The sequence below is a fragment of the Dermochelys coriacea genome, chromosome 1 (genome assembly GCF_009764565.3).
Source record: "Dermochelys coriacea isolate rDerCor1 chromosome 1, rDerCor1.pri.v4, whole genome shotgun sequence".
Taxonomy (NCBI): Eukaryota; Metazoa; Chordata; order Testudines; family Dermochelyidae; genus Dermochelys; species Dermochelys coriacea.
The window spans coordinates 77,778,216-77,900,111 of record NC_050068.2 but is presented as its reverse complement, the minus strand read 5'-3'; the positions used below and the strand labels follow the sequence as shown (position 1 = coordinate 77,900,111).

The window sequence follows — 121,896 nt, the reverse complement described above, 5'->3', positions numbered from 1 at the left end:
AGGTAAATTGAAAAAGACTATTCTTTTGTTTTTCACTTTGTAAATATCTGTAATAAAAATAAATATAAAGAGCACTGTACACTTTGTAGTCTGTTGTAATTGAAATCATATTTGAAAATGTAGAAAACAAAAATTTAAATGGTATTCTATTATTGTTTAACAGCACAATTAATCTTTTTAATCATGCGATTAATTGCAATTATTTTTTAAATTGTGCAATTAATCAGGATTAATTTTTTTAATTGCTTCACAGCCCTAATCAAAATCAAAACCTTCAACACCAGACTTACCTCACAATAAAATCAGCTTTAGTCCGAGTTGTTTCCTGCCCCACTTGAAAGAAGAGAAGTATCTTAATGTCCTTAGTCTGGCACGATACTAAAAACAAAACTATCCAAAACAATCTAGGGTGTGAGGGAGAAACAATCAGTCTTTATTACATTAAATCGCTTAAAATTATACAATAATTTTCAATATAAAAAACCCTTGTTAAAACAATATAAATTGTTTTCTTTAAATGTAAACAGTGACCATTTTGTGCAATATGTGCCAACTGAATTAAGTAAAACTAGATAAATGTGATGGTCAAAAGGGCACTGTAATTCATTAGTACAGTAGGTTTTCTAAACATAATTAAAAATATTTGTTTTTCTTATGTCAAAATAAATAGTTGGTTGCTTCTTGGCACACTCTATTTGAAGAGAGAAAAGAAGATAGACAATACATACAAAAACTTTTATACAATTCACTATTTTCACATTCATCCAGTTGTGCTATTCATTTTTTGCCTTATCTATGAAAAAGCTTATTTTACACAGGGAGCAATTAAACAATTCTAGTGATTACTTTACTTGTGACTAATTTGAAAACTCTGATCATTGAACATGCAGCTCTGAAGAATCCAACTAAATTTAATTTTAAAATGATAAACTACATTTAATCTCACATTTCAACCAAATGAGTCCAGAAGCTCCACTGATACTACAGGGATTATTTTCATTACTGGTACAGGGCAAATTCTTTGAAAAAAATGTATTGTCTCAGAAATACTTGTACTGGTCTACCAATGTGCTTCTAGCATAATCAGGTCACAAGATCCAACCTTACATTCACATAAAATTCTGATTACCATATTGCTTTCCCTCTTCTTCCCCCCACCTTACATTGGCATAATATTAGCATCCATTATATGTTGGTTATCATAAAAAAATAAAACCCCAAACATTCCTTATTACCCTCTGGAAGTCTGAAATCCTTGCCTCCAAATGGCATAAAGCATTAAATTATCTCTTTTGCTAGAAAGTGGCTACTTAAATCATGCCAATACAAGCAGGAAGCAGAAAAGGGGAAGCAGGATGACAATGTTTTTTTTAATTTCTGATCTCATGACATGCCAGAAAACAGAATACTTTGCACACCATTAGAAAGCAGCATGTTCAGCTTCTAATGGTATAAAGTTATTTTTATAGCCCTGATGGCTTGTGAGATCACACCCAAGTATACAGTTCAGGACATAAATGCACTGTAAATTTTTAATCCCTGTATTATTAAAGTGGACCTAAAACAATACAGAAACATAGTGTCAAATCTAGTTGATAGTTATATCTCCTATTTCAAGGGTTTATCATCACAATTAAATAATGAAGTGTGACATCCTCCTTAGCATAGAGACTATGGCAGGGACCAACCTTTATTTATGCCAAGAAGCTTAAACTGACAGGTGAAGAAGGACAAAGTTTAACACAAAAAAAACAGCACCTCAGAAAAGTATGTTAATTTGTTGATTACACAATTTAAATGAATCACAAATTTCGATTTTTTTTTTACAATACTTAAGTTTGAAGAAACTGAAAATTAATAATATTTTATTAGTGATATAGAAGTCTCCCTGTTAGTTTCAATGTACATTTTCTCCAGAGTGGTCATTGCTGAGGTAAGGATAACAAACATACAGAGGTTTGTGATTTGACAAAATTTCACAAGCTATTTTGCCTTTCAAGTAACAATTCAGATGACTTGTTTTTTAAGTGCCATACAAATCGTTCTCACATTTTATCTTCAAAAGTGTTCAAAATGTAGTTCAAAATGCAATTGAGACAGTTCCCTCCAAACTATAACACAACTGATTCCGTTTGCAAAAGTCATATGTGCCAAAGGCTATTTGTCAGCCTTGGTCTAATCACTTTGATAGAGGCATTTCTTCAGGTTATTGCATAGAATGACAGGCAGACTTTCCATCCAATATCTTGGGACTGTTTGTCCTTACTATAATAGAAAAGGAAAGAAAAAGCTTAACTGAAAGAATTTGATAATGGGACAAACATGCATTATACAGCTTCTAAGATTAGGTTATCCACAAAGGTAGAGTGCCAAGTTCCAATATCTGTGTCTCCAACAGCTAGGCTGGTTCAGACACAGCTGAACTATATATTCAATGTATAGTTTTTTCAAGTTTTTAAGTCCAATGGTTTCTGTAAACTTGGCTAGTCAAAACTGACATGTTATTTTTGCCAGTTTGCACCACTAACTTAAACAAATCCAACAATAGCAAAATTAAGGATATATAATAGTGTTTTTCTGTTGAATATCTATTTTCAGTGTTGACAAATCATTCCGGAAGCTTTCCTAGAAAAAAAAAATATTTTGAGAAATATTCTCTTATTGAGTTTCTCCACATTCTCTCATTTAGGGTTTGTCCTATACAGCGATGGCCACCGTTTATTTTCCTGAATCAGACTTTTCTTAGGTCAGTCTTGATTTTTTTCCCTGATACAGTATGACTACAGCAACTTTTTGTATAGCATCTTTCATGCAAACTGTATCTCCAACTGCTTTTCAGAGTTAAATTACAAAGCACAAAGTAGAGGCAAAATAGAAGAGAATTAGGCAGATATGGGAAGACTGTTCCAAATATCAGAAACTGTAAAGGAGGTACCAGCAATGTAGATATTATATGGAGGGCCACAGGTCAGTGGTTGTAAGCAAATGGTGTAAGAAAATATTTGAGTGGTTAGGGCAAGTCCATGGAAAGTTTTTAAAAACAACCTGCTCTTTGTATTGAAATTGATAAAGAGCTAGTTGAGTTGATTGAGATGGAGATGATTTATTCCTTAGAACAGACAGGAAGTTATTGTGCAAATACGATAGTCCACAGAGGTGGGATTTGGGAATTACCACTAAAAGGGAAGCTGAAAAAGTGAAATCCTAGCTAAGAATGTCAGTGTATATGGAAGTAAGAATATGAACAATATTGCAGAGAGGTTGACAAGCCAATCTATGAACTTAGGAAAATGTGAGAAGAGGAGCAAGAAAATTAAGATCACAAGTTATATTCTGAGGACAGTGAAGGAAAATGAAATAGATGAAGAGGAATTTGGTAAAAAAGAATGAATATGGGAAAAGATCCTTGTGGAACTCCATAAAGGAGAAGCCTTTGTGTAGAGGAAGTATCAACAGGGAAAGAAAACTATCAGATACAAGCGAGAATGCAACTAGACACCTGCATAGCTATTGAAGTTGGGCAGGAGAATGGGGTAGTTAAGTTTCAAATACTCAGCAGATTTCAAGGAGAAAGAGGAGGGAGAGAGCACCAGCAAAGACAGTTAACTAGGAAGAAAGGAGTGGCTTCTGTAGAATGGCCAAAAATAAAACTAATATTTTCATATTGAAACTCCAAGATACTATTCTCCTGAAAAGTGTTTAAGCAATGAGGTTAGAAACTGAAGACAAAAATTGGTCACTGTGTACTCTCAAGAACTGGTAAAAGTAAAAGGAATGGTTGACAATTGTCCACTAGAGTGGGCAGATGACAAGCAAGGGCAGGGGATAAGGAGGTAAAGTTTTTGGTAAATAACTAGGTATCAAAGAAGTCCCAGAGGAGTCCTTCACTGCTACTTCTGTGCCTAAATCCATTGGACCACACTCAAAAGAGAAGTTTTCTTTTGCACATTCAGGAAAAGATTATAAGGGAAGTGTGAGCTAGTTATGGAGTGCACAATAAATAAATAAGGATTACCAATACTGTAGTTATGGAAGTAGAACTATATTGTGTGCTCCACACCACCATCTGGCAATTTCACAGCAGATATTTTGATGTAACATGCACTTTTTCCCCCCTTGAGATGTTAACTAAGCATTTGAGAGCCCATACCTGGAAGAAATATTGGTGGATGAAAACTAGAGGTGCTGATCAGGGCAAACTTGTTCATGGGCAACGTCTAGGTTATATGTATACTAAATGGCTGTGTTGCAAAATCTAATCTACTTTTTGCTTTCTTTAGAGAACAGTGAATTTACAGAGATTGTTGAATATAATATCATCCCCAGAATATCTTCCAATAGCTCAAACTGGTTTCTTGTGAATTAGGGCTGTCAAGCTATTAAAAAAATTAATCACGATTAATCACACTGTTAAATAATAGAATACCATTTATTCAAACATTTTTGGATGTTTTCTACATTTTCAAATATATTGATTTCAATTACAACACAGAATGCAAAGTGTACAGCGCTCACTTTATATTTATTTTTGATTACAAGTATTTGCTCTGTAAAAAAAGAAACAGTATTTTTAAATTCATCTTATACAAGTACTGTAGTGCAATCTCTTTATCATGAAAGTTGAACTTACAAATGTAGAATTACATACAGAAAATATCTGCATTCAAAAATAAAACAAAGTCCACTCAGTCTTACTTCTTGTTTAGCCAATCACTCAGACAAACAAGTTTGTTTATACTTGCAGGAGATAATGCTGCCCGCTTCTTGTTTACAATGTCACCTGAAAATGAGAACAGGCGTTCTCATGGCACTGTTGTAGCCGGTGTGGCAAGATATTTATGTGCCAGATGTGCTAAAGATTCATATGTCTCTTCATGCTTCAACCACCATTCCAGTGGATATACGTCCATGCTGATGGCAGGCTGTGATCAATAATGATCTGACGCATGTTCATTTTCATTATCTGAGTCAGTTTCCTCATCGGAATGTTGCTCTTTTAACACTTTTGAAAGCATGCTCCACACCTCATCCCTCTCAGATTTTGGAAGGCACTTCAGATTCTTAAACCTTGGGTCGAGTGCTGAAGCTATCTTTCGAAATCTCACATTAGTACCTTCTTTGTGTTTTGTCAAATTTGCAGTGAAAGTGTTCTTAAAATGAACAACATGTGCTGGGTCATCGTCCGAGACTGCTATAACATGAAATATATGGCAGAATGTGGGTAAAACAAAGCAGGGGACATAAAATTCTCCACCAAGGAGTTCAGTCACAAATTTAATTAACGCATTATTCTTTTAACAAGCATCATCAGCATGACCTCTGGAATGGTGGCCAAAGCATTAAGGTGCATACGAATGTTTAGCATATCTGGCATGTAAATACCTTGCAATGCTGGCTACAGAAGTGCCATGCAAATGCCTGTTTTTACTTTCTGTTGACATTGTAAATATGAAGTGGGCAGCACTATCTCCTGTAAATGTAAACAAACTTGTTTGTCATAGTGATTGGCTGAACAAGAAGTAGGACTGAGTGGACTTGTAGGCTTTGAAGTTTTACATTGTTTTGTTTTTGAGTGCAGTTATGTAACAAAAAAATTCTACATTTGTAAATTGCACTTTCACGACTGATAGATTGCACTACAGTACTTACATGAAGTGAACTGAAAAATAGTATTTATTTTGTTTATCTTTCACAGTGCAAATATTTGTAATCAAAATAATAAACACTAATTTCAATTACACACAGAATACATATATATATAAAAATGTAGAAAAACATTCAAAATATTTAATAAATTTATATTGGTATTTTATTGTTTAAACAGTGCGATTAATCATGATTAATTTTTTTTCAGTTAATTGCATGAGTTAACTGCGATTAATTGAGAGTCCTAATGTGAATGTTGTCTGGTGTCCAAACATAGAAACATTAGTTTAAGAAACTGCTAAATATTCACCCATTCTAAGGTTGCTAAAATGTAGAGTGTATTTCTATTGAAGCTAGTACAGCTAAGATTTTGGAACAATTTGACACCTCTAGAAACCTGCCACTAGTGTTCACAGAAACAGCTCAAAAGAAAAAATGCTATCAATTTTTGTTTCAATTCCAGCTCACAGCCTCCCTAATTTTCCATGTCCAGTGGATGTGGGTTAGGAGAACCTGTATACATTGCTGCTTCCCAGCTCCCTATAATACATATGAAACAAGCAGCAAGGTAACAGTTTGGTCTGCTACCTGAACTCAGTTGTAGTATTACTGTGCTCATCATTCTTCAAGTCCTACAAGATAAATTATTAACAGGTACCAGCCAATAGCATTTTAAGTTCTCCATAAAAATCCACATACCATTTTTGTGTAATCCCTGAATCTGATGTTCGTTGGTATGTTTCCAAGTAGAAAAGTTGCAAGTTGCATTTTGACTGAATAATGTATTGTATGTTTTTACTTTATGGAAACATGGTTGAATCTCTGGAGACTTTGCTCTCAACAGCTGATTGTCTTTATGGTTTAAAACAGGAAACTCCTAGGTTTGTAAACAAATTTATTTTATTATCATTCTTTCAAAAATCCTCATTTCAATAAGTTAACAATTCAGACCTCACTTCATTTGAATCAGTCCATGCTATAAAGGGTGCTGATCTCAGGATATTATAGAAACAAGATGGTTGAGGCAACTTTTATTGGACCAACTTCTGATTATGAAAGAGCCTACACAGATGCTGTAGAAGAACTCTGTGCAAGCTAGGAAGCTGGTCTCTTTCACCACCAGAAGTTGGTCCAATAAAATATATTATCTCAACCATCTTGTCTCCTTGTTATAAAGGATCATTTTGGGGGTTAAGTCACTGGAAGTTTCAGATCACCAGTATAAAACAGTTATCTTCATCCCTTCCTGAAAATTAACACAACAGAAATAAAAAACAGCTACTTCCCCTATAGTAACTATGGTTCTTAGAGGTGTTGTCCACTTCTGGTGCACATGCACCCTGTGTGAGTGAGATCGGATACTTTTGGCCTGCAGTGTCCATTGGGGGAGAAGCATGCCCTGATTGCTCTTGTGTGTCGTCATTTCCCTCTCGCCGCAAGGGCATAAAGGGCGGAGCAGAGCCAGCTGCTCCTCAGTTCCTGCACAAATACAGATTTGGGGTATAAGGGGACTCTGTAGTAGTGGGAATGGAAGACAGATCAGGGAATACACATAGACAATATCTCAAAGTTACAATTCGCTTTCATGTGATTCTCCATACATATTTCACTGCTGACGATTCTCAAGCTTTGACCTGATGTATAGAATGTACTTGTTCAGTATCTACTCAAATATCAACTGCAGGACCACTCTGCCAAAACGGGTATTAGATCTTGATGCCTCAACTGGGGAATAATGTCATGTAAATATATGACCAGATCCCCAGGTCACTGAAGACCTTCAGATTTCAGAGATGGTTACAGGGACAAATTATTTTGCACATCCTGCAACGTTGTTCTCAACCATGACTGATGGTCTGTAATTGTGGATCATTTTGCATTTAAAAAACAAAAACAAAACCCCCACATTATTTTGACAAATAACATATGCAGACTTTTAAAATGTTGTGTGCAGAATTTTTAATTCTTTGGCACAGAATTCCCCCAGGAGTAGCCTTTGCTGTCATCAGAACACGTGAATTTTAAAATTAGGATTTTCAGTATATTTTTCTTTATTTTAGAGATCCATGTTTTTAATCTAATACTTGACACTAAGACCAAATAAATTTGCTGTCTACAAGTTCCCACAAGTTCTTAGAAACAATCTGTCAAACCCCTGACTAGCAGGGAGTGGTGTGAAGGAAGGCTGGGAGGAAACAAGGAATGGATATTGAAAATGGAAAAACATATTTTATGCATTTCCTACCTTAGTTTTGGAAAGCTGAGATTTGTTCTGAGCCTCATAAGAATGTACATTATTGTCTCTGCAATTGTTCTCAGCCCCAACTGTATCCATAATGCTGCTTCCACATGTCTGTGTATTATAGCCACTGTCCACCTAGGAACAAAAGCCAGGAATTAATATCCTATGTACTCTGTTCCAGATAAGCTCCCCTATTTCTTGTGCATTACTTAATTTAATTTACATTTGCATTGCCCCTACTTCATAATCCTTTCATATTGTATTTATAAACTTAATCTATCATACAAGCTATACATATCACTGATTAAAATATGAACCACTGAAATACAGCCACCTCTAAAGGGGATATCTGGCAATTGTTTAACAATGCATGCATAGAGTCACTTCTATCCTAAACTATCCATTATCTGATTGAAACTTCAGGGAAAGTCAAATAGGCAAATTGGAAATACTTGTGAGTTCGAGTACATACCCGTTGGACATTTAATGGTTACAACTCAGAACTTTTTCAAATATTAAGGTGTCAGCATCTTTAGCAGGACAGTTCCTACTACTATCATAGTTTCTTCACTACCTTCAAAAACCAGGACTTCTTTGGAGACCTCCTATACAAGGCGATATGGCTAGATGTGTGTGGCTTGCATATTTTACAAGATAATACAATTTCAGGCTTAAATAAAATTGACAATCTATTTGTGACTTAAAAAGCAAAAGGTGGCTGCATTATGTAACAACTTAGTTAACTGCAGCAGATTCATTAGAAATAAGAGGAGATGGTAAATTGGTCAACCAGAATCGAAGTAGTTTGGGATTAATCCAAATTTACTTACTGTGTTAGCATAAGAAATATTTCCTTGAATTTCTGTGTTGCCAGTCAGATAGAAAAAACTTTAAGACACAGTGCTTACACCCCATCAGATAAGAGGCGACAGAAAGTATATCCAGAATGGTAGAGGGACAAATGTGAAAACAGAGATTAAACTTGGAGTATGATTTACTAAATTATTTAAATAAAACAAAAACCCTTACCTGAATACTACTGCTGTCACAAGGAATTACACTGCTTTCTGCAAGAGGTGATATGCACATGTGAGAGCTTTCAATACTGAAAGTAATTCCTGTCATGAAGCTGGTCATTGGCATACTGCTATTACCAACACATTCCTTAACCCAAGTGTTCTCATCTGACACCTCAACTGGATCAACCATATCAACAGTATTTTCTTTTAAACCTTCTATATCCTGCAACGATGCTAGTCCTTGTTCACAAGCTTCAGAGTGATCTGGTGAAATAGATACAGTCGCCACAACTAGATGTGTACCACGTGCAAAAGTATCACCATCCTGCTGCTGTAAATTTACTCCAGTGTCCATCTGTGGTAACAGAACTTCTGCAGGTAGGGCATTCTCTTTGTCTTCTGCCTCTTCGTTGTGATTTTCAAGGGTAAATGGTATCCTAATAAGGGAAGTTTGATACTGTGCAGTCCCTCTGCATGCTCCAAGTCTCATAGGAGAGCAATTTTTAATTGGAGAACAGCCATCTATAAAAGGACTTCTAGTACTTGTGGGTGTCATTCTGTTTGAGACTGGTGCAGAAGGAACTTCCGGAGAACGAAAAGTCAACTTTCTTTGTTCTGTCCATAGTAAAAACAGAATAATTCAATTCATTAGATATCAGATGGAGGAAAAGCTAACAGTCTGAATCCCAGGACCAGAAGTCACTAGAACAATTACAGCCACACTAGGTGGTGATTCCCTTGAGTATTATCTCCTGGCACTAAAGGCATTTGATACAACTATTTTTAAAAGTTCTACTTGTTACACACATGTTTAGCCATCATACTTTCAAATTTTAATCCTGCTTACCTAAAGCTTTCCTTTCTCTGAAAGGTCTGCTACAGCAGAGACCAGGTCAGGGATCGGCAACCTTTGGCACATAGCCCGCCAAGATAAGCCCAGTGGTGGGCCGCTTTGTTTACTTGCTGCATCTGCAGGTTCGGCCGAGCGCAACTCCCATTGGCTGCGGTTCGCCGCTCCAGGCCAATGGGGGCTGCGGCAGCCAGCACATCCCTCAGCCCGCACTGCTTCCCGCAGCCCTCATTGGCCTGGAGCGGCGAACCACGGCTAGTGGGAGCTGCGATCGGCTGAACCTGTGGACATGGCAGGTAAACAAACCAGCCCAGCCTGCCAAGGGGTTTACCCTGGCGGGCCGCGTGCCAAAGGTTGCCGATGCCTGGACCAGATTTTCAAATGGCAGTACCAAATTGTGTCAAAATGAACAGTCCCTTACCCCAAAATGCTTCCAGTCCAGTAACCTAAAATCCATACTAGGCAAGTACTGTAGATTTCTTAGAACACATTAGTTCTACAAAAGCTTTTTGAGGGCAGAACTTTATACAATCAGGCACAGAGTGGAAAGTAGCTATTCAATCTTTATACATAACTTTGCAGAAGTATCTCATAGCAGGTTCTGACTGAATCAGCTATGTAAACAGACTAAGCTTTTACAGAACACAGACTACCAATACTGCCAAATTGCAACAAATTATGGAGTCTGATATGGATAAGCATCCACTAGGTTTCTAAACTTGTGAATTCATTTAATCTCAACTTAATCTAGTTATGGGGATCAGGGCTCAAATGTAAGACACTAACCCTATCAAAATAGTTTTTCCTATAACAATTCTGACTGCTCATATTATTTTTGATGCATAACTTCGAACAAAACCCTCCTCCTCAGATCATATTGCTCCCCTTTACTTTATGTCATACTATGAGTTTTCATGATTCCTTTTTCCACTTTTTCCCCCACTAAAATTTTTTTTTATGCACTTTAAGTAATTCTGTTCAGGTAAACATTTTATACATTTACATTGACGACACTTTACTGTTCAACACGCCATGTGCCATACTAGATGAGACCACTGGACTATCAAGCCAAGTACCTGCCTCTAAATGGATCCTTTTTTCATCACAAGACATACAAGCTGTATGAAAGGAGACTGTATATAAAAAAGTCATACCATACCTGATAATGGTGTCTTTCTTATCTGAAAAGCAATTGGAGAAAAAGTAGGGGAAGCAATATTTGCAGGAGACCTCTCTGGAAACGTGGGACTGGTAATGCTTCCCAGACTGTATGCCCTTGTACCTCCCTGAATGGGACTGGAGGAAAACTGACCCTTTAACAACAAAGAGTAAGAGTTAGCTTTTACATAATACAAATGTATAGACCGATGTACAAATTTGTAGACTTGAAAGTACAGTGCTACTGGGAAAATAATTCTATTCCTGATTCACTGACATTCTCAATCAAGCATTTCACTGCTTGAATATTCCATTTGAAATTCTCCAGTTGGATTTTATGATGCCTCATAGGAAATCCAATGCTTACAAAGAAGAGTATTAATTAAGACTATGTTATCAATCATATTAAAACTAACAGGAGCCAGCCTACTGAATAAGGATTTTCCTAATCAACAGCCAAATTACTGTTTAGCATTTGTATTATTGTTACGCCTACAACGTTTCATCTCCCAAATGGCAGACACCCCAAAGCAGAATGGAACGTTGCCACCAATGCAGTGACAGATTAAGTAGACTGCACACTGACACCGTTGGATATTTTAACAGAATCCACGCTATCTGAAGGACATAACTTTGAAATCAACCAAAACAGACCTTTCATTTGAAAGAGTCAAAAGAAGCTGTGCTCCTACCTCAGGCCAAGTCTACAGTAGGAACAGTTTGCTGTCATAGGTATAACCCATATATTGTATTGGTAAAGTAGTAATTGTGTGGACACAGAGTTTACTGGCAAAACTGAGGTTTTGCCAAAATAGTTTATTCAAGCCCCCTAACAAAATAAGTTCTACTGGAAAAAGCACAGTACATAACTCAATGTTTTTGCCAACACAGTTATAATGGTCAGAGACCACATACATTACACCTCTGACTAACATAACTATGCCAGCAAAAGTCTTGTTTAGACCTATCCTCAACAGGAAGTAGCAATTTGAACGTCATCAGAAAATGTGAGGTGGAGCTAAGAAAAACCAATGTTCAGACATTTGTGCCTTAGTTGTGATCTTGTTTTCATCTAATACAATATGCTCCTGGCTGATTGAATGTCTCATTTAAAGTGAGTTTGTGTTGGAAACTGATGGCTCAAGAAATTGATGATAGTTCACTTTAAGGGACTTCCAATTCACCTGTATATTATAGCATGCCAGAGGTGCATCTGTATTTTACATTCCTAGATCTGAGAGTTCTGAACAAAGATCACAAATGACTAAATAGCACTGTAAACATGGCAGTTCTGTAATACAATATCTTTTCAAGGAAAATACATATTTTACTTTGAAGTGTAAAAAAAAATGCCTTTTTTGCTTTATTATGTATAGGGCTTCTGATTTTTGGTTTTATCCATAAACACCCTTGATACAAATGAGCAGGGGAGGGAAGAGAAATTGGAGTTCATCCACTGAACACCAGAAAACCACCACAAATGGTTACTTGTATCTAAGGCTTGTTTACACAGAGAAGTAATGCAGACTACAGGGGAGAGATTTCTAAAGTGCACTAAACATGCTGCATGTTAATTGGTCCATGAAGATCCCGCTGGTGTGCACTTAAGGTTCCCTATGGTGCTCTGAAGTCATGTTGTTTGAAACATTATGTGTTAAAGCACTCTAGGGAACATTACAGTGAGATTACTCATTACAGTATACATAAACAGAAAGCCCCTATATTTTAATATACATTATATACCTGCCTATATTTTATATATCTACATAAATCTTGAAAATTGCTACAAATAACCCCAAAAAACAAAAGCCCTAACTACATATAAATAGCTGTAAAGTTTTCCTCAGACATTACGCTTTTCTTTTCTTTTTAATTAAAAATCATGTTTTGCCTACTTTCCCCAGAAATACTATGGATTACTAGAGAATTAGTAAGTTTAGGATATACACCAAGCAAACAAGCAAACCCTGGTTGAGAAGGGATGTGATTTTTATTCAGATTTGTTAACAAAAAATTAACTATTGTTTAGAGAATGAATCTTTAACATTCAACACTTCCCTTTCAATTAAGGGTTAAAGAAAGTCCACAACTTCACTCAGACCATGGAGTTCTCCGCAAACTCAGGGAAGACCAGATTTTACGTTCCCAATATTTCCAAAGAGTTTTTTTTTTTTTTTTTTTTAAATCAAGCACAGAATAACCCCCTTTTAGGTACATTGGGTCATTTATACCATTCCTAGAAATAAGTAAGTAAGTAAGTAAGCAAGCAAGCAAGCAAGCAAGCAAGCAAATAAAGGGAGCATAAATCTTTCTTCTTTGCAGATCAACTTTAAGGGAAAGCAACTAGAGCAATCATATACACCAAATGGTGTTTTAGGTACTAATCAAGCTGAAGACTAACATGATATTTTTGATATGCAAACTTAATAAGTTTACGAAGGCACGGCTGCAATATGATCTCAGCCAATAAAGTCTTTCTGAAAGTGCATCCTATATTGAAAGATCAAAGAGACTTCACAAGCTATTCATATTCGAATCATTCCCTCTCATTCTCTTATGTCAATATCATTCAGACACAAATAACATTGGGCAGAGAAAATGGCAGCTCTTCAACAGTGATTATCAGGACTACACAACAATTTGATAGGGAAAGAAAAGCACAACATTTAAATTAAAAAACATGAAGTTTTAGTTAGATACAATTTAGTTCCAAAATTGGAATTAGACCTTGGTACTAACACCACTCTTTAATTACTTCAGTTGTGTAGACTATTCAAAAACGCCACTTCAGCTGGTGAAATCTAATCAGACAAAATCAGAAGTGGTTCTGCTGCTTTAGAATCAGAGTAGCCGCCTTGCTAGTCTGCATCCACAAAAACAACGAGGAGTCCGGTGGCACCTTCAAGGCTAACAGATTTATTTGGGCATAAGCTTTTGTGGGTAAAAAACATTGCATCTGAAGAAGTGGGTTTTTTACCCACAAAAGCTTATGCCCAAATAAATCTGTTAACCTTGAAGGTGCCACTGGACTCCTTGTTATTTTTGCTGCTTCAGAGAATTTCACGTGTACCAGCTAAATCAGTACATACACAAAGAAAATGAAAAGGCTTCTTACTGAACTAGATGTTTCCACAGGGCTTCTGCACCGGGCTGGAGAAATATCTATTGAACACAGCACTCCAAGTGATGCTGGTGGATTATTACAAGGGCTTTGTGGAGAAAGAGACAAACACTCAGATACACTTCCATTCTCATCTAAAAACAGCTTTCTTCTCAGTGATGAGGAGCTTAGGCTTTCCTGAGACTGGTCTGCAAATTCTTCTGTTTTAAAATATTCACCTAAAGAAAAAAGAAAGTTTGTTGGCAAGTTTAATTAGCCAGTCTTGTCTTATTTCTCCTGTCTACAGAAAAAGTATGGGGGAAACAAAGGGGACAAGGACTCAGTCTGCACAGTCATAAACAGCCATTGAATTCTGTAACTGTTGAAATTGTTAATAATATTTTAGCCATGCTGTGAGCATTAGACGAAGCAGCATTATAACAAGGTTAATATAAAATCAGTGCTTTCCCCCCCCATAAATGCTGGGTTTATTAAAATTTGCCGTAATGTGATTTTTCCCACACATGGATCAACCCCAGTTCAGTCATGACAATGTTGAATAGTTTGTTAAATTATTCTGCTTGTGTAGACAAGGCTTTTCGGACAGCTGCCATTCCAAGTGATCATGCTTACAGAACTCCCATAGAATCATAGGACCGGAAGGGACCTCGAGAGGTCCTCTAGTCCAGTCTCCTGCACTTATGGCAGGACTTAGTATTATCTAGATCATTCCTGATTGTTCAATCTGTATGCAGTGGAATGCACATTCTGGCCACCTTACCCAAGAAAAGATGTACAGGCAGGAAGTATCCAGCCAGAAGGCTGGAAACTCTTCTGAACGGAAGACTGAATCAAGTCTGTCTAATAGAAGTATCATTAAGGATGCAATCCGTATTTTTCTCCCTACTATCATGTTCTAGTGCAGGGCTTCTCAAACTGGGGGTCGGGACTTCTCAGGGGCCTGCAAGGTTATTCCAGCGGGGGTTGTGAGCTGTCGGCCTCCACCCGAAACCCTGCTTTGCCTCCAGCATTTATAATGGTGTTAAATATATAAAAAGTGTTTTTGATTTGTAAAGGAGGGAGGGGTCGCATTCAGAGGCTTGCTATGTGAAAGGGGTCACCAGTAAAAAAGTTTGAGAACCACTGAAGTGCAAAGCAGAGGTGGTGACAGATAAAATTTAAGAGTCACTTTGTGGAGTTCTATCAGGGATAGAAAATGGTTTATCAGGCTCATGTTCTCAAAAGAGAAGGGTAAGTCCCACCCCATCCACCAATGTAGTTCAGCGATGGGATGGAGTCACAAAACCACAGTAGGGATAGAGACTGGTAATTTTATTTGTAGTAAGTTGAAAATTCTAAATATTCCATCCAGCGTGTTGCTATGGGTTGAAAGCCCCACCACCATATGACAGACTGAAAGAAACATTCTGCACCTATAAGCTGGCTCCTCCCCCTGCTCCTTGGGTCCTGCAACATCTCTCCTTGCAGTGGCTGGGTCATGCTTTGTAGCAACGCCAAAGGAAAAACGGTTACTCACCTTCTCGTAACTGTTGTTCTTCAAGATGTGTTGTTCACGTCCATTCCAAATCAGGTGTGCGCACGCCACGTGCATGGTCACTGAAAAGTTTTCCCCTAGCAGCTCCCGTCGAGTCAGCTGGGGATCCCCTTCATGGCACTCAATATATGACCCTGCCGACCCGACCCCCTTCAGTTCCTTCTTACCGTCCGTCACGGCTGTTGGAACTGTGGCTCGCTTGCTTTGCAAGTGCTCCCTTAGTGCAGTTATCTAGCCTAGTTGTTCTTGTTTTGTAGTTGTTTGTTGATAGTATAGTTATAGTTAGTATAAGTGTTTGTGAGAGGGATCTTTCCCTATCCCCTCACCCCTTCTTGGATTCTGGGGCATGCCGCAAGGCTTTAAGTCTTGCAGCGCATGCCACAAGCCCATGCCAAATAATGGCCTCCCGGACTCTCACCTGAGGTGTCTGTGCGTGCACACCTGATTGGAATCGACGTGAACAAGCACTCGAAGCACTTCATCTGTAAAAGTCAGGATGCTGGGATGAGGTTGAGTTGCATTTTTTTGTTGTGCTGTTTCTCACTTACTTTTTCCCTATGAGCTGTTTGTGTCAGTCACACAGTGGATGTGACTAGAAAGTAGTAACTCGTGAATTATGTGGCCCCAACTAGAGGTAAAGGGAATAAGATGGACTGGTCTAGAATAGCTTATTGAGCTCTTCCTACCCAAGTTATGTAACAGAACTCCTGCTTTTTAAGTATTTCACAAAAAGCAAACATTTCCTTTAGATAGATCAGGGTGCAGTGCAGATAGTATGCAGAGTCTTCCTAGTCTGTGTAGCCTAGAAAATCATGGATATTTTCTTTATATTCAAGACCTGTGGTCTTCCATTATAACAATGATAAACATGAGGTTACTGTATGCAGTTTTTAAATTCCTGCAAAATGGTCATGCAAACCCAATCTAGCAATTGAGACTATTAGGCTTCCATAGCTAACTTCCAAGCCAGCCTACATTATGAACGCTGGCCCATACTTTAACATACTATCTTTTAAAATATAACAATACAATGTTTATGTACACTTATCATTGTCCTACCATTCACCATCCCTCCACCTTTTGTTTCTTGTCCTCCCTTGCTGAGCCATGTCTAAACTAGAGCAGGAACTCCACAGGACAAGGAGCCGTTATCTGTCCAAAACAACATTTGTACTTCGGGCAATTCTATGAATACTCAATTTTGATTCACACTAGGTTTCTAGTGCATTGTACCTCCATTCCTAATCAGCATGCAAAATAGATTTTCAATTTAGACATTCATACATAAAGTACAATACATGACATACCTAATATTTTTTCTAAGTTAAAATCCACAGGCAAAGACAATACTGTCTGACAAGCAGCTGCAATGAATAAAAACAACGAAATTAGCCCACAGTAACTTAGTCAACTAGTGCAAGTAAAAGGTTTAACTTTAAAATGTATTTAACACATAGCTAGTTAAATTAGTGAAACACAACGTGTTGTCATGAGGAAAAGGGAAAAACTTATAGGCCTGGGGTCCTGAATTGGCTACAGTGTATGGAGCAAATCAGGCTCAGGGATAAGTGAAAAGGGTTGTTACACATAAGCTCTCCAGATGGCACCATATCCAGCCATACCTTAGCTGGGGGAAAGGCCTTTAAAAAAAAAAAAAAAAAAAAAATACAAGCAAGAAAAATCAATGGAATTCCCTGAAAATTGTGCATTTATGTATAGATTTCAGAAAATAGTTTCTGTGACCTCATACAAAATAGAGGGTAGAGTATGTCAAAGAATCTTTATATTATAATGTATTAAGTTAGTATGCAATTTGGGCTTCAAAGCATAAACAGAACTTTACGTGTAATACTACATGTAGTCCAAGAACACAGTTATTCCTAGACAAATAGTAACAAATACCTTGCTGAATTGGGGCCTAAATACATTAATAACTTTAAGCACTAAGTTGTCCCATTGAATGAGACTACTCATGTGCTAAAAGTTAGGTAAGTGCTCAAGCACCCTGGCAGTATTGAAGCCAAACAAACTTGTTTTTAAAAAGGAGTTCAGTTAGCTTAAATAAAAACTTCTTATATTCCTTTGAGTGCATATTCATTTTGTCAATTGATACTGTTTTATACCAACCATTGCTTTTTCCAGGTTGCACAGTTAGCTGTCTTCCAATCGGTGAAATGTTATTTAAATCTATACCTGTAAAGCATCATTGAGATAAATTCAGTTAAAACTTAAATTAAAGCTTTTTACCATTCTGAAACATAACAGCAGTAAAGTGAAAATAGTTAATCCGATTGTATTGAGGAACTTCTCAAAAATAGTTAGCTACAATAAAATATTGTAATACTTTATCTTACATCAAAACAAAATATTTTCAGAGAATAAAACTAGAACATGATTTTTGCAACTAAGTTTGGGACATATTAAAAAAAAAAAAAAACCTAGAGAGAGACAAGTGTCAGAGAAGCCAGAGAGAGGTTATATCAGTTTTTCTGACCAGCTCACGTAAGTTTTCCATCACAAAATGCAATTCAATTGGAATCTAAAAGTTTTTAAAATTATGTTGATATTGCCAACATATTGTTATTGGGGGGGGGGGCGGGGGGGGGAAGGGGACACAAGTGAAAAAGTTATTATAGTGTTAAAAGGCCATTCATGACATTTTGGGAATGAAAAGCTTCAATTTTTCTTTTCAAATTGATGGTTTTGAAATTTAGTTTGGATTATGTTATATTAAAAAAAATATCAAAACTAAACACGTTGATCATTTTTTTAAAATTACTCAATTCTAAAAAATTTGGTGTTCAATAAAATATAAGAGTCTGTTCAATTTTCCTAGTCAATATAATTATGCTTGTTTTGTGAAAGGGAGAAAGAAGCAAAAAGGTAATTCCAATTATTACAGTGGAATTTAGGTAATGAGAATATAATTGAGACAAAGTATTACCATGAGATCAGAGCTAGGATTAAGTTCACAGGAACTGAAAAATACGTGAAGCCTAACTTATTAGGCAAAATCCTGGCCCCACTTAAGTGAGTGTTCCCATCTAGTCACGCTGTCTATAACTTTAAAAAAGTTAAACATATACATATTAAACATACAAAACAGCTGATTTCTAAATTTAAGATACTAAAAGACACCTTTAGAGACATACACAACTTACATTTAGTGGAATGAAACTGGGAAACTTGCTTCCCTTCATGATCAGTCCAAGGAGAGGGAACAATAAGACTTTTGGTGAAAAACTAGAGGAAAAAATATAACAATTAGATACTCCCAAACATTAATACTACCTACTTAATTTTATAGATATGTATTTGCAACCAACTAGTTGTAAAATCTTGAGTTTTGATTCTTATGGGCATGTTTAACATAGCCAAGATTAAATCAAAATTCACTTTGGAACAGCTTTCTATCAGATTTCTTCAGCCACTTATTTTCGAATTCCCTCTCTGAGATACAGCCCAAAACACCACAGTTTCAGTTCAAATTAGTATGGCAGGAAGATATTTTAAAAAAAAACCATCCACTGTTACAGAAAGGTTAACATTTTGAAGAGCCCCATCATCTTTTTCGAATTCCACAAGTATACTGGTACGTGAAACTGATACTGGTAAGCTTTCTTCGCACATCTGTATTAACATACAGAATGCTGGTGTCTCAAACATGTCTCATTACTCCAGCAGAGGTTGAGGAAGAGTGACTAGATTTTAAGAGGTCCCATGTACTTTGCAGCAAGCTGGAACTAAGTTCTGAGGCAATATAGTGCAGCAGAATAGAAATCACATTTTCAGTACACCACAGTTTTGTACTGACAATTCAGATGCTTTGTAGAAGCAATCAAGAGGAAGTTGGAGTTGTTATTGAAGATGAATATGTGGTGACTGTTGGGACTTTTGGCACCTTGGAAGACATTTAGGATCATAGAAATAAGCATATTTATGATAAGTTCCTGCTAAAAGTTAACAGTAATTGACACTCAAATCATCACCGTTAGGTTTGGATTTTGGAAATGCTCAGATATAAAAAGTGATGAAGGTCATTATAAAAACCTGGATAAACAAGGGAGAAATCCTTCCACCCTAACTAATCCTAGCAAGACCCAAAACACAGTCAAAAGGAAAACTGGAGTAACTGGACTTCTTTGAGATGTGCTGACCGTATATTCCATTGACAGTGAACATGCACTCAAGATTGGAATCTTTTGGCCAGCAGTGTCCATTGTGGCATATACCCTAAGTGTCCTCATTTCCCAACCCATAAAGAGCAAAGAGGGACAACTGCCACTTTGTTCCGTTAACACTATGGAACTTGATGGATATAGGACTCCAAACCAGAAGGGAAGAAAAATAAGTTGTGAAACATGGATGACATCTCAAATAATTCCAGTTACAGCACAGGTAAGTACCTTTTATTTTCCCTTTGAATGACTGTCATATATTCATTCAACTTATATTGACTCACAAACAATGAATCAAAGCAATGGGGGTGGGGGCTCGGAGTTTAGGAACATAAAGATTGGAATAGAGTTTTCCCACCTGTAGTTATCAGATCTCGAGGCTTCAGCGACAGAATAGTGCTTCACAAATGTGTGAACAGATATCCAGCTTTACATATGTCTAAAACAAAACATTTTTCAAAGATGCTGCGGAGGTTGAAAGAAAGAAGTAGGAGGATCTACTTTCGCCACCTCATAAAAGTCAGGTATCTATCTAGATCAGTGGTTCCCAAACTTGTTCCGCCGCTTGTGCAGGGAAAGCCCCTGGCAGGCCGGGCTGGTTTGTTTACCTGCCGCGTCTGCACGTTTGGCTGATCGTGGCTCCCAGTGGCCGCAGTTCATTGCTCCAGACCAATGGGAGCTGCTGGAAGCAGCACGGGCTGAGGGACGTATTGGTGCCGCTTTGAGTAGATCTCTGAAAGGTTTAATCTTTTGCTAGTATTCAGAGTAGCAGCCGTGTTAGTCTGTATTCGCAAAAAGAAAAGGAGTACTTGTGGCACCTTAGAGACTAACAAATTTATTAGAGCATAAGCTTTCGTGAGCTACAGCTCACTTCATCGGATGCATTTGGTGGAAAAAACAGAGGAGAGATTTATATACACACACACAGAGAACATGAAACAATGGGTTTATCATACACACTGTAAGGAGAGTGATCACTTAAGATAAGCCATCACCAACAGCAGGGGGGGGAAAGGAGGAAAACCTTTCATGGTGACAAGCAGGTAGGCTAATTCCAGCAGTTAACAAGAATATCAGAGGAACAGTGGGGGGTGGGGTGGGAGGGAGAAATACCATGGGGAAATAGTTTTACTTTGTGTAATGACTCATCCATTCCCAGTCTCTATTCAAGCCTAAGTTAATTGTATCCAGTTTGCAAATTAATTCCAATTCAGCAGTCTCTCGTTGGAGTCTGTGAAGCTTTTTTGTTGAAGTATAGCCACTCTTAGGTCTGTGATCGAGTGACCAGAGAGACTGAAGTGTTCTCCAACTGGTTTTTGAATGTTATAATTCTTGACGTCTGCTAGTAGAATGCCAATGCCCTGAGACATCCAAATATGAAACACAGCCTCTCTCTTAGAAGAGCGTAGCTTAGGGGGGAAAATATGGGCAAATGAATCTCTTGGTTCAGATGAAAATTCATAGTAATTTCAGGAAGAAACTTGGGATGCATCCTGAGGGATATTTCATCTGGATAGAAAACTGTATAAGGTGAGTCCACCATCAAGGTGTGGATTTTACCAACTCTTCTCAAAGATGTAATCACATTCAAAGATGCCATTTCCGTGGACAGATGCAACAACAAACTGCCTTGGACTTAAAAGGTGGGTGCATTAGGACAGATAAGACCTAATTAAGGTCCCCTATAGAGGGATTCTTTTTGGAAAATACCCTGATAAGATCAATCACAAACCTTATAATACTCATGTGAGAAAAAATTGTCTCCCCCTCTACAGGAGAGGGATGCACAGAGGTGAACACTGATGAAACTTATTGAAAGATGTTTTAGGTCAAGTATGTATTATAAAACATCATGAATCAGGATCCTGTGGAATTAGAGATCTCGGCTGCTACCAAGGGGGAAAAATCTCTTCCATTTCGATGAGCAGGATGAACTTGTAGAATCTTTTCCACTGTTTAATATGTTGTTGGGATTTTTTGGTGTGTGTATGTGTGTTAAAGCAGATGTACAACAAGACTTTTCTAAGTCTAACCTCCATCCAGCAGACAGGTGATGAAATGGAGATACTCTAAGTCCAGTTCCTTCGTGTTGCATCAGCAGGTATGGAATTAGAGATAACATCTTTGGTTGGTAGACTGAAAGATTCAGCATGCTGGGGTACCAAAATCATCTCAGCCATGCTGATGCAATTAAGATAATTTTCGCTGAGTCCTGTTGGATCTTGCGTCAGACTGTTGGGATCAACAGAACTGGTGGGTATGCATAAATTATAGTCCACAACCACAAAAATCAGAAAAGGAGTACTTGTGGCACCTTAGAGACTAAGTCTCTAAGGTGCCACAAATACTCCTTTTCTTTTTGAAAAATCAGAAAGATATCTGAAAGTGAGCCTGAGGTAATGTCAGGACTTCAGTTCAAGAGGGGATACTTGTTGCTTCTATCTGTTGCAAACAGGTCTACCAAACGATAACCCCATCCCAAGATGATGTTGCAAAGGACCGAGTCCTTGATCTCCTACATGTGATGGGAGAGTTGCCTGCCAAGAGGAAGATTCAATGTCTGATACACCAATTCTATAACCTGATTGCCTCTTGGCATAATGGGGGAGATTTCCCCCTGGCCCCCTTTCTCTGGTTATGTAAACATGGTTGTAATGCCAATCATAATTTGGACTGATTGGTCTTCTTGAATGTTACAAAAGCACACAAGCCTTTGTCAAATATGTCCAAGCAGCACAGGACATGCTCTTACTGTGGTGTTTAGATTCAATTTTATCCAGAGATATTAAAGCAGACATGTTCTCGAACCTATCTTGAGATAGACACTATGGCCTTTATGGAGTCTAGGATTGGTCATATGAGCTCCACTCTTGGAATTGGTATTAACTTGCATTTCTCCATGCTGAATTTTGGACCAAGAGTGGTTAATGGCTCAAGAACACAATGAATCGCATCTCTCACCTTAAAAGTTTTTTTTCAAACTAACCACTTGTCTAGGTATGGATTGACTATTATATTTCTTAAGTGCACTGGAACCACAGCCAACACTTGGTAAAAACTCTCAGCACTGCAGAGCATCCAAAGGGTGAAAACACGATAATGAACGTGTTCCTGACCACTAGGAATCTTAAGTACTTCATATGAGTAGAATTATTGAAATATGGACGTTCGTGTCCTGTGAGTCAAGGGATAAAAATCAAGTCCCCAGGGTTTAGAGGGGAAATTATGGAAGCTAGCGTGGTCATCCTGAACTTTATTTTGTTAATTAAGATGTTTAATTTTCATAAATTTAAGATAGGATGCCATCTTCTTTTCTTTTCTGGAATGAAGTAGTATTTGAAATAGAGTCCCTTTTCTTGATATTGAGATGGAACTCCTTTTACTGGTGCGAGAGATAGAAGTGAGGGGGCTTCCTGCTGTAACAGTCTCTTGTGAGATATGTTCCTCAAGAAGACTAGAGGTAGGCACAGGGTGGAACTTGATATCCTGTGTAACTGTCTAGTACCCATTGGTCTGAAATTACAGAAGACCACATGTGCCTGAAGGAACTCAAATTGTTTATGAAAGTAGGAGTAGAAAGTTCTGGGTCTTTGGAAGCAATTTCATGTTCCTCAACTAACTTGTCAAAACAAGTGATTCAGGCCAGATGTAGACAGTTACAAATGTGCAGTGACAAACATGGAGAATAGTCTCTTTATGTAAATGCTGCCTCTTGTTACATAGTTCTTCTGTTTTTTTTTTCATCAGAAACATTCAGTAATGGTACACATATCCATAAAGAGCAACTATTGTCTCACATGCTTCTTCTTAAGGGCCTGAGTATAGATCTTAAGGGAGTATGAAGGGCTTTGATTAAGTCCTGCTCCTCAAAGCACAGATTCCCTATAGCAGGCTGAACCTCCAGTGGGAAGCCAGACTTTTGAAGCCACGAGGCTCTTCTCATTACCACAGCTATGGCCATGAATCTTAAGGCACATCTACTGCGTCAAGTTCAGCTTTCAGATGAGTCCTGGCCATTAACTGACCTTCAGTCACCAGGGAAGAAAATTCTTCCCCAACATCCGGAGGGAGTTTACTTACAAACATCAAGATCTTTTCTTAATTCAAGAAATCATAACTGGCCAACAGGACCTGGTAATTTCAATTACAAATTGCAAGATAGCTGATAAATACAATTTAAGACTGACTAAATCTAGAGGGTTTTTTTCAGTTTACTTTCTTTTGTTGTTGTATATTTTGTGTTCTCGATTTCCCAGTTGTGGGTGTAACCACTAGTGACCCTGGTACAGGATGTGAACAGAAAAATAGAGCCCCCAGGGAAGGGACATGGCATTTCTCACCTGCTTTTTTGGGATGCAAGGACTTCTGTAGCAGGAATGTTATTCTCACTAGGTCCATTACAACCTCATTAATTGGGAGGGTTACTTTCTCTCAGGTAGAGGACTGAAGAATGTTAATTAGTGGTGGATTACTGCACCTCCTCAACAGATTTCTGTAAAGAGCCAGCTACCCTTGCAAGAAGGTCCTGAAACCCTTTAAAATTGTCCATATATCATGTGATAGGTGGGTCTACAGTCTCATTCAGAGATAAGGAAAAAATGGTAGGTCCCGGTATGTCAGCTGAATTTGGTGGATGCTACTCACTTCGTTCCTCAGTTTGAGCAGATTGAGATGATTGCTGCATCAGAGCAGCCGAGATATAGGAAGATCTCTCATAAGTAGGTGATCTTCCTGGATGATGTTCCAGCCTATATGGCCCCCAAGGATTCCAGTATGACCACATATGTATTTAAGACAAAGTCCTGGCAGCCCTGGGACAGAGAGTCATGGTCCATGTCCAGAATGGTATTTGCCATAGGATCTAATCATAGGATGAGTTTCTAGATTCCCTGCATGACCCATACAAAGTACGATAAGGTATTCTTGGTGAATACAGGCTGCAAAGTCTCCGCATCTCGAATGGTGCAAGGAAGAGTCTCTCTTCCAGGGAGGATATTTATTAGAGATCTATCTAACTGTCTCCAAACTGAATTTTCTTCAAAAAAAGTTTATCAGATTTTCTTCAGATTGGAGCTGGTCTTGTCTGATGGGACTCAGGTGATGTAGGCTCCATGCTGTCAGCAGCACTTCTGGAAACAGGCATGTCACGTACAGTGGTTCAGATACACCAAGGTCTAAAGCCAGTCTCATTGATTTAATCCATTAAAAAAAAATTTAGAAACAAACTTTTTTGGATTTTAACATCCTTTTTTTAAAAGAACTGATATATTGCATATTTGCTAGGGATGTGCAATTCCCCCCAAGTAAAAACAAAAATAAAAATGACATCTAGTGTGCCAGCCATTAATGGGCCTAACACTCTCACATGAAGAAAAGGAGTACTTGTGGCACCTTAGAGACTAACAAATTTATTTGAGCATAAGCTTTCGTGAGCTACAACTCACTTCAGAAGCAGTGGGGGCAAAAGTCCTATCTGGCTTTAAGATTAGACTCGATAAGTTTATGGAGGAGATGTTATGATGGATAACATGATTTTGGCTATTAATTGATCTTTAAACTACTCACGTAAATAGGCCCAATGGCCTGTGATGGGATGCTAGATGGGGTGGGATCTGAGTTACTATAGAGAATTCTTTCCTGGGTATCTGGCTGGTGAATCTTGCCCACATGCTCAGGGTTCAGCTGATCGTCATATTTGGGGTCGGGAAGAAATTTTCCTCCAGGGCAAATTGGAAAAGGTCCTGGAGGTTTTTCGCCTTCCTCTGTAACATGGGGTACGGGTCACTTGCTGGAGAATTCTCTGCTCCTTGAAGTCTTTAAACCACAATTTGAGGACTTCAATAACTCAGACATAAGTGAGAGGTTTTTCGCAGGAGTGGGTGGGTGAGTTTCTGTGGCCTGCCTTGTGCAGGAGGTCAGACTAGATGATCATAATGGTCCCTTCTAACCTTAATATCTCTGAATCATTACTCTCACATGAGGGGCAGTATTTGAATCCAGGGATTAGAATTAGCCATCCTTAAATTCCAGTATCAGGGGAAAATATATATGTTATATGCATATTAATTATATAAATTTCCTGGTTAAAAGAGAAGGCTATAAAAAACCCTTTGCCAGTGAGCAAACAACCAAACTATAAACTAGCTGGGATAGGAATATATACACAGGGAAAAAGAGCCAGCAGTTTGTGAAGAATGGACAGCAAGCAGTTCAATCTCAAAACCAGAGGTGTTGAGAAGGAACTGAGTGGCAATTGGTTTGATCCATCCTTTATACCCTCAGTGTGAGATACAAGAACATTCAGGGTGCATTCACAGCCACAATAGATTCCTATCTCAAACAAATGAGGTGTATGTGTACCATAAGTGGAACGTGTGAACAATAATTCAAAGAAGAATCAACCATTATTAACAAAAACTAACCACTAATGTCAAACACCCAACCAACAAAGCTATTATTTGAGGCTCTTCAACTCAGCAAGACCACAGTCCACAAGCTTACACAATTTATGTTTCAAAGGTAATTCCATCGGAAGGGCTAGATTTCATTTTTTTTAAATAAAAGCTTAGACTGGAACACAATTCCATAGCAATAGATGCATTCCATGGCAAATTTTCTGAGTGACAAAGCCCCTGTTTTTACTTAAAGGAAAAAAAAACAAAAATTCATTCAATACAATATTGTAGGGAAGGGCAATAACAGTAACAAGCACCCCCTTTTTTAGAATCTTAATTTTTTAAATCTTTAGTGTTAGACAGAAGAACCATACCCCTCTGTGACCTTAAAGAACCCCTCAATGCCAATTGGCAGAGCACTCACCACACTGTAACTTATCAGGCTTGATATACTCTAACTTTAAACACACCATTGTCAAAATATGTATCTAAGAGTTGCCAAGTAAAGTATCATATGTAAATGCTGGTCCAGAAAATCATTGTGTAATATATGCAAAGACATACAAGGGTTGCGTACAAAGAATTCTGATGTTTTGGAAACACGTTATTAAAATGTGTTTGGGAGGCAGTACATAAGCCTGACTGGTTTGACTGCAGGCAAAGAACAATGCAAGTACATTTACACAAGGTAAACATAGCAATCAAGTTAACAGCTTAATGAGCACACCAGTGTCTAAGCCTGCACCCCCAAGAAGTCTTTGTTTCTTCAGGCAAAGACAGTGGACTTCGGGGAACTACAAGAGGAGCAAAAAGACATTCTAGTTATCCATCATTTAGGAAATGGCACCTTGCGATTCTGTGAAAGTTGGATCCCCTCACCTCGAGGGCTAGAGATGCTGGCAAGTTGATTTAAGTGAGGAAACTGCTACGCAACGATTGTAACTTGCTAGAATTATACTGTAGTCACCAGAAAGCGTGTTTTATTTGTAACCATACCCATCTATTTTCTTGTACTTAATAGGACTTAAATCTGTGTTTTTTTTATTAATAAAAATATTCTTAGTTGTACTATAAACCATCACAGCTGTTATTTTGATGTACAGAGTGAGTCCTCAGATAATTTAATAGGCTGGTGTATATACTGTCTCTTTGGAGGCAGCAAACAATTTCTGTGAGTTTCCAGTGAGAGGGACTGGACACTGCAGAGAGATGTTTCTGGTGGAACTCAGGACTCAGTTTAGACTGGCAGAGCCTGAAGGAGTTTGCTGATGAAGAGGACAGACTGATGGGCAGACAGCTGACACAGTCTAATCTCCAGCAAAGCTCTCACTTGCGGAAGCAGAGGGGTAACCCAGAGCCTTTGAACAGAATGTCACGCCCTTTTCCTCAGGCTACCAAAGCACAGCTAAGTGGGTTTTGTTTGATTGCTTTACTTTACCTAATAATCCCCAAGACACTCCTCGGTCCTACCTACAATTCCCATTGTGCTCAGAAGCCATCAGTATGTTGGCTTCCATTGCCTCTAGTGTGATTTCATTTGGAAATGCCAAAGTAAGTAAGGAACCATACTATCAAAACAGGTAACCCACCCCGCCTCAACTTCCTCTATAGACTAGCATGAAGTAAGGTCAAACGAGATAAGAACAGAAAGGTTGGCTTTTTGGAGAAGCAAAAAGCAAAGAACTGCATTATTACAAATGAATGGAAACCTCACCAAAGGAGATATATACTAGGAGCCTGCTTCTTCTTTCAGACCAGCTCTGCACTGTTGCAAATCCACTGCTTCACTGGCTTTTGAACATTTGTACAAAGACCCAGACAGAAGCATTACAACAGCATCTTTAATCAGGAAATGCATTTGATTGTACCTCTCAAAACAAGGCAGCCAAACTACCTTAACTGCCCCACAGGACCCTACTGCTCATAGTTTTGATACATGTTCACCACAGAAATCAGCTTTACACATACATGACTTATTACATACGCTTCTTTGTCACTACTCTAAGCTTTTCCCTTTTCATGAAAATGTTCTAATAAGATATAGGCATATGAAGTTTGTATGTGGATATATACTAGCTGTGCTTACTGACACTTGGACAACTGGCCGCCACATGGAACTAGAGTCTGATCCTGCCTTAATAAGGAACAGGAATTTATCTTTGGCATACTATTTATCTAATCAGTTTATAAAAGTCATTTATGCATACTATGTATGGTCATAAAGAAAGCAGTAAAGCAGTCATTATCAATGGATTCTTGGGGGTTTTTTTGGTCACTGAAAAATTAAACTCGTAGAAGTTAACGTAATGTGGCTTTCTTATTTGCTCATCTGTAGCTGTGCTGTGGAGTGTTAAGGCAGTTTGAGTTGTCTGAAATACAAACTCAGTTCTGCATTTCCTGGTTCTCCAATGTTTAATTAATTTATTTTTTTAAACTTGGATGTTACTTAAATTGGATGTTACTTAAATGTACCTACAACCTTAATTTCCTCTTAACAAAGGTGCTTTGAGGAAAGGTGCTTTGAGGAGGAATACAAGGGTTTAAGCACTTAAAGTTAAGTGCCTAACATGGAAAAATTATTAGAAAAATGAATTACTTGCTCTTTTCCCTCCCATAACCGAGTTCAAGAGACTATGAAAACAGAGTTTCCAGAAGTACTGATACTTAAAAGCTGTACATTACAGCCAGCATTGAGGTGCAGAGGTAAGTTGCACCAATGCACTGAAGCAAGCTCTGGGGGGGAGGCAGAAGGACTGCAGGACCCAAAAGGGCAAGGAAACTGGAGTTTAGTAATAATTCTGGCCAAGGAAGACCTTGACAGAAAGAAATAAAAAAATCACCACACACACAAGCAGATTTGACTGGAAGCTAGAAAACATTAAAGAAAGAATACCCAAAGCAGGATGAAGGTGGACAGGTTGGAGAAATCTGCTCCCATGGGGAGCTCTTTCACTGACTAGAGCAGGGATCAGCAAGGCTCCAGGTCCAGGCTAATAGGGGCTGCGGGAAGTGGCATGGGCTGAGGGAAAGAGAACTGAATTTCTTCAGTCAGAATTTTATTATCTTGTAGAGATGTATTTTTAGATCCTAACCGTGACGGCACATGATCTTATGAAGTGTCTTATTGCATACCAGTCAATCGTCCAAGGTAAGTACCTATGAGGTGTTAGTACACTTCATGAAGAAAAAAAAAAAAAGAATTATGAGAAGGACAAGTTATGCTTAGAGGGTACATTTAAATCGGCAGACTTGCAGTACTTTTTCACGCTGTTGGTGCAGTAGAGCAGGGCTAGACAACACGGTGGGGAAAAAAAAGCATAATCTACACTAACTCTTCCACCATTCCTACAACCAGCACTAGTTCAATAATGGGAAGAGTACTAGTGTAGGCAACCCCACAAAAAGCAGTTCTCTCCTCCATACCTCTAAGGTGAGATTCTGGTAGAAACTCCTTTAGCTACGTTTTTGGCCCCATGACATTTGTGGCACAGAGTTGCCCATCTACCGGTGACAATTACTGAACAGATGACTGTTTAAATTCTCTTTTAAAAAAAGCAATTCAGGTCAGAAGTAACAGGCCAGCCAACTTTCCAATAAGATTTTTCCCCTCAGTGAAAAAGCAAAGATTGCTAGGCACCATTATAACTGCAAGCAGGACTTAGAAACATGGAGATTCAACCCCTGGGTATTTTGAAAACCGTCATCTGTTCAGGACATCTTTGGAGAGTTTATATCACAGGTGATATTTTTGTGAAGTGCTCTAAAAGACTTATGCCACATTTCAGGTCTAGATAACATGAAAGTTACAAAGTCTGCTTCTTTGGCCTAAAATTGTAGGGTGGAGGAAATCAAATAAAAGCCACAAATAAGGATTCCCATTCTAAAACTACAAGAGATAAGCACTAAACTGCATGATCTTCTACTAACCATTAAAATACCACATGCTCTTGGTGAAGAGCTCCCTCATACTTTGTAAAGTTAAGTTGCTTTGCAAAGATGCTAGATAACACTGAAAATTTACTTTTTACTATGGTTCCTTTTACCCATATACACAATATTAATATCTGATTTAATATCAATAACAATTTTAATTACCTCTTCAATGGCTTTCTGTCTTTTGTCTTCCATCTCTTTATCTATTCTAAACAATGCAAATGAAAAAAAAAAACAAATTACCAATGCCGTTACTGAATTTGATGGTTCAAGTAAATGAAAAGTACAATTTTTATAGAAGATTAAGATTAGCTGCCTTTTAAAATAAATCACAATTTACTCTATGTATAATATTCGTAATGTGCTGTGTGCAATTCCTTTGTATTCAAAATTGATAAGTGTGTACTGTACTCAGACAATTAGCAACTTTAAAGAAGGAGTTCCCACCCTGGGCAATTTTGTAATAACATTTTACACAGCAAGTGATTTACTTTGTAATCTTTTGTATATCCCTTTTACTATTATGAAAGATTTCTATTTGAATGAAATCTGTCTTGCTCAGAATACAGCTTCTCTTTCCACCTAAATCTCTGATTTTGAATGCTTCTATAAGCAACTTTTAAAATTACTATAAAATAGACTTAAAGAGAAACTCACTCTAGGATCAAGCAGGACAAGGAATTTGACCATAAGGAAGAAAGCTCTTTAAACAGAAAAAAAGTAAAACCAAAATGGAAAACAAATGAAGGAAGTTGTATAGATTTATTTGACATTATCTACTTCTTCCCCAATGAAAGGTTCCCTCTTCAAGTGGCTTATAAACCCATATTATCCCAGCCCAACGCAATAATCACATCAAATATCCGAGTTAAGATTTTTTTTATTTACAATCTCTAACACAAAATAGGCAATTCCAAAAGTAAGCTTGTATTAAATGGTATTTCCCCTAGTTCAAATATTTCTCACCCATATTCAAGTGATTTGTTCAGCTGTGCACAAATGGTACAGTTTCCTTTTTGCGTCACCATAACTGATAAAGCTTCACTATACCAGTCATTAGGAGGCTTACAAATGACAACCAACGAAATTCATACTAATAACTTTTGAAGAACAGCAGAGGCATAAAAATATTTATATGGAAGTTATATGTGAATAATCTCTTCAGACTACATAAATTACATATTTGGAAAGGACTGGGTACAGCATTTGGATAACTGATAGAATTATTAATTAGTATAAAATTCATAGAGGTCCTGATGATACCTCTTTCCCCCCCCCCCAAGAGGGGTCAGTCATGGCTCGGACTAGACTTGCAATATGTCAATATACAAAAGGTACCATCTACAACTAAGAGCTTATGATACTGCTAAGTTGTTATAGTGCACAAGTCCAGAATTAAGATAACATAGCAAAAGAACAGACCAGGCACCTTCACATGTCATTTATTTGTAAGTACAAATGATCACAAAAACAAATATCCCTGCAGGTCAGACTGCAAAGCCGAAACATGGGGACTGAAAAGGCAGCATCTAGTTAAGAAAAGAGTGAAATTCATAACATTCAGTGCAAGAGTAAGTGCTTTTTCTTTGGGCAGTGAGTTTGGCAAGTGCAAAGGCAAAAACAACATATGTAGTTGGCACCTAAAATATGAATCCTGTATGCATCTTTAAGCCATGGTCAAAATGCTACCCTGGCATAGTATTCATGTTGCTATGTGGCTTTTTGAACAACAGATACTTCATTCCATATCATCTAATCTGAAAACATCCTGCTTCTACTAGCGAAAAAAGAAGAGGAAAAAAAAGCCAGGAGACTTGCCTAGGACACCCCAAGCAAAAGAACATTTTGTACCAAATATACAGTAAAAATTACAAGAGACAAACAAGTGTGTTCTGGGTCTTTCAGCTTGAACTCATCAGCTGATCGAATACTACAGTGGAATTTGGGAATAGTTGAAGTTGCTAATACTGATTTCACAAACCTGTAATAAGTTGCCATTTATGCACGGAATAGGCAAATGTGTCCATGCTTACTTGAAAGTTTCCTTTCTTTGAGTAATAACGTCTACATATTTGTTACAATGGTACTTTAGCCTTCTCGCAGCTTGGAGACAAAACCACACCAGTCAGTCACTGGCAGCAGAGGATTATGTTAACTATGCTGTGAGGAAAAAGGACAGTTTCTCTTGATACAGCATATTCAACCTAACAAGAAACAAATTCTTGAATGTCAAATTCCATCTTTCTTCTGGATGATCCATTTGTCTCCAGATTGAGTAATTAGTAAGTCCACAGATCTGGACCAAAGAAAGGAAATTTCAAGAAAAAGGTTAAGGTTCCCTATTCTTCGTCAGGCTAAGATTCAAAGATGTGGTACAGTAGGATTGTCATAGCAGTGAGCCTCCAGGGTAAGAGGCAGGATCAGTCTTTAAATATGGGGATCCAAAACAAGGTAAATTTATATGATATTCTCCACCTTCCCCTGGGCTCAAAGGCATGGAGAAGGTTTTTGCCAAAAGAAAGGAAGTTGCATCAGCTAATATTGGACAACCACTATTATTCCTGGGGGAAAATACGTTCTGCAGGAAAGACAATGCAGTTACATCTTTCACCCACCAGGGGCTGCTGTAGCACCAGAAGAGAGGGCAGCTGGCTCATGGTCCTGAGCAGCCAGCTGTGGACAAGGAGGGCCTGAGGCCGCATTTCTCACAGCAACATGCCTGCAGGGCCAGATGAGAAGGCACGGGCTATTTGGGGGGAAGGGGGAGGATGGAGGGAGGAGAGGAGAGAGTGGACAGAGCAGAGTACAAAGGGTCAGGGGTTCAGAAGGGCAAGTGGGGGGGGGAAACAGACGGGGGAAGGGGCATAGGAGCTAGTGTGGTGAAAGCACTGAGCCAGGGGCTGAATGGGAAAGGGGTGAAGGGCCACATGGGACAGAGAGGGGGTGACTGAGTGGAGGTGCAGGGCCACATGGGGACAAGGGCAGATGTGCCTGACAATGGGAGAGGCTAGGGGTCAGCCAGGGTTTGCATGGGGAAGGGTCCCCAATTCCTTAACACTCCCCTCAACCCAAAAAACCCAAACTGTGCCATACTTCTCCCACCCACACCCAACAACCCTCCAGGTTCATTCCCAGGCTCCTTCCCAGCAATTACTTCCCTGTACCTCAGCTCCTCCCTTACTCTTGATTCCTCCAAGCCTTTGCACTGCTTCTGAGGGGTGCAGGAAATACATTTCTATATTGTAGTTTAAATGAATTATTACTCAAAGTTCTGTAGTAATATGCCTAGTAAGGAATCTAGTTGTCAAAAAAACATTTCCTGAACTTTTTGTTGTATGTATTGTAACAGACATGCCTGCTGACAGGTATTTTGAAATAAATTACCAAAATAATTGAAACTGGTGTGATTATATTTTTATTTTGACAAATAAAATATGCAGAATTTTAAAATACAGTGCACAGAATTTTTAATTTTTTGGCACAGAATTCCCCCAGGAGCACAATATGCTATTCTGAAAAGAGACTGTCAGTGCTCCTAAGAACTGGACTTTGACACTTAAGATGGAATATTTATTGAATTTACTCAAGAGAACAAAAACTGACCGACAATTGCAAGGACTCATTTTCATCATCATCACTCCTATAACCACATTGGTCGTTGGGGCACCATCACTGATGAGCAATCAACCAACTGTCTCCACCCCTGACAAATGCATGTCACAGCTTGAGTCTCCGCGCAGTCCATTCCTGTCCACTCTTATGTTGTCAATCCATCTTTTCTTCTGTCTACCTCTTTTTCTCTTCCCCTGTAGTGTCCCTTGGAAGTGTCCCTTGGATAGGCCAGATGATCTCATTACATGGCCACATCACTTTAGCTTGTGCTTCTTCATGGTCATCAGGCAGTCTTCATATGACCCAGCACATTGGGTGATGATATTGTGGACCTCTTTATTAGTGACATGATCGAAGTAGGAGATGCCCAGGATTTTACGGAAGCATCTCATCTCTACCACTCGTATTTTCTGTTCAAGTTATGCAGTAAGGATTCATGTTTCTCACGCACACAGAAAAAGGAAGATGACCAGTGCGTGCAGCAGTTTCAGTTTGGATTCCAGGGAGATGTTCTTATTCCTCCAAATTGGCTTTTGCTTTGCCACTGCTGCTGCTGTTTGCGCAGTTCTTGCCCAAATTTCTACCTTGGATCCTTCATCAGTGATGATTGACCCCAAATACTTGAACTGTTTCACCGTCTCCAGCTCTTGTCCACCGACAGCAATATGCGAACTGATCCCATCACGTTTGTCTGTCATCAGCTTAGTTTTCTCTGCACTGATTTCCATGACATTTTTTGCAGAGGTTTCATCCAATCATTTCAGAAGGTTGGCAAGTTCATCTTTGCTGCCTGCCAGGCCATCAATGTCATCAGCGAACCGAAGATATGAGATTGCTCACCCCCCATCCAATGCTGACTGTGCATATGTGATCTTCCAGGGCATCAGTCATTATGCACTCAAGTAGATGTTGAACAGTGTGGGCGAAAGAAGGGAGCCTTGCCAGACTCCAACAGCGGTGCAAAACCATTCTCCTATTGTGCCATTGATGAAAACTGCACTGCTAGCGTTGGCATACAGTTGTTTAATGGTAAGAATAAGCTTACGACCAACATTGTACTTTTTCATGGTTGCCCAGAAAGCTTCATGCCATATTCCGTCAAATGCCTTCTTGAAGTCAACAAAGATGTGGTAGCTATCCTGCTGGTATTGTAAGTACTTCTCACATTGTGCACGAAGGTTGAAAATCTGTTCTGTGGTACTTCTTCCAGCACAAAAAAGTCAGCCTGTTCTTCAGCGATGATATTGTCTGCTTGTGGCTTCAAATTGTTCAATATGACTTTCAACATCACTTTGCTGGGATGGCTAATTAAGCTTATGGTCCAGTAATTTTGACACAATTGCAGGCTGCCTCTCTTTGGCAGAGTGATGATTAGTGACTGTGCCCATGTGGGGGGGGGGCCCCACTCACCGGTCTGGTGAGTACATCTATTACTATTTCTCCTCTTAATTTCATCAGTTCGGCTGGGATATTGTCAATATCTGTAGCCTTTCTGTTCTTGAGCGATTTCATAGCTATCTCCACTTCTTTACATATAGTATTGGAAAGTTATCCTCCTCTGTTGAATTTGGGCTGTCTAAGACACTAGGATCTCCCTTTGTATGGTGGTTGTATAGATCAGAGCAGTAGTTTATCCACCCATTGATGATGTTGCTTTCTTCTGTAAGACTGTTCCCCTCTTTGTCTTGAATTGCGTTAGCTTTGGCCCATGTTTCCTTCGTCAGATCTTTTACAACTTGAAAGCCTTGTTTGCTATTTTTATCATTGATACACTTCAATTTTAGAGCATTGTTTTTCAATCCACATCTCCTTGGCCACCTTCATTCCTTTCTTGATCTTTCTGCCAATCCCTCTATATTTATCAGCTCCCTCAGTGCTGTTCTTGTCTTAAGTTTTCTTCTAATGTCACACATTTGTAGTATTTCATTTGTGACCCATGGTTTTGTCTTCTTTTGATGTTTCCCAAGGATGTCCATTGCTGACTCATTCATTACAGTGTTGAAATCGTTGATCATTGTTTCTATGTCTTCCTCTAGAGCAAGCAGAGGGGCAAATTTTCCACCGATCATTGCTTGGAATGACTCTGTAATGTTTTGGTCTCCAAGTCTAAGTCAAACTTGGTTCTTGTGAATTTTGGCCTGATGATTTTTCTTAGCCACAGCCAAAATTTAGCATGATAAGGTTGTGATCACTTCCAATATCAGCATCAGGGAAGCTCCTTGTTTTAGCTCTGTTAATCCCAGAACGAAATCGGTTTTGCACCATGATGTAGTCGTTCTGGCTGTGATGTAGACCATTAAGTGCATGCCATGTTGATTGTCTGGATGCTTTATGTGCTCCTAATGCGTTTGCAAGAACCAGATTGTTATAGTTGGCAAACTCCAAAAGTCTCAATCCTCTCTCATTGGTTACCGCATTACAGAAAGGGCCACAATAATCTCTCCAATCTGCTTGTTCATCAGTACCCACTTTAGCATTCCGATCTCCTTGTACCATCAGGATATCTTTCTTGTGTACCTTATTGGTGTCTTGGAGCTGATTGTAAAAATCTTCAAATTTGCTCATCATCATAGTCAGCCGTAGGGGCGTAGACTTGTACCACTGTGATATTAAACAGTACTGCCTTTAGATGGATGGAAATAAGCCTGCTGGACATTGGGTGGCATCCTAATACTGAATTCTTGATATCTTTATGCACAAGAAATCCTACGCCATTGACATGTTTGTCCTCCCCCACTGTAATAGAGTGCATGACCTTCTATTAGTACCTCTCCAAAGTTCTTCCATCTGACCTCAGAGATTCCTAGGAGGTGACAGGTGTATTATTCCATTTCATACGCAAGTTCTTTCAACCTCCCTGTTTGTCTCAATATCCTTACATTCCATGTGGCTATGATGATGATCTCTCTTCCACGAATCCTCTTTGTTGGGGTTACACCAATAGTTTACTTGTTGCGTCTGCCCTGATGGGAGACAGATGGCGTGGTCATTATTAACCCAGACTACAATCAATCCGATATGGACATCGACTTCATCATATGGTGCGTCTTGGGCAAATTTCTAACCTGGCAGAGCTCATCCCAGTCCAGGCAGTCCCCTTTTAGTTGCCGCTTACGAAATGTAGGAGCAGTGAGCCTATTCTGTCCCTGGACCTACAAGGCATTTGTGAGGACTACTTGTCTGAATTAAAAGTATAGTACTGGGTTTCAGTGAAAAAGGTTTCCGTTTTCAAATTTAAAAAAACCACCTCACCTTCATCTGACTGGAGCTAAATAACCTTTCAGAAGCCTACCTAATGGACAAGGAGTATAACACCACCTGCTGCAAGGGATTCAATCTGGGAAGTGCTGTAAGAAGCAGAATGAGGTTCCCAGGTTGTGTTCTATGACTTTACAGAGCTGGAATTAGGTTAATTCTCTAAGGAACTATTTAATGTTGGGATTTGTTCAAAGAAAGGAAGTTTTGTACATATTAAGAACATTTCACTATGGAGACGTGACCTTTTTGCATTGACAATCATACATCCAAATTAAGGACCTTCTGAAGGAATCCAAGGTTATGTTTCACATGTTAAACCATGGCTTTACACCAAAGAACAGAATAGCTGTATTTCCCCCCCCCCCTTTTTCTTCTCTTTTGGGGTCCAGGAAAGCAATAATCACTTTATCCATGTATTCATTTTAAACCTATCTGGTCCCAGATGGAGAACTGGTTTTGCAGTAGCTCCAGTGAGATACTGGATCTTCTAATGTCTCTGCTAGGTTAATGAAGTTTGAGAGCCATAGACTCTTTACCCAGAAAGGCATAAGCAATAACACTTCTGCTCCTTCACTCTGAGGCAGCTCTGGAAAGATGTATAGGAGGAACCTTACTCAGCTTTGAGATATCTTTCACTACTTTACATCCCAGTTCCTTATACTCAAAGGGCACTTTTGCATCTGAAAACAGTAAAAGGGCTGACCTGGACCAGCCCACCAAATTGACTTATAATAGTAAGATATTTCTATGTATAGTAGCTATTCTGATAATCCGACTATGGAGTTGACCTAAACGTGTTTTCCCAAAGAGAAAACCCCTATCAAACACATATACTATTGCAAACAGAAGAGGCCCATTATCCATGGTAGGAGCAGACCTTAATCAATCGTTGTGCTCCTGGATGATGTCCTCCTTTTCTGATGCCCATTCCCTGAACTAAATCAGGAAGTTCTCTTAAAAAAAAAAAAAATCTCTGCATTTACCAGTGTGGGGAGTGGAAAATATATGACACAAGCTAGCTCTGTCAATAGATGAGACAAGGCAAGATGTGGAGGGGATACCTGGAATTACTGGATAGGTATATGAACTCTGAATCATTGAGACATGCCAGTGTATGAAACCAGAATTCTCAACAAGCTCCAATAAGTACTGGATATTTGTTTTTTGACACTACTTTCTTTCCATTATGACCATCATCTTCTGTTAAAATTGTTCCAAAGCGAGAACTTGTACCTGTGATAGTACTCGTCCTCAGTCCAGGCTTACGACTGATTTCCCGGCACCATGGTCTTTGTCCTAAACCCAAGATACTCCAGAAACCATATCACTCTGTATTTGTTTTATCTTTGTCTCTACAGAGTGATATGGTTTCTGGAGTATCTTGGGTTTAGGACAAAGACCACGGTGCCCGGGAAGTCAGTTGTAGGCTTGGGCTGAGAGTGAGTACTATCACAGGTACAAATTCTCGCTTTGGAATAATTTTAACAGAAGATGATGGTCTGATCAGAAAACTGTCTAGAAAAAGATTAGTGAATTTCTGCCATCCCTAAAGCCAATATTATTCTTAACATTATCCTGTTAAGATAACGGTAATGGCTGAAATCGAAATGGTAGTGACTGAAGCTGGGAACAGAAAAGGGCTGCCATTCATTTGCAAACCGTAAGAATTGTCTGGGAATTGTAAAATGGGAACGCTTTGAAGACAAACCTTTTTTAGGAACTTATTTAGATGTTTCAGACATAGTGCTGCTTTGCTTGTCCCTGATTCTTTGAAGTTAGAAATAGGATGGGGAGCAGGTTGCAATTCTCCAATCCAAAGTAGATGATTAATAATTTCATTCATGTTTGGGGCTTTCCATGAGTTACTGAGATTGAGAAAAGACAAAATTGTTCTTGTAAGTCTTGCACAGCTCCACAACGTCCAGTGCCCTCCTTTGATTAAAGCTACAAGTAGCCTTTTTGCTCCCAAATGGCTAGAGTCTGGCACCAAATCAAAGGTCTAACTCCTGACAGGGCTGGCTGTGAGATCTGAAAGCAGCTCTGACGCAACGAAGGGCAGCTACCGACCCTCCACGAGCTACTCCTTGCTAAGGGCATTTTCTTCTGTTGTACTTTCTTCACTGATTCAGCTTGTCATATGACCTGTGTTCCTTTCTGTAGAGTCTAGCAGGAGCCAGATTCTGAACAGACTTTTCTGATGATTCTGAAATAGTCTCACCTTTTAATAGCTCTCCACTGTATCACTAAGATAGTTGGGAACTGATTTGTCTGGATATCTGATTCCAAGTATGAAACAGATTTGAATCCTGCCTCTTTTTCAGGGAGAAGCCTCCATCTAGGCTGCATGATATTTATGTTGAGAGGGACCATACTTGCAACACTCTCCATACATTATTAGCATCACTTCTGAAAGGATCCCAGGGGCACTCCAGGTGCCAGACAGCAGTTAATATTACTTTTATTTATTTTTGTAAACCTGATTCCACCTGAGTTTTCATGTCCATAGGAAGGTGCTGAGACAATGCCTGCCTGGATTTGGCTGCTTGTAGAGTGTTTGTATAGCGAGACCATGCTGAGGTAAAAATCTCCACCAGTTATTAGAAAGGCAGAGTTCCTGATCACCTGGAAAAACCATCCCCTTTACCTTAGGAGTAACACCAGGTTAGACTTAGATTGGTCCATGCTGAGGAATCTACTAGCCTTATAAAATGGAGGCCAGGATAAGCCTCTGACTGCAATAAGGGTATATCTACATCGCATGCTTCTTACATACATACGTACGTACATACCTGCATAGCTGGCCTAGAACAGGTACAAATAGCAGTGTAGCTGGTGAGGCAGGGCTTAGGCAAGTAGAATAAAGACACATCTGAAGGGTGTGGGTCTGTATTTGAGTGCATACCCTACACACACTATTTGCTCATGCCATGCCTCTCCTTTTGCATTGCTATTTTCAACAGTACAGTGCCTTGGTGCCTCCCCACTACTAGAGTTTCTCTCCTCCATAGGAAAAAAAACTCTCCCAAAGAGAAAAGGCTCTGGCAGGGGATGGCAGTAGGGAAAGGATCCACCAATTCCCCGCTGCTGGAGTATTTCTCCTCTTCAGAGAAAGGCTTTGGAAGAGTCTCTCTCTTTGCCATAGTGAAAGGCTCCCACAGCAGCAACTTGCTGAAGCCTTTCTCTGCTGCCTCCCCTCAGCCAGAGCCTTTCACTGACACATATAACACATAGCAGTAGGGATGCAATCTGCTTTCCACTGTGGGGTATAGCTACGTGCCAACACTAGTGGTATGTGGTGTAGATGTAAGATGAAACAGGAAATGCAAACACATCCTTTGCCCCTGGCTTTTCTTGGCTCCCTAAAGCTTTTAGAGGCACCAGACATTGCAAAAGCCTCAGAAAGGGAAGGGAAGTGAGGGGACAATCTGCCCAAAAAGGCAAACACAGCTCTGGGCCAGAATTGAAATTATTAAGCTAAACTGTTAGTATGAAAGCTGAAATAAAAGTCTGACTTTTTGCCTCACAAAAGCTCTGCCAGAGGGGGTGTAGCCTCTGGCCGCTCCGGAGGCAGAAAAAAAAAAAAAAAAAGGAAGGAACTTTGAGAAAGAGGCAGGGGGTGGATGGGAGGGGAAGCAGAGAGAAAGCCCTTTCCCTCCAGTTAGTGACTGACAGGCCTGGTTTAGCCCCTAAGGGGCCAGCTGGCTAAAGTACCATTGTAACAGATCTGTGAACCTTTTCACAAGGAAGAATGAAGTAACAGCCTCACTTAAGTATTATGCCACAGCACATAGACATGAAAGCCAACTTAAAAACAAAATTCTAGATAAAAGCAACCTTATACGGACAATAGCTTAATACAAGATAATGTTTATTAGATTGGGGTGGCCAACCTGAACCTGAGAAGGAGCCAGAATTTACCAATGTACACTGCCAAAGAGCCACAGTAATATGTCAGTAGCCCTCCCATTAGCTCCCCCACCCCCAGGGCCTCCCACCCACTGGCAGCCCTGCCTATCAGCACCTCCCCCCCCCCCAATCAGCAGTTTTGTGGCATGCAGAAGGCTGGGGGGATGGGTGAGGGGAGCAAGGGCACTGCAGGCTCAGGGGAGGGTGCGGGAAGGGGTACAGTGGGGGCAGGGCCTGTGGCAGAGCCAGGGGTTGAGCAGTGAGCATCCCCTGGCACATTGGAAAGTTGGCACCTGTAGCCCCAGCCCTGAAGTCGGTGCCTGTACAAGGAGCTGCATATTAAACTTCTGAGGAGCCGCATGTGGCACCGGAGCCACAGGTTGGCCACCCCTGTATTAGATAAAGAATATTGAATATTTATATGAACATGAATAAAACAGCCATGCACATAAGGACAGCTTTCAAGTATTCAAATATCAGTTCAGTTCATTGCATAAAATAAAAAGCAACTTACCTGGCATGACTTAAATACATTGCCTGACGCCGAATATCTTCAGAGTCAATTTCAACAGGATTTATTAAAGCAAGTTGATCAATAGACCACCTAAATTTTCCTGGAGTCTGAGAAAGGAATGAACATCACAGTGAAGTATGTGGGGCTTACTATTCTAAACAGACAGAATCAAAAACACAGAACACACATCTTTAAAAAGAAGCCACATTGGAGCCAAAACCTCCTTATATAAATGAGCTAAAACAACAGTCATTGTTTCAGTCAGCTAAGTGAGCTACTTAAACTTTAAACTACAGAATCAGACCAATTGACCTTGTAATCTATTTTTGTTTAATGGTCATTAATAGATTGCAATTATATGTAACATGAAACAAAGCATAGCATATTTAGCATTTATAGAGTGCTTTGCATCTTAAAAGCACTTTATAAACATTAAAACCTCAAAAAACCTCCATAAGAAAAGTACTATCGCACTTTTACTGATGGGAAAATTGAGGAAGAGAATGTATGTGATATCACTCGTCGAAGATCACACAGAGTTAGTGTCAGAGCAAGGATTAAAACGGAGTGCCTATTTTCTAGACCCATGCTCAGTCCACTAGATCAAATTGCCTCCCAGTGCTCAAGCCTTCTACCACCTCTTCCTATAAGGAGATTTAAAAAGTAGAATAAAGCTTGGCCAATATTTGGATGGAAAACCTCAAATTGTTATAGAAATGAATGTAGGGATTCAGAAGGCATGGTCCTTCCAGAAATTCAGCATGATGTTTAAAGGTTCTATACTGCTAGCAATGCATTCTTTAAGATACATGTAAAACGGAGATCCAGATCCCCTGTGGTAAGAAATTCATCATACAGCCACATCCATACAATTGTGGGTAATATCCCCAAGGACCTGGTCACATTCCAGTTTGGGAAATTACATTCAATCTACCTAAATTTTTTTTGTGTTTCAATGGACTAAAGTTTTCTTCACTGCATGTCAAACTAATACTGCTTCTGCAAAGTGATGATTTTACTCCAGTGTCCTGGAATTTATGGACAAATGATCCAGATAAACCAGAGAATGGGAAAGTGCAATGCTACTGCACCATATAGCAGCCACAAGAGAGCTAGCCCCCTTTCTGGATATGTGCACGCTGGTTGTCAAGAAGAGCCAAATAACGGAGTGTTGGATCAACAGGGTTCTACTGTATATAGATATAAACAATTTACACAGGACTCCAAGGCCTTCACATGATAAAAGTGCTATATAATAAAAAGAGGAATGTAAAATATCATCTAAAGATTTTGTATCCAACCTGCTGGTGTCACAAGCCTAGAACAAGAATTGCTCCAGACAGAGCACCTATTTAGACCACAACGAACTCTAACAAGTGGTCTTCATTCCTCCCTTTCTCAAGAATTTGATTAGCATCAAATAGCTACAAATAGTTTTTACTAGAATTTAAGCAAGACTAAGTAGCATAGTTTCTTACAACCTTCTTAATACTTAAGGAAACCTACTGCTACAACTCAGATGTTACTTAGCAGTATGACTTTGTTTTTAAAATATTAATGATAACATTGCGTTAACATATATACTAAATGCAAAAAACTATCTACACATTTAAGAAATGACAAATTAGTATTTGGAAGTATTAATATTGCCTCTGTCACACTGTACTAGACATTAAATCTTACTGATGAGGATTTTGTTGATTTAAAGACGGAAGGACTGGAAACAATCTGCTCCTGCAGACTATAGTAATCACTTGGACTTTCAAAGGGGTTTAGGACAATGGCCCGTCCTGGAGTCTTTGGTGTTATTTGCATTTTAGTTTCTTTTGCATCTCCCATAGCACAGAGCTTCACCTAGAAGAAAACAATTTTTTAGTTACAATTTAAGAAGTTACATTTTTCATTTTGAGTCACCCTTAGTTTTGGGAAGACATTTTTCGGTTTGTCAAGCGATTATAAAAATTAATCATGTTTAATCTCTCGATTAAAAATAAATCGTGATTAATTATGCAATTAATCATGCTGTTAAACAATAATAGAATACCATTTATTTAAATATTTTTGGATGTTTTCTACATTAAATATATTGATTTCAATTACAACACAAAATACAGTGTACAGTGCTTACTTTATATTTATTTTTTATTACAAATATTTACCATGTAAAAAAACAAAAGAAACAGTATTTTTCAATTCACTTAAGTACTGTATTGCAATCTCTTTATCATGAAAGTTGAACTTACAAATGTAGAATTATGTACAAAAAGTAAGTGCATTCAAAAATAAAACAATGTAAAACTTTAGAGTCTACAAGTCCACTCAGTCCTACTTCTTGTGCAGCCAATCGCTAAGACAAACAAGTTTGTTTACATTTGCAGGAGATAATGCTGCCTGCTTCTTGTTTACAATATCACCTGAAAATGAGACCAGGCATTCACATAGCACTGTTGTAGCCAGCGTCACAAGATCTTTACATGCCAGATGAGCTAAAGATTCATATGTCCCTTCATGCTTCAACCATCATTCCAAAGGACATGCTTCCATGCTGAAGACGGGTTCTGCTCAATAATGATCCAAAGCAGTGCAGCCTGACCATTTTCATCATCTGAGTTAGATGCCACCAGCAGAAGGCTGATTTTCTGTTTTGGTGGTTGGGGTTCTGTAGTTTTCTCTTTTAAGACTTCCGAAAGCCATGCTCCACACCTCATCCGTCTCAGATTTTGGAAGGCAATTCAGGTTCTTAAACCTTGGGTCAAGTGCTTTAGGTATCTTTCGGAATCTCACATTGGTACATTCTTTGAGTTCTGTCAAATCTGAAGTGAAAGTTTTCTTAAAACTAACAACATGAGCTGGGTACTTATCCAAGCTATAACATGAAATAAATGGCAGAATGCCGGTAAAAGAGAGGAAGAGACATACAATTCTCCCCCAAAGAGTTCAGCCACAAATTTAACTAACGCATTACTTTTTTAAAAGAGCATCATCGGCCTGGAAGCATGTCCTCTGGAATGGTGACCAAAGCATGAAGGAGCATACTAATGTTTAACATATCTGGCACGTAAACATCTTGCAATGTCAGCTACAAAAGTGCCATGAGAACACCTGTTCTCACTTTCTGGTGACACTGTAAAGAAGAAGCAGGCAGCATTATCTCCTGTAGATATAAACAAATTTGTTTGTCTTAGCGATTGGCTGAACAAGAAGTAGGACAGAGTAGATTTGTAGGCTCTAAAGTTTTACATTGTTTTGTTTTTGAGTGCAAATAGGTAACAAAAAAATAATTTACATTTGTAAGTTGCACTTTCACGACAAAGGGATTGGACTACAGTACTTGTATAAGATGAATTGAAAAATACTATTTCTTTTGTTCATCATTTTTACAATGCATAGATTTGTAATAAAAATAATATAAAGTGAGCACTGTACACTTTGTATTCTGTGTTGTAACTGAAATCAATATTTGAAAATGTAGAAAAACAATCAAAAATATTTATACATTTCAATGGGTATTCTATTGTTTAACTGTGGTGATATTAATTAAATTAATTAATTAATTCTTTTAATCACAATTATTTTTTTTTAGTTAATTGCATGACTTAACTGTGATTGATCAACAGTCCTTATAATTATTGAAGAAGCGCTAACGTCCCACAGTCTAGTCAGGTTGAAAAAAGTCTGAGAAGTAGTTTCAGATTTGAGGTATCAAGCTCAGCTATGAGAGGCAGACACACAGAGGTACAGGGAAGTGCGAGGAAGATAAGATGAAGAGCAAAAACTTAGTACCTATCAAAATGAAAGTTAATGAGTACAAAGTCAAGAGAAAAGACAGCGATAGAAAGGAGAGATCAAGTTTCAAAAGACAGCTCTTATTTTACTGAAGGTTTCAGAGTAGCAGTCCTGTTAGTCTGTATTTGGAAAAAAAAAAAAAGTACTTGTGGCACCTTAGAGACTAACAAAGGTATCTGAGCATAAGCTTTCGTGAGCTACAGCTCACTGCATCCTATGAAGTGAGCTGTAGCTCACAAAAGCTTATGCTCAAATAAATTTGTTAGTCTCTAAGGTGCCACAAGTACTCCTTTTCTATTTTACTGAAGTGTTTCCGAAGGCATTAAGAATTTGGAGCCATTACCCAAAAAGTTGCTTCACACAAAGAAAATCATCTTAAAAAGGTACTGCTCAATGTAACTGAATATTTTTTAGGATTAAGTGAAGGAGACACGTAAGCCACCTGAAAGAGACAGATGTCTGTTTGGTGCGTGAAGTTTCAGAAAAAGGAAAATAATCAGAACAGTGGAAACAGGAGGGAGTAGCAGGAAAGTAGAGCAAGACAGACAGCAGGAGTTGGTAGCAGAGGTTTTAGACAGCCAACTGGATACTCATCTGTTACAGAAGATTAATTAAAAAAAGAAAAAGGAGTACTTGTGGCACCTTAGAGACTAACAAATTTATTTGAGCATAAGCTTTCGTGAACTACAGCTCTCTTCATCGGATGCATTTGGTGGAAAAAAGAGGAGAGATTTATATACACACACAGAGAACATGAAACAATGGGTTTTATCATACACACTGTAAGGACATAAAACCCATTGTTTCATGCTCTCTGTGTGAGTATATATATCTCCCCACTGAATTTTCCACCGAATGCATCCCACGAAGTGAGCTGTAGCTCACGAAAGCTTATGCTCACATAAATTTGTTAGTCTCTAAGGTGCCACAAGTACTCCTTTTCTTTTTGCGAATACAGACTAACGCGGCTGCTACTCTGAAACCTGTCATTATAGAAGATTAAATAAGCACTTGAATGATTTACCAAATATCTACAGGGAGCGGGGGGCCTTACTCACTAAGCACCCCTACAAGAAACTGGCGATGCTGACTTTCCTACCAGGGATTTACTTTTGTTCAGCAGCCATGTGATCTCCTGGAAGGATCTTGCCGGGCCAGGGGATGCGAAGCCCCCACTGGTATCCACACTGCCTGGTTCCTCAAGGTTATTTATTGTCATTTTGGGGGTAGAACTGAGGCAAAAGAAGTTTCCTAGAGTCTAAGGCCATTCGATCATCTAGTCCAACCCCCCCGCCTACCACCAGCCATTAGTCTGAGGAAAGTCTCTTTACTCTTTCTCCCAACAACTCCCTGCTCCCGCGCCCCCCTCCCCCCGCGAAGAGGCCGGGCTATTGTAAGAGCCGCAGCGGGAAACTCACAGCCTTGGCCGCTCAGCTCCGTCGCCGGTTCCTTGTGAAAGCAGCCGCCTGGCGGAGCCCGCCCGGCGAGCCGCGAACGCCAGCAGAGGCACCGCGCTCCCCGCGGCCTCGGGGCCCAGCTTCTCCTCAGCCGCAGTTTCGGCGCTTGCGGGACTGGGTCTGTCAGAGCCTCGCGGGAGCGGGTAGCTGCCTCCGCCGTTGGGTACCTGTTCAGCCACCGTTGAGCTGGGGCGGGCAGCACCGGGCGCCCCCTCGCCGCTTTCACTCCGGCGGCTGCATCGCTTGCTTGGCTACTGCTTCCTCACGCGTCCGCGCCAGCCCGGGAGGCTCTTTAACTGCCACGCCCCCTTTCCCCGTGGCTGCCCAATCGCCGCGCGTCGATTCTCATGCCGGGCCAATCGCGGCTCGCCGTCGCTCTCGAACGGACCAATCAACACTGGGCCGCTTCACAAATTCGAACGGGTTCCTCCTCCCCCCTCTCCTGTTGTTAAGCGGGCAGGCTCTATTCAAACTAATACGGCGGGTGGGGCGGGGCGTGAGGGCGACAGAGGGAGGTCAGGCGAGGACGGGCAACCGCGCGTGCGTGGGTGAGACTTTTCGGGGCGGGAATGTTTGAACACCAGGGGGCGGGTGTCTGTTTCCGGGTTAGAGGTCTCGCGCTGCGTAGTCCTCTGTCGCCATGGCGAGCGGCGCCGCCAATTTAAACGCGGTGAGAGAGACCATGGATGGTGAGTCCTAGGAGGCCGCTTAAGGGGTCTCGTTGCGGTCGTCTCGGGTGTCCGGTCCGCGCAGCTACTGTGGGGGTGACCTCGGTGGGTGGCGGCGGCGGCGGCGCTCCCGGGCCTCAGGAGATCCCCGCGGCGCCGCCGTGAAGGACCGCTACGAGCGGGCGGGAGGCTGTACTGAGCCGGCCGCGGAGCCAAGCGCGGCAGTGACAGGGAGCTCGCGCCCGTGCTCTCCGCTCTCTGCGGGTCGCTGCTGAGAGAAGAAGAAACCCACGTTCACGTGGGGAGGGGGGAGAAATCAGCGTTAATCTCCGGAGAGCCAGGGGCTTCTCCGAGGGAGGCTTCCCGCCGGCGCCCCTGCTGTGTGTGTGACAGGGCGAGGCTGTCGCTGCCTGGATTTTATTTGCTCTCTTAATGGCATGATGCACAAGTCGACTCTGCCATGCAAGCCGTCAGGAGTTGTCAGATGTTGGCGGCTGCGGCTTGCTCACCTTCAGAGCAGTTTGGTTGTGAGAATTTGACAAGGAAAAATGGCATTTTCTAGCTCCGTTATTTGCATGTTGTGTGTTCAGTTATGTCTGCTCGCTAGTGACAATAATGCATTTTTTTTCTACCCTAGCCCTGCAGAGCCCACAAAAGAGAATCTGATTTGGGTTCTGTTCCTTTTTACCCAGCAGGATTATTTTCAAACTCAGTTTTGAAGGATTTTACGTGCAATATGATTATTGTCGATCAGGCCCAAATTTTATACACATTTAACTCTATAAAACTGCAGTTACTAGCTTTGTGTAATTTGGTGATAATTACACCAAAGTGGGACAGAACATGATTGAACTTTAGTTCTGTTCCCTGGCTGTACTTTTAGGGATGAAAGAAAATGTATCCTTCTAGATCTAGCTAAGTAATCAAATAATTGAGGCACAATAAATGTAGGACCTGAAGATGGTTGGTTTGTTTTGTTTTTTTTGCACAAAATCACTTTTCAAAGTAGAACTAGAATTGAAGGTTGCACTTATGCTCACACTTCTAATAAAACTACTTCCCCCCACCCCCCCATCAGGAGTAAGTACAGAAACTCAGCGATGCCCATCTTGGGGAATCCAGAGCCCTCGGCTCTCCTGTGTGAGTCCTAAAAGGAGACTGATTCATTTCCAGTAGCCAACCTTCAGTCATGATCAGTTGCTCCTCGTCCATCCTTTGTCTCTTTCCCAGGTCTCCACCTCTCGTTTTGTTCTCAAGCTGGCTCTTGCAGAGGATGGGGCCCTGGCTATCAGTTGCCAGGGTACAGTGTCAGTTGTTGTCTGGGCCCAGCAGCCAGATGGCAGTTACACCTGTGCTCTAGGGATCTGCAACAATCACACACACACCCTTGTACCATCACCTAGATGCATAGGGGAAATTGAGGAACACACACAGTATTCAGACAAAACATTAAGAACATTCCCAGTTCATCACAGAGGGCATATATCTTTTTGCATTCCCATTTATGAATGGACTACAGATTGTCAAATATAAATGGTCACAATTGGCATTATTTTCTCCTCTGTATTCTTCATATAAACAATTAAGTGTGGTCAGGTTTAACTAGTTTTGTGTTGAATGTGCATGACTAAGAATATTTTACTAATTTTAAATCTTAATTTATTAAAAGAATAATTGAAAGTGAGGAAATGCATAATTAACACTCTTCAAACATCCTTTACTCTGCTACTATATGTAGAGCTCTGCGTGGATACAAATTTATACCTGTGAATGCAGATATAAATCGGTATCCGCGGAACTGCAGGGCTCTCCCAGGAACCACAGTGGCGAAAGGAGCAGAACATGGGGGCGCCGCTCCCAGGAGCCAGCTCCCTGCACCAGCAGCTCCTCCGGCATGGCTTTACTGCCCCCAGCCCCACCCATTGGGGCAGGCACCAGGCTCGCCGGCCGCCGTCCCTTGTTGTGCTCTTGTTCAACCGGCATGCACATCCTCAGACAGGAGATGCTGACAGCTGGGGGGAAGGGACGGGAGCAGGCCTGGGGGTAATACAGCTGCGTTGGAGGAGCTGCTGGCGCAGGGCACTGGCTCCTGGGAGCGGCGGCTCAATGTTCTGCTCCTTTTGCTGCTATGGTTCCTGGGAGAGCCATGCAGTTTCGTGGATATCAATTTATATCTGTGGATATACATTTGTATCCACGCAGGGTTCTAGCTATATGCCTGATGACCTTCAACCTAAAGACCAGAAGTTCTAGCATCTACACAACATTGTCGATCATTTACACCTGTATATAATATAAGCAAGAAAAAAATCACAAGAGCCACAATTATACCAGATACCTGAGAGCTGTGTGTGTGTTGTATGTCATAAAGCAGAGTGACTTAACTGCATTTATCAGATGGGCAGCCTGGTTCAACTACTACACATGGGTTAATAATTTTGGACAATCAAATTAATTTAAAAAATTAATTGTAAGAACAGTTAGTAAAGTTCCTTTAAAAAACATCTCTCAAATTGGGGAAAGTACTATATTCCTAATATTCAGTAGCTTGCATTAACTTACACAGGTCAGTGTGCAGTAGCTGAAAGAGACAAGTGATTTTAGCTCAGGGGTGGGCAAACTACAGCCCGTGAAATGTTTTTATCTGGCCCTTGAGCTCCCATTGGGTAGCAGGGTCGGGAGTTGCCACGCTCTGCCTGGCACTCCCTTTGGGTAGTAAGGTCGGGGGCTTGCTGTGCTCCACCTGACTCAGTGATGAGCAGTTTGAGCACCATCTTCCTGGAAGATTCTTCTGGCACACAGAAGAGCCACATTGCGCAGGTGCGACTTCACCACCCCTATGCAGCAGCACACCAAATCCCCCCCCCCCCGTCTCCTACGGCACTATCCTTGAGAGCCTCAAGTGGAGGGAAACCACCCAGGGGCTGCAGTTGCACCCTTCCTCACTCGGGTGCCTCCACAAGTGGCACAGCTGCTTCGGTGTCACACTGCCAGCAGTGCCCCTAGGAGTCCCTGGTACTACCCTGTAGAGCCCCCCCCCCCACGTGCCACACCTCATGAGTCCTCTTGCCCCACCTCAGTAACATCCCTTACTATATACACACTTTTAATGAATGCAACAGTGCAAACACAATTCAAAGTACAACAGTAAGAACATTTTTGGGGGGAGACTGGGGCATAAAGTTACAGGTGAGTTTACACATGCTTCTGCCTCTTGTCCACATGGGTTGTGGGATAGAGTGCCATGGCATAAAACTGTCAGGGGCACTGATGCCCAACAATTCCAGGCTAGAGAGAGGGCCCAGTTTTTTCACAGTGCGTGCCATCTTGTAAAACAGCGGTTTGAAATAAGGGCAGCAGTTACGATTTTCTTTTCCCTTTCAAAAATGAGTGCTGCCAAAAAAAAGAAAAATGGACGGTGAGTGTCAGTTTTTCAACAAAAAATTGAATGCAAAATAGTTTTTCACAAACGTGGACTCAAACGCTGTACACCTGATTTGTCAGGAGAGCATCGCAGTGTTCAAGGAATACAATTTGAATTGTTATTTTTCAACGAAACATTCTAATTATGGCAGCAGTTTAACAAGTGAGGGCATGAAAAGCTGAGAAACTCACCATAAACTTAAAAACTCAGCAAAATATATATGTACAACAAGGAAGCCACTACAAAGGCAAGTTATGTTCTGGTGTTTAAAATTGCTAAACAAAATAAGCCTTTTGCTGAATGGGAATATTTGAAAGAATGCATGGTTGATTTTGCTGGCATGCTGTGCCTGGAATACCAAAACAAATTTGAGAACATTAGTTTGTCACGAAGAACTGTTACTCGTCGTGTAGAAGTGATTGATGAACATTTGGCTTCTACGTTGAACAAAAAAGCACAGGGCTTTACATTGTTTTTGTTAGCTCTCGATGACAGCACTGACATTAAGGACACAGTACAGTTACTGATTTTTGTCAGAGGAATTGACGACAAATTTGAAATCAGAGAAATTTTTATCAATGGAATAAATGAAAGGCACAACAAAGGGATCGGATTTATACGAGAGGTGTCTGACTGCCTTGAACATCTGAAGCTCCCCTGGAGTGAACTGGCAAAGGTAACCACAGATGGATCGCCAAATTTAACCGGGAAAAACGTAGAACTTTTAAAAAGAATTCAGGACAAAATAAAAGAAGATGACCCTGATAAAGAGGTGATTTTTCTGCATTGTATATACATCAGGAGGCCCTCTGCAAAAATGTCCTGGACATTGATCATGTTGATCACACAGTAGTGAAAATAGTCAACTACATAAGAGCAAGGGGACTTTAATCATCGCAATTCATTTCCCATCTTGAAGACACTGACACTGAATACTAGGATTTACTTTATCATACAAATGCCCACCGGCTCAGCCTAGGAAAGGTATTGCAGTGAGTGTGGGATCTCAGAGATAAAATTTGCAGTTTCTGGAGATGTAGGGGAAAGAAAATAATTTCCCTGAATTAAAGAATTCAAACTGACCTTGCTTTTGGTGTAGATATCTTGGCACATTTAAATGAACTTAATGGAAAGCTACAAGGAAAGAATGTGTGTTTGTACACAAATTGTATTCTAGTGTGACAGCTTTCAAAGCCAAGTTAGTCTTCAAACCAAATTAAGGACAAAGTGTTCGCTTACTTTCCAACAGTGAAATACTTGGAAGTGTCACCAGAGCAGACAGAAAAGTACAGCAAATCTTTGTGTGACTTGCATGGAGAATTTTCTTGTCGTTTCTCTGACTTTGAGAAGATAGAGAAGACACTGGAGCTGGTGTCATGCCCACAGTCACTTGACTAAAGAAAGCCCTGCAAGAATTACAACTGGTACTCATTGATCTCCACTATGATTCCACCTTGAAGAAGAAGTACAATTCAGAAAAACTGAACAAGTTTTATGCCTCCTTGAGTGAAACAAAGTTCGTAAAAATGTCCACAAGGTGGCACAGAAAATCCTTGTTTTATTCGGCTCCACCTAGCGAACAGACATTTTCCCTGCTGAATTACAGCAAATCTCGCTACAGATCCCAGTTAACTGACCAGCATCTCAGCTCGGTATTGCAGATTTCCACAACAAGAACGACACTGGACTTCGATGCCAGTGTAAAGAATGGTGACCAGCTGCATTGTTCACATTAATCAAAGAGGCCGTAGAAAGGGGTTAAGTTTGGTTTAATTACAGTAACTCTTCACTTAACGTTGTAGTTATATTCCTGAAAAATGCAACTTTAAGTGAAACGATGTTAAACTAATCCAATTTTCCCGTAAGATTTGATGTAAATATGGGTGGGTTAGGTTCCAAGGAAATTTTTTGGGAGCAGAGACAAGGCATTATGTATTGTACTGTACTGTGGTTGGGAAGTGCCCCAGACTTACTCCACACAGGTACAGCCTGCTGCAGGCAAGGACACTAGGAAGCACCTTCGCAGCAGCAATGGCAGCTTACCCAGAGAAGAACAGGTGCAGACTTTGCCAGAGGATGCTCTAGGCCCCCCTCTTTCCACCTGCACTCCACCTCCTCTTCTGAGCATGCCGCATCCCTGCTCCTTCCCCGTCCCCAGAAAGCCCTAAGCCCGCCAAACAGTTTGGCGGGCTTAGGGCTTTCTGGGAGGGAGGGGGAGGAGTGGAGACGTGGCACTTCCCTGCTCCCCCTCCCTCCCAGAAAGTCCTGAGCGCTGCCAAACAGCTGTTGGCGGTGGGGGAAGCGCTGGGAGGGAGGGGGAGGAGACGGAGAAAAGGAACTTGTACAATGCTCCCTTGTAAAGTCGCTGCTCTTCCACAAAATCTTAAATGCAGTGCACAGAGCAGGCAGCCAAATGACATTATAAGGGAGCATTGCTTTAAATGCTTTGCTATAACTTTAAACAAGCATGTTCTCTAATTAGCAGCGACTTAATTTTGAAACAACGTTAAGTGGGAGGACGTTAAGTGAGAAGTTACTGTATTGTAATACGTTGTTATGATTGTATATTTATAATAGTAAGTAAGGTTTTATGTTTATTTCCACTAAAATGTATTTTTATTAAATAGAGTTTACTTGAATATCTCTGAATTGTTAATTTCGGGAGCATTCATGGCCCGCCATACAATTTCCATGCCCAGACGCGGCCCTCTGTCCAAAAAGTTTGCCATTCCCTGTTTTAGCTGCTGTTATACACAGAAACAACCATTGGCTAGTTTATATAATATCAGAGTCTTAAAATCTCGACTATATAAATAGTGTTTTTCCCTTACTTTGGCTAATCTAAATCTTGTTAACAGTGAAATTAACATTAACTGTCATGAAGTGGCATGACAGTAGGTGGCGATCAACTGAAAATGATTACTTATTGTTTTCAGCTTCTGCCTGCTGAGCTGTACAAAATGCTACTTCTAAAAAAACCCTGCAGATTTATGAGCGAAAAGTGCCTAAAGTTTAGTCTTTCAAAATCTATAATACTCGTATTTCCCCTCTGATGTATTCAATGATTTCTGGGAGGACCCATTTACTGATATGTCCAGGTTTGTATAGTTATGCCTGGTACCTGCACAGTTAGAATCATTAGCATCCAGTCAAATTCTTCTTTTGATAATACTTGCTAATACAAAATGAAGTGACATTCACCCCACTTCATACAGTCAGCATAAGACTTAAGTGGTACCTAAGTCTTATGCTGGCCTTTCTCACAGAGGTGAATTTCACCCATTATTACTACATTTTAAAAAAAAAATGGCATGCGCCTCAAAAGTTGTCTAAAATTATTAAATAGCATCTAGCTAGTTATATATCCAATATTTAGATCACTGTATGCCAGTTTGCTGTTTCAAAGGCCTTTCATTGAGCATTAAATATCCATATATTCATTAGTCCCCTTTTGATCTTAAGTGCTGTTTTATGTGCTTACAGCTGTCATTTCCTTGCCTCATCAGCAAAATAATAACTATACTTTTTACCACTCTGGCTTTTGAGAGTAAGTCTGTGTCCACACTACAGATCTTGCAGTGGCATAGCTCTACTGCTGCAGCTGCACTGCTGTAAGATCTCCATGTAGCCAATCTATGCCAACAGGAGAGAGCTCTCCCATCAGCATAATTAAACGACCCCTCCAACGAGCAGCAGTAGCTATGTCGGTGGGAGAGAATCTCCTGCTGACATAAAACTGTCAACACCAGCACTTCTGTTGGTAAAATTTAGATCGGTCAGGGGTTGTTTTTTTCACACCCCTGAGTGACATAAGTTATACCAACATAAGTGGTAGTGTAGACATAAACTAAGGCTATCTTGACAGTAGCTTTGATTTGGCCTTTTAGAATGTGTCCGAAAGCATTTGAAAGAAGAAAATAAAATTATATAGCTGAATTTGGAGAGAGAGAGAGAGAGAGAGTGTTCCTGCCCCAAAAAATCATACCATGGTCAAAATAAAGTAAAATTAGAGCAACTATTAATGAGAGATTAAGAAAAAAAATAGTTATAAAAGTTGCGAATATGTGAAAAAAATTATAGTAGAACCTCAGAGTTACGAACACCAGAGTTACAAACTGACCACTTAACCATCTCATTTGGAATCGGAAGTAAGCAATCTGGCAGCAGCAGAGACAAGATGGGAAAAAAATAACAAATACAGTATTGTTTTAAATGTAAATTACTAAAAGAAAAGGGGGTGTGGGACTAAAAAAAATTGACAAGGTAAGGAAACTTTCTGTGCTTGTTTAAATTAAGATGGTTAAAAGCAGCATTTTTCTTCTGCATAGTAAAGTTTCACAGCTGTATGAAGTCAATGTTCAGTTGTAAACTTATGAAAGAAAAACCACAATGTTTTGTTCAGTGTTGTGAAGATTTCTGAGTTACGAACAACCTCCATTCCCAAGATGTTCGTCTTTCAATGGGAGGTATTTGGTACGTAAAATAGTGGAGTTTTCAAAATGCCTAACAACCTAAGTGCCTAATCTCCCAGTGATTTCAATCATGAACACTAGAGTCATCTTTTGAGGCTCCTGAATCACTTAACCATCTTTGAAAAATCTAGCCTTAGTCTCTCTCTGCCTCAGTTCCCATGTTTGAAAAAGAGGTGAATAGTACTTTCTTATCTCATAGGGCTGTTGAGGATAAATACATTAAGATTGTGAGGTGCATGGGTACTATGCTAATAGAGGCCATATAAGTACCATAGAGAGATTCTACCCTGTGGTACATTATAATAGCTAAAGAAACAAGGAAAACAAATCAACATTAGACTTTATAAGGGTATTACTGAGATTTGAAATTCTAAATTATGCTGTATCTTGTTTAATTTCATAAAAGTAAAAGTTATGTGCGTAAATGAACTAACCTTAGGCTGGAATGTAAGATATCTTTCCATAAAACCCCATTACCAAGTGCTAATAAAAGAGAAATTCTGCAGAGAATAGGAGCTGAAATTAGTCACTGAAAAGCTGTGCAATTCTCTGCCTCAAACTATCAAACACTACTTTTCCATTGGAAAAAAAAATCCATTAGAACAAAGTAATCAGAAATGTATATGCCCAGGAAATGTATACTAAAAGCTCATTTAAAAAGTTAAATGTATTGTTCTGACTTCAAAATATACTGTGTTAATATAAAGAAAAGGAGTACTTGTGATACCTTAGAGACTAACAAATTTATTTGAGCATAAGCTTTCGTGAGCTACAGCTCACTTCATCGGATGCATTCGGTGGAAAATTCAGTGGGGAGATTTATATACACACACAGAGAACATGAAACAATGGGTTTTATGTCCTTACAGTGTGTATGATAAAACCCATTGTTTCATGTTCTCTGTGTGTGTATATAAATCTCCCCACTGAATTTTCCACCGAATGCATCCGATGAAGTGAGCTGTAGCTCACGAAAGCTTATGCTCAAATAAATTTGTTAGTCTCTAAGGTGCCACAAGTACTCTTTTTCTTTTTGCGAATACAGACTAACACGGCTGCTACTCTGAAACCTGTGTTAATATAATTGCAGTATTTTCAAGGTATTATGAGAGAATTACAGCCACCTTTAGTTAAGCAGGGAGAACTTATTCAATAGAACTCACAGTTCAAAAGTGCTGAACACTTGTCAGCTCCCTCTGACTTCGTTGGGCTCTTCTGGGTGCTTAGCACTTCTGAAAAGTAGGCCACTTACCTAGGTGCCTAATTATGGACATAGATTCCTAACTTTAGGCACCCATTTTTGAACATCTGGGTCTGGCCTATATGTTGTGGGTGATCTTATTTTTTTTAAAGCTATACTTCAGTATACCGTAAATTTATACTGCAGTAAAACATTTTTAGTATTTGTAAACTATATATCTTGTCAATATTAGCACATTAGGTATCAGAACAGCCATCTGTTGTCCGAGTGTAATGGTGAAAGGAATGAAGTAGCATTTCTATTTCAAATTTTGGAAAGCTTTGTTTCTTTGCGATTATAGAAACTTTATGAGTGATATTTCTTAATATAAATAAATCACTGTTGTCAGGGAGTCTTGCTGAAGACTGTACCTTGTACTGCTCTACAATAATGAAAGCTTTTCAGAAGATTCAAAATGGAGTAGTATCTAGTCAAAGGATGCCATTTGCTCACAAACATGCTTGGATGAAGATGCTTGCAGTGGAATGAGCAGTTCAGTGATTGTTAGCAGATGAGAAGCATGTAAGGCAAAAGGGTAATGATGGTAGGAAAAACTAGCCAGTAAAAATCTAGAACAAGTATCTTGAGTCACTGAATCAAGTGATAGCCATTCTTGTAACACATGGCATTGTATTGTCAAAGGGAGAGCCAGGTATAGATGTAGGAGTGAGGGCCTAGGACAGTAGTTCTCAACCCAGGGTTCACATACCCTAGGGGATGCACAGAGATGTTTCCAGTCAACTCATCTAGATATTTGTCTAGTTTTACAACAGGCTACATAAAAATACTAGAGAAATCAATACAAACTAAAATTTCATACAGATAATGACTTGTTTATACTGCTCTATCTACTGTACACAGAAATGTAAGTACAATATTTATATTCTAATTGATTTATTTTATCATTATATGATAAAAAGGAGAAGTTAAGCAATTTTCCAGTAATAGTGTGCTGTGACACTTTCATATTTTTATGTCTGATTTTGTTAGCAAGTAGTTTTTAAGTGAGGTGAAACTTGGGAATATGCAAGACAAATCAGACCCCTGAAAGGGGTACAGTAGTCTGGAAAGGTTGAGAACCACTGGTCTAGGACACTTTTTAAAAGCTTAAGTTAATGTTTGCTTTTGAGAGCAAATAAAATTTAATATTTATATCTGTATTTTCAGACAAAACTTTAATATTGAGTAAAATTGATAATTAAATATGCAGTAATACAAAACAATATTATAATGTTGTAATAATTAATTAAAATGCTCCTGTTTTCTTTCTGACTTTCCATTTAATGGGCAAAATACGAATTATCATTACAATTTTAGAATTTTTTTAAATCAGTGTCTACAAATAAAAGGTTACTACATTCTGTAGGCATGTTGACTATTCTTCCTATCACAACAGTAAACAAGTTTCAGAGTAGCAGCCGTGTTAGTCTGTATTCGCAAAAAGAAAAGGAGTACCCGTGGCACCTTAGAGACTAACAAATTTATTAGAGCATAAGCTTTCGTGAGCTACAGCTCACTTCATCGGATGCATTTGGTGGAAAAAAGCACTTTTGTTAGTCTCTAAGGTGCCCCGGGTACTCCTTTTCTTTTTGCGAACAGTAAACAAGTAATATCCTGGTTCAGTGAATGGCGAACACTAGAGTAGAGAATGTAAGTGTGGATCTGAGTTTGGAGTCTGGGGCTTCTGACTCACATAGGGAAGGTAATTATGAATGTTACAAGTGGGCTTCACCCGGGGGGTGGATAGGTAGTGTTTCCATTGTCACCATCCACAGAGGTTCAGCTTTTGAAAATCCCACCCTTAAGAAATAAATTATTTTAAAGAGAAATGTCAATAATCTCCTTTTAACTTTAACAAAAACTAATTTTAATTTTTTAAAAATTGTTGCAGTTCTGCTTGAGATTTCAAGAATATTAAACACTGGTTTGGATATGGAAACGCTGTCTATTTGTGTGCGGTTGTGTGAGCAAGGTATAAATCCAGAGGCCTTATCCTCAGTAATTAAAGAGCTACGCAAGGCTACAGAAGCGCTAAAGGTAAGGCAGTTTATGAAAAACATGCAGAGTTTGTTTTTTAAAAAAAATTAAAGCAAATCAAAGTTCAAATTTCTGCACTTTCAGCTTTTCATACAAAATTGTACCTTTTCCTTGCATTTTAAATAAAATAAAAATAATAAGCTTTAGGAAACAAATCCTGTTGCCTTCATCCTGTATTGCTAATAGGATTTGGTCCAAAGCATAGAAACTGCAGATAGCAAACCTTACAAATTTTTACTTGCTTTTTTCTCCTTACTTTGAATGAGTAACATATTTTGATGGACCAATAAAATTATTAACTTTCTTTATTATCACAGTAGTAAAAAATAGGCAAGTGGGCCTTTTTGTTGTTTGAATGAACAGGTACACTTCCATGACAGTTTTGCAAAGCTATAAATAATGTAGAGCCAGAGACTGGATTCTCTAACAATTTGTTTATCAGATTCTCAAATTCTATCAACAGATCCACACTTAGGCTCAATTCCCATCCACCTATATATCAAATACAAGCTCCTTGGTTTTTTATCTTTAAGGCTCTTCATATTTGAGCCCTACACATTCTAGCTGCTTTAGTAATCTTTCTCTCTCCTTCAAATCCCAATTTAAAAAAAAAAATCTACATAAATGTAGACAAATACATGTAACTGAGAAGGCAGTATCAGTTCTTCCCCACATTAACTTTCTTGTATGTCATATCCGCATTCCCTGCGTTTGTCTGTAGAGTCTTTCAGGGCAAGGGTATCTCTTCTGTGTTTATCCAGCATCCAGTGATACCATTATATAAATATTTACTGCTGCTGCTGCTACTATTACTACTACTATTAAAATGATTTGTATAACTCACTGTAGTGTTACTTATGAGTTATGCCAGTGTCCCAAATTCATGCAGATAAAATGTTTGCTACACCATATGTATTTCATATCATATAATAAAAATATGGAAAAGACAAGAATAAGGATTCATATACATTTCACACATTTTTTGTTTTGGTTTGGTTTACCGTTTAACAAGTAGGTGCGACTGCATGACTATATGTGGGTCTGTAGTAAAACATGCCCTAATCTGAACACCACCTGCATGAGTCAGTGCGAAAAGACCAGGTACAGCTCCTTGTTAGAATTATACACTTGGCTTCCCTGTGTCAAATTTTGTCAAGTAATGGCTAAATTAATAAAGGAAGGATAGTGGGAATCAAAAATATTGTGAAAATGAAAATAATCCATGAAAGAGCCTTTTAAGCAGCATATTAAGATTACATATCACATGATTTATGATCTGTAAACTATTTCAACATTCGCAAAAAGAAAAGGAGTACTTGTGGCACCTTAGAGACTAACAAATTTATTAGAGCATAAGTTTTCGTGAGCTACAGCTCACTTCATCGGAGCTGTAGCTCACGAAAGCCTATGCTCTAATAAATTTGTTAGTCTCTAAGGTGCCACAAGTACTCCTTTTCTTTTTGCGAATACAGACTAACACGGCTGCTACTCTGAAATATTTCAACATTGTTGACCAAATAAAAGTAGTTGCAAGAAATGATCATAAGTGTTCTAGCTGATCTATATCTCCACAGTGTTTATTTTCAGTGGGTTCATTATAATGAATTGTATTTCTCTTTCTAGGCTGCTGAAAATATGACAAGTTGACTTCATGAGAGAAGATCTCTTGATGAGATAAATGTCGAGTTAGCAAAGGGTTTGAAGACTGGTTTTATTCAGAAATATAGAATGAAGTTACTGTATGTCAGGTTTCAAAACATTTCTGTAATCTTCTTTAAAAAGAAAAGGATGAGATGTAAAAGTGTAAAGCTTTATAGAAAAGTGGGGTGAAAAAGGCATATTGATGGAATTATCTAATAATTATTCATTGCTTACTTTTTTCCTTGTTTTTTGTAGACTGTAGTACTTTGGAAATAGCATGATTATTATATGTATTCCTTATAAATCTGAGCTTTAGTTTTATAAACAGTCTGTCAAATATTGCACGTTCACTGAATCTACCTAAAAGTTTAGTGAAACTTAATCACACCAATATAGTAGATATAACTTGTTGAGAGTTTTATATATAAACTCTTAATTTTGAATGGCTGATGCATAATGGATTTATTAGTTTATTTTCTTCTGTATGAAACTTGGCATTCAACTTCAGATGCACTTTTTTATGTACAAACTATAATTTAAATCCATTCTGGGTTTTGTTTTTAATCAGAGAGCAGGGGAAAATAGTGAGAGTTTGCTTGCTTCTTAAAAAAAAAAAAAAAAAAAAAAAAAAAGCTTAAAATTTCAAAATGAAACTTATCATTTTGCTAGTTTTTTTTCCCCCAGAACTGAATAATGTTTATTTAAAAAAAAAAAAGCCCAAGACTTTTCTAACAAGCTGACCTAAGTCTGCAAGCAGTTACCGTACATACAAATTTATATATACTTAAATTCTATAGCATCTTTTATGGATTATATGGAATATCCTATTGACTTCAGTAGTGCTTTAATTAGGTTTATATCCTGTCCATTACAGATCACAAGCATTCTAATGGAATATTTGTTATCTTCATCCTAGTCGAAGTGTAGACCAGAGATGTCAAACTGATTAGGAAAGAGCGAAATTCCATTTTTAATTATGGTCAGTGAGTTTGGGTATAAGACTGTTTACTCCCCTCAGTTAACAGTGGAATATCCACTGATGTCTAAAAAGTTTGCATAGGAATCCATGGTAGAATATACAGTAAGTACATTTTTTGGTATCATTTTAGCATTCATTATCACTCAAAGGGAAAATACACTTACATTCAGGAGAATTGCTATTTCTCCCCTTTTGTTTCTCTCTCCATCCTCCTTTCTTTATTTCCTTCCTTCTCCCTGTTTCTCTATGTCTCCAATAATTCCCACCCATTCCCCGTTTTATCTATTGAAATAATTAGTGCTGATGAGTAGTTGTCATTACTGGGTTTAAAGCAGTGGTGGGGCTGCATGCGGCCCGTGAGTTGCAGGTTGCCTACCACTGGTTTAACATCACCCCAACACAGATTAATAGGAAGCAGAGATCACACTTCTGATTTATTGTTTTAGGTTGTATGCAGACTCGAGAAGATAACGCTGTAATGACTTACATTTGGAAAGCTATCTTTGCAGCCTGGAGACAGAAACACTTTTTTAAAAAATGTAATCTTAGATTCTGTATAATCTAAGTAGGACATGAGGACCACAGAAATGCATCAAGCAGGCCTAATGATTGACACCCCTCTTATAGACAATAGGTAAAATATACATTCATTTTAATGGTGATTTGCATAGTTTTATGTTTATTTTGTTACCTGGTAACATGATCTTTTTGGTTTGCTGTTTTACATATATGAAATAACACACTTTAGTATCAAACCTGGGAAATTTAACTTTAGTGATGTATGCTAATTATCATGGTACATTAGTGGCACCATAATGAAAGTTGACACATTTTAATTAGTGCTTTTCTGACTTGAATATTTGTGGGGGAGCATAATGAAAATTATAAATGCGAACATGTTTGAATTGTCTAAAGTATTTTTGGTTCCCAAGGTACCTTCAAAACAGTTTTTCATATTTTTACAGTGTGTAGGGTTTTTGGTGATGAGTGGCAAGAAGAAAGTTTAAAAAAAAAACCAACAACAGTTGAATATTGGGGTGGGGGCACAGAAAATTAATAGTTAACTAGTTTGCGTAATTGAGTGGTGTCAAATCAGTTTACAACAATATAGCAAAAAATGACAAAAGATTGAAGAGCATGCTGGTAATATCGACTTGCTCATCTCTTTGCGTTTTCTTGTCTAGTTTCCTAACCATAGCTTCCAGGGATGAGCCGTCTTCCCTGAGGATATGCTGATTTTTGTTCCATTTGCAAAGAGTAGGATATAGTGGTGCTACCTAGAGGCAGCCTCACTTCCTCTTGCAAAAGCTCTAGGGAAGTGCCAGCCATTGCTGAGGTTTATCTGTGGCTTCATTCCCTTTGGATACTTGCATCAAAGGCCACATTTAGAGCTGTCTGGGTATGCCCTTGGTGACTGTAGTTGAGTACAGCAGATCTGTAGGGAGTGGACTACGTGCTTTTAGGTCTGTAGGTGTGAACAGAACTTTACTCTGTGTTTTCTGCTTTTTGTGAATTTGGCATTATTGTTCCTGAAAGACCTTAAGAAGTTTTCAAAATGTTTGTTTGAAGATACTACTATACAATTCGTACGTATTAATCTATAACATTGCTTATACATGAAGGAAGGATACAAATACAAGGATATATTTAGGAATTAGGTTCCAGTCCTGCAAACACTGAAATATGTGCATACTTTCATTCATGTGAATATTGCCAAAAAGGTCAGTGGGGCTATTCAGATGGGTAAAGTTATACAAGTTTGTAAATATTTGCAGGATCAAGGCCTGACTTAACACTAAGTATTATTATTATTACTACAGATCTTGCCAAATTTAGTCTTGATAGCATGATTTGATTTCATAACTTGTGAGAAACCTGTGCTTGAGGGGAAGAAACATGCTTTGATTTAAGGGTGGTTTGTTCTGGTATAATTACATTCCAAATACTGAACTAACAATGTCAGAGGGAGCAAGAACTGATTTGTTAATAATTGATAGGAAATAGAGAGAGGACATCTCTCATATAAAGTACGTTATTTTTAATATGTAAGTGGCACACAAAGCATGCTAGACATTCTAAAACAAGTAATATACATCCTGAAATCTCAACTTTTTTGTTGAATTTTGTTAATAGGGTAAATTATTACTTAGAGTTTAATCTTCTCTCCATTACTTCCACTTGTTTGTGTATGGAATTTGAAAGACAAAGGATAAAGAATATAAGAGGGTACATACGGAAGGATTGATGGAAAATTGGTAAGGTACTGGTAAGGATAGGAATTGAGGGCTGGGCAATGTTTGGGGAGAAGGCAAGAGAGAGTAGGATAAGTGCATATAGCTTGATTAGACATAATGATATTATGAACAGCAAATGCAAGATTATAGCAATGGCAGTATGGATGAAACAAAATAATGGCAACAGTTTCCTGGTTCCAGTGTGAAGGTCAGGAGTCTTTTGTTCACAGCCACCAAGATTTGCACAACTCTGTGTGTGATACTTTATGCAAATTATGTAAAGCTAATTTGCATATGGTCAACTTCATTTTACTGTCAATGTAGCTTTCTCCAAGCAGAGGTAGGGATAGGACATGGAGCTGCATAAAAATTGGCAACTATGAGGCTGGGGCACGTGGGGCAGTTAAATGTCTAAGAGTGCTATTGTGTGTTCAGAGCGCTTGAGCTGATGGATGCTGATGGGTATCTCAGGATGCTGAAGTGACTGGCTGTTGCTGTCAAGGAATGAGTGGGAGAGATATGGGTTCTGTTTGTAGACTGGAGTGGGCAGGGGTCTCTTGAGAGATTGTGGGAGTGGAGTTTCTGGAGACTGGCATCTGTGGTGTATCTTGATGGTCTCTAACATGAAGAAATTACATCTAGATTGGAAGAGTCTAATCCTACAGAATGTGTTAAATTTAAATACCTGATTTTCCACTGTCTCCACATCAATTCTAATCTGAACAGCTTCTGTCTGCCCACTTCAGGAGACTGACTTCAGAATCTGATCCCAATCTTCCAATGAACCTCTTTCCTTCTTGTGAGAGAGTGAACAGATAGCCAAGGGGAACCCAGTGCACAAAACACCCAGTGCTGGGTGACCTTGGGCAAGTCACTTCACCTCTCTACCCCAGTTTTCCCCATCTGTAAAATTAGGATGATGTTGACCTCCTTCATAAAGGACTTCAAGATCTATAGACAAAAAGTGCAATATCAGAGGTAGATATTGTTAACTTAACAAAAAACAAGTTAATTTAAAATAAAACAATTGAAATATGAACTTGCTGAGAATCAGCATTCAAACGTGTTTTTCCATATTGGTATTCAATCAAATTCACAGTTAATTCCACTAAAGAGCACAACTCTGAACCTAAACCTCTGAACAACTCAGGGCTAAACATGTGATTGCATTTTTATAAGTATTGTCTACATTTAATATATTCTCAAAAATATTTCTCTGGGTTTGATTTTTATATATTTTTCTTTATGAATATTTGATAGAACATTTGATAGAAACATTTGATAGAAAAAACACTGTTTGTTTCGAACAGCCCCAATAGGTGCCCACCAAACTTTAAACTTTTTGTTATGAGAAGACAAGTTGATCTTTAATAAATTATCAGATTGCAAACATATGCTTATGTAATTTAATGGATAAACTTAGTTCCTTCAAAACTGAATTTAACAACTGTGACACTCTGTGGCTTATACTCTCACAGGCTTCTCTCAAAAAATGGCATCATGCCCAAAATACCAGCTCTAATAGGTCTGCAGTCAGGAATGGAGAGGACAAGTGCTTTCCAGCACCTTCCTGCAAGATTACTTCATCCCCAGGTCCCACAGGGCAGCAGAGCCATGTAATAGTATCTCATTCAAATTGCATTTCTATAATTCTAGATATATATTGTGACAGATATGGCAATTTCCTACACTGTGCTTAAAAACCTTCTTGAATTAAGTTTAAGTATCTTTGTAATTCATTGTTTAAATGAAAAGGTTATGTATTATTAAGGGCCTAGATGATCAAAGGACAATATTGAACAGTATGGCAGACACAAATAGTATTTTGGGAGAATATGTATGAAGTGGATTTCCTGGGGAATATCTAAGGGGAGGTGAATGAAAATTCCTTCTTTCCCCCAGTTATGCAAAAACCCAGCCTTTTGAAGCTGGGCCCTGAAGAGGGGACCTTTGTTGTTCACCTGTTACATGAGTCAGATCAAAGGCCTAAGCTGTCTAAAGGAAAGACTGGACTATTGGTGATTGGTTGTTCTGAGCTAATGCTGTTATGAACTTATGTGTTATGAACCACAGAAAAACACCTTTAGGGGTTTGAAGGACTGATCCCTAGCAGAGCCGTTGGTGACTTTGTGGGTGATTCTCTTATGAGAATGCATGTAGGTTCTTTTAAACAGGTATTCTTTATAACATTTTCATCTTAAGAATAAAGAGTTTATAAAGAGCTGTGTGTTAAATCATAACTGTTAGTAATTATATTGCTTTCTCTTCTCCATCTATGAACAAAGTACAGAGGCTGGCTTGTTCGGGCTGCGTGGCTTGTTGGGAATGTCACTGTGTTGGTAGGGAACTGTGTAACCTGGAAAAACCCAGTCAGGAGAGAGAGAGAGAGAGACAAAGGCCTCTGCCTAAGAGAAGTGACAGCTGAGGAGCGGGGATTGGGTGCTCTTAGTGGACCACAGAGGGAGAAATACAAGTGAGATGCAGTTTTCCTGAATTGTGACATATGTATTGCACATAAAACTGCCATTACCAGTGAGATAAAAAAAGACCTTTTAATCATTGTGTGTCCCTAGCCTGCTTAAAATCAAACAATACATTTATAAATGTAATATGAACAATCTAAATGCAATTTAGTTCATACATATATTTTCGGACATTTCAGTCCATGGGAGTTGCAGCTGTATTGTTGTCTTTCTCCATCTTTATTATGCCAAGTTCTGTGACCAGTACAAAGTTCCTCACATCTACAACTAAAAGTACAACATTGTATGAGTGACAGTCATGAGGATCAGTTTGATGTTCAAAATCCCAATATGAGCAGTGCATTTTTAATTTTATAATCTACAAATGCTTTTCTCCATTTAAGCAGAGTTGAACAACAATATTAATTATACTTAGTGTTTTACATTTCCAAAAGCACTTCGTAGACATCAGGGACCATATTTATGAGGTAGCACTCACTCCAGTTATTCAGACTAGGATTTTCCCTGTGTTGCTGGTAGCGCCCCAGCAAAGTGGGCTCCTAGCTTCAGCTGGGCAGGGAAGAGAGCGGACTTTTCCCTCCCCTGCACAGCTGCTCTGTGGGGAGAGACACCACTTCCGGGTGCCTCCCTCAGCTGCAGGACATTCTGGGACTGGGAAGCAGCCTCAGAGGTTCCTACAGCTGGAGGAGTGCTTGTGGAGTTGTCAGATCTTTCCTGTGCTGCTGGGAGCGCCCCAGCAAATGGGGCTCCTAGCTCTGGCTGGGCAGGGGAGGAACAATCTAGCTCTGAAGGGAGCACAGAAGTAACCGTGACAATGCACATGCACATGTTAGACACCTTCCCCCACTTTTGGGGACAATGTATACCTTCAAATCAGCGGCACTGCAATGGGTACCCGCATGGCCCCACAGTATGCCAACATTTTTATGGCTGACTTAGAACAATGCTTCCTCAGCTCTCGTCCCCTAATGCCCCTACTCTACTTGCTGTCATCTTGATGACATCTTCATCATCTGGACCCATGGAAAAGAAGCCCTTGAGGAATTCCACCAGGATTTCAACAATTGCCATCCCACCATCAACCTCAGCCTGGACCAGTCCACACAAGAGATCCACTTCCTAGACACTACGGTGCTAATAAGCGATGGTCACATAAACACCACCCTATCTGGGAAACCTACTGACCGCTATTCCTACCTACATGCCTCTAGCTTTCATCCAGATCATACCACATGATTCATTGTCTACAGCCAAGCTCTACAATATAACTGCATTTGCTCCAACCCCTCAGACAGAGACAAACACCTACAAGATCTCTATCATGCATTCTTACAACTACAATACCCACCTGCTGAAGTGAGAAACAGATTGACAGAGCTAGAAGAGTACCCAGAAGTCACCTACTACTACAGGACAGGCCCAACAAAGAAAATAACAGAACGCCACTTGCCATCACCTTCAGCCCCCAACTGAAACCTCTCCAACGCTTCATCAAGGATCTACAACCTATCCTGAAGGACGACCCATCACTCTCACAGATCTTGGGAGACAGGCCAGTCCTTGCTTACAGACAGCCCCCCAACCTGAAGCAAATACTCACCAGCAACCACACACCACACAACAGAACCACTAACCCAGGAAACTATCCTTGCAACAAAGCCCGTTGCCAACTCTGTCCACATATCTATTCAGGGAACACCATCATAGGGCCTAATCACATCAGCCACACTATCAGAGGCTCCTTCACCTGCGCATCTACCAATGTGATATATGCCATCATGTGTCAACAATGCCCCTCTGCCATGTACATTGGTCAAACTGGACAGTCTCTACGTAAAAGAATAAATGGACACAAATCAGACGTCAAGAATTATAACATTCAAAAACCAGTCGGAGAACACTTCAGTCTCTCCGGTCACTTGATTATAGACCTGAGGGTGGCTATCCTTCAACAAAAAAACTTCAGAAACAGACTCCAACAAGAGACTGCTGAATTGGAATTAATTTGCAAACTGGATACAATTAATTTAGGCTTGAATAGAGACTGGGCATGGATGAGTCATTACACAAAGTAAAACTATTTCCCCATGTTATTTCTACCCCCCACCCCACCCCCCACTGTTCCTCAGATGTTCTTGCTAACTGCTGGAAATGGCCTACCTTGCTTGTCACCATGAAAGGTTTTCCTCCTTCCTCCCTCCCCCCCCCCCCCCGCTGCTGGTGATGGCTTATCTTAAGTGATCACTCTCCTTACAGTGTGTATGATAAAACCCATTGTTTCATGTTCTCTGTGTGTGTATATAAATCTCCCCATTGTATTTTCCACCGAATGCATCCGATGAAGTGAGCTGTAGCTCACGAAAGCTTATGCTCAAATAAATTTGTTAGTCTCTAAGGTGCCTTTTCTTTTTGCGAATACAGACTAACGTGGCTGCTACTCTGAAACCTTCCCCCACAGAATCCCCTTTTGAGTCAGGACTCCCACGGTTACAACACTGTGAAATTTCTGATTTAAACATCTGAAAACATGAAATTTACCAATTTTCAAAGCCTATGGCTATGTAATTGGTCATAATGGACTGTGTATTTGGTAGGGCCCTACTCATAACATGGTTCCCTGTAAGTCCCTGACTCTCCTCTTCTTGCTGAAATGAAATTAACCATTGCAGAATACACTATGTAGCCCCCATATACATTCGTTCGCCTCAGTCCTCTCTGTTCGATGGACCTATACCGACTCCACTGTCAGGAAACCAGGGTAGGTAAAACTGATTTTTTTAGAAGCCAAAATATCACAATTTTAATTTTAAAAATAAATAGAGAGCATAATGATCAAATTTGTGGATGATACAAAGCTGCGAGGTGGGGGGGATGCCAACACTTTGGAGGAGAGAGCTAAAATTCAGAGGGATCTTGATAAATTGGAGAACTGGACTATAGACAGTAAATTCAACAAAGCCAAATGTAAGGTACAACACTTAGGGAAGAAAAAAAAAAGAGAGATTAAGATTCAAATAGTTGAAAGGCTGCCATAAAAAAGATGGAGGAAAGTTCTCTCTTGCCACAGAGGGTAGTATAAGAGGCAACTACAGCATAACAGATTTAGATAAAATCTCAGGAAAACTGAAGAACATTAGGACAATGGAACAGACTGCCTTGGGAGGTTGTAGAAGCTCCTTCACTGGAGTCTTTCAAAAGGAGGCTGGATAGCCATCTGTCTTGAATGGTTTAGATACAACAAATCCTGCATCTTGCCTGGCGGTTAAACTAGAGCAGGGGTTCCCAAACTTGGTTCATGGCTTGTTCAAGGTAAGCCCTTAGCGGGCCGCCAGACACTTTGTTTACCTGAGCGTCTGCAGGTATGGCCGCTCACAGCTCCCAGTGGCCACGGTTCACCGTTCCCTGCCAATGGGAGCTGCGGGAAGTGGTGGCCCAGCCTGCGCTGCTTCCCACAGCTCCCATTGGCCGGGAACGGCAAACTGCGGCCACAGGGAGCTGCGAGTGGCCGTACCTGCGGACGCTCAGGTAAACAAAGCATCTCACGGCCCGTCAGGGGCTTACCCTGAACAAGCCGCAACCAAGTTTGGGAATCCCTGAACCAGAGAACCCTCATGGTCCCTTCTAACCCTATGCAGCCAGGTTTCAATCATACTAGGTGCTGTGCATCCTTAACATCCATTGAAACCAGTGGGAATTGAGTGTGCTCAGCAGCTTGCAGGCTTCAGCCCCCATAGTTGAGGGGCTGGATTTACTCCTTAGCTGAGTTCTACCACATCCCAGTGTAATAAATTATCACTATTTCCTATTTATTTTTGTTTTAAAGTTACGAAATTTTAGGCCTACAAAGTCTTATGTGTGTGTTTGTTTATACAGAATGTTGATTTCAATGTTAAGCCTCTGCAGGATTGGTGGCCTTCAATGCTCTGACCCTTTACCAAAGAATTTATTCTAAATATAAAAAAGGAACACAAATGATGGAGTCCCAGCAAACACTTCAAACGTTATATACTGTGATCTTATTTAAAAGACAGAATGCACAATGAATTCCAGTTTTAAGAAAACATTTTGTAATATCATCTCCTATTCACATAATTACAAAACACAGCAAAACAAGGAATAATATAAAGGTTCTCAAGCCCTTACTCTTTATTTTCATTGTAGACTTTTTCTAAATTCACAAGTGTTTGTCTGCATGTGGCTTTTGTAAAGATAAGCAGCATCCAGTCTTTGTTGATAAAGTATGGCTAAATACAGTGCTACATTGTGATGTTACAGTTTCAGATACATACATTGAGTATCTTGTTTAGTATAACATATCTCATCTGTCCAAAGTGTTTCACCATTTTAGTGATACTAATTCAAACTGATAGAGAACTTTCATTTTGTTACAAGAGGAAATAATCCATGGTGAAAAATGCCTGCTCAGGTACTGGGATAAAGGTATTTCCTGATGGGACAACTGAAGGATAGTTATAGGCTTTTCTGGTCAAGAGGTTGTAAATCCATTCCCTGTCATAAAAAAAGCTGTTGCTGCATAAAGTTCTCAAGTATTACACTTTTTTATGTCTCTTTTGCACTAAATAAGGATTCTGTAAGTGATACAAGCTTTTTGAAGAACATTAAAAGAGGGGTTAGCGTGGGAGAAACCTAAGTTCAGTTCTGGATTCATCAAATCAGCAGGTCTGGATAACTTGCATCCATGAGTTTTTAAAGAGCTGGTTGAGGAGCTCACTGAACCATTAAGTTGATTTTCAATAAGTCTTGGAACACTGAGGAAGTTCCAGAAGACTGGAAGAGAGCTAATGTTTGCCAATATTTAAAAAAGGTAAACGGGATAATTGTGTCAATATAGGCCTGTCAGTCTCATATGGATCCCAGGCAAGATAATGGAGTGCTTGATACAGGACTCCATTAATAAAGAATTAAAGGAGGGTAATATAATTAATGTCAATCAACATCAGTTTATGGAAAATGGATCTTGTAATCTCATTACAAATCAAGTTAATTTGACTTTTTTTTTTTATATTACAAGTTTGGTTGATAAAGTTAGTAATGTTGACATACTATACTTGGACTTCTCTAGGGTGTTTGATTTGGTATTGGACAACATTTTGATTGAAAAACTAGAACTATATAAAATTAAGATAGCACACATTAAATGGATTGCAAATTTGCTAACTGATAGGTCTCAAAATGTAGCTATAAACAGGGAATCACTGAGTGGATGTGTTTCTAGTGGGGTCCGACAGCGATCTGTTCTTGGCCCTATGCTATTTAACATTTTTATCAATGTCCTGTGGGGGAAAAACACTGATAAGGTTTGCAGATGACACAAAACTTGGCATGGTAAATAATGAAGAGGACAGCTCACTAATATAGAGGGATTGAGATTGCTTGGTAAACCAGGCATAAGCAAATAATACACAATTTAATAGCGCTCAATATAAATGCATGAATCTAGGAGCAAAGAATGTAGGCCATACTTACACAATGTAGGACTCTAGCCTCGAAAGCAGTGACTCTAAAAAAAGATTAGGGGCCATAATGGATAGTCAGCTAAACATGAGCTCCCATACAATGCTATGGTCAAAAGGGCTAATGCGATCCCTGCATGCATAAATAAGGGAATCTTGAGTAGAAGTGGAGATGTTATTTTACCTCTGTGTTTGGCACAGGTGCGACCACTGCTGGAATACTGTGTCCAGTTCTGGTGTCTGCAATTCATGAAAGATGTTGTAAAATTGGACAAGGTTCAGAGAAGAGCCACCAGAATGACTAGAGAATTAGAGAAGATGCTGTATGCCTGAGATATGCCTCACCCCATACTAAACCAGCCTTGGGTGAAACTCCAGGATTTCACCACTAAAATTAAGGGAAAAAATGCTCCACTGCTGCGAAGGTGCCCCCACCTCAGGAATGCCCCTAACAAGAGTTATAACACCAAGGGTAGTAAAGTAGAGACATGCCAGCGCTGGGAAGTTTAGGGAGGAAACAGGAAGACCCCAAGAATTGGTAAAATAGATAAGATAAGCTCTGACTAGTGAATATATGCTAAACAAACTCTGACCCCTCTGCACGACCGTGACATGCAGAGGCATCGCCGGAAACCCCCAGACGAGAGGATTGTCTGGCCATCAGGTGAATTTTGTCTGTATATTGGGAGTGGTGAGCATAAAAGATTTGCTTGGTATACGTATTCTGTGTGTGTTGTTAATAAATAGATGTTGTTAGGTTGACAGCTGTGTTAGGCTCTCTCACTAGGAAAAGGTTCCTCAGACCTGTACAGCTCTGAACCCTGTGGGAAACAGCAGATACCTAAATTGACCAGGTCATGCCTTGAGCCCTTGGTAGGGTATAAGTGGGGTGCCCTACATTTTTTTGCGGTTAACAATGCCTTATAGTGAGAGACATTAGCTGAGGTATACCCGCTAGCTCTCCCCACCCCCTTAGAGACTCTGGCACAAATCAGCTCATTGAGGGGAAAGGAAGGAGTGCCAATTGTCTGCATTCCCCAGCTCCAGGGATTTAACCTGGAGTATGGGCCATGTGGAGCCTCTTTTGGCTCTATTCCAGCAACTTACTCACCAATCCCACAGCAGCAGTTGTGGTCAGGATGCAGAGGAGTTAAAGTTAAGGATTCTGGGGCCATTCTTTCCACAGGTATCAGGTCTGCCTCAGCGGGGGAAGGGAAGGAGGTGTCTCTGCCCCACTGCAGGGGTCAGATCCCAGTCCCACAGCATGGGGGCTCTGCCCACTACCAGAGGATGACCTCCTTAGAGAGGGATTTCATGCTGGTTCCCTCCCCCCACCTTCCCTGCTCAAGGTGAGAGAGGCAGAGGACACATGGTGCTGCTGCGGTAGCCATGATGAGTCAGGGCAAGACTTTCAGGGTTGCATCTGTCACCACTGTCCCACCCCGCCCCCCTGCTTGGGAAAGGGGATGTCATGGAAGTGCTGCAGCTGCCAGAGAAGTTCATGGCTCCTTATGTCCTTCTATGCCTCCCTCCTCATCCCACTTCAGGAGAGGGAAGGGGAAGGCTCGTGTGGCTTCAGCTAAGAGTACAACCAGCAGGTCTGTGGGTGCCTGCACCAGGACTCACTCTGAGAAAGTGAGACAGAACACCTAATCCCTTCCCCTCCCCTGCGGTTAGACAGTGGGGGTCAGGGTATGAAGTGCTAAGGTTGTCCTCCAGCAGGCATTAGAGGGACCTAGCCCTGCCCTACTGGAGGTATTGAGAGAGGTGGTCTTAGAGGTGGGTGATGCTTCATTCAGGCAGCTTTGCCCAGGAATTCTGAGTGTGGGGTTGTTGCCCCTTGGGGAAGGATGTCCTCAGTCTTCTCAGAAGTAGAGATCAGGGAGGATCAATGATCTGAAACTGATGTGAAAGAAGAGTCGCAGGACAAGGGGAGCAGAGGGGTGGGATTCAGGACCTTGACTAGGACATTTCACTTTGCGGTTGGTGATGTCAGAGAAGTCCATTCCTCTCTGATGGGATCTTGAACCTTGTACAGGAGGTCTCTGGGAGGCACAAAAAGGGTGAGTTTGAGTCCTGGTCTATACTACAAACTAGGGCTGTCAAGTGATTAAAAAAATTAATTGTGCGATTAATCACGCTGTTAAACAATAATAGAATACCATTTATTTAAATATTTTGGATGTTTTCTACATTTTAAAATATTGATTTCAATTACAACACAGAATACAAAGTGTACAATACTCACTTTATATTTATTTTTGATTACAAATATTTGCACTGTAAAATACAAAAGAAATAGTATTTTTCAATTCACCTTATGCAAGTACTGTAATGCAATCTCAAATGTAGAATTAGGTAAAAAAAACCCCTGCATTCAAAAATAAAACAATGCCAAACTTTAGAACCTACAAGTCCAATCAGTTCTACTTCTTCTTCAGCCAATCGCTCAGACAAACACATTTGTTTACATTTGCAGAAGATAATGCTGCCTGTTTCTTGTTTACAATGTCACCTGAAAGTGAGAACAGGCGTTCACATGGCACTGTTGTAGCTGACATCAAAGATATTTATATGCCAGATGCGCTAAAGATTCATATGTCCCTTGATGCTTCAACCACCATTCCAGAGGACATGCGTCCATGCTGATGATGGGTTCTGCTCGATAATGATCCAAAACAATGTGGACTGATGCATGTTCATTTTCATCATCTGAGTCAGATGCCACCAGCAGAAGGTTGATTTTATTTTTTGGTGGTTTTGGTTCTGTAGTTTCTGCATCAGAGTGTTGCTCTTTTAAGATTTCAGAAAGCATGCTCCACACCTCATCCCTCTCAGATTTTGGAAGTCACTTCGGATTCTTAAGTCTTGGGTTGAGTACTGTAGCTATCTTTAGAAATTTCACATTGGTATCTTCTTCACATTTTGTCAAATCTGCAGTGAAAGTGTTCTTAAAACAAACAACGTGCTGGATCCTCATCTGAAACTGCTATAACATGAAATATATGACAGAATGCAGGTAAAACAGAGCAGGAGACATACAATTCTCCCCCAAGGAGTTCAGTCACAAATTTAATTAATGCATTATTTTTTTTAAAAGAGCATCATTAGCAAGGAAGTATGTCCTCTGGAACGGTGGCCAAAGTATGAAGAGGCATATGAATCTTTAGCGCATCTGGCACATAAATATCTTGCAACGCCAGCTACAACAGTGTCATGTGAATGCCTATTCTCACTTTCAGGTGACATTGTAATTAAGAAGTGGGCAGTATTATATCTCGTAAATGTAAACAAACTTCTTTCTCTTAGTGATTGGCTGAGCAAGAGGTAGGACTGTGTGGACTTGGAGGCTATAAAGTTTTACATTGTTTTGTTTTTGAGTGCAGTTATGTAACAAAAAAATCTACATTTGTAAGTTGCATTTTCATGATAAAGAGATTGCACTATATGAGGGGAATTGAAAAATACTATTTCTTTTGTTTATCATTTTAAAGAGTGCAAATATTTGTAATAAAAAATAATATAAAGTGAGCACTAAACACTATTTTGTGTGGTATTTGAAATCGATAAATTTTAAAATGTAGAAAAAATCCAAAATATTTAATAAATTTCAACTGGTATTGTATTGTTTAGCAGTGCAATTAACCACAATAATTTTTTTTAAAATTGCGATTAATTTTTTTTAGTTAATCATGTGAATTAACTGAGATTAATTTACAGCCCTACTACAAATTTATGTTGGTATAACTCCATTGCTCAGGGGCATGGAAAATCCACACTGCAGAGCAACGCAGTTATGCCTACCTAACTCCCCGTGTAGATAGCGCTATTTGAATGGGAGGGTTGTGCCACCACTTCAGTGCTGTAAGTGTAAAGAAGCCCTAATAAGGTGATCAGAGGGCAAGTGTGAAAAATCGGGACATAGGGTCGGGGGTAATTGGTGCCTATATAAGACAAAGCCCTGAATATTGGGACTGTCCCTATAAAATTGGACATCTGGTCACCCTAAACCCAGAGGATAGCAAGGGACAGAGTCTTATCGAGGTGGACAAGGATAATGAGTGAGTGATAGTCCCTGGGCCTAGGCCTCATTCCCATAATCCATCAAGAATCCAGTGCGTCTCCTTGGGATATGGCCATGGTGTTTGCCAGTGGCCCGAGATAACGAAGGAGGAGATTGCAAGCACTGGTGCTCATGGGCAAGGTCAGCTGCCCAGGTCGCTCATCTCTCTTATACCCCCCTTCCAGGGATGTGGGGTGACTTAGCAATTGGTGGCACACAGTGTCAGGGGACCACATTGTAGGCAGTCAGGCCAAATGTGAGAGCCAAGAGTCGAGATAGTGTCAGAACCAGTATCCAGGACCAAAGGTCAGAATCGAAGTTGGAGTCCAAATGCAAGAGCCATGGGTCAAGACAGAGTCAGAGTCAGGAATCAGAGCCGAGGGTCAGAACTGTCAGGCAACCTAGCTGACTCATTAGGGTGTCGAGTACTGAGCAGCCTTAGTCCTGACATATAGGCTGGGAAGCCTGCCTGAGAAAGCAAGTGCTTCAGACAAAGGGGTAGCACTGTCACAGTTTTGGGGCAGGATTGATAACTCACAAAGGGATACACAGCTATCAGGGAGGAGCCCCCTGTTGCCAGGCAGCATCATTCCTAAGGAGACACAGGTGAGAGATACTGCAGCTAAACCCCTGGGAGATCATACATGGGATCCAATCAGCCCCTCAAGAATGATCTGTCTGAAGGGGTTAAGGAAACAATTTGGAAGGGGGAGTTCATGGATTTACTTACCTTGCTGTTTAGGGAAGAGCAGACAGAAGAAGGGGACTAAAAGAACAGAAAAGACGAGGACAAACTCTGCTGCAAACTCTTGAGGACTAGTCCACAGCCTATTGCATTTATGCAAATATAATTTGTGGGAGAAGCCCCAAGAGGTGTACTCAAGAGGTGTATTTCATTGTTCAAGTACAAGGATTTAATAGCAACAGCTTATGCTACAAATGGTAGGGTAGCATAGTTAAGGTATTGCAGAGAATTTAGACAAAGGGCAGCAGAGGATCCTGGGGTGAAACGGACCAGGAACTTTAGCTGGTGTATATGACTCCTTATATCCCCACCCAGCTGACATTCACAGACAGCAGGTTGCCTGTGCTAAAACCTCGGTTTCAAAATGTGGATATAAAAGTGAATGTTAGTTTTGCAGTTAACAATGGGAAATGTTGTCACTCCCAATGCAAGTATAAACACTGCAGTATGAGATGCAGGGATCAGCATAGTGCCCTCTCTTATCATGGGGGCAAAGGATGATTCCAACAGGGCAGTAGGAAAGTGAGTCAGCAAGGACGCAGTGCTTCAAGAGATGCTACAGGGGTAGACAGTAATCATGGGATGGGCTCCTGCTCCAATTAAGATACAAGTGTTATGGAATTTGTTATTGAACTACCCCCAACAAAAAAGATGCCGTTTATTTATGGAATGGATTTTCAGCCCGTTTTCAAATCCCATATGAGGGAGTGAGGTGCCATTTCTGTGCAGAGAACTTAGTCTATTAAAGGCTTCAAGCATATAGTGAAGGCAAAGATCACCATGGAAGTGGCAACAGGGATAGTGGCAATCCCCGTCCCCTGCCTTCCGATGACAGAATTACATTTATCTCCTCTGGGTGAGGTACCAAAGAAGGTGAAATGGTAATACAAGCTTATCCATCACTTGTCCTATTTTTGGGGCTCCTTGGTAAATGACTCTATTGACCCCCTAGCTGTGTTCAGAGAGATATTCCTCATTTGATGTTGAGGTAGCCATGGTTCAGAAGTATGACCCTGGGCCGATGTTAGCTAGCTGCAACATCAGGTCTGCATTCTAGTCACTCCCAGTGTATGCCAGGAATTTTTAACTTGGTTGGGTTTCAGTTTGAGGGCCACTACTATTAGATAAAGCCATGCCCATAGGATGCTCAGTGTCACGTGCTGCTCGTGAAAGATTCAGCTCCATATTGGAGTGGGCGATTGTGTGTAAGCCTGGCCCGCATCATGCGCGGCACTATCTTGATGACTTATTGCAGGAAAATTAGGGATAAGTAACTGTGTGTACTTGCTTCAGGCATTCCAGAACCTAGCTGAGTGCCTCAGCCTCACCCCCCCCCCCCCCGGCAATGGAGAAGACAGAAGGCTCTACCCAAAATTTAACATACCTGAGCATTGAACTGGACGCAGTTCAGCATTTTTCTAGGTTACTTGCAGAGAAGCTGAACTCAGTCAGGGGACTCAAAGGGGAAAAGAAAATTAAATAGAGGGACCTACTAGTGGTCATGGGACACTTAAACTTTTCATGCAGGTCAGTGACTCCCAGTTGGCCATTCAGTGCCCCATCTTGTGTTGGGCTCTGTAGTAAGATGAGGCCCTGAAACATAAACCCTTAGTATCAGAGGCCTGGTATGAGACCTAAGGCCTGAGCTAAAGTAATGGTCAAGACTTTGCTAACATAAAGCAAAGTTAAGCTGTGAGCCAGAGGCAGGCCCTGCTCACAGAAGCTGGCAAGGAAAAGACTGATGTTGCATAAACATATATCAAAAGTGTATTGGATACCAGAACTGTGTGCAAATGGTACAAGAACATTCTTATATCATCTACATAGATAACAAGGACAGGGGCAAAAGGCTAGTATGATGGATAGAGTTGTTTTGTTCGAAACAACATGTACAAGGTGAGAGATGGCACCTCACTACGTAGAAGGGTGATGCATAGTTACGTAAAGGGGTTGCACTTCAATACGTCAGGAGCGTTATGTAACTTGTTTGTACCTGTGTATAAGAATGCATCCCTGGGGTGGTGTCTTTGTCCGGCCTAGGAGGCAGTGGAAAGTCCTGCCACTGACTGAGCTGAGTCCATTGCCAGGGAGCACAAATTCGTAGTATGCTCTGTAGAGTCTATAGGGAACTATCACTGTGCTTCCTTTGAGCAATAAACTTGGCCAATGTGCCTTTGTACCTTACTAGAGTCTGTGGTCATTGGGATTCTCTCAGGGTCTGCTGTGTTAGTTATCTGCGCAGAGCTGGGACAGCAAACAGAGGGAACATGCACGCAGCCGACTCTTATCATCACAACACAAACACAAGCAGAGCACCACACCGGTAGCGTCTGACAACAGCCTCCTCTGGAGTGCAAAAACCTTACCACATTATGAGCATGATAAGAGAAATGAGGGAAGATTCAGAAGTGTGGGAAAGATTCCTGGGAGTTTAATGAAGTTTCAATATGGAGTTTAGACTAGTCATTCAAGACTCACTTGCAGGCACAGTCTGACATCTCAGAGACATAGGTTTTGGGGTTTACTTTCAATGTGAAGGGTATGCACAGAGATAACCAGAAAACTAGGTGGCTCAGTGAACTGCAAGGGATATCACCTTCCATGATTCCCCTTCCTGCCCTATTCTGGTGGCAGTCACTATTTCGGGAGAAAACTTTCAGAACAAAAAAGTCTGTTTCTGGTGCAACAACTAATCCATATTGTAAATAGACAGCCGGCTAAGACTACTTGGGTAATGAAACTGGTGAAGGTCTTCGTTTGACATCCTTCTTCATGCAGTGCCTGTCCTGGGAGTGTATAATGGTGTTGCTGGTGCTCAACAGATTCAGGACAACAGATTCTGGGAACTTGGCCGCTTGCCAGCAGAGATTTGTGGGTGATGCCCCAACAACTCAGGGATCTTGACTCATGAGAGCTGAGGGACAAATCTAGGATTTGGTTGCCCTGGGGACTCTGAGGTCCTATAAAACAGCCTTACAATATTCATGGAAAGTAAGGCACAGGGAGGGCTTTGTTGTGAGTGGTCCATACCTACATACCAGATCATGTGATATGCGGTGTCTTTGACCCACTGTGGGTTGACTCCATCCACTATCTCTGACTGGCTATTGAGCCTGTCCTATGGGATTAGGTTGGTGGGTTTTCCAGACCCATGCAGGCATTTTGTAGTACAGAAGCTTTTAGGAGGATAACCCAGGAGGGGTGATTGCAGGAGGGACAACAGGTTACCCCTAACAGTGGAAACCCTTACAGGATTATTAAAGGCTTTACTGTGGGTATGCAGCTGTGGGAGGGAGGCCATTTTATTCAGGGCAGCATTCATTGTTGCCTTCTTTGGTGCTTTTACAGTGAATGAGTTGTATTTGGCAGCCATGAACAGGTCCCATCCATATTGAACTTAATAAATGCTGCCCTAAGGTGTCCCTGCACTTTTTATTTCAGTAACTTATTTAAACTACAATACAATGGATGGAGAATGGGACTTGGGAGCATTGGAGGAAATCCCCAAACCCCTTTGCCAAATGGTAATGTAGGTAGGTTTGACCCTTTATTTCTAGTTATTAGTCAACAAATATATCCAGCCATATGCTTGATATTACATCATAAATATGGCTGCATTTATGTCACGGAGGTCATGGAAGTCAGGGAATCTGTGACTTCCAGAGACTTCTGTGACAGTCTCTTCTTCAGCCCCAGGGGCTGCAGGACTCTGGAGCTGGCAGCCAGCGGGACCCTGGCAGGGTTCCAGTGACAAGCAATGGGGGCCCCCCTGCAAAGTTCTAGTGACAGATGACAGACTGCTCAGGGGGTCCTCCTCAGGATTCCAGTGACAGGCAACAGCCTTCTATATGGAGAGCGGGATGCCACAGGCAAGTGCCTGGGGTATCCCATTTTCTCTTTGGGAAATATGGTCACCCTGCAGCTCCCAGCCACCTTGTCAGAGGGGGGACCCCACAGCTCCCAGCCACCATGGTGGTTGGGGGAAACCATGGAGTCTCAGCAGCAAAAGTCACAGACAGGTCATGGCTTCCCTTAATTTTTGTTTATTTCCCATGACCTGTCCATGACTTTTACTAAAAATAACCATGACAAAATCTTAGCCTTAATCCTAAACAACTGACGAGCAAGTGAGGTCTGGGGAATTAAACTGACACTTTATATTGGCTACTGACTGTCTCCAGAAAGGTCAGTAGCAAATAGTTCATGGAGCACATTTTGATAGGAAATTTTGTCAGTCCAAAAATTTAGACCAGTTTTAATCATTAAAGCATTTATAAGGCCATACTGTCCTTTACACCACTTTGGCAATGTAAAGGAGCCTTAACACTTTTACACTTGTTTTATACTCCTGGGGGAATTCACCAAGGCAATGGGAACAATTCACTAAGGAGGCAGGCTGCCTGAGGGGACAAAGCCTATCCCATGCCTACTCCTTAGAAACACCCTGAAACCTTGCCCTTCCATGCCGAGCGTGCTGCAATAGTGAGTGTCTCTTTCTCACACACACATGACTGCCCAGCTCCCTCCCCCTGCCCGGCGGTGATTTAATCTCAGCCAGCTGCTCCAGGTGCCTGAACCAACCTGCCAGCACTGCCGGGGAGGGGTGCATGACTGCTCTTGCGGCTTCCTTTGCTTCCCAGTCAGAAGGCATTTTTCTGCAGGGAAACCTACAAATCTGTGGGGGACATGAATTCTGCGCATGTGCAGTGACACAGAATTCCCCCAGGAGTAAATTAAGGTAGATTAAAATAGCCCAGAAGGAAATGGGGGGAGGGTTATGTGATGTGGAAGGAATGTGCATATGAACGTGCCCATAAAGGCAGTAACAGACTTACTAGAAATCCAGGGCCACAGCCAGGCCTGCTGTTCATTCATGGTGATGGCAGCTTCTTGATGAGGTATCTATTCACAGTGGTACTGAGAGAAACCTTGCACTACTGCAATCTTGATCTGGGTAAATTTGGAATTTATTCTTTCAGGATTGGGAAAGCATTGTCAGTGTCAGCAGAGTTTTTGGCCCATGGAAGGTGCAGGCAATAGGGTGCTGGATATCAAGGTTTACAGGATCTAAGTCCATACCTAGGGAAACATCCTAGAAATCCTAGAAATGTAGGAATGAAAGGGACCTTGATAGGTCATCTAGTCAGTCCACTCCACTGAGACAGGACTAAGGATTATCTAGACCATTCCTGACAGATTTTTGTCTAACCTGTTCTTACAGATGAAGGGAATGGTAAAATGTAACTTACCCAGTGTTTTTTGTTTCAGTATACTCAATATTTGGATTTGCAGGTACTTTAGTGCATTGGATCCCCAAAAGGGTGGCCAAGAGGGCAGGTGGATCTCAGCTGGGCTTCAGGGCCAAAGCTGTTGGCAGCCAGTGGTTTGACGGAAGAGGCATTCAGTGGGATCAGGTCATGACACTTCTGGACTCATTGACGAACAATGCAGACCTAACTCACATCCTGGTTATTCAACTCAAGGAGAACCATCTCAAGGGCTGCACAGGAATTAACGTAAGGGGTAGAATCCAGAGGGATGTTGGCTTGATCTGTTCCCAGGGAATACACATGGCATAAAGTTATTCCCAAGGTGTAAAGCTTCCCCTGAAGTTGCTCTATACTAGTGGTGGGCAACCTGCGGACTGTGGGCAGCCCATCAAGGTAATCTGCTGGCAGGCCTCCAGGCAGTTTGTTTACATTTGCACAGCTGCCTACAGCTCCCTGTTGCTGCGGTTTGCTGTTCCCGGCCAATGGGAGCTGCAGGAAGTGGCATGGGCCGGCAGCCCCATGGATCACTCCCCCACTTCCAGCGCCTCCCGTCCACCGCAATCAGCTGTTCAGAGGCATGCAGGAGGTGCTGGGGTAGAGGGGAAGGAGCAGTGGCAGGAAGAGGCGGGGCAGGAGTGGGAAGGGGTGGGAGTTTGGGGGAAGGATGGAGTGTGGGGGCAGGGCTTGAGACGAACGGGGGTCCAGCACCCCTGGGAAAATCACAAAGTTGGCACCTCTGTGAAATTAGACACCCATGGCTGTCCTGTGCCAGCTGACTTGGATTCTCAGGGGTCAGGCTCAATCTGCAACCTAAGCTCTTGGACCTTCCCATCTTGCAGGGTCCTAGAGCCCAGGCTCCAGCCTGAGGCCAAACATCTATACTGCAATTAAACAGCCCCTTAGCCTGAGCCCCATGAGCCTGAGTCAGCTGACCTGGGCCAGCTACGGGTTTTTAATTGCAGTGTAGACATACATTTAGATTGCTGTCCCTTCAGTATACCAGCACCACAGAGTGCAAGTGGCGGAGCTCTGTCCCCTAAGAGGGCTTCTCTGTCCCCCTTCTATTGACAGTATAGATTAGGGCTGAGAGTGCACAAGCTATTAGGCTGCCTGTTCAGTTCCCCTTTGAGCGACTTCACGGAAGAGCTCCCCAAAGTACACAACTGGGGAAAGCTGAAGGAGAGGGAGTGAAGAGCTGGCCAGTTTGTGACTTCAAGGAGGCAACAGGTAAGGGCCTCAGAGGAAAGAGGGAGCAGAAGGGTCTCTGTCCTGGCAAGGGGTGTGTGAAGTAGGGGCTCAGCGGAATGGGGTCTGTCTGCTTATTTTCAGGAGGTATATGGGAGCAGTGGCTGGAGTTACAGCAGAGGAGTTATGGGGGGGGGAAGGGGTTGGGAAATATCCCCAAATTGTTTATTTTATCTCTTTTACCTGGAAGATCAAAAATGATTGTGTGTGCGTGTGGACAAGTGGTGACAGATTTTTGTGCTTGTGGGTTTCTCATCATCATCATCATCATCATCACTGGAAATCTCACAGGGATGTAGCCTCCTTGTAGCTCTAGTGCCACCTGGATCGGTCTGTAGCTAGGTTCTTAGGGTTCTGGCTGGATATTCAGTTTGTAGCCATCATTAGCAATCTTATCATGCCACCAAAGCCTTTGGCGACTATTCAAGGTGCACATTCAAGTCATGAGGGTGTTTATACTGAAGCCAACCACCCGAGACAATCTAGTGAATTGACCTTGTAGCTGAAATGGACAGACGCTTCTCTGCCCCTGAGGTTAAAATGACCAGTGAAACCTTGTGGAAGAATGAAAGTGAAGATCTAATACCAGCTCCACTGTTTATTTTGGGCATCAGCCTCCTCTGGGAAGTATACTCATCCTCATACTCATTTACAGATGGGAAGCTGCAGCACAGAGAGATTAAGGTCACAGAGCTGGAAATAACCCACATCTCCTGACTCCCAAACCACATGCTCAGTCCAATTAAACAATAACTGCACTTGTGTCATGTTTTGCCTTCTGTGGAAAGTTGTCAGTTCTGATGTGTTTCTCTAAAGATACCGTCTGTGTAGGACTCCCACTCCTGGCTCTTAGTTCATTAGCACATGACTGGTGAGCACACAACTGAAACTCCCTTAACTTTTAAGACCTCTTACCCTTGAAGATTGCAGAAGTAATGTAGAGTGCATTGAGCTATAGACCATCATGTGCCGTCTGCCATGTATAAATAATGCCCACCGAACATTCCACCCAGTTCTTCTTAACTGCAGTTGGGGAAGGAGCTCCCTGCAGGAGCTATGCCACATCAGCTATTGCTCCAGCTTTTCCTCAGATTCCCAGCAGTGCTTGTGGGATACCCTTTCTTGGTCCAAATCCTGTCTTCCAATAAGTTCTTTGTACAGGCTCGTTCACCTGCGCATCTACCAATGTGATATATGCCATCATGTGCCAGCAATGCCCCTCTGCCATGTACATTGGTCAAACTGGACAGTCTCTACGTAAAAGAATAAATGGACACAAATCAGACATCAAGAATTATAATATTCAAAAACCAGTCGGAGAACACTTCAGTCTCTCCGGTCACTCGATTAGTGACCTGAGAGTGGCTATCCTTCAACAAAAAAACTTCAAAAACAGACTCCAACAAGAGACTGCTGAATTGGAATTAATTTGCAAACTGGATACAATTAATTTAGGCTTGAATAGAGACTGGGAGTGGATGAGTCATTATGCAAAGTAAAACTATTTCCCCCCCCCCGCCCACTGTTCCTCAGACGTTCTTGTTAACTGCTGGAAATGGCCCACCTTGCTTGTCACCATGAAAGGTTTTCCTCCTTCCCCCCCCCCCGCTGGTGATGGCTCATCTTAAGTGATCACTCTCCTTACAGTGTGTATGATAAAACTCATTGTTTCATGTTCTGTGTGTGTGTGTGTATGTAAATCTCCCCACTGTATTTTCCACCGAATGCATCCGATGAAGTGAGCTGTAGCTCACAAAAGCTTATGCTCAAATAAATTTGTTAGTCTCTAAGGTGCCACAAGTACTCCTTTTCTTTGTACAGTCAGCGTGCCTTGTGTGTCAAAATTGTTGTTTGTTCCCTAGTAATCTGCTGTCCTGGTGTATGATGTTTACACCCCTGGACGCTATGGTGCTGAGAGCTCTGGCACAATCACTGTCAATATTCCCTGCAGCACTTACCACATATTTCCCCTACCCCATCTTTTGCCTACCCATTTCCAGCCACTTGAGGAGGAGCAGGATGAGAACCAGGGTAATGAGGGCAGTGATGTGGACTCAGATGATCATTTTGGACAGATTCAGCTAATCAGGGACACAGGCATAAAACCATGCAACTTCTTTCATATGGCCCATCCCAGTGAACCTGACTCAAACTCAAAATATACCATGAAAAGCAGCATCACAGACGATGATTACTTATTATTTGTATTGCAGTACTGCAAAGAGGCCAGGACTGTGCTGTACTAGACCCTGTACAAATATAGCAAAAAGACATTCCTTTCCCACAAGAGCTTACACTGCAAGGGCTAGTGTATAGTGCCCTGCCATTTGGACTATGGAGGGTGCACCAAACAGGGTGCACCAAAATGCTGCATTGTAACTTCCCCATGTGGATGCTGCAAGGGTGATCTAAAGGGTGCCTAGTACATGTTAACATGGTCCTCATCATACAAGACTACATTAATGTGAACTAAGAAACTTTTAGTTTGCACCCACAGCATCTACACAGGGAAGTTACAGTGCAGCATTTTGGTGCACACTGCTGTTCAGACCCCTGTAGTTTGGACTGTGGAGCAGTAGACATACCCTAAGTTTAATTCTAGAGACAATGAGTAAGCATGACAGACAGATGAGGGGTGGGGCATAAAAGGACAGTAAAACAATTATGAACGGTGGAATAAGCAGTGGTCACAGCACACCAGCTGCCTGACTATCATCAAGTGTTTTGTAGTATTGGTGGGTTTTAAGAAAAGATTTAAAGGAGGATACTGGAGTGGCCTTGCGGATATTTTGAATAAGGGTATGAGCAAAAATATCCAGACAAATCTTCAATAAATAATATAGAAAAAAAAAGAAATCTAACTGTTACCTCAAGGGGAATAAGGCAACTCTTCAGAAAGGAAAACTTTAGAAATGGTAAAGGGGAGATAAAAGGAAAGTCCCTTTTCTCAGAAAGTGCAGACTTGACTCCCTTCTGTATCTGTCACCAGTGCATTTAGCTTACAATAAGGGTGTCCCTCCCTCCTTGTGTAACGTAAATAAAATAAAGAGAAGACAAGGTAATATGGTGCAAACAAAGGTAAGTGTATTCAGGCTAAAGGTTCAGAAAACTGGGAGAAAAGGATGGGGGAAGAAGAAACACAAACCTAACCAATACAATGAAACAGTGACTGGCTTTAGGAGCTTGAAGCTCAGACCCACAAAACCTCCCTTGGTGTTCAGAAAAATAATAAATGAAACCCCAATACTGAAACCTCTCCTACTATATTCAGGCACAGTGGATGCTATGCACAGATGCGAGGTCCAGGACCTTCAACTCTCTGGCTGATTGAGAGCCTTCAAGGAGGACCACTGAGGAGTCCTGACAACTGGTTGTCTTTGTTGCAGGCGGGGAGACCCTCTGGGATGATGGACACCAGGAAAGCTGCAGGATGCCCTCACAGATAAGATGGTTTCGCTATGGTGGGAATGATGGTGATGACAGGCCTCTCCTTCCTCTGTCTCACTTTGGGATAGACGATGCTCTTCCTGCTAGCTCTGGAACATAGGGAAGAGCCGACCATGCACCTGCTGCCGCTGGAATGGACAGCCCTGCACAGGCACTGAACAAGATCTTATATAATCTTTAAGGCAGGAAAAGTTCTGATGGAATAGAGTGTTGGGGATTGGTTTTGGTGGGAAAAACTGGTTCTGTCCCATTTGAGCCAGGGGACTCCAGTGTCTAAGTTTTAAACAAATTTGCTTACAAAGATGGAGTCCAAGGGTCACAGATGATATACTCCATATTGGATTTCATTAGAGCCAGTGATTTACATAACCTTTATCTTATATACGTTATTAAAACAACTAATTAAACACATTTAAACAATACCAACACAACATTTTTTTCTAACATAACTAATCCCCATTCATTTTTTAAAACAATATGAAGTCAAATAAAGATAATTTTCAAATCAAGTGCTTTTCAAGTTCAAGTAGCACATTTAGTTTGGCTTTATGGTTTGTGTGGTGCTGAGTGAAGGCAGTGACGATTTAGTAATGACTCAACAAGGTAGATAAATAACTATCCATTTCTGCATGCCACAACAATAATTGTGTGCATGGATTGGGCATACAAATATCCATTGCACATATACTTAATATGGCTCATATTGTTAATACAATACCTAGAAGTGTATACTCACTATTGGAAGAACTTCAGAATTAAATCTGCCAATCCATTTCCATCAATGGCTGGCTGACTCTGCTGTAGGTGGATAACTTTTCAATTACCATGGTATTTTTAGTCATATTGGGCAAAATTCAGCACTGATTTACACTCTATGCAGTCATACTGAAGCTAGTGAAATAGCATAGGGCATAAATCAGTGCTGAGGATGTCCAACTGTGTGCTATTTTGGATACACAGTTTCAGCTTCCCCAAGAAGTTGCTGTGGCCCATCATATTCATAGAATGCCACTTGGGAAGCTGCAGATGGTGTTAGCTTTTTCTCTTGGCTTCTATAATTCCCATTTCTTGATGTGCTATATGATGCAAAATCAATTAAATTCACCCAATTTCCTTTTCCCCCCCCTTTGGTATGATGGTGAGGTCTAAAGGCTGGACATCTAGATCATTCACTGTCCTAAGTTAATACTTTCAGTGCTATTGCTTATAGCATTTCCCGAAAGTCTCTTTTCCTGCTGCACAAATGGTATTTGACATTTCTATAGCATCATGTGTCTGAAGTTTTTTCTTACAAATACGTATTAAACAAACTTCCCAATAACGTAATGAGGTGGGTAAATAATCTTATGCTCATTTTATGTATTAGTATATAGAGGGACACAAACAAGTGACTTTGGGTTACCAGGTTCGTTGGCTCCTGCAATTGTTACTGGAAGTGCCAAAATATATGCACTGGAGCTGGTCAGAATATAGGGGTTTTTCCCTCCATGGAATGTTTTGAGTTTTTATCCAAATATAAAAAAAATCAAAATATTTTGGGTATACATTGAAATATTTTCATTCCAAACCACATTGCCAGTCCTCATGGGAGTTGTAGTTGGGGTGCCTTGCTCTCTCATTCTCTTCTACGGAAGAGGCCATCTGGATGGACTACAACTCCCATGATAACAGCACTTTCTCCTTTCTTAGTGAGGGAAGAAGGCACGGCAAACATTTTGGGGTGTTCCTTTAGTCTATAAAATTTCAAAATTTTCCATGGAAAGCAGACATTTTTCTCAAAAAGTTGTTTTGCTGAAAACCCAATTTTCCACTGAAAAAAGTTTTGATGGAAAGCTTTTAACCAGTCCTAGTGTCCACACAAGTCTCAGTGAGATTTTATTTGCAGAAGTGTGTGAGACTCATTGCATTAAGAGACACATCAGAGGGATCTCAGTGAGCTGAGATGTCTTTGTTTCTGTTAACTTTGTTTTTTGACAAGTTTTTAATTGCTTTGACTTTTAATTATATTGTGCTGTTGGTAAGGGTGTTAAAATTAAACACTAGATATATGAATCAGAATTAGCCTTAATGTATAAGTTTAAATTGGTCAAAGTACAGATCTATTTTCTGAAGAATTTCAGACACAGAAGAAACAGTGTTTTATGTGGTTATCCCTACTCCCACTTTTCAACATGTGTATCCTTTCCTATCCCTAATCCCCACAAAATTAACTGATGTAATATAACTTCAGTTAGAGGGCTGTGTAGCCCCACCTTTTCATTCAATGGCATTGGGCATTTACACTGACCAAAACTTGATATTTACCCTTCATTACATTTTAAACAATTTGGGGGGCAGGGGAAATTTCAGTTTTCTTTTTAATTTTCTATATTTTTGAAGAGGCCTTTTGATAAATTAAAAAAGGAGAATGAAAAAGATTAGAAAATCATAAATATAACATCTCCCCACTGTATTTTCCACTGAATGCATCCGATGAAGTGAGCCGTAGCTCACGAAAGCTTATGCTCAAATAATTTTTTAGTCTCTAAGGTGCCACGAGTACTCCTTTTCTTTCTGCGAATACAGACTTACACGGCTGCTACTCTGAAACCTATAAATATAATTGGAAACTGTGTTGAATACGCCACTAGATGGCAGACAAACATTTACAAATGTTGTCTGGCTTAAGCAAGTACACTTCCATTTCTTTTGCATGGATTTTAATAAATGGTATTACAGGATCTATTGTAATTTTGGTAAAGGATCTGTGCAATTTATTCTTTTGATTAATTTTTTTAAATAGTTTAAAATTGAAAAAAAAATCTACATTAGCTTTCCGTGTGTTGAAAAGGCATGTGTGCGACTGCAGAATTGGGATGTTCAAAACAGAGAACTGAGATAGCCATTTAAAACCTTAGCTTCTTGTATGTGACTCTGGATAACATTGGGAGTTACTAGACTGTGGCACAACAATAGCAAAATATTCAAAGAAAGTTTTCAGTGTGCATTAAAATTTTTATCATTGAATGCAGATTTTAAATTTAGCAGAAGGAAGTCTTACAAACTGCATAGGAGAAAGTTCCGTAATCCTTTTTCCTCTAAAGTTTATAAATACTTCAGGGGTGAGCTTTTCTCTTCCAGGAATTTATAAACTTTTCTGGCAGGTGTTACATGAATGGGTGTCACTAGATGGCGCTATTGCAAATATCTTGCTAGTTCTATTGCATAGCCTATACAGGAGGTAGGTCTTCAAAGGAATGCTTATTGTCCATCCAGCAATGTTTATTTCCCCATCACCAGTAGAGTCTGCCCCATACCTAAATCTCTCTCAGACTGAATAATTTTTCTTAGGTGCAGCTGTTGCCCACAGTTTATACTCAGTAAACAAACAAAACATTGCATGGTGTCAGAAAGCAGTCTAAAATAAAAGAACTGGCTAGGATTCTAAAGTTTGCCGGAGTTCACAATTAATTGGGAAAACATGAGTCTTCCTTAGGATTGGAAGAAGTTCAATCAGCACAGAGCACCTTGTCCAGGATCTCTGAAATCCATATATGAGGAAGAATAATGCTGCTGTTATCCGATTACTTGGGCTGGACAGAAAAGTAGAGATGTTTATAATAGTTGGATATATATGTCAGCTGAAGAGAAAAAAGAGCCAATGTTTGATTGTTACTTTAATGCCTGTTGTTTGCTTCCCAGATTCTGAGGCATTTACAAGCTAATATTAAATCTGAAACTATGAGGGGAGTATCAAGAAAGCAATTAGGAGAGGAAGGACTGAGACAATATCAGTAAGATTACATGGTTACATAGTGATATAATTATTGAAAGGCTCAATGTTGGAAATTAATGACAAACCCTTCTATACGGACATATATTGCTTTCCTTGGCAAGTATGCTTCCTCTTTAGCATGATTTAGGTATATTTAGTGGTGCACATTTCCTGTACAATTATTTTCATGTATTGGTGCAACTGAGTATCTACTCCAAAGTATGTGAATCCGGTTTGAAAAATCTGTGCAATAAACTGCATGGAACTCTATTTATCTAACTTGAAGATGAGGTCAGACCACAGGCCAACCCTGCTTACATTTGAACCTCTGTCTGCAGAGTCTGTGACATTCCACTTAATAAGCTGTACTCCTGAGGGCATTCTGGACCAAAAAATTAAAAATTCTGTGCACAATATTTTAAAATTCTGCAAGTTTTATTTGTCAATAAATAAATGTAGAGGCTCCAGCATGGCAGTGGGGAGCACAGGCCACTGGCTGCACGAAGCTGGGAGATCACCCTGCAGCTCCCCCAGCCCCGGGACACGGACTCAGCATTGAGGCTGCAACTGACCCAGACACAGCACAAGGCCTGGGCTTTCCCCAGAAACACCCTGGGGCCCTGCCCTTTTGCGCCAGGCGCACCAGATATAGGGCAGGCAGGCTCAAGCAGACAGAATCCAAGTTTAGAGGGGCTCAGTGTGGCGTGGATCCAGGTGTGGGGTGAGAGGATTCTGTGTGGGACAATCTGGGTTCAGACAGCTTAGTGGGAGCTCTAGGTGTGGGGGAATCTGGATGCACAAAGGCTCATTGGGGGGATCCAGGTGCAGGAGCAATGGGACCCTGCAGGTGCTTCCAGGTGAAGGTGGTTGGGGCTCAGTGGAGGGGTCTGGGTGTGGGGGTCTCTGCAGGGGGGATCTCGGTGCTGGGGGAGTGGGGCTTGGTGGGGTGGGGGTCTGGGGGCAGCTAGTTGGGGGTCAGTGGCATAGGGGTCTGGATGTGGGGGCTCAGGATGGTGAAGGGGTGCATTATGGTGCATTAGGGTGGGGGTTTGAGTGCAGGGAGCTCAGTGGGCGGTGGTCTGGGTGCAGAGATCAGGGGTCAGAGGCAGGGGGTCTGGGTGCAGGGGACCTCCAGATGCAGGAGTTGAGGTTCAGTGGGGTGGGGTTCAGATATGGAGGGATGTACCAGGTGAGGCTTGGCAGGGGTGTCTGGGTGTGGGAGGTGCGGATGCAAGGGGGTTTGGCGGATGGGGGGAGCAGCTCCCCGTACAGTGACCCCTCTTCCCACAGCTGAGGAGCAATGGGGGCAGGAAGCAGGGGAGGATGCTGAGCTTCCTGCAGCTGGAGAAGGTTTCTGGGGGTGAGTCTGACACAGCCCCAGCCACACCTTGCAAGGGAAGAGGAAGTCCTGTCCTCTCCTGCCTCCAGCCCAGATGGGACTAGCAGGTGATCCTAGCTCAGGGTAGGAATCACTGGCTGGGGTGTCTCCAGCCCTGTGGTGATTTACCTCTCTGCCGGCTGCTCTGGGTGCCTGAAATGATGTACCTGCACTGCTAGGGAGTGATGCATGACTGTTCTTTCAGCTTCCCTTTGCTTCCCTTTCAGAAAGTCATTTTTCTGTGGGGAAGCGAAGAAATCTGTGGGGGACATGAATTCTGCACACGTGCAGAATTCCCTCAGGAGTATAAGCAGGGAGCTACAATCTGCACTTGCTTTAACTTCCTAGTGGTCTCAATGTGTCACCTCATGCAGAACACATTACAACAATCCAATCCTGAGATGACAAAGGCCAAGAAAGCTGTGGCAAAGTCCACATCCAGCTGAAAAAAATCTCAATGCTCTTGCAAGGTACATGTGGAAAAAAAAAAAAAAAGGAGAGACTTTGGCCACAGCCGCTACCCAAACATCAGGAACTAATGTCATACCCAAGCTACACACGTCTTTACAAATAGCAGTCACACTTCCTCAGTCAGGGCACTGATATAAACTTTGCCAACTCCTCTGGATACATCCCAAAGCCTGTGGTTTGCTGAACTGAGGCCTCCAAAAAAGATACAAAGGAATTTCTGATTCTGTGGTGTTGGAGACCATATAAGTGCCTGACTAGATTCTTGGTGTGTTTTGTCTGTGACAATTTTTTTTCCTTCACCTTTTGCCAGAGATAGTTGTAGTAATCATACACTTGGAGTAATTTAACAGTCATTTACATGCCATCATCACTACAGTTTTTAGTCATTCATGAGCTGTTGCTGGGCTGAGGATAATGTTTTCTCAGGCCATAGCTGAAATGCTAATCCATGTAGTACTTCTGTCACCTCCAAGGTAGATTATTGTAATTCCTTTTTGGTGTCTACCTGACTGTAAAACTTCACAAGTTCTGTTTTACATAAAATGCTGCAGCTGACATGCTTATTCATCTTAAACCAAATTAGCATATCACTCTGGTCTTTTGATCCATGCTAGGGCTGCCAGTTAGAGTAGTGCTTCTTTCCTATAAGACCTGGCATGAATTGATGCATTATGATGGATTCCAACCACAAGTATTAGCACAAGCTTAAGGTTTAGACTATAAAATATTACCTTGGCCCTTCTAAGTCACCTTTATCTTAGTCTCAAGCTGGTATGTTAACACTTTAATAGTGGTTATTAAAATTAATTAATACAGTCATAAATATTAGGGATGGAAATGCTCTATTAGGTCATTCTAGTTAAAGTAATATTACATTTATTAATGAGATATCTAGTATTGTGTCCACTCAATGCAGAATGTCATATTAAATAGCATTCTTTTTAAAGAGATTTTATTGGATAAACAGGGCCTTCAGTTTTTATTTTATTTTGAAGTCCCTTCATGTAGCTGCTTGTTTAAATATATTGAAATAGTAGATAGAATATAGATAGATCATAAGTAACAGTTTGGGCTGTGATTCTATCCATGTGATTTTACTTGAATAAAGTAAAGGGGAAAGAACACTATCAAGCAACTCCTCCCAGTTTGATTCCCCAATTCTAGTGAGTAGTTCTCCATGGAAAATCACTTACAAATTACTGTTATTTGAAAGCACCTTATTAAAAATGATATGATGAGCAGGACTGGATGGCTCAGATGAGTGGTAAAGGATTATTTCACACATTCATGAACACAGAAATATATGTAGTCTCTCCTTTCCCTACGTTGCCATCTTCTCCTAATAGGCACATTCCTGTTCCCATTCAAGTAAATGGAAAAACTCTCATTGACATGCATGGTGTAGGATGGAGCCCCATTGATCTCATGTTAAGACATGATCCTTCAAACATGTACAGACATGAGTAACTTTACTCATGTGTGTAACCCCCTCAAGTGGAGTGAGACTTACTCAAAGGCATGAGTGTTCACAGGCTCAGAACTTTAGATTGCAAGTGCTTGAGTGTGGAGCCCCCATCTGTGAAGTGCCATGCCTATATGTGGTAATGTAATAATAAAAGGTCACCAGCTGAAATTCTGACCAACAGTTGTTGCCATCTGATGACTGGTGATTTCAGTCTTGTTGCCAGTGGAAAAATGCCCATATTAAAAAAAAATTCACAGCACAGTGCAATAGTTATGCATGTATTCTTCTCTTTTTGTTATAGATAAGAGAAACTGCAACACAGAGGATTAAGTAATTTAAATGTCCAGTGAGGGCCAAATCCTGCTTGTTTTGGATGAATACCTGTATGCATAAGGAGAGCTAGGATTCAAGCTAAGAATGTCTTGCTCTAAGCCTTGTGCTCCTTTCACTTGAAAACCATGCCTTTCAGTTTAGCATAAGAACATAAGAACGACCCTATTGTTTTAGACCAATGGTCCATCTAGCCCAATATCCTGTCTTCTGACAGTGGTCGCTACCAGATGCTCCAGAGGAATGAACAGAACAGGGCGATTTATTGGGGTATCCATCCTCTGTTGTCCAATCCCAGCTTCTGGCTGTCAGATCTTTAGGGACACCCAGAGCATGGGGTTGCATCCCTGACCATCTTGGCTAAATAGCCATTGATGGGCCTATCCTCCTTGAACTTATCTAATTCTTTTTGAACCCAATGATACTTTTGGCCTTCACAACATTTCCTGGCAACAAGTTCCACAGGTTGACTGTGAGCTGTGTAAAGAAATACTTCCTTATGTTTGTTTTAAAGCTGCTGCCTATTAATTTCATTGGGCAACCCCTGGTTCTTGTGTTATGTGAAGGGTTAAATAACATTTCCTTAGTTCACTTTCTTCACACCATTCATGATTTTATAGCCCTCAATCATATCCCCTCTTAGTCATCTCTTTTCTAAGATGAACAGGCCAACTCTTTTAAATCTCTCCTCATATGGAAGCTGTTCCACCAAACAATCAATTTTGTTGTCCTTCTCTATGCTTTTTCCAATTCTAATATTTTTTTTGAGGTGGGGTGCCCAGAACTGCATGCAGTATTCAATGTATGGGTGTACCATGGTTTATATAATGGCATTATCATATTTTCGGTCTTATAATCTATCCCTTTCCAAATGGTTCCCAACATTCTATTAACTTTTTTGATGGCCGTTGTACATTGAGCAGATGATTTCAGAAAGCAAGCCACAATGCCAAGATTTCTTTCTTGTGTGGTAACAGGTAATTTAGACCTCATCACTGTGTATGTATAGTTGGGATTATGTTTTCCAATGTGCATTACTTTGCCCTTATCAATATTTTTTCATCTGCCATTTTGTTGCTCAGTCACTCAGTTTTGTGAGGTCCCTTTGTAACTCTTTACAGTCAGCTTTGAACGTAACTATCTTGAGTAATTTTGTATCATCTGAAAACTTTTCCACCTCACTGTTTACCCCTTTTTCCAGATAATTTATGAATATGTTGAACTGCACTGGTCCCGGTACAGATCCTTGGGAGACTCCCACTATTTACCTCTCACCACTGAAAATTGACCATTTATGCCTACCCTTTGTTTTTTATCATTTAACCAGTTACTCATCTATGAGAGGTCCTTCCCTCCTATCCCATAACTGCTCACTTTGCATAAGAGTCTTTGGTGAGGAACCTTGTGAAAGGCTTTCTGAAGGTCCAAGTACACTATATCCACTCTATCTTCCTTGTCCCCATGTTTGTTGACTCCCTCAAATAAGTCTAATAGATTGGTGAGCCATGATTGCCCATTACAAAAGCCTGTTGACTCTTTCCCAAGATGTCATGTTGAGCTCTGATAATTCTGATCCTTACCGTAGTTTCATGCAATTTGTCTGTACTAATGTTAGGCTTACCGGCCTATAATTGCCACGATTACCTCTGGAGCCTTTTTTTAAAAAAAAAATCAGTCATCTGGTACAGAGGCTGATTTAAGTGATAGGTTACATATCATAGCTAGTAGTTTTACAATTTCATATTTGAGTTCCTTCCGAACTCCTGGGTGAATACCATCTGGTCTGGTGACTTATTACTGTTTAATTTATCAATTTGTTCAAAAATCTCTTCTATTGACCCCTCAATCTGGGACAGTTCCTCAGATCTGTCGCCTACAAAGAATGGCTCAGGTGTGGGAATCTTCCTCACATCCTCTGCAGTGAAGATTGATGCAAAACATTCATTTAGCTTTTCCCCTAAAAAGGAAAGGCACTTCCTGGAGTGCTCATTTAGCACCTTGATAGTCCATTGGCCCCATTTGACAGGCTTCCTGCTTCTGATGTACTTAAAAAAAATTGCTGTTAGTTTTTTGTGTCATTTGCTATTTGCTCTTCAGATTCTCTTTTGGCTTGCCTAATTATACTTTTACATTGGGCTTGCCAGAGTTTATGTTTCTTTCTGTTTTCCTCAATAGGATTTGATTTCCAATTTTTAAAAGATGTCATTTTGTCTCTAACCACCTCTTTTACTCTGTTGTTTAACCATGGTGGCATTTTTATGGTCCTCTTACTTTTTTTTAAATTGGAGTATACATATAGTTTGACTGTCTAGTTTGGTGTTTTTAAAAAGTTTCCACACAGCTTGCAGGCAGTTCGTTCTTGTGACTGTTCCTTTTAATTTCCATTTAACTAGCTTCCTCATTTTTGGGTAGTTTCCCTTTTTGAAGTTAAATGCTACTGTGATGCAATTTTTTGGTATTTTCACCCATACAAGGATGTTAAATTTAATTATATTATGGTCACTATTACCAAGTGGTTCAGCTATATTCACCTCTTGGACCAGATCCTGTGTGCCACTTAGGACTAAATCAAGAATAGTCTCTCCCCTTGTGGGTTCCAGGGCTAGCTACTCCAAGAAGCAGTCATTCATGGTGTCTAGAAATTTTATTTCTGCATCCAGTCCTGACGAGACATGTTCTCAGTCAATATGGGGATAATTGAAATCCCCCATTCTTATTGGTTGTTCTGTGTTTGTAGCCTCTCTAATCCTCCATAGCATTTCACAATCACTTTCATCATCCTGGTCAGGTGGCCAGTAGTATATTCCTACTGCTATATTCTTAGTATTCAAGCATAGAATTTCTGTCCATAGAAATTATGTGGTGCTATTTGAGTCATTTAAGATTTTTACTATATTTTACTCTATGCTTCATTTTACAGACAGTGCCACTCCCCCACCAATGTGATCTACTTTATCATTCCTATATATTTTGTACCCTGGTATTACTGTGTACCATTGATTATAATTGTTTCACCAAGATTCTGTGATGCCTCTTATATCAATATCCTTGCTTAATACCAGGTACTCAAGTTCACCCTTCTTAGTATTTAAACTGCTTGCATTTGTATACAAGCACTTATACATTTGGCAATATTTAATCGTCTGCCTTCAAGTGATGTAACTGAATGGGGCTTTTTGTTTCTTTGTTTCTCTTCAATTCCTACGTATTTTATCAACTTCTATGCTCTCCTCTTTACTAGGATAAATCCTCTCCTAAGGGATGAGTCAGTCCAAACTGTGTGCTCCTCTGCACCTCTCAGCTTTCTGTGAGCCCTTAGTATAAAAACTCTTCTACAACCTTTTTAATTTTACATGCCAGCAATCGGGTTCTGTTTTGGTTTAGGTAGAGCCCATCCTTCCTGCATAGGCACCTCCTTTCCCAGAAGGTTCATGTTATGGAGTATATATATCCCATGCTGGCCCAGCACCAAAGGGTTAATGTAGGTACTGTTGGCCAGTGCTGATTGACAGCCTTACAGCAGATGGGAGAATAAAAGTACTGGGAAACTGAGGAACAGGGAGGCTGCCAGAAGAGCAAGCAGGCTGGAGAAGAAAACTGCCAGCAAGTTGTTGAGATGCTGCTCAGAGCCAGCATCCTGAGAAGGGATGACTGAACCAACCAACCAACAGGCTGAAAACCCTACAGTTCCCCTACTAACCCTCTGAGAAACTTAAGAACTGAGGGAGTTTCTAGACCCCCTGGGCACAAGGACTAGTTGACCCTGCCAGGAATAAGAGGAAGACCCACAAACCCCAGCAGGAATTGGGCAAGAGGAACTGAGTGACTGCTCTGCCAGCGTAACACTGACAGACCCCGGTAGTCAGCAGGCAGGATCGAACCTGAAGATACAGAACACTACACCCAGGAGGTATGTGGGTTACACTAGACCAAGTGAACTCTGGTGCAGTGCTCTGCGTGGCTAGAGCGGGGGCTGTTGCATTGACACATCAGCCCACATGTGGTACCAGAAGTGGGGTCTTGCTGGGCCCCTGCCCCCCAGGGAACTGGTGCACCTTTACACAAGCCCTACTAAGGCTTAAAATGGAGGAATCGCTTCGATTGCTCACCCAACAGGTTACTGCCTTAGACCAGCAAGCAGTGGCACAGGAGCAACAATGACAGATGCAGGCCTTGACACTACAGTTGTTACAGGTCCAGCAATGACAGAATGAGCTGCAAGCAGCCACCCAGTGGCAACAGCGGGAGGCGCAAGCTATGGCTCAGCCACAGAGCCAGCAAATGTGGGACACTCTGTTGAGAGCACCCCACTGGGGATAGTCCCACTCCCATGGCTGAAGCTAGGGTAGACTGGGTGCGTTGGCCCAGTAGCCTTGAGTTGTCCAAGATTGGACCAGATGATGACCCCAGTGCCCTTTCTGTAGACCTTTGAATGTCTTGCCACCTGTGCCCTCTGGCATCCTGAGGTATGGGCGATCTGCCTAGCGCCTGTTTTGACTGGAGAAACTCAGACTGCTTATAAGGTCCTCATCTGACAATCTGCCCTTGACTATCAAAAGGTTAAAGTGAACATGTTTGACTGGTTGCAATTAAGTGAAGAGACTTACCATCACTGTTTCAGGGAGTAATGATTTAGCCCATCCATGCAGCCCCAGGCACTAGCTCTGGAACAGAGACTCAAGGATGTCGGCTGGATGTGAATGGGGCCTGAGGCTGGGACAAGCAGGAAAATAGCTGGCTTGGTTGTCCTCAAGCAATTCCTTTGGGCCCTGCCTGCTGTCATGTGTAAACAGGTACAGAAACACCTTCCAGAGGCTCTGGAAGAAGTGGTGAAGCTAGCAGAAAACTATTTTGAAGCTGATGTCCCACTATCCCAGCCTGGGAGTTCAGAGCTTGCCTCTCCTAAGTCAACAAGGGCTGAACAAAAGGGGATGGCCTTTCTGAGACCACAGGATGGAAACCAGCCTCACACTTGACAAATAAGAACTCATGACAAAAGTTGACCCCAGCTTACTCTCCCCTCCCCCATTTTCTGAATTCCAGAACTTGGAGGTCATGCCATGGTGAAGCCCTGAGTATCCTGCCATTACAGGGCTCATGGGGGGAGGGTGGTCTGTTTTCAGTGTGGACATGGGAGCATATCAGAAAAGATTGCCTGACCATGGAGAGTAATTATGGGGCCAGCTCGACCTTCCTCAGCTTTGACTAAATGCCAGGCAGCCCAAAACTGACCACCATGGTGCACATTGACAACCTAGAGGTACGAGCCCTGGTGGATTCAGGTTGTGAATAGACCCTGGTGAGAGAAGACCTGCTGAGGGAGGCTGAGGTCCACTCAAAAGGCATGTTGTTCCTGACATGCCTCCACGGGGATGTGAGGGACTACTCCTGTACTAAGATCCATCTAATGGCAGGTGGACAAATAGGCCACCTCATGGTAGGCCTAGCACAGAAACTGCCATACCCAGTTCTGTTGGGATGGGACTGGCCCCACTTGAAGATACTAATGCAGACCCTGTTGAGAATCCAAATGGAGATAGCTAGAGAGCCAAACAGTCTCTACATGATCTCTTTATACCCCAGACAAAGGTCCAATGGACCGGGGTGAGAAACACACCAGCAGACTTGAGGGATGGGACTTACATAAATAAGGCTGGAATTGTTGTCTAGGTGAATTGGATGACGCCACTCAAACAGGTGCTCTTAGATCGCCGAACACCAAACAGGACCTGATAGATGTGGGGAAGCTGCTGGGATCATCTAACTTGCGGGTTGAACAGCAAAGGGGGGATTCCTTCCGGAGGGTTTATGAAGAAGGCATAGTTCTTATAGATGGGGAAGTGGTGAGGTCTGAACTGGCCACTCACCTGCCTTGTTTCAAGCTGAGGGGAGACCTACTCTATCACCTGGCACAAAGTATCCTGGAGGGGGAATAATACCAAACTCCTTATGCCCTGTGTGTTCAGATGGGAAATACTCAAGCTAACCCATGAGGTACCAATGGCTGGCCACCTGGGCCAGGAGAAAATCCTCTCCCATCTATTACCCTACTTCTTTTGGCCAGGATATTCACAAAAGATTATTGAGCCTTCTGCCCTGACTTGCAATTGGTAGCCCCTAAATGAGTACAACCTACCCCATTGGTTTCCCTTCCACTGATGGAAGTCTCATTCAAACAGATAAGAATATACCTTGTAGGATACATAGAGAAGAATGGTGCTGGCTACATATACATACTGGTTGTCATTAACTACTCTACCAGCTACTCCAAGGCAGTTCCCCTATGAACCAGTATAGCCCTCGTGATAGCAATGGAGTTGTTAAAAAGTTTCGAGAGCAGGACTACCCAAGGAGATCCTGACAGACCATGGTACAAATTTTACATCCAAGCTGATGAAGAAAGTGTGCTGTTTACTATGGATCAAGAACTTATGCACCTCTGTATAACACCCACAGAAGGGGCAGTGCCAGGGGTTGAGCACCCCCCGGCACATTAGAAAGATGGTGCCTCTGAGGGGAAAGCATCAGTTTTTAGGGAGGGCAGGGCTGGCCTTATGGATGGCTGAAGGCCTAGGGCCCTGTCCCTTCTCCACTCTGAACTCTGGGGTACAGATGTGGGGACCACCATGAAAGACCCTCTAAGCTTATTTCTATCAGCTTAGGTTAAAAACTTCCCCAAGGCACAAAATCTTTGCCCTTGGACTAGGGTATGCTGCCACCACCAAGCGCTTTAACAAAGAACCAGGGAAAAGGACCACCTGGAGTTCCTCTTTCCCCAGCTATTCCCCCCAAGCTCTTACACCCCCTTTCCTGGGAAGGCTTGAGAATAAACAAGTTGAGCACAGACCAGTTGGGTTTCTTAGGACCCTAGAAACCCAATCAGATTCTTAAAAAACACAGAACTTTATTAGAAGAACAAAACAAAGATAAAAGAAACACTCTAAGATTAGAATGGAAAATAATCTCACAGGCAGTCTGATTCAAAACATAGAGAATCCCTCTAGGCAAAACCTTAAGTTACAAAACAACACAAAAACAGAAATACACATTTCCTCAAGCACAATGAATTTACAAGTCAAAACAAAGAAAACCTAACACATTTTCTAGCTAGATTACTTACTAACTTTATAGGAGTTGGAGGGCTTGCATCCTTGATCTGTTCCCAGCAAAGGTAACACACAGACAGACAAAAGCCTTCCCCCCCGCTCCAGATTTGAAAGCATCTTGTCCCCTTATTGGTTAGTTTGGGTCAGGTGCCAGCGAGGTTACCTTAGCTTTTTAATCCTTTACAGGTGAAAGAATTTTGCCTCTGGCCAGGAGGGATTTTATAGCACTGTATACAGAAAGGTGGTTACCCTTCCCTTTATTTTTATAACAGGCCCCATGGTCTGGGGGGGCGATGTGGTCCCCACTCCACCACACACAGCCAGCCCAAAGCCTCTTTAACTCATGAGCACTGGGCCCTGATTGTTATCAGCTCCCCGGCTGTGAAGCACAGCCCCTGCTGGTACCACCCTTACCCAAAGCTTGCAGTTTGGAGGGGGCAGTGCCTCCCCTGCCCCCCAAACTACACCCATGTTAAAAAGTGGAGGAGCCTGGACCCTGGCACCCCCATTTCTGGTGCAGTTGGCTGGGGGTGCCTCAGCCAGGGACTCCTGCTCTGCATTGGGCTGCAGCTGCTAGTCCTGGCCAGGACTTCCTCTTCTCCTTCAGGGGTCACTCCTGAGGCGAGGCCAGAACACCTCTGGGAACCTCCCTCGGCTGCAAGAAGCTCCGCGGCTGCTCCCTGTGTAGTGACCCTCCCCGCCACGGCTGGGGAGTGATGGGCGCAGGAAGTGGGGTGGAGAGCTTTCTGCAGCTAGGGAAGGATCCCAGAGGTGGATCTGACTAGGCCCCGGAAGCGGCCCCTACAGGTGAAGACAAAGTCCTGTCCCTCCTCAAACCCACCAGGACTATCAGCTGAAGCCTAGTGCATGATAGGAGCCCCAGTTGGGGCACCCCCAGCCCTGGGCCTTCCCAGCACATTTCACAGGAGGATAGATTTCATGGTCCATGATGCATTTTCCATGGCTGTGACTTTTGTAGGCCCTAGATCATATATACACTCCATGACAGTCCTCCCCCATTCTCTTGGGAAGAAATCTTCATTTTTATTTTGATGGCCAGGGCAGTGTTTTTCTGAGAAGGAGTATGGCTGTAGGCTGAGGTACCACCTCATTACTCATGGATTTATCTCTTTCATATGGTTCAAACATTGTTTGAAGTGGGGCGTGTTCAGTCACCAAAGTAAAGTGGCTGCCTAGCAGATAATATCTTGGTGTCTTGATAGACCATTTTACCACAAGGCACTCCCTTTCAATTATTGCATATGTTTTCTTGCAGGGGAATAATTTATGTACTAATTTAAGTATAATATTGGGTGTTCATCACCGTCATATTCTTCGGATAGTACTGCACCTATGGCGACTTCAGAGGTGTATATCTGGAGTATGACGGGCCTCTCCAGGTTCCTCAGTTCTTGAGTGGGAGGTGCAGAGCTTAGGAGAAGCTAAAGAGCTGAGAGCTATCGAAGACTAATGAAGCTAATTTAGAGATTTACTTAACTAACTGAATTAAAACTTACAATTAAGAACTAATAGACTAATAAATAAAAAGTTAATAAACGAAGAACTAAGAAGCTTCCTTGGCATGGTGGGTCACCCCTCTTATAGAGCTTGAACACTGGAGCCCTTCTTCTATGTCCAAACTTAGTTTCCTCATCCACAAAATGTCAGGGAACACTTATTTCATACCCTGTTTGTTTGTACATATTGATGACCTATACATACATATTAATGACATTAGCTCATTCTCATATTTGTTATTTCTCTCCTAAGAGGTTATTTCAGTTATTTCCAAGTTCTTTGCTGTATACCTATTAACTTTAAAAGGGAGTATGAACTTAGGTAGTCCCCTATGCCAACATGCTTCAACACATCTTTTCTCTATCTATGTTAAAGGTCGCAACCATATATGGATCTTATGCTTTAGCTCATCACCATCTCTCTAGGTGAAAGGTTCCAAACATATGTATGCTAACTTTGCCTTAGCTCAACATACAGGATATGGCCTGTAGGTCCCTTGTGTTACAGCCAAAAAAAATACTCTAATATAAACCTATTATAACCTACTATAATAAAACAAATAATCAAACCCATAAGAAAATAAAAAACCCATAAGGACACCAGGACCTGCTGACCCTGCTAGGATTAATAGGAAGACCCACGTACCCCAGCGAGACTCAGGTGAGAGAGCTGACTGACTGCCCTGACAGACCAAGTGCACTCTGGTGAAACATTCCACTTGGCCAGAGGGATGCTGTTGCATTGACACACCAGCTCACAGTTCCCCAGGTCTTAATAAGCGTAAATCCTGCCTCTGAGTACTGTCATCTCATCCATGCATTGAGACCATGTTGTTCTGCCTGCCTAACTGGCCCTGCATGTGGAACTGGAAGCATTTTAGAGAATGCTACCGTGGAAGTCCCAGACTTTAATCTCTTATCTAGCAGCCTAAATTTGCCTCCAGGACCTCTCATCTACCTTTCTGTATGTCATTGGTACCTACAGGTACGATGACCATTGGCTCCTCCCCAGGACTGCATATAAGCCTGTCTGGATGCCTTGAGAGGTTCACAACCTTCATGCCTAGCAGGCAATTCACCATGCAGTTCTCCCAGTCATTACAATCCCAACTATCTGTATTTCTAGTAATTGAATCCCTTATTTCTGTTACTTGTCTCTTCCAAATAATAGGGGTCCCTTCCCCTGGAGAGGTCTCCTCAGTGCGAGAGGATACCATAAGATCATCAGATCATTTCCTTCCATTTCAATTCGATATTCTCCTTCCCCAAGACTTTTATCCTCCCCATCAGCATGGAGGCTGTCAGACTGGGAGTGTGACTCCTCCACTGTATCCAGGAAAGACTCATCTGTGTACTACTCGGACTCCCTTAGCTCCTCCAGTTCATCCACTATGGGCTCAAGAGCCCATACTCAGCCTCTTGAAGGACATGGGCTATTGCACCAAATGCACACATATGCCACCTGTCGACAAGGCACATAATCAGACATGCTTCATTCAGTGCAACAAACTGGATAGCCCCCACTCTGCTGTTGGATTTCTGTCTGCATTATTTTTACTCTTGCAGGTTTTTTGTTTGTTTTTGAGGGGGTTTGTTTTAGTTTCCTGCAGGTGTTATTTTTGTATTTATTTTAAATAATTTAATTTAAATTTATTTTAAAAATGAAAGAAGAAAATAACTTTGAAAAATAATAAAATATACTTTTTGGTATATTTTTGGTAAAATGGTCATCTTATTTTGGTAAAATTGCATCTGCTTCTTATGTAGCAAACCCATATAGAATAGAATAGAATTCAACAGAATATGTAAAAATGCCATTTTCTAAACGAAGTACAGCATTCCAGGGTGTGCATCTGTAAAGAGGTCCCGTATACGCTACTCCTTGCTGACAAAAGCATAAAGAGACTGAAAAAATGGGATGTGCCTGCATCTCTAGCTTATCACAGCATTCCTGGGACAACTAATACAAACATTTATAGCTAAAAACCTACTGTATATTTTGTACATAAACACACAGGTACATATGTATGCATCACAGAATTAGGCATTTTGAGCTATATGTATAAAGAGTGTATTACACTGAAAAAACTAAGCTTTATGCTGTGTGCCATATAAAGCAAATTCTGATTTATTTATAGGGTTACAGTGAAGCACATATACATATCACCAACGATATAAAACAGTAAACATAGTGGAGTACTCTGATGAATTGGTTCACTGTTTATTCTCAATTTCCACCTCTAAGGCTCCATTTCTGCTGGTGCCATCTCAAGTTGATTTGAATTAGGAAGCATTCTGTAGTTTTGAATGTTAATGGATGTCATTGCACTATGGCTCTACAAAAAAGAATATTACTATCAAATAAAAACACTACAAGTTATGAAGAAGATAGGATAAGTCACACTGCTGATCAAAAATAAGGATACTTTCATTTTTTAACGTGAAAACGAATCAAACTTGCAGCATTAAATAAAGGAAATTAATTTATAAGGGACAGTATGCTAATATTTTTTTAAAAGCATGCACAAAAAATAAGGGATTTTTATAAATAATAATTATGATAATTTATGTTATGCTAACCTTCAAAGGTCCCAGGAAGGATCAGGACCTATTCTGCTGAGTCCTATGCAAACAGAGATGAAGAGGAAAACTCTTCTGGAAAAGCAATATTTCTTAAAATTTGACTTACTGTAGTCATGAATAAAATAAAATTGTCTGTCTAGCCACTAATCCATCCTCAGTAGAAATCCATCTAAGCCTGATTAAAGAAATTGCACTCCAGCAAAGGCTGTTTGTTTTGATTTTAAGAGGAAAACTATTTTTATGGCAATTGTAGTGTAGTAAGTGAAATGGCAGCAATATTTTGTTTATATAAGGTACAGTGGAAAGAAAATATCTGGTTTCCTACCAAAAGTATTAGCAAAATATCTAGATTCCTACTGGAAGAATTAGCAAGCTGCACATTATACGATCAAACCAGTTTTATAATGTAGAAGCTCTTACCTATTCAAAGAAAATTTGCCAAAATGGTTATTAATAGACGGCTGTTAACTTTTCAGCAAGCAGACACATCAGGAGTTGGCACTCATAAAGGCTTTCTTTCTAGACTATTGAATCAGACTTTTCTATTAAAACTTTCCTATTTGGCATTTAAAGTATAGTGTAAATATATTATATTGTATCCCAAATTTTTGGATACTATATGATCCTTACTCATAGGAATGACCTCACTCAGGCACATAATCTTGTCGACATCCATGAGAAGACTTGGGTATTTCTTACTGTAGTGTTAGTTGAAGGATCAGGCCCTTAAATCTTACATACGTGAAGACAAATGTGTGATGAAAATTGACACAGGTCATGTTTTCTGGAGATATCTACAAAATCTGTCTTAAGGGAAATTCAGAAAAACAAATAAGGGTCAGAGCAATACCACTAAGAGAAAAATTAATGTAAGCATGAAGGAAACAAAACTTGAGGACATAGCATGATATTTGGCATTCAGAAGTAATTCATTAAAGCTAGAATGTATTACAACATTGTGTTCTGATTATTTGTTGATAACAGTCCATGCAACCAATGGTTTAATTATTCAATATAGTAAATAAAAGAGTTACATAACTATGGTTTCCCAGTTCTTGCTTTCTCTGATCTTTGAAGTGTGTCACTCTTTCATTTTACCATTCAACAGCCTGACATGCAAAAGCTTTGTTCAGACAGTTTAATATAATCACTGCCACTGGTTCAACAAGATGATAAAATCCCCTGTTCTGTACAACATCCCACATCCCGCTCACTGTTATCTGATACTGTTTGAAGCTCTTCTCATGAATGCATGCTGATAACACAAGAACTCCAAACATGTCATAAACAATATATTAATACCCTTGATTGAATTCCATTAGAATAAGAACTAGATGAAGTTCAGGCCGTCCAGGCAGGCCAATGTAATAAAATGTAATTTGGCCTAATCTTCCCAAAGAATGTCTTGTGTTTGAAGCTGACAGTCTCCTATCACATGCAAAAGTAATTGCTTGTTGACTACACTGAGGACTCTTTTGAATCCTGGCCTTTGTACTTCATGCACCTTCCAGGTGTCCCTTGTAGCAGACAATCTATGTCTTTGTTTCAGTGGAGGGATGTCAGAACTACAAATAATAAAATAGACAGTGGGTATTTTAATGAACACTGCTGATCCAGACTGGAATTTGTAGAAACCTGAGATTAGGAGCTCAGATGTTTAAGGCAACAAAGAAATGTAAAGAATTCATTAGGTAAAATGTTAATTCAAATGATCAGATTTCTTAAATTGCACCAGACTAAAAGATAGAAAGGTATTTCAATGAATGCATTCCTAAAATTATCCAAAAGCTATATGACCAAATCCATCCCTGGGGTAACTATTGGTTTCATAGGAGCAACACCAATGATGGATTTGACCCTCAGTGATTAAGAATTTCACTTGTTTTAAAACTAATAAAAGACATACCTGGGTGGTGTATTGTGGTGCTGCCAGGAGTTGTCAAATTCATGAGAAATGATTTCCCTTATTTTTGTCAAATTTTAAAACTACATTTTCAGTGTACATGAAAGGTGGTGGATCTAAAGGTGACAACACCGGAAATTTGTGGTCTGTTGGTTACAGTTATTACTTGATTTTATTTATTAATTTTTAAGTATTGTCCATGCACTTTCTTCAGTGAAAGACATAACATGAAGATAGTCCATTTCTCAGACAGTTTACAGCTTAAAAGTTAGACAATCACACTGTCTGCTCCTATTGACTTCAGTGGGATTTCTGGGATCAAGCCCAGAAAGTACCTTACATCATTAGCAACCCTTTTCTGTGCTGACCCAACAGTGTGTCTGAACAATGTGAGGGACCCACCTCTAGTGCTGAGAAGATAGGTTGGGCTCCTTGCCTAGTCAGTCTTTTGCCTGGTTACAATCAGGATACTAACTGAGCTGGTGATATTTATGATGTGGACACCAAGAAATGGACTGAAACCCCCAATTACTTTTGTCAAAAAATATGTTAAACAGCAAACTACAGAAGCATTTCATTGTCTTGAGTATCTTGCAGTCTTGCTTCAAACTAGTTCCTGCATGCATGCAGAGGGATGGGCAAACTAAACTATTTCCACATCTCACTCTCACAACCGATGAGAAGCAAAATGGGCTTTTGGCAGAAAAATAGGCTCAAGGTTGTTCATTTCTCAGCATGTGTAAGGTTCTCCTGGTATTACTGTGATATCTCTCTCACTATTTTGTTGTCTTTCCTACTTGCATGCATTTATAAAGTAGAGTCACCTGAATAAATGAAAACAGCTTTAGTCCTTCTAATTTTGGGTAATTTAAAGTAAACAGAATTTGTATTGTATACACTTAAGCTCTCATTAAAACAGAATTGCTTTGCATACTTTTATAGTTTCTTTGGGGCCAGATCCTGCAAACACATACATGTGTGCTTAACTTTGTGTGAGAGTAGCTCCATGAAAATCAGCTGAGCCTCATTGAAATCAAGGGGCCTTCTCTCATGCTTAGGGCTAAGCATATGTGTTTGCAGGATTGAGGCCTTCAGATTTTATTGGCAATGCAAACACTGCATTTCAGCCCTTTGTAATATGCACAACATATATCAACAGCTATTAAAACACATTTCAAGAAAGAATTCCAGAGATTGATTGTTTCTTCAAAAAAAGACCAAAAAAATCAATCAGAATTGTTTTAAAAATGTGCCTACTATGCACCAAATTCCTGTTTTCTTTTTTTTTTTAACAAAATTTATCAATCCGTTCAGGAGGGGACAAGTAAACAAAAATGAATTGTCACTTGTGTTATTTTATTAGTGTCACATGAGATTATGGCATATTATTGACTTCTTCAAGAATATTTTACCCAAGGAGGTTCAGTTTAACATGCACAAATCAGGATCAATATTGGATGTGCATTAATTTTCATAAAAATGCTGTAAGGCAATTTTCTTTACAAATCCCATGATCACATTTATAGTTCTATAAAGAAATCATCACTGTGACCAAATGATGGTCTAGCTAAGATTTAATTATTAAAACAATGGATTATTATGTGCATTGTTGCTTAGCTTCCCAGGTGTGTTATTTACTGACCAAATTTAATTTATTTGCTCACCCTGTTTAGTGTGAAGTTGAATAGCCTGTGTACATTTTGCTGACTCCACTGACTTAGCTAGCTTTATCAATTCTTTCCCCACACCTTTTTTCATTAGAGATCACATCTAGTTTAAGAGCTATTGTCTGACACCTCACAGCTCTAGTGGATACTTAAAAGACTCATTGATATACTTTGAAACATAGACAATTGAATAACATTAGCAACAGCAGCATCTAGCCATTAGACTGGTAGGATCATTTGCCGAGGCACTAAAATTAAATGTTGGGACTCTGGCAATTCCCCAATTGTATTTGTTAGTATAACAGCAGTGCCAAGGATATTTTTTTTTAGTCAGTGCAGTGCAGATATCACAATAACCCCACTGTTTTACATGTTATAGATATACATATATATTGGGCTCAGGAGACAATAAAAGATTTTTAACATTTACTTAGTTCTGTGATGCAAGCAATGTAGATCAGCACCATGGGCTGATCCAAAGCCTATTGAAGTCTTACCATCAGGCGCTATGTTATCTGGAAATCCCTATTTCTTCAATTTTATTTAATAATACCATCAATATGTCAAAACTGTATAGTCTGGGAGGACCCATGGTTGGGAGTGAGGTGGGCAGCAGCATAAAGTCAAAGGGAGGAAGCTCTTTGCCTCCATTAGCTGGATCCCACAAGATCCATACAGATCTCAGTGATCTGCAGGGACAGCCTCTATGAGGGTCAAGTTTTCTTCTACCCAATGACAGAAGAGTTCCATGGAAATGTCCACATTCCTGAGTCCTTGTCTAATAAACTTGTAACTAGTCATTTGTTTAATTCTTTGCATTTATGCCATTTTCTGCATTTCTTTCTCCTTCTTCCTTCAGTAAGTTCCCTATACTATTATTTTCCTTCAATACCTCAGACGCCTATGGGCTATAGATTTATTTGACCCACAGACTGCTCTTCTGGGCAAGAATATTAATTCTCCACTGAAAACTACAATAAACATCTTTGTCTTCCTTAGTTCATCCACACTCCTCTTACAACTTCTTATCCTCCAACTACCTGTTCAAATCCTCCTCTGCAACTCCCCTTGTCTCAGTGTCCCCTCTTGAAAACAGGCAGTGTGTTACACTCACTTAAAAATTCTAAGGCAAACATACTGTCTGCAGCAGCAGTACCAGCAAAGACAGCAGACGCCCTTTGACAAAAGGAATCTGAACGACCAATCTAAAAAGGGACCTTGTTAAAACAGGGGGGGCATCAGCCCTCTAACCCCTCAGCCTTGCACCCTGCTGTGGTCTCAGGTTTGACTCATTGGTTAAGAGCTGCACCAGAACCAGTTCACCTTGTCCCATTCTAGTGTGCAGGATTAGATGTTACTACAGAGAAATGTGGATTAGACACCATTATCCATGGATACATGATCAAATTTCTTTCCCTGACCCCTAACCATGCCTCTTCCCCATCCTTACTCATGGACCCTTCTCATGAGAGTCTTTTACAAGCAGAATTGGCCTCATTGCTCCAAACCAAGTGGTAGAAGGAGTTTCACAGAAATACAGGGGAAGGGGGATTTACTCTTTGTGCATTCTCTTTCTGAAGAAGAAAGGGGGTCTTTTGTCCTCTCCTAGACCTGAGGACATGCAACAAGTATGTACATATATTCATAAATGATCTGGAAAAGGGTAAACAGTGAGGTGGCAAAATTTGCAGATGAAGCAAAACTACTCAAGATAGTTAAGTCCAAAGCAGATTGCGAAGGGTTACAAAGGGATCTCACAAAACTGGGTGATTGGGCAATAAAATGGCAGATGAAATTCCATATTGATAAATGCAAATTAATGCACACTGGAAAACATAATCCCAACTATACATATAAAATGATGGGGTCTAAATTAGCTGTTACCACTCAAGAAAGAGATCTTGGAGTCATTGTGGATAGTTCTCTGAACATCCACTCAGTGTGCAGCAGCAGTCAAAAAAGTTGATAGAATGTTGGGCATCATTAGGAAAGGGATAGATAATAAGACAGATATATCATATTGCCTCTATATAAATCCATGGTAAGCCCACATCTTGAATACCGTGTGCAGATGTGGTTGCCCCATCTCAAAAAGATATATTGGAATTTGAAATGGTTCAGAAAAGGGCAACAAAAATGATAAGGGGGTATGGAACAGCTTCCATAAGAGGAGAGATTAATAAAACTGGGACTCTTCAGAATGGAAAAGAGATGATTAAGGGGGGAATATGATTGAAGTCTATGAATGAAGTCATGACTGTTGTGGAGAAAGTAAATAAGGAAGGATTATTTATTCCTTCTCATAACACAAGAACTAGGAGTCACCAAATGAAATTAATAGGCAGCAGGTTTAAAACAAACAAAAGGAAATATTTTTTTACACAACGCACTGTCAACTTGTGGAACTCTTTGCCAGAGGATGCTGTGGAGGCCAAGACTATACCAGTTTGAAAAAGAACTAGATAAGTTCATGGAAGATAGGTCCATCAATGGTTATTAGTCAGGATGGGAGGGATGTAAAACCATGCTCTGAAGTGTCCCTAGTCTCTGTTTGCCCCCTGTCAGAAGATTGGGCTAGATGTACCATTGGTTTGACCCAGTATGGCTGTTCTTATGTTCTTACATCAACTCGCATTCAGGATGGTAGTGCTTGCTTCCATCATTCTGGCACTCCAAGCCCAGGAATGGTTCACAGGTCTCAACCTACAAGATAAATGCTTCCACATGGCCATTCATCCAGCCCACAGGAAGTACCTCTGATTCAAAGTTGGCCCAATAAGTACCAATATGAGGTTCTACCATTTGGACTCTCTATGGCACTAAGAGTATTTACCAAGTGTTGTGAGGCGGTAGCAAAGCATCTCAGGAAACAGAATACATATCTGCCCAGATCTAGATGATTTGCTGATCAGGGGTATATCTTCATGTGAAACTGAATCAGCATTACAACAGGTGTTATTTCTTTTTTCCCAGCTGGGACTTCTGAGGTATGGCTACACTGTGATAAAAAACCCACAGCAGTGAGTCTTAGAGCCTGAGTAAGCTGACTTAGACTCGTGGGGCTCGGACTGTAGAGCTAAAAATTGAAGTGTAGACATTCAGGCTTGGGCTAAAGTCTAGGCTCTGAAACCCTTCCTACTTGTTGGCTCTCAGAGCCCTAGCTCCAGCTGAGCCTGAACATTTGCACTGCAATTTTAGTGCCTTGCAGCTTTAGCCCTGTAAGCCCAACTCAGCTGACCTTGGCCTGCTGCGGCCATGCCATGAGTCTTTTATTGCAGTTTAAACATACCACTGGTAAACTACACAAAGGCATCTCTGAGCCCATCATTTTGAGCCTACTTATCAGACAACAGGTTGGAATCCATTTGGCCCAACATAATCAAATTGCAGACAGAACTGTCAACCATGTTTTGCACGTATACCTCTCCTGGGACACATGTTAATGTGTATTTACATGATACATCTTGCCAGATTTCACCTCTGACTGTTAACAACGACTGAGATCAGTTTACTCCCCAGTCAAGCACCAGATAACAAAGTGGGTAGCATTACCTTCCTAGATTATATAGGAAGTCACCTGGTGGATGAATCCTGTAGATGTGCAAAAAATAGTATCTCTTCTGGTCTTGTCCTCATCCTGAATACTGGTGATGGATACACCAGGAAGTAACTGGGGTGCTCACGTGGAACACTCCAGAAGCAGGTCCTCAGGTGACTTAAAACTCCATATGAATGCCCTGAAGCTGAAAGACATAAGGCTGTACAACTTTCTAACCCATTCTCAATAACTCAGTAGTGCAGATCATGATGGACAACACATCAGCAATGCACTACATTTACAAAAGAGTGGCACACACTTGTCTCAGTTATGCCAGGAGACTATCAAACACTTGGAATGTTGCCAACAACATGTGATGACTGCAGTGGTCCTTTACCTCCCAAGGATCAACAACAGTGCTGCAGATTTTCTAAGCAGGCATGGTATCTGAACCTAAATGGTCATTGAGAGACACCATATTTTACCCCATCTTCCAGACATGGGGATACCTAACTATAGACCTATTTGCACCAGCGGAGAATGCCAAATTCATGGAGTGCTATTCCTGGGGATGCATGAGTGTTGGATCCCTACTGGATGCCCTGTGTTTTTCCCTCAGTTCTGCTGATTCCTAGGACAATAGCAAAGATCAGATGAGACAGAAACACAGTGATTTTGAGAGCCCTATACTGGTTGAGATCGTTTTGGCTTTTGGACCTCCTGCAATTTTCCACTCATCCTCCCATCCATCTCCCTGTCTTCCCTGACATAGTGGCTCAGGATCAAGGCCAGATACTGCATCTGGACACTTGATAACTTGGGTGCTGGTTGGATGAGCATTACTGATAGACAGTGCTCTAGACAGGTGCAGGAAATCCTCACTCAAAGTAAAAAGTCCTCCAACAGGAAAACTTTTGCAGCAAAATAGAAAAGAGCTTCCATATGGGCAGCCCAGGACAACATGGACCTGGTTGAAGCTCCAATATGAAGGGCTCTAGTCTACATATAATCCTTGAAGCAAAAAACCTTCATATTTAGCTCCCTGGAAGTCCATCTGACTGCAATCTCTGCATATCACACTGCAGTTCAGTCACAGTAAATCTTCTCATACCTTATGGTGACAATGTTCTTCAAAGGAACTGGGAATGGATGAGTCATTACACAAGGTAAAACTATTTCCCCATGTTATTTCTCCCCACCCCCACCCCACTCCCCACTGTTCCTCAGATGTTCTTGTTAACTGCTGGAAATAGCCTACCTTGCTTGTCACCATGAAAGGTTTTCCTCCTTCCCCCCCCTGCTGATGGTGATGGCTTATCTTAAGTGATCACTCTCCTTACAGTGTGTATGATAAAACCCATTGTTTCATGTTCTCTGAGTGTGTATATCAATCTCCCCTCTGTATTTTCCACCAAATGCATCCGATGAAGTGAGCTGTAGCTCACGAAAGCTTATGCTCAAATAAATTTGTTAGTCTCTAAGGTGCCACAAGTACTCCTTTTCTTTTTGTGAATACAGACTAACACGGCTGCTACTCTGAAACCCTTCAAAGGACTGTAACACTCATGGCCCTCCTCCCCCAATTAGAGACAAAGCTCCTCTGTGGGACCTCAACCGTGTCCTGCAACAGCTCCTGGAACGACGATTTGAGCCTGTAATGGAGTACACGAGCCTCCATGCAAGGCAGGAAGGGGTTAATAGGCTACCAAAAGCCCAATTAGCCCAAATTCAGATACTTGGAGCAGGATGCAGGCTTCTAGGGAGGGTCTTAAAGAGAAGAGCCTTGCTTAGTTGTGGATGAGCAGGCAAAGAGAGTAGATGTAGAGCTCTCATTGTGTGAGATAAGACTGGCTACCCCCAGGGACTGAGGAAAACTGGAGCCCATTAGAGCTCCCTGAGGAAAGAGAAGAGTTTATGTTTATGTTACTTCAGACATGTTTTGGACTTTTGTGTGCTGTGGAAGATGGAGAACTGTAAGTGACCTAACCAGAGGGTTAAGTCTCTGTAACACAGAAGGCATGGGAGAGTGGGCAGAGTAGTGAAAGTCCTTCTGGGAAACTGAGGCTGAGCAGCTGCTGTACCACACATTATAGAGGGGTGCACTACAACAGAGCCCCTTTCAGAATTCTCTTTGTACCATCTCACTATCACAATGGCATTTTTTGGAGCCATGAGATCAGCCTGGAGAGTGAGTGAGATCCACGCCCTTGTGGCTGGACTACTATATACTACTTTTGTAGAGATGAGGTAGTTTCTAAGTTTATTCCTAAGAAAGTATTGCAGGTTCATCTGAACCAATCAATCACCTTACCGGTCTTCCCAAAGCCACACTCCTCCTTGGGAGAGAATTTGCATTCTCTGGATGTCTCCAGGATGCTGCTTTTATTACCTGAACAGGACAAAACCTTTCAGTCTCTCTCCCCAGCTCTTTATTGCTCTGCTGGGTAGACCCAAAGGTAAGGCAATTTCATTTCAATGATTGTCGAAGGTGGATCACTCTGTGTATCTCCACCTGCTACCAATGGGCTGGTAAGACCCTTCCTACTTATGTAAGGGCACAAACCAACAGGGCTCAAGCAACATCCATGTTCTGCTTCAAAACTGTTCCAACTGCTGAGATCTGTATGGCAATTATATGGAAGAATCCAATGATCTTCATAAAACATTGCACACTTGATGTAGCGGTCAGAGCAGATGCTAGATTCAGTCATTATTTGACTGATATGGCTGTGACTCCTCTCTCACCTCCCAGCTACTATGGGCTTTGAAGTGCGAGAGAACTGAGGTAGGGGTGGGGCCAACCACTGTACAGAAGCATGATACACAGGGCACAGAGGCAACCCCACCAGACATGGCTAGCTAAAATAATCTGGTTTTATGTGCATGGGATGCATGCAAACCTAGAGTGGGATTACATTGTCTCAAAAAACTAGTTACTGTAGGGTAAATAACCTTATTTTCTCCTCAAGCTTGTCACTAAGTACCACTCTATTTCTAACCTTTCCTTTCTCAACGTGCTTGAGAAAGTACCATTTTTTCACCTGTGCAATCTTCTCTCACACAACGGTATAGATCAGTTACCACCTGAGTTTTGCTCTGGTCATAGGTGAAGATCTCAGAGGGAGTTCTATGAGGTGAGTGTGTGTGGGAGGGATATGACATTCTGGGGTACAATCCAGACCAGTGAGGGGCTGTGTCACCACTTGCCCTGCAACCTGGGGTGCCTCACAATGCTTTGCTGCTGAAGCTCTGAAACTGGGTTTCTTCACAATCAGACAAATAGCATGCAAGTCACACCCTGATAATCTGTGTATAGCCCTGGTCCAACAACTCTGACCCCAGCAGCCTGTCAGCAAACACCAGCCACACTCTGACTTCCAACAGCCGTGTTTACTACTTGCAGGGTGACCCCAACACACTCCCAGTCCTCGTTTCATCCCAAAACATTTGTTCTGCACTGTCCTGCCATCTCCTGGACAGTCTATATTAGATATATTAGGCCTATTGCCCCTTTAAGGGGATCAATATGCAATAGTTTGCGACCCCAATCGAGTTACCCAAACAATTCAGTTGAAACACAGCAGTGGATTAGTTTTGATTAAGGAATAAAAAAAGTTTATTTAACTACAAGGAAATAAGTTTTAAGTGAGTACAAGTATAAAACATTAAAGTCAGAAATGGTTACAAGAGAAATAAAGATAAAACACTAGTACTAAGACTTAACAAATTGGACATGGTTCAAGGTGAAGTTCCTTACCACATGTTTCCAGTAACATTGCTGACTAAACTCTCAGCCCCAGATCTGCTCCCAAAGTTCAACAGCTGTTTCTTTTTTCTTCTTAGATGAAAAGGAGAGAGATAGGTAGGAAGAGATAACGTGGGGGTATTTTTGCCCCTCACTTTTATGGTAAAGTCACCCTTTGAAATGCATTTTCCCGAGGGTTACACCTAGTTAAAGTTCATTCAAACAATAAAGAAGACAACATGGTATCTGGTGGTGAAAGAGGTTGCACATTGTTTCTTCTCACCTGTTTGTTGAAATGCAGTTTTTCTTGTTTCCTGTCTGCCCCCTCTGGCTGGCTGAGGACCCTGTTTACAACTTATATGTAAACTGAAGTAAACAAACATTCCTTTATTTAAGATCTGCTTGATCAGTCCTGCCTAATTGGGGCTACATCGGTTTGAACATGTGCTACCAACATTATTCAAGGAGAATTCATAAATTTACATATAATGTTGCTGCACACATTTCATCATGATATTATTGACCAGTGTTATTAGTTTTCAAATGATACCTCACAAGGCATATGTAATACAAAGGTTATTACAATGGCATGTGGGGTGTGAATTATTACACTGGTATGCGGGGTGTGAATTATTACACTGGTATGCAGGGTGTGAATACAGGAGTGCATTCCATCACAAGGAATAAATTGAGGGGGGGTCAAATGGAGGGTAAAGGGGATAGGGGGAGCCTTAAATGGGGAAACTGAACTGCCCAGCAACATGAGTGGGCTGGCATGTAGTATGCTGACTTCCCAACAACAACCTCAGTGTAGCCTGAATGAAATACTGAAAGAGGTAACCTACAGGAGTCACATCAAGAATGAACCTGGCCCAATGTTTTTTAAAAGAATTGATGATAAAAAGGGAGACTCTGACCTTGCTGAAGCCAAGGCATTGTAAACTCTGTTTTTGTCACTTTTTATGGAACTTTGATAAAGAGAACTTTACTAATTATAATGAGAATGGATTTTTTGGGGGCAGGCCCTCAGAAATGAGATGCTACTTTTAAGGAACATTGGGTCCTGTCACTGGGTTTGGAAATGGAAATAAATTCCAGGTGGCTGGAAATAAAGGACAAGTCAAAATGCTCTTCTGGTAAATGTTAGGCATGGATAAGCAATATGCCTTTTGCTTTTTGGAAAATGTACTATATTTTAGTGTTTTCATGGAGTTTGTAATCAACCTATGGAGCAAAGAAGCAACAGAAATACCTGGATCAATGCATTTGAGTTTAGTCATTGGTTTTTTGACAAGGGAACATAGAGATGCTCAGAGAAAAATTGCCCTTCTAGAAGACAACTTTTCATGACATTCCAAGATTTTTTCCCTTCACAATATAAAAATTATATTTCTTTTCACAAACACAACTTTAGCACATCTTTTAGCCAAGGGCAAGATGGAAAACATCAAAAAGAAAAATTATTAAGGGGAGAGAATCAGATGATATACTGTTGCTGCTACATGACATACAAATTGTATTTCTCCTATGAAACATAGTAGTAAGCTCAGCACAACTCCTAGGCCAGGACAATATGAAAACTTTCAAAAAACAAAGTTGTCAAGGGTTGGATCAATATCATGTACAGACACAAAAGATTTTTCTTTCATCGGCAACTCAATTCACACTATCCACTGGATTTCCTAAACATTGTCTTCATGACCTGGATTGTTATTCCATAGTCTTGCACTATCAATGTCTTCTGTAATGTGTTTTCATGAATCAATCAGTTGATTAAAATAACTATAATAATATTGAGAATGGAGAAATTCCCCACTAACAGCATTGGCTTAGAAGGGATTGGAGCTCTGGGATGCATTGAAATTGGTGAAGAAGTCATAGATCCAGAGATATATTTATGATAGAAATACAAAGTGACAAGATTGATGACCAGAATTTACAGAATGGGGAAGAATGTTTTGTGATCCCATCATGCAAAGAAACTGATTGGTGCCTAGTCACAGTGCATCATGCCATCTGTTGGTCATTTTACAAATTATCTGGACTAACTGTTGTATAGGAGCCACTGAATAGCAAAAGCAAGGTATGATGCTGATAACATGTGGATTGCAAGGGAACTGAATATGGAACTGTGATGCTGTAATGCTGTTCCATTGCTGATGCAATATAGTTAGCATTAAAATAGTGTCCAGCACAGTATTTTCTCATTAGAAACCACTTGCTTTTCAATAATGATACTGTAAAAACTTGTTTTCTGATGCATTTTTAGATAGCCCATTAGAATAGTGATGTTCTGTCCAGTCCTGAACAGTAGAATGGTAAAAAAATTAAATTTAAAATTTGAAATTTTGACCAGAAAATGGGGGAACCATTTTAATGATTTTTTTTTGGTGAATCTCCCCCCTAGCTCCCTTTTTCTGACATGCTTTACCAAAAAATGAAAGAGCTAGCACAGGCTAATAGTCTGAGGGTTGGACTGGAAGCCTGACATTCTAATCCCAGGTTCACTACCAAGTAACAGTGTGGTTTTATAAACCTCCTAGGCTTGATTCTGATCTCATTTACACTTGTGTAAATCTGTATTAACTCCACTGAAGTGAAAAGAGCTATCATGGTGTGAAATCAGTGTAACTGAGATCAGAATCAAACCCTCTGTGTCTCATTTGCTTGCCAATGGGAATAATATTGTCCATCCCTCAGAGTAGTTGTGAGGAATAATTAGTTAATGTGTGCAAAGTGCTTTGAAAATGAAAAGTGTGCAGTATTTTATTATCTCTGTTAGTTATTATTTTTGTACTTGATGAAACTAAATGAACAACTTTTCAATATAACTCTTTACAAAGTAGTGTGTAACCATGATTTATAGCAAAATGCCATGTTTTCACATGCACCCAAAACTGTTCTGTAAAGTCCCCTAGGTCCTGTTCCACCAGCAGGGGGGGCCCAGAACTGGTATAAAACTGCATTCAGACAGCCCAACACATCCCCTGGCTTTACTCCAACCTAGGGATCACCAGGGAATCCTCAGTTATTCTTAGTGTAGCTACCCCCATTTTCAATTTGGTACCAAGGGCAGATCAACTTCTTTGTTCCAGTCCAAATAGTAGAGCCACTAGTGTGTCTCTTTTCCGAGCAAGTCTTTAGCTGGAGCATATATCAGTACTCGTTCTGTATTCAGTCACTTAAATCATGTGCCGAATTGTTGCAGAACACTACTGAACATTAAAAGAAACAGAAGTAAAGTAACTCTTCATCCTTCTTAATAATGTATATACCCACCTAACCTTAATGGTGTGTATGAGTAGGATGTGATGTATTAAGCAATTTTAATGCAGTGCAGAAATTACACGTCAGTACTGCTAAAGCAAGTTAGTGTTACCCAGATGTGGGCAGGGTGGGGCAGATTATGTGAACCCTTCATAGTCACTAGAAACTCATCTAGAAAAAGAGCTCAGGCAGTTCCAGCCTGATTCTTTTTAATGTCACAGTTCATTTGCAGACCCATAACTGGAATAAAAAATTAAAAAGCCTTGTATAAAAGTCAGTAACATTAAACCTTTAAGACTCATGTTTCATGTGTCATAAAAAGTCTATGAAAGGATTTTATATTCTGTACAGTGTTTTAGCACTTTCAATCATTTTTTTCTACATAACTTTTGTGAACACTTTTATGGCCTCTAAATGAAAAACTAAACCATGTGTCATTCAAAAAAAGGTTTTATGGATCACAGAATTTAATACAAGTTCTGCACCATAACAAGGAACTGATAAACCTACATTCAAATTAATTTAAAATGTTGAAAAATATTTTAGGAGAATGTTTGTCACACATTACAGTAAACATCACTATTGTAGGAGTGAAAATGTTTGCCTTATGTACCCGTTCAAAGATGGTGAAATACAGTACATTAGAGGAAATAGATAGCAAGAACTATAATGGTTAAAATATTATCCTTGTATCATGTATCTTAAAATCCTAAGTTTCCATATTTGCTGTAAGAAGAGTTAAATCAACTTTAAAAATCATTAAACAGGCATGATAATAAACACAGCATGTGACTGTGTCTGACAAATATAAAATTCGGTATAAGGTCTAATCTTTCTCAGGAGGAAAGCCTATTATTCCCCTGTGTCATTAATATTGATGAATTATGCTTCTTTATGAAATGGCAAAATTACAATGACATTTTTCACGTGCTAGCCCTATATTATACATCTGTTTTATGCTAATGGGAAGAGCTGTCTTCTTTTAATACATTTTAGTCATGTGCCTGTGCCAAGAGGGGAATCAATGCCACAGCAAAGATGTATAAAAATAATACTGTGTACATTTAATCTCCTGAAAAATGCTGTGAAAACATTAAAAGAATTAATTTTCACAAGATTTTGGTGAGATAAGAATAATTTCCCCATTATACAGAATGTGAAATCTGGTTGCAGCTCCCTGATTCTCAGGAAGAAAAGGAGTACTTGTGACACTTTAGAGACTAACAAATTTATTTGAGCATAAGCTTTCGTGACGAAAGCTTCTGCTCAAATAAATTTGTTAGTCTCTAAGGTGCCACAAGTACTCCTTTTCTTTTTGCGAATACAGACTAACATGGCTGCTACTCTGAAACCTGATTCTCAGGCTGATTCTATGCAGGTCTCTCTGTTCTTACTGCTGTGAGAACAAGGGCAACTATCATATTTATCTGACATTAACAAAAATTGCATTTTCTTAGAACCATACCAGTAATATCACAACATTGCACCAATGTAAGCATAATGTGAGCAATAGCTAACGCTTCTATAAAAATACCATAAGTCAAGTTCTTGAATTAAGATAATTTAACTTCACAAAACTGGGACAGGTCTGAATTTTTCAATAACCCATTCTCCTATCTGTTCTTTAAACCTTGAACCTACAGACTGTGTTCTTCCAGCAGAAAAACTGAATAGATAATCTTTTGAGAACAAGTAAATCATGGGCAAGATAGATTCATAAATGATCTGGAAAAAGGGGTAAACAGCAAGGTGGCAAAATTTGCAGATGATACAAAACTGCTCAAAAAGAAAAGGAGTACTTGTGGCACCTTAGAGACTAACACATTTATTTGAGCATAAGCTTTCATGAGCTACAGCTCACTTCAGCTCAAGACAGTTGAGTCCAAAGCAGACTACAAAGAGTTACATATGAGTTTCACAAAATTGGGTGAGTGGGCAACAAAATGGCAGATGAAATTCAATGTTGATAAATGTGAAGAAATGCACATTGGAAAACAAAATCCCAACTATACATATAAAATGATAGGGTCTAAATTAGCTGTTACCACTCAAAAAAAGAGATCTTGGATAGTTCTTTGTGGATAGTTCTCTGAAAACATCCACTCAATGTGCAGCGGAAGTCAAAAAAAGCAAACAGAATGTTGGGAATCATTAGGAAAGGGATAGATAATAAGACAGAAATATCATATTGCTTCTATATAAATCCATGGTATGCACACATCTTGAATACTGCATGCAGATGTGGTTGCCCCATCTCAAAAAGATATATTGGACCTGGAAAAGGTATAGAAAAGTGCAACAAAAATGCAACAGCTTCCACTTGAGAAAAGATTAATAAGACCAGGACTTTTCAGCTTGGAAAAGAGATGATTGGTGGGAATATGATTGAAGTCTATAAAATCATGACTGTTGTGGAGAAAGTAAATAAGGAAGGATTATTTACTCCTTCTCATAACGCAAGAACTAGGAGTCACCAAATGAAATTAATTGGCAGCAGGTTTAAAACATACAACCTGTGGAAGTCTTTGTCAGAGGATATTGTAAAGACCAAGACTATAACAGAGTTCAAAAAGAACTAGACAAGTTCATGGAGGATGGGACCATCAATGGCTATTAACCAGGATGGACAGGAATGGTGTCCCTACTCTCTGTTTGCCAGAAGCTGGGAATGGGTGACAGGGCATGTGTTACTTGATGATTTCCTGTTCTGTTCATTCCCTCTGAAGCCACAGTTCGCAGCCAGGATACTGGGCTAGAAGTACCATTGGTCTAACCCTGTATGGTCGTTCTTTTGTATAACAACTGTTAGTGCTGACTGTGTTGCTGATCACTGCTCTGTGTCCTGGCTCAGTGTTGCTCTGTGATCATGCAAAATGTTTGACTACCCCTTCCTGGGTTTGTGACCCCTTCTATGCATAAGTTAATTAGCATACTCAGCATTGGGAGTGAGTGCAGATGAACTGGCACAGAAGGTGTTGTAATTTGATTCTGATATAGGCCAATAACAATTCACTATTCCCACCAATGTAAGGGGAAAATGGGCAGGGAATTGTGTCTCAAAGGATTGTACTTGAGGCAAGGTGTCTGTCAGGGCTACTCCTTAAAACACAATCTAGCCCTACATGATTAAAACCCTACATC

General features: G+C 40.6%; 2 protein-coding genes across 5 annotated transcripts; one reads left to right on the top strand and one right to left on the bottom strand.

Annotated features, from left to right (window-relative positions):
* Positions 1–412: 412 nt before the first annotated feature.
* Positions 413–47,050, bottom strand: BORA (BORA aurora kinase A activator). Of its 3 annotated transcripts, XM_038386862.2 has the most exons (13): positions 46,571–47,050; positions 43,050–43,220; positions 41,367–41,473; positions 30,239–30,284; positions 18,732–18,813; positions 17,698–17,763; positions 16,878–16,934; positions 14,031–14,254; positions 10,917–11,070; positions 8,918–9,522; positions 7,892–8,023; positions 6,346–6,523; positions 413–2,265 (listed from the first exon to the last, which is right to left on the bottom strand). In XM_038386862.2, exons 2-13 carry the CDS (start codon positions 43,203–43,205, stop codon positions 2,207–2,209), a joined length of 1,866 nt encoding a protein of 621 aa, XP_038242790.1. In that variant the 5' UTR covers positions 43,206–43,220; positions 46,571–47,050; the 3' UTR covers positions 413–2,206. The 3 variants fall into 3 exon arrangements, with proteins under 3 accessions (XP_038242790.1, XP_038242792.1, XP_038242791.1); XM_038386864.2 differs by lacking the exon at positions 6,346–6,523 and having other exon boundaries at positions 46,571–46,893; XM_038386863.2 differs by lacking the exons at positions 413–2,265; positions 6,346–6,523 and adding an exon at positions 6,562–7,125 and having other exon boundaries at positions 46,571–46,894.
* Positions 47,051–47,140: 90 nt separating this feature from the next.
* Positions 47,141–61,975, top strand: MZT1 (mitotic spindle organizing protein 1). 2 transcript variants are annotated; one of them, XR_006277757.1, is made up of 4 exons: positions 47,141–47,298; positions 58,305–58,450; positions 60,074–60,189; positions 61,517–61,975. XR_006277757.1 is itself a non-coding variant. In XM_038386773.2 (3 exons), the coding sequence occupies exons 1-3, from the start codon at positions 47,250–47,252 to the stop codon at positions 60,095–60,097; spliced, it is 219 nt and encodes a 72-aa protein (XP_038242701.1). In that variant the 5' UTR covers positions 47,141–47,249; the 3' UTR covers positions 60,098–61,975. The 2 variants fall into 2 exon arrangements, 1 of the variants encoding a protein (XP_038242701.1); XM_038386773.2 differs by having other exon boundaries at positions 60,074–61,975.
* Positions 61,976–121,896: the final 59,921 nt, after the last annotated feature.

Excerpts from the sequence above, each read along its gene's own strand:
- BORA (XM_038386862.2), bottom strand. The coding sequence starts at position 43,205 with ATGGGAGATGCAAAAGAAACTAAAATGCAAATAACACCAAAGACTCCA. Across the intron at positions 18,814-30,238 it reads GACAGAAAGCCATTGAAGAG|TTTTTCACCAAAAGTCTTAT; the intron begins GTAATTAAAATT and ends TTTTTCCTCTAG. Across the intron at positions 16,935-17,697 it reads GCAACCTGGAAAAAGCAATG|CTGCTTGTCAGACAGTATTG; the intron begins GTTGGTATAAAA and ends TATTCATTGCAG.
- MZT1 (XM_038386773.2), top strand. The coding sequence starts at position 47,250 with ATGGCGAGCGGCGCCGCCAATTTAAACGCGGTGAGAGAGACCATGGAT. Across the intron at positions 47,299-58,304 it reads GGTGAGAGAGACCATGGATG|TTCTGCTTGAGATTTCAAGA; the intron begins GTGAGTCCTAGG and ends AAATTGTTGCAG. Across the intron at positions 58,451-60,073 it reads AGGCTACAGAAGCGCTAAAG|GCTGCTGAAAATATGACAAG; the intron begins GTAAGGCAGTTT and ends TTCTCTTTCTAG.